This window comes from Apus apus, chromosome 13, assembly GCF_020740795.1.
Source record: "Apus apus isolate bApuApu2 chromosome 13, bApuApu2.pri.cur, whole genome shotgun sequence".
In the NCBI taxonomy this organism is placed as follows: domain Eukaryota; kingdom Metazoa; phylum Chordata; class Aves; order Apodiformes; family Apodidae; genus Apus; species Apus apus.
In genome coordinates, this window is record NC_067294.1 from 3,287,364 (window position 1) to 3,417,170 (window position 129,807).

General features: G+C 46.0%; 2 protein-coding genes across 2 annotated transcripts; both read right to left on the reverse strand.

The window, feature by feature from the left end:
• Window positions 1–26,849: 26,849 nt before the first annotated feature.
• NEUROG1 (neurogenin 1) lies at window positions 26,850–27,389 on the reverse strand. Its single transcript, XM_051631546.1, has one exon. The coding sequence runs from the start codon at window positions 27,387–27,389 to the stop codon at window positions 26,850–26,852; it is 540 nt and encodes a 179-aa protein (XP_051487506.1).
• A 17,528-nt stretch (window positions 27,390–44,917) lies between these two features.
• On the reverse strand, window positions 44,918–54,142 carry CXCL14 (C-X-C motif chemokine ligand 14). The gene is made up of 4 exons (XM_051630798.1): window positions 53,862–54,142; window positions 52,878–52,983; window positions 48,270–48,380; window positions 44,918–46,055 (listed from the first exon to the last, which is right to left on the reverse strand). Exons 1-4 carry the CDS (start codon window positions 53,923–53,925, stop codon window positions 46,040–46,042), a joined length of 297 nt encoding a protein of 98 aa, XP_051486758.1. The 5' UTR covers window positions 53,926–54,142; the 3' UTR covers window positions 44,918–46,039.
• Between the last annotated feature and the right edge of the window lie 75,665 nt (window positions 54,143–129,807).

Below are 129,807 nucleotides of genomic sequence, written 5' to 3' on the forward strand. Positions count from 1 at the left end.
TTTTTCTGCCATGAGGCACAGCTCCAAAATCAGAAGTGCTGAAGTGATGACACGAAACTGGCGGCTGAAACGTCCACACTCCAGAGGATCCAGAACCAGGGATTTTTGTTTCATTTTTACAGTAACAACCTTCTATGGTCCATAAACTATATTGTTTTCATTTAATTCTGGGAACATAGTGAATTTCTGTGGCCTTGTTTCCTGTTCAGTGTAATATCTTTGCTAGATGTGAGGTTTATTTCACAAGCTAGTTATAAATTTGCTCAAACCCCCAATCATTTCATCTTGGGAGCAATCAATAAAAAGAAACATGAGGGAGAATTTAGGCCCTTCACATCCACTGAAATTCAGGGATGTAAATCCTTCCTCTGACTTCTATTTTTTTCCCTGAGTGCTGAGTAATATTGGAAAAATGTTAAACCTCATACCAGTACCTCAATGTGCCTCTGTAATGGCCAAAGTGTGGAATTGTCCCTTCTTTACCCCCAAAAGAATTTTCAGCATAAAAAACCACATTGATCATTGTGAGAAGGTGATAAAAACCTGCCAAAGATGGAGGGTGCATCCGTGCCAGTTTTACAACTATCCTTGATGTCAAGCCCTTATCTTGGCCCAATCCACTCTACCTCATCACACCATCAAATGAGTAATACCTATTTTTTTCTCAGTCTCCTGAAAATTTGATGATGTTAGGCTAAAAGATGAAGATAGGATAACAGTTAACTTTCCTGTAGCTAATCTGTAGCTGGTCCTTCTCTACCTCCTAGCTGAAAAACCCAGATTAAAGCTAACATCTGGCTCTCAGCAAACAGATTTAGAGCAGCATATATACATTTAATTTTCTAGATTTATCCCCTTTATTTTTTTGCCAATAGCAAGACCCCCAGGAGCTGCTGAGCGCTCTTTTGAAAAGCTTGCCAAAAAAATGCCTGATTTCTCTTCTCACTTGTGCTGGCCAGTTGGAGACTGCTGGCAGTGTCAGTATGGCATAAATAAAAGGAAAATCAGGCACAGGGTCCCCAGGTCACCAAGGGCCTTCCAGGAGACTCCCCAGCATTCCCCCCTCAGCCTGAGGTTGCTTCTTTTCAGGTTCTGCTCAGGAGAGAGTGAAAAATAGCATAATCCAGGCCAGTTCTCCTTTTATGGCCACCTTGCCTTGGTTTTCTCCTCACTCTTACATTGCTAAATAAGTTTGCAGCCCCATCAAGCCCCCACAAGTTTTCTGCAGCCCTCTTGCTCCCTATAGGACCCACCGTGGTGCTGAGAGCCAGGTGGTCATGGCACTTCTGTGCCATTTTTGCTGCTGTGTTTTCACAGAGCTGCTAATAAATAAGAATTGCATTATGCCTGGGCTGAATTTTATTTTGCTTGAAAGCAGACACCAGAAAGCTTGTGCTTTTTGTTGTGGGAGGTGATTTTGTTCTGGCTGCTGTCTCCTTTGCTGACTTGGGGCACTTCTCTTTCCCCTTATTGCTGTGGGCTACATGAAGAAGCACAAGACCTGCTCATGAGACTCAAGAGGTGAGCACTGGCTTGTGAAACAGCAACAAAAGCCTGAAAAGTCCTTGTTCCCACTCTCCTGACACATCGTGATGACTGCACAAGTGCTTTTCATCCAGTGCAGTGTGAACTAAACTCACATGAACCATGTACGATGAATGCAAGGAAACCAAGGCACATGTGGAGGAAGGTTCAAACCCGCCTTTGTGCTTGGCTCTGTCTGTGCCATCTCACTCTGCTCCATGGGCCCAAAAGGGTTAGAAACACAAGGCGCTTCCCAGGGCTTTGTTCTTCCTAGCTGTCCAGGAAAATCCACAGGGAAGCTCTTCACCTGGTGTTTTGGTACTTCCATTTTCAGTTCTGGTCAAGAAACTTGGGAAGGTACATGATCAAATCCCCATGGGAACAGAGGGGGCTGGATCAGTTGGATGTTTCAGTGGAAATTTGTGCCCAAATCCTTACTTCCCACTTTGATGTGAGCTTTTCTTCTGGCAGAGTTTTATTTAGCATTTGCAGCTTTTTCTTTCATTCTTTTCTTTTCTTTTTGGCCTTTTTTTGAGGGGGACTCTTTGTAACCCAGAACTCAAGTCCTAGCCCACTGCCCTGAGGAGATGCTCACACTTCGGAGCCCAGGGAAACTGCTGCTCTGCATCATGTCTTCTGCCTGGGGACATCCCTGAGATGCTCCTCCATCAGCATTTAGGAGGAGTTTGCTCATGGAGAAAGTAATGGTTAGAGGTCAATTAATGCCCAGAAGCACAATGATGAGCACCATCATTTTCTGAACATCAGGGTCACATCCTGACCCTACTGACATCAGTGGCAAAATGCTCCTACCCCGGGTACATTTCACTCTGCTTTAATTTCTTACTGATCATCACCCAACCCATTAATTTCTTAATTCTCCTTATTCCCACTCAACTGCTTTCTCTTCTGACACCCAGGATGTTAATTTTGTGTATTTGTGCCCCTGATCTGGTTGTGCAAGTACCTCTTCTGTTTCTAGCAGGTCCACCGTAAATCAAACCTCCAGCTGTGAACATGGGAAGGTTTGTTTGGCAGCGGGAAATTCAGGTCCTCTCTCCCTCCCCCAGCCTCTGCCTCATGTAGATCTGCAAATCTGTGGTCTTGCCTTGGAAGTATCTGTAATGACTCATTGCCTCTCTCAGACCTACTGCCAATAACACTGGTAGTTACAACCAGTTAATTAACTGGAAAGTCTAATTACATAAAATTCAGTCTTTTCCTGGGATTTTGCTGTGGCAAGAGAATGCCAAATAATAACTGTGCTTTTCAATATAACCTCCTTTTATTTTTCTTGGGCAACATACACAAGTTATGTGTAAATATTTCTTTCTCCAGCGAGCACACTTTATTATCCCTTTTCCTTTAGCTTTCATTAAAAACTGCTCCCACCCCTTCTTTAACTTGAACATATAAATAAATAACGCCTGATTCAAACAACCTCGGCCATAAAAACCTGCTTGAAAAGAATCTCAGGCAACTACCACATCTGGAATAATAGTCAACATATTTTAGAAAGAGACTTCATTTTTCTCACACAGGATACTAAATCATGATGGCTCCCTGTGCCAAAAATAACACAGTGGGATATAACTATGGGAGGACGTGAACCTCTAATGAGGTTCAATAAAGTACTAATCTTATGGGGTAATGCAATCTGGTTTGCTTTTGCTTTTAAAAAACCCCTCTGTGTGTGTGTGTGTGTGTATGTGTGTGTGCGTGTATTCATCCATGCTGGTGTGCTTTTCAAACAGGATTCTGGTGTCTTCTTTCCAACTCTCTTCACTGTTTGCAATGCAAATAAATATTTCAAAGCTCATTAGCTTTGTCCCAAATTAGCCTCATTCCAGGAGGGATGATGGATTCCACCTGCCCTATCATTTCAACACAGGGAAATCTAATGGGACAATCTACTGGTGAAAGAGAGGAAGGACCTTACCATTTACTGAGCAGCTCCAGAGATGTTCAGTGGTGCAGCACAATTTCTTCAGGTTTGACATGATCCTCTCTGCTCCAGTTCATCCCCAGCTAGAAAATGAAACCCTAATTACAGGGCTGGATATTAAAATTATTCCTGAACTTGAGGTAGTAGAAGATGAGTGACTTTTTGCTCTGCACAGCACCATGGAACTGGAGGGAAGATGAAAGGTGTCAATGGGAAGGAGAAATATGGAACCCATTTCCCTGGGAATATCCTCTGCCATCCTATGTCTGGAACCCCCAGGTCATGCTGTGCAGCAGGCAAGATCTCCAGCCCCAGAGGATGGTGCTGAGGTGATCATACACAATCCCAGGTTGGAGGATCCCACCTTCTTCTTCCTCCCTTTCCCTCATAGGTCTAACAGCCCTGACCGAGGAGACACTTCGCTTCCAGCTGATGCAAAAACACTGAGATAGTTTGGCCAGATCACCCGCTGGACAGGGGCAGAAAAGGCAATGAAACCCAAGCCTCTGGAGCTCCATCTAATGCATTACTGGGCATTTTTACACTGCAAGATTCTTTCTTCCCTTCTCCAACTTTATCCCTGGAAGGCTGGTGCAAATGTTACCCAGCATTCGGGTTTGCTGTGACACAAAAAGTCATGACACATGGGTGCTTTGGCTCAGGGAACATTGTCCTGAGTGGCTTTTGTCAAACATAACTCCATGTTTCCCCAGACATCTTGATGGCCAATGTAGTGCCAGCCCTTCTGAGCAGCCTCTTTACACTGCTGTAAATAAATCTAGCTTCAACCCGTGTATTTTTTGCCATGTAATCAGTCTGCTTTCATAAAAATTCACCTCTCTTGGCATTCATCCACATGTGCCTTACAAATGTGCATAATGTATTGAATCAGATGTGTGGGAAATAGGTATTTTTTCCATATGGATCCCAATATACCATAAATGGTTTTCTCCTGCCCCCCTCTCCCCTCCTTGCAGTCTCTCAAGGGCGTATGTCAGAAAAATTGAAATCTGATGAGAAAATGAAAAAAACACTTGGTGTTCATATCTTCCAAGTAGTTTTCCAGACTCCTGCTGCTGAAAGGGACATAAATCATTAGCAGAACTCAAGCCACATTGTTACCTGAATGTACAAAACAAAACATGCTGAGTTTCTTGCTACTGGAAAGTGTTGCAGCCACATCAATATCTTGAAATTGTTTGGCATTCAGGTTGTATTTAGCTGGAAAAGTTAGACACACTGGGAGTCATAGCAGCCAAAAAAAAGAGTGTGCAGCCCATTGCAGGCATTACCCAGCATGAGGAAGGAAAGCTGGAACATTTTGGTGCTTTGCTACCCTGGGTAATGTCCAAATGGGTGCTCAACCAAACTGGCATCACTCAGCCCTGGATGTGCTTCCAGACATGCTGGGAGTCTCCTGTTAGCAGATGTGAAGGACTCTCACCATGGTGTGTCTGCCATCAGGTGCTCTGTCTGAAGCCTGGCACCCTGGAAGAGGACAGAGCAGCCAGCAAATGCCTTCTCCAGTCTCACAGAGCCTTCTCCAGACTAATAGAGCATCCCAGGTCACAGCACTGAAGCTTCCCTGCAAGCATCCTGCTTGCACCTGGCCTGGTCCAACACACAAAACAAAACTAGTAATACCAGAAGCAGCCAAACACTAAGAAGTCTTTCACAAAAATATCACTTCCTGTTATTTTTGTAAGTGAAATATCTGAAATTGACAAACCCAAAGATCTCTAGATAGCTCTGCAGTCAAAAATTAGTTGAAAACCATTATGAAAATATTGTCCAGGTCATCCAATTCCTGCCCCCAATCTTGAAGTTACATTATTAACAAAAAAAACCCCACAACCCTAAGTGCTTTGCAAACATCCATCAGGCTGCTGTGTGGGATGAATACATTCCCAGAAGCCATGCTCTGCTCTAGGATGTGCTGGCAGCTGGAAAAGAAGCTGAAACCTGGCACAGAGTTATAAAGTGTGAGTGCCAGCAGTGGGCTGCACAGCACCTTGACTCTCCAGCACAGGCAGGGTTAACATCCTCCTGTCCCCTTCAGCAAACACAGGGACACTGGCTGATGCAGGGTTTTGTTGAGGATCTGGAGGAGAAATTAGCAGCAGGACTGGGAGTAAAACCTGTACCTCCCAGTCCCATCCTGCCAATGAGCAGCTCATCCTGCCTCTGAGATGGTGCCAAGGGTCATGCAGAAGGAAAAAAGAAAAGCCAGTCTCCTTCCAGTAGCCGTGGGGGACCCACTGGTACCCTGTGGCATCTCTTTGCCCCACAACATGCAACTCTGCCACCCTGGGAAGGCTCTTGAGCTTCTGAGCGGGGGGGTAGGGTGGCTTTCCCACGCTGCGGCAGCTACTCCCGGCTTTCTGTCTCCATCTTCTGGAAGTCAGACAAAATACAGATGTATCGAAACATGAGCTTTTTATAGGAAGTTTATAACAACGCCTGCTGGGTCTGTGAGCCCTGCAGTACGTCTGGAGCAAACAATCCCCTTCATAGTGTGTGAAACTTGCAACTAACTTCTGTAAGTTGCCTCTGCAAGAAGAAAAGTGGAGAAAAGGACATCGCAGAGGTTAAAGGAAACCCAAACTACAGGTGATGAGCAGGAGGTTCAGCATTTCAGGCCTTGACCGTGCAGGGTGGCCATGGGTTTTTTGGATGGTCCAGACACCACAGCCAACAGAGAAACTGCATTTCCATCTCCTTTCTAAGTCATCCCCAATTCAGTGTGGAGAACAGGTGGATATGACCCATTAAAACACTCTGGCCACCCAGTGGACTTTCTATTAGAAAAAATAGGAACAGAAATAGCTGAGGAAGGGTTTCAGAGCTTGGCTGAGTAGGTTTAACAGGACCCAATGCCAGTGTTGCTGGGAAAAGACCACCCATGTTGGCGTGCTGCAGCTCCAGCAGGACACCAAGGGCAGCCAAGCACAGGTTTAAAAGGTTCAGGTCACTCCTTTTTTTCTGGGGCTTCATCTCGAGTGCAAAATCTGAGCCCTAGAGAGCATCTTAGATGTAGTAATTCATTTCACGTGGCCACTATCATTGCAGAAGAGCATCTTTCCTCCTCTCAGGGCTGCAGTGCTATGCACAACCAGCCTCGGGGCACTCGGCTGAGGTTTGCTCACCTTCCTGGAGGAAAAAAAACCGTTCCCCCTTTGCCTTCCAGTTTAGCTTTGTACCAGACGGTGGTGCTCGATCCATGCTTTCCTCACCTTCCTGCTGCTGCATTTCTGGGCTGGTACCTGGGTGCAGAGAGGGAGGGCGAGGGGTGTTTTGGGGCCCGGGGGGCACAGGCAGCTCTGCCCGTTCCTTGCCCACCTGCTCTTCCTTCAGAAGCACCAACAACCGCTTCGAATGGAGTATTTTGGGAATACTCAACCTAAACTACCTCTAAAGATTTGAAAAAGCACTGTGTGCCTCTGGAAAGCCAGCTCTTGACATGGAGTCCGCTAAAATTAACCCTCAAACATGGGAGTCTATTAAGTTCCTTTATGCCACCTGTAACAAACTATTTACCCTGAGCAGAGAAGGCTGAGTTTGGCCCACCAAGTGTTTCAGTTGTTTTAATTTAACTATATAATTTGCTTGTCGTGATCTTCAGGCTCACATTAATCAAAACTAAATTTCAGGATATATTAGATATTAACTATCTATATGTATACGGTAAATATATAGGATTATTATTTCCTGTGAGGGTGGTGGCCCAGGTTGCCTAGAGAAGTTGTGTCTGCTCCATCCCTGGAAGTGTTCAAGGGCAGGTTGGATGGGGATTGAAGCAACCTGCCCATGGCAGGGAGTTGGAATTGGATTATCTTTTAGGTCCCTTCCAACTCAAACCATTCTGTGATTTATTCTGTGTTTCTGTGACCTCCTTGCAGCCCAGCAGCACACACTGCTACTGCAGGTTCAAAGTCTTGAGTAAACCAGAAGAACATCAAATGCAGAAGCACTTTGCCAAGTTTCAGCTGAGCCACACACAAAGATGGGCAGAGGGTCTGGCTTATGGGGCCAGAAGTTGTTTGTTTCCCCCACCAGCAGCATGTCAGTGACTCTGAAGACATCCTCATCATCCTCCAGCAGAGCCAAAAGCTGCCACATTGTAATGCATCCTTATTATAGCACTCAGAACAATTAAATAGATTATTAACTGTTGTCCTATTTCAAAAGCAAGTCTTAAAGTGTGATGATTGACTATCTGAGGAAGTAGCAGTAGACTTCCAGGGCTTTGATACTGATCCATTACCCTGATGTTGGTCCTGAGCCACCAGAAGTGACACATGAGCAACACGAGGTACATGAGCACTGATGTTCAGTGGAAAAGCTGCAGAATGAAATGGTGACATTCACAAAGATGTTCCCAAACTGTGCACATTGAATTCCCAATTCTGCAGACATCCTGAGCATCTCACCTCCTTCCCCCACTTCCTTGCCTCTTCACATATAAATCTATGTCTCTGGGTTTCTGGTGTGTGATTTTTCAATGCTTATTTTGGCAATGTGCAGTGGTGGGATGTTTCAGCTTTGCCTGGAGGCTTTCTCCTTGGAGATAGGTTTAATTGTGAGGGACTTGGCCAAGAACTTCCTGGTAGAAACGGCTATTCTCCAAAGCAGAACTCTTAAGGAAAAAAAAACAAAAAAGCCAACAAAAAAACCCAAAACAATGAGGAGGCCAATTTGGACATCTGTATGGTTTTTGAGTGAGATAATTGTAAACCATGGGATAGTGATCTGAGCAAACAGCAAAGCAAACCACAGATGATCTGATTAGTTTTCTGCCCTGGACATTTTATCTGTATGTTCAACACAGAGTGAAAGACCATTCTTCAAAGCCCCAAGCGTCTTTGGGGAAATCTTCTGTCATTAGTACCCATGGTGATGTCAGTCAAGCCAAACTCCAGCTCCCGGGCAGGGAAATCCATACCCTGTCCCAGGCAGCTTCTTCCCTGGATGTGGGTGAGCTGCTTTCTGCAGGATGCTCACAGCAGATATGATTATATTGCTGAGCAAACATTCACTTGCTGCTGGGAGGTACTTGGAAATCCCCTCTCTCTCTTTCCTTCCTCAGGTGTAGGAGAGCTTCCTTCTCCTTCTTCTGATAGCATTCCTAGGCAGATCTGGGAGTCTTGGAGTTTTTGTTGAAATTAAAATGCAAGTGCATTTAAACATTAATTCTCATAATGAATGATAAAGTAAGGTAGTGAATTATGAACACTGCATGTCTTTTCAGTGCTTACAGATCTGAGTTTGATGGTAACAAACAGTTTTTAATATCTCTTAGGCTTGGCAAGGTAACCCAAGCCAACATGACCTGGCTGGACTGCAGCATGTTTTGTTCCTCACATGAGTATGGAGATGGAAGGTTTGGCTCTGTGAGCCCATCATGGGATAGTAATAGTTCCATTGAGCACTTACTAAATTGAAAAGCCTTTCCAAATTCCCAGCAGTCCCTTGGATAGGTTTGCTTGATCTTGAAGAGAGTTATTTTGCTCTTTACCTACACCAGCTTCACTTTTTCCTATCTAGTTTGCCTTCAGAGGCTATTACCAAATACCCAGTTTGGTGCATTTCACAGCTTGTTGTATGAGACCAGCTTATTTCCAACAGTTTTCTGCATTAACTTTATTCCCTTCATTAGTGCCTGTCCTCCCTCATGGACCACAGCTTCTGAAGTCACCCATTTTTTCCCATCCTAGGAAAAAGTCAGGCGAGAAATAAATTATAGACTCAAATTTCAGTGCTTGGAGAAGTCACTTGGTTCAAACTCAGCTCAAAAGCCATGAGCCCAGCTCCTTTGTACGTGAGGACAGGCCATAGTCTGGTGTGGCCCCAGGAAGATCCCATTCTGATGGGTGCCATGACAATAAACATGTTAATTAAATTAATTAATTTAAAGGGGCAAAGGTTCAGGGGGCGGGTGGTGCTTTTGTATTTCCAAACCAGTTAACTCTGCTCAAATTCAAACCTGACCAAGACAGATCTGCTTGGGCTAGCAAAACCCAGGGCACTGCAAAGCCTCAGCCCTGCTCTTTACACCAGCCCAGCCGTGGTGGCTGGGAGGAGGCATGTCCTTAGGTTAACAGAAACCCAATAAGATACCAAATTAGTTGGGGCTCCCTGTTCTTTTTGAAATCAGTGGGAGAACAGTGATGCACCCAGGGCGCAGGGTGTTATTCTTCCTATCTCTTAGCTCCATTGTGCAGGGGGTGAACAAAGCCAAGAGGTGTAATTTAAAGGTGCTGTGACCTCCCATGAGCAGCTCTCCCCATTGTGCGGCCGGTTTTGTTTTCTCTATGTGTTTTTTTTCTCCACTGAGATCTACTGATCATAAATATGCATGAATAAAAGAGCCGGGGGAGAGGAGGAGGGGGGGCAAGGGGGCTCATAACTAGCTTGGATAAAGTCCTTTTCTGAATTTTCCACTCTCAGCTTCCTGATGTCGAATGAAATAAGGGACCACACCGCCGGATTAGTTCAGCCGGAGTTCCTATTTCCAATTGTAAAAGCAGAACCCTGGCATCATAACAATCATTATAATTATCACTTACAGAGGGGTCTTATCATATAACAGCTTCTTTTTATGCAGGATGGAGGGGGACCGAAGGGGGCTGGGGGAGATAATTCCAACCACAGGGGTTTGCGTCTTCATTCATCACTTTCCAAACAAGCCACTGGAAAATTGAAGTCCCTGAGCAATTTACAGATTACAGCTCTCTCCTGGTACAGGGACACGTGTGCTTACACACACACACTCACTCCAGACATGGGACACAAACCAGGTACTCCTTGGGTGACCAGCGGAAAGAAAAAAAAGGAATCAATTCCCCCCTGCTCTCCTTTTCTGCTCCAAACTCGGGCAGGAACGGACGTAACCTTCCCTTTTAAGCCTAGCAACTCCAGCCCGGCCGCACAGCTCCTCCTGGATTAATCTTTCTTTTTTTTGGCTCAGTGAATTGTGGTCAAGGCCATTGTAACGTGAGTGCTGCCAGGGCGCGGATTGGCTGGAGGAGGCTCAGAGAGGCCCCTTTTCACAAGGGACTAATTGCTTTAGACCACCAGTATTTGGGAGCTACAGATGTCTTCCTTAATTTGCCTAGAGAGCACAATCGGCCCCATCTGTTGCATTTTTTTCCCCCCTCTGTCTCTCAAGTCGCCTTCTTCCCCGTGTCTGCAAAGGCCTAAATTGAAAACTCATCAAAAAGTAATACAAGAGCAGTTTGGCTGGGAAGCTGCTGCCGTGGGGCTTTGCCTTTAATAAAGGCCCCCCTGCTACTTTTACACATGGGCTGGGGAGCAGAGGAAGGAGGAGGAGGAAAGCAGAAACAACCTAGAAGGGGGGAGGAAAAAAAAAAATAAAGGAAAAGAAAGCTAAAAACTAACAGCCAGATGGGATATTTGGAGGTAGGATAATTTGATGTGTCATGGCTGGAGGAGAACAAGGGGCTGCCCCTTGTTTTCTGTGTGTACACACAAGAAAATAGATGACTTCTGGAGAGGGGAAGGGAGAGGAGCTGGGGGCCGGCTGGGGGCTGCTGATCCCTCCAGGCCAGTGGCAGTGGTGGGGACAGTGGTGGCTGCCCCGTGGTCAGTAACTTTACAGAATCACAGAATGGTTTGAGTTGGAGGGGACCTTAGAGATCATTTAGTTTCAACACCCCTTCCATGGGCAGGGTCACCTCCCACTAGGCCAGGTTCCTCCAAGCCCCATCCATCCTGGCCTCAAACACTTCCCCAGAGCACAGCACTGGGCGCAGAGGGAGATGGAGACAGGGCAGAAGAAAGGAAAGGGGAAGAGAGAGGAGATGAGCTGGTGCCCTTCTGCAGGGCTGGGAAGTCATCTTGGCCCAGAGGACCACAAGTAGGGCTTGGACTGGGGATGCTGCTCTGCACCTGCCCATACTCAAGGAGTCAGAGAGGCTGTTGCTTTCTCCTTGCTGGATCAGTGCTTTGACTCCAGAGCATGTAATGGAGCTGCACCATCCATGGGCTCTTCCTTGTGCCAGCTCCAGAAGAGCAGCATCACTTCACCTCGAACTCAGCCCTGCTCAGAAAGAGAGAACAAACCCAAAAGATCTCTTAAAATATTAAATGTGAAGGTTATGGGGGAAAATCTTCCTCATCATTGTTCAAAATTGAAGAAACAGCCCGATTCACCTCATGTGAGTTATTTAGCTGTGAAGGTTTTCCCCTGCTTCATTCTCTTGCATGAAAACAATCATACTTAGTGCAATACATTGAAGGGAAGGTGGCAGGCTGATCCGTTGCTCTCCTTGATGCTAAAAGAAAAGAAAGCTTAGGGGATGGAGAACATCCCAAGCATCCTTCTCCCGTCCGGCTGGTGCCTGCGCCGGCCACCCCAGCTCCTGCCTGGCCAGCCGTGGGTGCTGCAGTGGCAGGAACCTTTTTGGTGGCCCGATGCAGAGAAGGCAGGGAGCTGTCCGTGCAGGCAGCGCAGCTCCCGGCAGCTGCTCGGACAGCGCAAACCAGAGGTGCTTCTTCATCAGGCTCTGTCCTGAAACCTGAGCCCGGTGCCGGCGCCTCGACCATCGGCGCACGAGTGATTGTTCCCATTTCTTGGCTGTCGTCTCCTCCCGAGTCCTCGGAGAGGTTTTCTTTAGATGTTCCGTTATGGGGGGGGAAAATTAAAATCCGTTTATCTTGAAGGACCCTTTCAAAACAATGCAAAAGAAATGGCTGCACAATTAGTCCTGCTGCTGGGAGTCCTGTGAGGACCAGGCTGTGGGCATGGGACCTGTTGGACTGAGCTGGTGGCTCCCACACCTGCTGGAGGACAGCTTCCAACCATCGCCACCATAAATCCCCAGCTTGCTTGCACCATCAACAGTGCCTTTTTAGCAGAGACTTCCTAAAATTAAGGGAAAATGGTGCAAGGGTTGCAACTCTGAGCTGAGATGGAGGCTTGGGACAAGGTGCTTTCACTGCTGTGCAGCGAGGTCCATGAGTGCATCCCATAGGTCCTGGGCTGGGCAGAGCTGCCAGGGCACTAAAACATGGCTTCTGCATTCCATGCACTGCCTCTCTGCTTGGGAGTGGGGAAATTCTCCCTCCTGGGGAGCTCTGAAGGTTTACCAGCCTTGGAGGGGTTAAATGAAGTCCCAGATACCCTCAGGTGCTGGGGAGCTTTTGGAGAAATACCCACCTCAAGCACACCTTATTGCTGTCCTCACATTTTTGCTTATTATTTATTACTTTGTTTATTTTTAAAAATTTATTTCTTTATTTCCTTGGGTACCCCTAGTTAAAAACCATGTAAATATTACTTCTCCTAAAGGAAAAAAAAAAAGGGGTGGAAAAAAAGGAAAAAAAAAAGAATAATAATAAAAAAATTATAAAACTGGGAAGCTCTGAAAAAGATTGGTGGGGAACAAAGGCTGCAGGACGGGGGTTTCACAGTCCAGGATGTGTCCCGGGAGTGCTCTGGTGACCTGCTCAGGTGGAAAGTCCACAAGCATGTCTCTGTGCCAGGGCTGGTTGCTTCCCAGGGCAGCCCTCTCCTTGGGGAGAAGGTGTGAATGGCTCCCTTGAATAAGTCACTGGATAGCCCTGGCCAGGCACAGGCTGGCTGCTGCTTCCCCTTGGTCTCTGTCTCACTCCTCAAAAACCGGATACTCTGTTGTGACATTTATTTTTCCTCTGATGGACTTCAGAAAATGGCCAGGGGTGCCCATGGGGACCAGTGGTGCTGCAGGGTGAGAGGAGAGTGAGCCAGGACCATGGACACCCATCTCAGCTGCCTGTGTTTCCTGTAAGAGTTAAAATAAAGATCAGCAGTTGAAAACTTTTTGAAGAATATGGTAATCAAAAAAGGGAGCTCTAGTTCTTGAGGCAGCCTAGAAACTGTTGGAGAGCCACTGGAAAAGCCATTGAGCTTTTGTCTAACTCCTGTGATAATAATTAGCTCAGCCAAGGCAGATTGTGAAGAGGCTTTACGATTCTTGCTCAGTGGCTTGAAAGAAAAAAGGCAACCAGAGGCTCCTCTCATCTAGACATCAATGTGAATCCCACCAAATCCCATTATTCCTCTCTTAGATCAGCAGCTTGATCAGTTCAGCTTTCTCCCTCCCCAAGGCAACAAGTTTCCCCCTTTGTGCATGTTTTCCCCCTCAAGATCTGAGCATCTCACCGTGCTTGTATATGATGCTGCAGAGCCTGATGCAGTCCTCTGCTCCCCTGAACCCTTGCAAGTGGCAGTGACCTGTTGTCCCCACTCTACCAGCAAGGGGGACAGGAAATTAAATGGTGGAGGAGGGACATCTGTTTGCAGGAGTACCCACACTCACCAGGCTCTTTTTCTTAAGAAGGAAGATTTATGTGACATTTCAAAGCACATGCTGATACTCAGGCTTTCCAGGTGTTTTCGAAGCTCTAGGACAGTTGGAGGCAAAACTTGATGGTCTAAAAATCATATCTCCATCCAGAGCTAGGTCTAGCTACAGTGGAAGGTAAAAATCTCCTAAAATCAGTGGTTTGTGTGATTTCTTGAATGAGCCAACTACATAGGAGTGGAAGAAGAGATGCTGATACCAGCCCAGATCTACTAACCAGAGATCTTGCTGTGCTTTGCCTCTGCTGGAGACTTTCCACATGTCCCTTTTTCCAGGTTCACTGACATTAGAGCAGCTCATGGGCAGCTCTAACTTGTGCTGACCAGGCTCATCCTCTCAAACACACTTGAGAGTCCAGTTCTATCAGCACAGGTCAGTGCAAATTCAGGGTATTTCAGCAAGATTTGATGGAAGAGAAAGGATGGGGAAAGAAGGCTGCCTTTCAGGTGGGAGATGGAGGCAAAACCCCCAGGTTCTCCTGCTGGCTGAGTACCAGCTGAATACATCCATCCTATGCAGATTTTACACCAGATTCTCATTCCAGTTCAACACAGCTTTGGGCAAGAATTAGAGAGGCAAAACAGTTAGAGACATCTTCCACCCTGTGCCCTGGTGCTGGTAAAGGCTTTCCCAGGCTGGGAACTGGTGCTCCGGGTTCCCCAGTGCCTGTACAACCCTGGCCAAGCCCTGATCTTCCTCACCAAGGAAGTTTTACAGGTTTAAACAACAGTTTGGAGCTGAGCAATGTCCCCCCAGCAGGGAATACAGACCATCCCCTGGGCTGGAGCAGCTCAAGTTGCAAATGGTGAATCCAAATAAAACCAAACCCCACTTACTTTGCAAAATTCTCTCTTTTGGATGGACTAGAATAAAATATACAAATAAGCTGCTTTGGATCCTCATAAACTGCATTGTTTTCTTTTAATGGCAAATAATCGAGGAGTCTAATAAGCTGTTGTTTTTTTTAATGTCAATTTTGAAGCTGCTGGAGCAGAGATCAGGAGTTCAGCCTCTTTCCTTGTTCTGTTTGTGGTATATTTATCTTGATGAAGAGAATGGTAGCAGGGGGATTTATTTTTCTGAATGAATGTCTCTAACCCCCCTCCATCCCCCCCACACCTCCAGGGCTTATAGTAAGGTTGGATCCAATGACAGGAGAGTCAACATTATAAGCCCTTAGAGAGGGCTGAGTGCCTTGTAGATAGTCTCAAGTGGATGGGCTTTCAGCTCCCTGTTCCCCCAGCTTACATTAGTGGCTGAAGAGACTTTGTCTGTCCCCGATGCCCTCGGGTGACCCGCGACCCCTGTGACTTTGCTGCTCCAAGATCTGAGGCTGGTGTGAGCCCCCAGCCCAGGAAATGGAGAGGTGCTTTGTGCTGGGGAGAAAGAGCAACACAAACACAGGGGGTTCTCAAAGGAAACAAAAAAAAAAAAAAAAAGAAAGGAAAGGAAAAAAAAAAAAAAGAAAGAGAGAAACCTAGTAGAAAAAAAAATTCCTCCCCAAAATGGCAACGAGGAGCAGCCAGAGAGAAAGAGCTGCTGGGCAAAGTTGCCCTGGAAAAGTCGCTGTTGGGTGGGGGGTTCTGGAGCTCCTCAGGCACCTTCTGCTCAGGGATGTCTCACAGAATCACAGAATGGTTGGGGTTGGAAAGGACCTCTGGAGGTCAACTGGTCCAACACTATTGCTAGAGCAGGATCCCCTAGAGCAGATCCCACAGGAACACGTCCAGGTGGGTTTTGAATGTCTCCAGGGATGGAGACTCCATGACCTCCCTGGGCAGATTGCCCCAGTGCTCTGTTACCCTCAGGGTAAAGAAGTATTTTCTTATATTTAGGTTAAATCTTCTGTGTACCAGTTTGTGACCATTACCCTTTGTTCTGTCACTGGATGCTCTGCTGGCTTTTGGTTTGGCTGAGCAAGCTGTGAGGGAGGTGATAGATAAGCAGGTTTACCTGCTGGTCCTGCATTTCTAAATATAAAAAGGAAATAGACTTGGTTTGTGTTTGGGGAGTGCTTGGTGAACGTGGTGTTGGAGTTACAGCATGGGGATTATCTGTTGTATCCGTAGGTCCCAGAGGAACAAAGCAGAGCCAAAGCCCACTGATGTCTCTGCAGAAAATGCTGAAACTTCATTCTGAGTTTCAAATGTCAAAAAGGGCTGGAACAGCCCAAACCCCTGCGCTGTGGAGGACACCAAGCCCTGATCTGATGGTCCAGGGTGTGCAGTCACCCATGCATGGGTCAAATGACCAGGCTGGCACTGAGGCTGGCACCCCTTGCTGAGCAGAGGGTGTGTGTGGGGGGGATGAGTAGGATGGGGTGGGGGTCTGTAAGCAGGTCGCTACTCTTGTTGTTCTGCACAGCCAGAGCCTCACTTTGAACAGTTTTTAATGCGCATCCAGAGAGGTCACCCAGTCCCTAGGGTGCTTGTGCAAACAGTCACATCCCTCCAAAGGAGCTTGGGGCTCATGTGGGGTGTTGAGGGTCACCACCCTGCCTGGCCCTGCCTGGCCCAGCTGCTGCTTTCTGCCTATCAGAGACACTGACACCTTCACACAGCCTCCAGCCACTGCACAGAGGGCCCCAAAGAGTGTGAGATCTGCCATAAATCACAAGCCAGCAGCAATGGCTTCAAGTTCCCCCATGGCATCAGGGGCTTCCCCCACCTGTGTCCTTCAGCCCTACTTGGCTTCAGGCTTTGCTGCAGCCTCAGATCCTGCATTTTGCAGCACCTCTGGGAGTGCACAGGACATCTCTGCTCTCTTCAAAGAGGTGTTGCTGTGGAGTGGGTGCAACCATGGTACTGACTGGGGCAGGGATAGGGAGGAGGTGACAGGGCAGGGATGGAGAGGAGGTGACAGGGAAGCATCTTCCCCATCACCTTGGGAGAGGAGGGACGTGCCCCCTCCCAGCCCACCCAGCACATCCAAGCCTGGCTCACACATAGGAGCATTTTCCAGATGCCAGTGTGTGTTTAAATGTTAAAAAGATGAGTGGAAAAGCCCATGTCATGGGTGCCTGAGCTAGCAGGAGAATTTGCCCGGCATGGGGGAGTGTATTGTCCTCCCAGTGGCCGAGTAGATTTGCATGCCTAATTCCTGCTAAGCATTTTTGGAACAGTAATCTGATAAAATCTCCAACCTGCTGATAGCATAAACTTAACCTAGTCTGTCTCAATAAAAATCCCGTGGGACTCCCAGTTCCCAAACGTGCAGCTCACTACCAGGGGATGTGTTTGCCCAGTGTGGCCGAGCTGGGTTGGTGCCCAGGGCAGAAGCCAACACTGGCTGGTGCATAAAGAGCAGCGCAGCCCTTCTGCGGCCAGGACAGACGGAGGAGAAGACTTTCATCCCACTGTTTTTCCTTGTGATTAATCCATCTAAAGTGCTCCTCTGAGCGTAGCCCAGGGCAATGTAAGAAAGAAGCAGTTTGAGCTTTGTGGAGCTTTCATCCCCCCCTCCCCACTTTCCAAGTGTGCTTTACAAACATCCTCTTCTCTCGCCCTCTGTATTTGCAAAACCGTCTCCTTCTGCCCATGGCTCCTGATGAAGTCCTTGCAGAGCTCCTTGTCCACCTCCAGTCTTTTCAGCACGTATTCAAATTAACCCTTTTGTCCCATTCACACCCCCTTTCTCTGGCGGATATTGTGGCTCTGCCAGCAGCGATCCAGCCGCGGCTATTCTAATGTAATTGCATTCTGGCAATGCCTTGAGAACCTGATCAAGATCATCCCGCAAGTTTAATCCCTCCAAATTACAAAATGTTTACTATCAATCACCTTTATGCAGCTTTATTTCGTGGGCTTTCTTCAAGGAGCGAGCGGGCCGTGTGTGTTGCCAGAGATGCCCCTTCACGTCTCCAGCTGATCACCTCAATGGGACCAGAGTCAAATGGTCAAGGCCATATGCGTATGAAAGCCCGGGCTGCTCTGCCACCCATTCTCTCTAGCTCTGCATGGATTTCACACTTTCTATCCTGTTAGGATGCCGACCATTTATTTTAGCCTTGAATTTTCCTCTTCTTCTTCTTCTTCTTTTTTCTTTCCATTTCTGCGTCCTGTGTCATCTGGATTTAATCTAGTTAGCAGATTTTATGCCTAAAATTGCATTGTTAAAGGGAATTGTTTAAATAGGGAGAACCCTGAAACCCTGGAAACTGGGGTGTCTCTCCCCGCACATACCTCGACTGCTGCGGCCCCGGGCTCGGTGCGGAGGGGCTTGGAGGTGGCTTTGCTTTCTTGAAAGCATCCATTGCTATTTTCAGAAGCACAAACAGATGCAAATGTCTCTGCAAACATTGCACAATGAGATGCAGGGAGAGGACAGCCTTTCAAAATCTCTGAATAGCCCTTCAAAGCAAGTCTAATTAGGGTAAGTAGAGGTAATAGGCCCACTTGCGTTTTTTGCACTCGCATTTTTCCCCCCTCAAAGCCTGCGAGGCTCTTTTCCCCCTATGGCTGGGGAGGGGGGGGGATATACCCTCGCTCGTTTGTTTGGGCTAACAAATGTAGGGATGGAGAGAAGGGGGAAAGCTGAACGGGGCGGGGGGGAAGAAAAATCAATCATTTGAAAAGTCTCCTCTGTTAGTTTTTTTGTGTGGCTTTTCCTGGTGAGATAGATAGCGGCGGAGACAGCAGCATCCCGGCTGGGGCCGGGGTGTGGGGCAGGCACCAAAGCAGGGGCTGCAGCTCGTGTCATGTGGAACTTCAGTAAGTGAAAAAGAAAAGCAGAAGGTATGGGCTGAATACTTGGGTAAATCAGTAATAGAGCTAAAGGGCATATGCCTGTAGGGAATATGTTGGCATAAAAGAGCTTTAAGAGGGGCCATTCATACTGACAAAGGGAGATTTGAATTGCTGCCTTCACAATAGCATGAAAGGATGGGCTTGGGGTGTTCTGAAACAAAGTGGAAATCATACTGCCCTGAACGGCTCTAATAAGCTTTTAACTATTTTACATTATGGCATTACCTCTTTTTTTTCCTTCTTCTTCTTCTTCTTGTGAGCCGAGTGCCAGGCCCACTTAAAAGTGTGATTTATACTTTTTTTTGCTTCATGGTAACTTTGGAAGAAAATAGATGGGGACTCAAAGGCAGTAATTCAGCTTTTTCAAGACGAGGAGGGGGAAATGCCATCATTTCTGAGCGTCCCAAAAAGCACACCCGTGCGCCCAGCTCCCCGCCCGCAGCCGGCAGCACCCTGGCCTGGGCCAAGGATGCCAGTTTGTTGCACCTACCACCCACCCAACATCTCCCGTTTAATTGTGCTCATTAGCGGCCATGCAATCAGGCAGACACCATCACTCACTGCCCCTTGGGTTACTCCCCTGTGCAACTCAGGTGGGCTTCAGCGTGTGCTCCGGAAGATGCAGGTGTTGCTTGGCCAAATGTCCCACCTTTCACCTTCAGCAGAGCTTCAGCCTCTCTGCCTGTATCTCGGGGGGGCTCAGGGGGGCTGCTGCTCCCGGTGCCTGCCTGGGAAGGCAGCAGTTGCCTGGCCTGCGTGTCGGGAAACGCACGCTGGCTTTGTGTGTGCTGGGGCTCCCTCCCCGAGATCCCCCCAGATGGTGCAATCGCACGACTGCACTGTTAAAAAAGAGCTCGTAGAGACAATTAGCCAATTACTCACTCTGTCACTGCACTTTCTTCTTGTAACTGAGATGCAAACTGGACTATGTCTTCTTTGGTAGCTTCATTCATTGGCAGCATTATTTAATGACACTTTTGTCAGCTTTGGGTCTGCCCAAAGATTTCTGAACGTAGCTTTATGAACCCAGAAAGGGCGCCCCGTGGAGTGAAAGGGGACTTTGAACCTCCAGACCACGCTAAAGACAATGAATTTCCCAAAGTCAGGGAAAGAAATCCAGAGCATGGCTACCACAGGGTGTGTGGCTCAGCCCCTCATTGTCAGCAGCAGTGGCTAGGCAGAGAATAGCCCAGTGGCCAAAAGGAGTTGAGCATGTGGATGCATGGGCCAATTTCTCTGCTTAAATATCTCAGAAAACGTATTTACCCCAAGTGCTGCCAGGCCTTGTTTTAGGATGGGAAGGTTGGGTGGCTGGAACAGCTGTCCTGGACCAGTATCTCACCCAAGTCCCTCTTGAGAGTGGCCAAAGTTCAGTCTCCTTTGCTTGGGTGGGTGTTTGTCTCAGCTGCAGTTCAGCTTCGGTCCAGCCAGGCAGAGCTGCAGCCAGCAGCACTAATGTCCTGGAAACATGGAGAGAAAGAGGTTCAGGTTTTCTCCTGATATTATTCAGGGAAGAACAAAGACTTGCCTGCTGCCTAATGAAGGAAACTTCATCCTTCTACATAAGTTTCTTTGAGATGAGCTGATGTGTTTCTTATCCATAACTTTTGGCACCAAGCATCATTAGCGTCTCTTAGTCGCCACTGAAGTTCAGTCCCACACATGTGCAAGGATGGCTGCAGAGTTATCTTTAAAAACAGTTAAAAGAATCAAAATAATAATAATAAAAAAACAAACAACAGAGAAAAAGAGGAAAGAAAGAGAGAAGGAGATCCCATCTGTTTCTTTCCGGAGGGTAGAGTTTCTGTGAGATTTATCTCATGGCTCCACTGAGCTTGGTTAGTGTGAAGCACACACAGGACACATGCACACACTCACATCTCATTCTGGGATGTGCACGGCCACCGCCGCCTTCCTCAGCTGACAATTCCCTTCCCTGCATCCCATATGGCTCCGTGCATCTCCCTCATCCCAACAAGTGCTCCCCGGGAGGGTGGTGCAGGTGACAGCCGCGCCGGTGACAGCTACGGCGGGTCAGGTAGCCGGGACCCTTCTTCCCTGGGACCACAGACCTCATTAGCTGCCACTTGATTTATCAAGAGGGCATTATGGCTTTGGAAGCTGACATCTTTTTGGATTGCAAATAGGAGAGGAGGAAACTGTACCCTGTGAAAAGATTGATTAAATACTAATTAACCTCTTTTCTCAGATAATGAAAGCACTTCAGTGAGCTGGATAAACACGATGCGCATCAGTTGCTCTCCTGGCCAAGGAAGAGGTAATTGAGAGAGCAATATCCATTACTGATGTTGTGACAGGGAAGGGTTTCCTTTCAGATTACAAAAGACTTGCTGCAGGAGAGATGGTACTCAAATAGGAAGGGAAAAAAAATGCCATATTCTTTTATCTCAGGAGTTAAATCCCTTCAGTTTGAATAGTCCTACCAGTGAACTCGAGAAACATCTTGTGCATTTATACCTGGGGATAGCCAAGTAACACAAGTGAAAATTCAAAAGTAAATCTAGTTACTCAGGGTTTGGAGGAAGGGATTAACTCAGCTGCATACAGTTGCTGGTCTTTACTAGAAGGGTCTTTAGCCTTTCTCAGTTCTGGGCAAAATAATCTGTAAATATTGTCTGTTTCCCACGAGTTCCAGAGCCCAGCTGGAAAATCCCAGGGGATGCTGTTTCTGGTCCATGTGAAGATTCACACCCCAAGGCTATATGCTGGTCTTCCACAAGGAGAGCAGCCTTGCTGAGGATATCTGCTTTCTCAAAAGTTAATATTTTCAGGGAGAAATTCAGGTGGGAAAGGACTGCTCAGTGCTGTTTGTTGAACTTTTACCTGCCACTAGTGATTTTCATTCTTTCTGCCCCTGCCTTTGAGACTGTCCTTTCAGTACGTTATCCCAAAGGTCAACACGGGGAACCCAACGTGAATATAACCACGCTAGGAATTTTGACTACCTTCCCTTGGTTTTTAACATTTGTCTACTCTGTTTGGCCTCATTTATCTAAACTGAAGCGCTCATCAAGGACTGCTTAACCTCATGGTAAGGACAGGGACAAACTTGTGAATCCATCATGTCCCTTGGGCTACATGTCCCCTCTCCTGCCACCTTCAAAAGTGGACTAATGCCATCTAAGGTGTAGGATTTTGTATTTGCAGGTTTCATACTTGCAAATGTTGTGTTTCTTCAGGCTTCTTATCTCAATGGAAAGCTGCAGGTTGGACAAGCACATCATCTTCTGGGTTTGTGCTGGGTGAGAGATGCCAACTGCTGAAGCTGCTCCTGGGTATGTTTTTATGAGGATTGCTGACATCTGCCTTACACAGAGGAACAGAACAAGTTGTTTGTTTGTAGAAATAATTCCAATTAACTCCTACAGATGGAACTTAATCCATTATTTGTGCAACAAACCATTATGGTCTGTAATCACCTTGGACTGCCATTAGACACCTTTACCTGCTTTCTTAGAAGGTGATTGTGTGAAATCTTCAGGTTAAAAAAAAGATTATCCTGGAATGTGCAGAATGTAATAATCCAAGAAAGAGACAGTGAAGTCTTGAGAACTCTGCCAAATCCCTGTTTGGGAAATAGAGGCATCAGTCCACTCACATGCTTCAGTTCCTAATTAAGCTCATCTCAGGAGTGGAAGGGATGCCATGCACTGACATGGGCTGGTCATTCCCTGAAGCACAATGAATCTCCTGGGTGGAAAGTGAGGGGGCAGGGGCCTGAATAGTGCAGATAAATGAAGGATCTCAGAGCAGGGAAGTTAGTGAGACACTCTAAGCATCTTCTTTCCAGTCACAGCATTAGAAAACCCACTTTCTGAACTCGATGGTGATACTTCCATGGCACAGTTCATGCAAGACCCTGTCTCTGAACCCTTATTCACCATTAATCAAAGAATAAAGCTAATCTCTTGTCTAAAAGCCTTGCTTCAGCACATTTTGACTCTATGCAGAAGTTTGCTGTGTGCTCCATCATCCTGACAGTGAATGAGTCCAATGAAAGGGGAAGCAGCTGAGTGGGAATTGTTTCTTGTACCTGCAGAGAAGGGTGGCATCACCAGCCAAAGGGGCTGGTTTATCAGGGATGCTATTACCAAGCTACTGGTCATAAAACTGGTTTTAACAAGTCAGTTAATTTGTTTTTCTAGATTAACAAGTGCTTCAGCAATGTCCTTTGAAAGCTGTAAATGTTCAGCAAAGTATCAGCTGAGAGTATTTTATGCTGTATTTTGACATCTCCTTCCTGCAGTGCTCATGTACAGCACAGTCAGTAAATCTGCCTGGTCCTCAGCAGCTCTGCTCCTCCAGATGATTTCTTTTAATTGCATATGTCACCAGTAAAAAAGCTCCTCAAAATTAGTTCTCACCTGCTTCTGTTGTGATAATCTCTACCTACTATACAAATCAGTCTTAATGGAGCATTTGAACCCCAGAGATCTATAATTATAGTATTCAGTTTCGTGTGCTCATGGGTAGTAGCTCAGGCTGCATTTTACAGATCTTGTACTGAGGAAAATCAAAATCTACAACAGATTGATACTCAATAATGAAAATCTCTGAGGACCCTCTCGTTAATAACTAAACTCCAAGCACTGTGTGAGCCTCATCCCAGCAGGGATGATAATAAGTAGGGCACCACATGGCATCAAAGCCACAGAAAATACTTGTTATACAAAACCTGTACAAAATTTTGGATTCACAGCTATTTGCTCACTGTTTGAGCACGGGTAATTCACCAAGACTTTCTGAAGCTCCAAATCAGCTGGAAAAGACTGAGACAGACTTGCTCCAGTGCTGTCAAGCTGCTGTGGGGTCTGTCCCCAGAGCACACCAGCATCTTGTAGTTGGTAGCTGACTGTTTCCCCACAGTACATCTCAGCAAAGAGAAAGTGGGATAATCTCCGTTGTGTTTTGAGAAAGTCTGTGCTGGAAGCAGGTTTCCCAGCCAGCAGGGATGCCCTATCTATGGGGCCATCTCAGACTTTCTCTCCTAACTAAAGGGGAATTAAGTGAGACCTGAGGACTTGCAGAACCTCCTGGCAGAGGGTCCCTAATGCTTGCATGCCCTGGAGGTAGCTGTTTGGGTTCAGCAAGGACAAAGGATCCCGAACACCTATCAGCAGACACTTGAAAAAATGCATATACATATAGTTAATGTGGTGCCAGGGTTCAAACCCAAGCTATCTCGGGATTTCTGAAGTCAGTAAGGGTCTCACCACTGGTTTCAGTGGGACTGAGATTGGTGCCTGTTTATGGAAATTTTTTACCATGTAACTAGAAAAGCTTGCCGAGGATTTCATCAGCCCTAGCATTAAATTCACCTATTTTTTCCCCCGTCCTACTTTTGCAAGGAGATGGTTTTAGTGCAATTAAAAAAAAGCTGCCTGTTAGCAACTGGAGAAGCCTGTTCCAGCTCCTTGTCAATTCACCAAACTGTTCTTTTGATAAAAATAAAGACAAACCCCGTTGTTGTAAACGGGGGTGCAGGTTGGTCTTGCAGCCTCTGAATATAGGCATTCCATCTGTCCCGGTGGCAGATTTGTTCAACTATGTCTGAACCTATCACTGCTCGGGGGAAAAACTGTTCTCTGACTCATGTTAATGTATGAATCTAATTGTGTCCCCCCGCAGTTTGCAGCTTTCATTGCCCATTAGGAACATTAACATCATACACCGAGTCCTGGTAGATGTATGGTCTTTATACACTGAATAATGTCCACAGATCTCTGCTCGCAGCTAAGAAAGCACAAAAGAATAGAGGATATTTTGAAGTTTTGTGGAGTTGGGTTTTTTTTCTTTTTTTTTTTTTTTTTTCTTTGAGATTGAAGTCCAGTGTCTTGGGACCCAGTGACTTTAGATGACCTTCCGTCTCCATGGACTGTACTAAATTTCAGCCCCTGGAGGCTACTCCATACAAAACCTCCTGGCTTTCAAGGGCAGGTGCAAGCAAAGCTTCACTGCGTCACAGATCAAGACCTGTTACTGCCAGAATTAGATTTCACAAGTCTCTTTTATTTAACAGGACATCATTAAGGAACTGGGCAATGCTGGTTGATGGTGTCTTTAATTAATAGAAGCATTATGCTGCTATTAGGATTTTCAAACAATAACATTTCCTTTGCAGCATTTATAATTACTGGGAAACAGAGCTGGGTACGTGTGTGTATAGACAAGCATATGAAAACTATGTTGAAGAAATATAAACATCTCTGACACAGGCACTGAAAAAGGAGGAAACACTGACTCTGAGGTGTCTGTGCAAACTTAATTCAGTGCCTCTCCTTCCCGTTTTTGTGGCAATCCTATGATCCCATGTTATATTTTTGATAGTATACCTGACTTCTTCATTCTGTAGGAGGGTTGATTTTCAGGCACAGATTTTGCCTGGGTGATGAACGGCTTCTCAGTGTTTTGCCCTCTGCCTTTTGCTGTGCACAGTGTATGATCATGTCCTGAAGACTGAACTTCTTGGGCTTTTACAGCACTCCTGAGCATCTGAGTGCTCTGAAATCTCTGCTTAATGAAACCATGACAGTCACTGATGATGTGAGGGGATAGTGGTACTCCATGGGAAACTGAGGCATAGACAAATGAAAGCCAATTCATTCCTCCAACCCTGTGCTGCCCCATCTGAGATGTGTAGGACCTGGATTATTTGGGCTTGTGCAACAACATCCATGCAAGCATCCACCTGCTTTCCCCACAAACGTCCTGTTAACTTCCCATGCAGCTCTGATTCACCAACTTTTTTGAAGATGACTGGAGAGACACAGCTGAGCTGCCTCATCCCCATAGAGCAGGGTGAGGAGGATAAAATGTTGCATTTGAGAGTGCCTGGGTGCCCAGTGCGATATGGGAGTGTTGAGCAGCGCTGAGGAAGGGGAGGATGGAGAGATGAAGAGTAGAAGCCCTTCAGCATAGTTGGATTTGGGGGGACAGGGGGCTCTGCCATTGCACACAAAGGTGTGAGAAAGGAAAGGCTGGGGTTTCCTATCAGGGGAGCAGATTTCATGGGCAGATTTCATGTCACTTCTTGACACCCCCAGTCTCTAGCTGAGAGCCATAGCTGTGCTGGGACTGGTGCCAAGCCAGCCACCCTTATCCTTTCCCCATGTTTGAGTGAGCTGGGAGAGCCTCCCTCCCACTGCGAGCTGGGGAAAAGGGACAGCACAGATTCTCCCAATGCTGCAGGTTTAGGCACAGCTGTGAGCTCCATACCCAGGTCAGGTGCAGTATCCTCTCCTTGCCCCAAATCCTCCAACCCTTTAGGAACTATGGCAAGGACACAGTGTTGGTGGCACCACTCTGCTCCAGCTCTCTGTCCACATATCCTGAGTCCCTAATCCCTTATCTGGGACACTTGGGGGCCAGCTGATATTTGCAGGTGTCTGCATGTGTCTGTGGCTGATGTGGTGTGAGAAATTTCAACTTGGCCTGTGCTGACTGTCTCCTTGGGGCAAACTCTTCCCTTCCACCCCAGACTCCTTCTGAGGAGTAAAAAACCTTGAGGTTAAGAAACAAAACTCCGGAGGCACTGCTGACATTCAGTAAAAACGTTAAAAATTTTATTTACAGGGCAAAGTACAATTTCTTACCAAAAAAAAAGAACCCACTTTGATAAGAGGTATAATAATAGAATAAAGCTCTTTATGTACAAAAATACAATTTTCATATGAATGAACATCTTGAATAAATTAAACCGCTATCTGGCCCTCTCGCTGAATACCCCGTGTCTGCTCCTGCTCTGAAGCAGAGCCGCGGCGCTGGGGTCAGCATCTATAATGCATGAGCCTCTCCTCCTGTCCTGGGGCGCAGGGTCCCATCGGGGCCGGTGCTGGGTCCCCCTCCTCCCCCAGGACGGGCTGAGCCGCCCCGGGCGCAGGGCAGGAGGGACGCGCTGAGCCCCGTGCTGCGCCCCGGGCAGCATCGGCCCCCTTAAGCCTTTTCATGGCATTGTCAGGGCGTTCAAACCAAATTTTCATGCTCGTTTTTCTTCGCTGGAGAGCTACAAATTGTAAAATTGACTTTTCACCTCGTCTGCGGCAGCAAATCTGTCGCTTTTCTTCCCGGTTTTCGGTGTCGTACGGGAGGCGGCAGCGGGGGGAGGATGGAAAGGGCCGGAGGGGAGGGGGGTCTGGAAAGTGCAAAGGGAGGAGACCCCCCCCCCGGCCGTCCTCTTACGCCCCCGGCGCTGGGCAGGAGGTAGCCGGCGCTCTCCGCGGGGCAGCGCGGAGGGGCGCGGAGCGCTGCGCCCTAGAGGCAGGGCGCGCCGGGGGGAGCGGCGGCGGGCAGCCCGCGGAAGCTGCGCAGGGTGTCGGCGGGCGCGTAAGCGCAGTCCTCGGAGGTGGCGGGGCTGCTGGGGCCGGAGGCGGAGGCGCAGAGCGAGGGGGCGGACGGGGAGGCGGTGGAAAGCCAGGAACCGGCATCGCTGCCGGGGCTCGGGGGGGCGGCGGCCCCGCGGAAGGCGGGGGGCGGCGGGAGGCACTGCTCGGCCAGGCGGAGGGTCTCGGAGAGGGCCCAGATGTAGTTGTAGGCGAAGCGCAGGGTCTCGATCTTGGTGAGCTTAGTGTCGTCGGGGAAGGTGGGCAGGACGCTGCGGAGCTCGTCCAGGGCGGCGTTGAGGTGGTGCATGCGGTTCCGCTCCCGGTCGTTGGCTTTTACCCGCCGGCTCCGCTTCAGGGTGTGCAGCAGCGCTTCGGTACGCGCCCGCGCACGGCCGCGCCGCCGTCTCCGCTCCCGCGGAACGCCGGGGGGTTCCGCACAGCCGGCGCTGCTGGCCGCCTCCGCGGGCATCCTGCGGGGAGAGAAGATGGAGCCGCCGTCAGCGCGGGGGTGGGAGAGAGGGGGGAAGGTGCGAAGAGGTCGGGGAAGGGATTGAGGGTGATGGGGGGAAGAGAGAAAAAAGTAATTAACTAAGAAGGGAGGATGGAGGTCGGGGAGCCAAGAAAAAAAAAAAAAAAAGAAAGCAAAAAATACAAAGAAGGAAAGATGAAGGTGGGGGAGAGAGAGAAAAAATAATTATAGGGGAGGGTGGAGGTGGGGAAGAGAAATAGAAATAACTAAGAGGGGGGATAGACAGGAAAAAAGTCACTAAGAGCAAGGATGGAGGTGGGGGAGAGACAGAAATAAATAGATAACTAAGACGGGAGGATGGAGGTGGGGAAGAGAGAAATAAAACACTAAGCGGGGAGGATGGAGGTCGGGGAGACACAAAATAAATAACTAACTAAGAGGGAGGGGTGGAGGTGCAGGGGGGCTTGGCACGGCGCAGGTGCCGGCGCCCCCCGTACTCACATGGAAAGGCACTCCCAGGGATGCTGTTAAGCAATAGCGGTATTAAAGAATATATAAAGCAGGAAAAAGCAAGATTGGTTGAGTTTTTTGGTTGTTTCTGTTTTTTTTTTTTTTTCTCGGCTGGAGGGGGAGGCAGGGCGGCCTTCGGTGGGGAAGGCAAAAAAAAAAAAAGGGCAAAAAAAAAAAAAAAGGGAGGGAGAGGCGGGGCGGGGGGACACGCGACCGCTCTTGTCTTTGAAGTGCTGCGGGCTGCGATCCGCTCGTGTGAGCGGCGGCTTTGGCACACGACGGCGCGGCGGCCCGTACTTATAGCGGCGGGGGGACAATGGCCCCGTGGCCGCCCCGCGGGGCCGCGCCGAGGCGGCAGGTCGGCCCCGTGCGCCGCGCCCTCCGGAGCGTGCCCGCAATTACCGCGGGCAGCCGCGCATCTGCCGCGCCCCCGGGGGGAGGGGGGCCGGGGTCCCGCGGGGGGGGGTCCCCCTGCGCTTTTGTCCCCCCTTGTGAGGGGAGCGGTGAGGGAAGGAGGTGGCCGGACAAAGCGGGGTGAGGGAGGAGGAGGAGGAGGGGGGTCGGTGCTCAGCTCGGGGGTCGCCGGCCCGCTGCGGCCAGAGGGTCTTCGGAGGGAGTTTAAAACCCTGCGAGCTGGGATTTGAAGGCAAGAGCTTAGTTTGGATTTCCAGAGGGTGAGCTGTGGTGGTTTGTTTTTTTTTTTCCCCAGCCAGAGGATTTCTTCAGGTTCTCTTCGCACCTCGCAGCTTGTCCACACTTCCCCGTCCAAGTGAAAATACTCTGAAATGATAAAAGTTTAACCCGAAGCAGGGCTTTTCCCTCCTGCGTTCCAGAGGTGAATCTCTTACACGCATTTTGGTTTTCGTGTGTGCTTCGCTCTGAAAAGGGTTTTGCAGGTGCTCAGAAAGTTAAACATTCCAAATGATCTTCCGGACTCGGGTGGCTGCGAAAGCAGATGGACAAATCCTTGCCTCTGGATAGAAGACAAGAACTGTGCTGTTTTTATTGCACAGTTCTTGCTGCCACTACTAATCCCCATGAGGTGCCCAGGTATCCCCATTGAACACTTCGGGAAGCCATAGTTTTGTAGGTGGCTAAAAAGTTCCCAAATTCTGCCAGCTGGCTCTCTTCAGCCTGCTCCCGGTGCTGCAGGGAAACCTGGGCAGCACCCAGGTCCTTGCCTCTCTGCAAGGTTTTCAGTTTCACACCCTGTCAATAGCCAGTTTTAGACTTCTGTGCCTAAACTCCACATGCATTTACATTATTTTCCCTTCCATTAAATGCAGGTTATTTCCTTCTCCTGTGATTTCCTCCAATGTCTTCGCTAAACAGGGGAAAATGAGTCTTTATCTCTGACTTAGGAGTTAATAGCAACCATTCTTTACTGGAATCTGAGAGAGGACTTCGCTATCATTGTTATTCCTTCTACTTTCTACCTTCCTCACTTGGAGATGACCCACCCCACCAGCAAACTACTGCAAACAACCTTCTTTGTGCCAGAAAGATCACGCACAGAAGTGAGCAATCCAAATGGCCCTGGCTGATGAATATTAACGAGTCTCAAAGTAGAAATAGTTTGCTAGCGGCCGAACTTGCAGCATCAAGCTCACTTTCTGCTTTTTAACGTCTTGATGTGGTGGCTCCACACCTTGGAGGTGCAATTTAGCCCTGTAAAGCCAAGAGATGGGACCTGGCTGTTCTGGGGAGGGACTGAGCTCTCTCCATCACCGGCCCTGCAATCAGGCTGATGTTTTTAGGGCCCGTGCATACATAAATGACTTTCTGTGCTAAGTAGTTCCACTTCACTGAGTTACTTATGTCCTTAAGTGATGGCACGATTAGAGTCAGCAGGGAGAGATCAGTGGTGCAGTTTCCAGAGTGAACCAGGAGAAAGAAGGAACCAAAATTTAAAGGCTACAGAAGCATATGGCCAAAAATGTTAAACTTTTGTTAAGGTGCACTTTGTACATAGTGATATAAACTCCGGTGTCGTCTGCAGGGCTTTTATTGTCATTTGTTTAGGTGTCTTTGAGCAGTCAATAGTTTATTCATTAAAATGTTTATGATTCCCCAGAGTTTCACAGACTTTGGCACAACCGATCGCTTGTCTGAAAGTTTGCAGTGAAAGGGCATTATTCATTAGTCCTTATCCATCATTTGCACTTTGTCATTTGTTGTTCTCTTGTTTTAAAAGTTTGTGCTCCAATCAAGGAGGGGAGAGAGCACCATGTGTCTCCGTGATCAGTCACAGCCATGAATAGCCAGGGCTGAAGTGAATGTTTCACAAACAAGCCATAGGCTGAAATTTGTTTGCATAATCTATTCACTGCGTACTTATGAATAACGAATGCATTCACAGAACCAGAATTGTTTCAGGAAGCCTTCGCAAACAGAAAGAAGTGCTAAATATCTCGGATAATTTATTCCCGATGAATAATTCAACCAGTTCTATCCTGGCAGTCTACTAATTTTGCAGATAAATTATTCAGCCAACACAGATAATAGCTCTTATACCTTTCGGGCCATGGGCTAGGGAAGTCAGCTGCTGAAGTTCCATGATGTTTCCTGGGATAGGGAAAGAAAAAAATCCCAACATGAAGGAGGACCTTTGATTTCAAGGAACATGGAGTGTGTTCCCAGCATCTCACTGATGGCCTTATTCGGATTTTTAGCCTTTGGTGTTAACTTCTGTGCCTTGCTAGAAGTGCAGCTAGGCTCAGGTGGACTCATGGGTGTCATCAGTCTCAGATTTGGAGCACTCAGGAACCTTTCCATAAGTACTTTATGGTTTGCTTTGAGACATCTTGCAGCTCAAAAAAATTAAATAAATAAAAAGGATGAAAACAAGATTCAAATTACTTTTTTGACTGTGGAAAGTGTAAAGCACAGCTGGATCAGCCCACCCTTCTCTGTGCAGGATGGCAAACAGCTCATTGGGAGTTGTGGGCACGTTTCCATGCAGCACAGTTGGCACTTGGTGCACCAAGGCCTCGAGCATGAAGCTTACTCCTCTACCCTCATCTTGAGACATTGTGTTGGGTCTCACTACTGGATAGACTCCAGAAAAGGTAGGAATTAGTAAGCAAGGGTAGAGGAAAGACTGCTGGTGAAAAGGTGCCAGAAGACTCCTGGGTGCCAGGTGTTGGTGCTCAGCACTGCTCTCTGAATGCACAGCTCCTGCAAGGAATGAGCTGATCCACTAGAAGATACGATTCCCCAGTGAGTGTTCATTGTGCACTGCAAAGGGAAACAAACCTCCGTGCCAGAAATCAGCCTCACACCTCTCCCCCGAGCACAAAATCAGTGGTTCACAGTAAAACTGCTCCTGCAGGTGGAAAATGCCTCAGAGAAGTTTGAAGTCTTAAGACTGAAGATGCATATCAGTGCAACTCACCCAACCCTGTGTTTTGTTACAGTAGTTCATGAGGGCTCAAAGTACTGTTGGGATAAGCGTCAAAACAACGTATCAACCAGGAAAATACTGCTTTTTTTGCTTCCTCACTGTTTGAAAGCATGGTCAGAGCTGTCTGTGGAAGATGTTTTGAAAGCTGGAGGAGGGAAATTTTACGAGGGCATGTAGTGATAGGACAAGGGGTAATTGTTTTAAACTGAAAAAGGGGAGATTTAGGTTAGATATTAGGAAGAAATTATTTACTGCGAGGGTGGAGAGACACTGACACAGGTTGCTGAGAGAAGCTGTGGCTGCCCCATCCCTGGAAGTGTCCAAGGGCAGGCTGGATGGGGCTTGGAGCAACCCGATCTATTGGGAGATGTCCCTGCCCACGCAGGGGAGTTGGAACTGGATGATCTTTAAGGTCCCTTCCAACCCAAACTATTCAGTGGTTCTGTGAACTGATTGTGGAGAGGGGATGTGACTGATGGCAAAGCCATCACCCTGGTAGCTGAAAGTTTGACCTAGCACCTGTCAGGGGCGAAGGGATGATCAAGCTTGCTCACCCCTGGGCATGGTGCAGTGTGGTGGCTGCTTGCTCAGCACAGGCTGGGAACAGAGGCTCAGGGAGGGCCAGCCCCATGGCCGGGCTGCGAGCGGAGGGGTGGACATACGGTGCCGTGCCCCTGGGACCCCCTGCCTGGCTGGAGTCACCTTACAGCTCCTGGCCAGAGGCCACCAGAGGGTTCAGGGGTTCAGTCAGGCTGCTGCTGACTAATGGACAGCCCTGGAAGTCCAATATTTGAAAGGGATCTCAGCCTGCAGGGAGGCAGTGTTAACCCCTTCTGGAGCAGGAGCTGGTTCTCCTGCTGGGGAAAGGCCTTGTGAGCAGCTCAAGGGCTTCATCTGTAAAGGATTTGACCTCATCTCCTACCTGCCTGTGGGCAACGTGAGGCCTTGGGCTGCCTGCTGGGGGCAACTGGAGAGAGGGGAGCAGGGGACATCACAGTCCCTGAATGCCAGGGGGGTCCTAGCCTGCAGGAGCTGAATCCGCTTTAAAATCTGCCTGGGAGCTGTGGCCAGGGCTCAACCCCTCCCGGGGGCTCTGCAGAAATAGTGGGGCTGTTTTATTTTCAGGTTTTAAATGTGTGATGTAACATTTTCCTTCTTTTTGGAAGGGGGGGGGGGGGGGGGGGGGGGGGGGGGGGAGTAGGTAAACGATTGTTCCCTGAAAGCACAAATGTATTTTGTTTGTTGTAATTAAAATGTTTTAATGAGACAACCATAAAATCAACCATTAATTATTTTTTTTCAAACACTTCTGCTTCCTTTTGAGCCAGGTCTATTTAGAAATAGTTTAGAGAGTAGCCTGCAGTTTTATTCTTTCTTCGGTATTATATACAGGAGTGGAGAAGTCATTTATAAATAATTACACAATGTTTTGGGTCTTTGGGTTTGTATAATATATCAAAGCGATTAGTACACGCATTGTTCCATTGTAAATGGTTTTTTTCCCTTCCTTTCAGTTTCACTTGCCTTGTCTTCTATCTAAACCTTTTTCGTGAAATCCTTTGTCTTCCTCATTCTTTTAGCTTGTTACAGTGCAGGGACATTCTTCTTATTCAAACACTCACAGCGTGAGCAAAGAAAGCTACTTCTGTCGCATCTTAAGTTTTACCATAACTTTCTGGCATTTTCTTTTCTTCCAATTTTCCCAGACTACTGATAGGGTAATGAAGAATTATAACATACATCAATTATTGGTGCTCACGGTGTATTATGCTCCTGAATTCAAGGGGAGATAAAGAGAAAAAAAACCCCACAACAACCATCACTTTCTGTGGTTTTGAGGCACATGAGAGAGGACTCGGTGCAGATTATTTATAACATCTTTCTGAGCATCAATTATGTTTGACTCCTACAACCACTTCCTTGTCCCACTGGTTTTATGGCCAGAAGGAGTCATTTTTGTGTGTGGTAGCTGCGGCGTTTAACTTGTTTCTTTTATGAGGAGCCCAAACAATGCATCTTCAGGCCAAACAATCTATCTCCCCGAAGAATAGCCCAAATGTCAGTCAAAAGCCCAGGGCTGGGAAATAGATGGGCATGGTAAAGGGCCACGGGAAGAAAGCGTGGAGGTGGAGGGGTTTGTGAGGGGTCCCCATGTGGGTCCCTGGCACGGTGGTGCCATCTCCCTGTTTCATCACTGGATACCCCTGGGGAGCTGGGCTGGACCCTGCATGGGGCACAGGTGCCCAGGGACGCACAAGCTGCCTGAGGTTTTGACAATCCTAACCCAAATTATCCAAGGAAAAGGGCCAAACCCTCCCGGTGTGGTCATGCTGCCAGGGCACACTCCCTGCCTGGCCCTTTCCCCAACCTCCCAGCTACCACATTAACTGGGAAAAACGAGATTAGGGTGTTACCTCAGAGAAACGAGCCCTTTCTCCCCCATCTTATTGTGCGAGAGGTTTTTCTTCTCTTCAACCCCCCCTGCCCCCTCCCTTTCCACCTTCTCCCGCCCACAATTCCCCTTCTTTTGTTGATTCGTACTTTGTTAATTGAAGCTAGAACACTTCTGCTAAAAGAAAGGGACAAAATTCATTGACCACCGTGCAGATGAAATCCTCCCAACAACGGGCAGAGCAGGAAGCTTAACTCCACGCTGAGATGCTCAGGTTTTCTTTTATACCTTCCATAGAAATAATTCTATTCGGAGTGGCTTTTACTCGGATTTTCTTATAACTGCAAGAAAGATAACCTGTAAGAAGTGAGGCTCCATCATGGTGGGATGAAATTGAGCCCGAGGTTTGTTTTTGGGGGGGCTTTCGGGATCTTGTCTCCCCCCCGGCTCTGGGGGTGGAGTCTGGGGATGGGGGGGATGTTCCAGGACCACCGGCAGCCCGCGGGTCCCCACCGCCCCACCGCAGGGGGGCCCGGGGGATTTGCTGCCATTTGCATAGCAGGTGTTGGGTCCTGGGCCATTCTTCCTTAAGGGAGTTTTAATACGGGATAAATGACTGGGAATTAGGAGGAGGCAGGCGACAAGAAAAGCGCTTATGGAGTCTTCTCCCGGCTGCGCCTGGGAAAATGGAGACAGTGGCTAAAGTAAAGGGGAAAAACCCAAAAGCAGCAGCTCCTGCCCCAGCCTGGGCAGTCTGGGGTGCGCAGGGATCTTGGGGATCACCGGCTCCTCCTGAAATTCAGATTTGAACTCAGGAACGCAGTAATCCCAGAGACAGTAATACGATTACTGGGCTGAGGATCTTTGAGTCAGTAGGTCTGGTAGGGGAGTTTAAAATGTTAATCCCTGGTATAATCCCCTCCCTGGCATTGTCCGTACAAGGGTTGCACCCGCGACAGAATTGCCTGTTTCCTTCCCCGGGATGCGGGGCGGGGGGGCAAGGCTGGGGAGCAACCCCCCCCCCCCGGTGTGCACACACAACACGTGTGGGAACGTGTGTGCACCCGTGGGTGCCCACACACGCCTGTGCGTGCAGCCCTGTGCCCGTACTGTGCACACCCACCTGCCACCACACCTATGCACATGTGAACACGTGTGCACACACTCAGCTCCTGCGTGAAGCTTTCCTGCCGTCCCAAAGGTTCCTCCCCTGTCCTAAGAACTGCAGTGACAGCATCCAGAGGTATTTGGAAGTACCCATGGCTCTCAGATTTGGGACCACAGATTTCCCAGTGTGTTCTGTTCCTGCAGTGCCTGACTCTGGCCGTGGCTGAGACAAAGACAAAATGGTTAATAGCAGCGGTGACACCAACTTTTGCATCCATAGGTATCAGTAAGTGTACATCTGCACACAAAACAGGGGAGGAACTTTGGGTCACCCGTGTTCCCAGGGGGTCGGGATGAAAATTTACTATCATACCTCAGTCACTGCTTTGTCCTGTCAATTAGGGTGCACGTACATAAAATAAAAATAAGGTGCTTCCCGTGTTTTAAACAGAGAGTCATTTTGAAATGCATCCACCCACAGGCTTTCGTGGCAGGTAGGACAGGTTTCCTGTCGTTTTTGTTTTGGCCTCCTGTAAAGGAGTATCAGAAGAAAATAATCCAGATGCTTTTCACACCAAAGGAGGCTGGACATATATAAAGAGAGGCCATCTTTAATAAAAGTTTGCATCTGAACTTCACATCCCCTCAACTGGGAAGGAAGGAAAGGAAAGGAAAGGAAAGGAAAGGAAAGGAAAGGAAAGGAAAGGAAAGGAAAGGAAAGGAAAGGAAAGGAAAGGAAAGGAAAGGAAAGGAAAAGAAAAAAAGAGAAGAGAAAGAAGAGAAGAGAAGAGAAGAGAAGAGAAGAGAAGAGAAGAGAAGAGAAGAAAAGAAAAGAAAAGAAAAGAAAAGAAAAGAAAAGAAAAGAAAAGAAAAGAAAAGAAAAGAAAAGAAAAGAAAAGAAAAGAAAAGAAAAGAAAAGAAAAGAAAAGAAAAGAAAAGAAAAGAAAAGAAAAGAAAAGAAAAGAAAGGGAAGGGAAGGGAAGGGAGGGAGGGAGGAAGGAAGGAAGGAAGGAAGGAAGGAAGGAAGGAAGGAAGGAAGGAAGGAAGGAAGGAAGGAAGGAAGGAAGGAAGGAAGGAAGGAAGGAAGGAAGGAAGGAAGGAAGGAAGGAAGGAAGGAAGGAAGGAAGGAAGGAAGGAAGGAAGGAAGGAAGGGGAGAGAGAGAGAAAGTAGGAAGAGAGAGGAGAGAGAGAGAGAAAGTGAGTGCTAATACACCTGCACCCATATTCCCAGTTCTGCTCTGGCAGACTTGGTGTGGTGTTGGGACCCAGCTTCTGGCAGCTCCAGTGAAGATGCTGAGAGAGGGTGGGTGATGTGGCTGCACCCAAAAAATAACTGAATTCAGCCAAAGGAGATGTGAGAGCTGGGCAGGGACCTGCCGGTGCTGGCAGGAATCCCAGGGTCTGGGAAGAGCAGGACAGGGGGAAAAGGCAAGGAGGCAGCCCCTGCCACGGCCTTGGGCCATGGTGGCAGTGTCCACTCACCATGACCCCCAGGGGGTGCAGCTTTGGGGTGCAGATCCCGCTGCCCTGTGGCCATGCGAGGGCCGAGGGTGACACCCCAAGGCGCAGCGCTGCAAACTCGGCTGCGCCGGGTGGAGACTCCGCATCTCCCTGAGCTCTGGAAACCCCACAGCAATGGGGTTTGTTTAGCAAAGCAAAGTTGTTCTAGTGACACAAACCCCCTGCGCTTTTCTTTGGGCTTATGCTGTCATTTTATTGCTTTTACCGCAGTAGTAAAGAAATATTTTCAAAAATTATTATTATCTCACTGAAACTGTCCTGTGACCTTAAGTATAATTGTTAAGATTTCTGAGGGACAAAAGTGATACAACGAGCTTTTCCTAGCTGAGGGTTGGTGGTCTGGGACTGGTTTAGCTGTGGTGGGTGCTCAGTTGTGGAGAACTGGGCAGAAAACCTGGGTCGAAATGGACTTTGCAGGTCAGAGACCAAATAGTAAAACTGGGCTCTGGGCAGGGTGGAAGGAGAAAGAGATTTCATTTGGCTTAAGCGGATTTTTAGAAAGTGTCAAAATGAAACATCTAGTGGCTGATGAATTAAGATGCTTCAGTGAAAACACACTGAAAAGGTGCCTGACTCCTTTTAAAGGAGTCTTTTTGTGTGTTTTGTTTTGTTTTTTTTTTCTTTTCTGTACCAACTCAGCTTTTTGAAGGATGTTTGCTGTTTTTCAGGCAAATTTCATTAAGCATAGCTGAAAGCAAATGATAAATAACTTGTGGATCTGCTCTGCTTTCTGGAATTTAACGGAGTACTTTGCACTGACTTAGATGGCCTCTAGCAACCCATTTAACTGAGCTGCTTTGCAGATCATTAGCTTTGCATTATATGTGCAATACATCTTTTAAAGTTCCCATTCTTCAGGGACAAAACCACAGGTATGAACATCCTAAATTGTAGCCTGAATCATCCCCGTGCTCGTGTAGGCAGCTGCAGTGAAGGTGAGTGACTCAGAGTTGCTCTTCTTCACACTGACTGCCAAGTACCATCTCTCTCAGTATCTTTTATGATAAAGTCTCACGGTATAAAAACAAAAATAAAAGCATAATGTTAAACTACAGCAGAGGAAAAATTCTGCAGGAAGACACTGCAGGTGCTGTGTTTTATCCCCGGAGCTGGGCTGTGGAGGATGGGGGTACACAGGCCACAGTCAGGTGGCCAGAATAGTTTTCAAGGCATATATTAGTCTTTGTAATTACTGCACATTTTCCTACTGGATTGGCTTTAAGTGTTAGACTTGCTAATAAATATTTCAAAAAGGCTTGAGGGTGTAAGAAGCTAAATAAAGTGCTCATTTTACAGTCAAGGAATTAGTAGAACAGCACAATTAAGGGAAAGTCAGTGTTGTCCTAGGTGAGATTTTGGTTTTTATCTTGGGGCTGGATGCACTTCCACAGCACCGAGCTCCTCTGGAATGAGTGCTTGGCTAATAAGGGGAGACACGTTTGGCTGGTGTGTTTCTTCTGAGCCTCAGCTGCAGGGATATTGCTTTCTTTTCCACTTTAAGCATGTATCAAATGGCAATACATTCTGTGTCCACAGATAAATAGTAAAAGAAGTACAACTGCTAATTATTAAATGAATGTACTTCTTCTTCAGGCTAGAGACATCCCTGTTTTTTAACCCTCTTGGATAAACCCCAAATTATTTTTTCCTTCCATCTCAGGTTTAACCCACCACGGGTCTCGAGCCCCTTTCCATTTAAGTCTGGTGGGAATTAGGGATAATTTCCCCGGAGTCAGTGCAGCTGTTGGAGTCAGGCAGGGCTGGGAGCCTCTTGCCCCACTGTGCAAACAGGGGAGGGGATCAGGTGGGGCTGCAAAATCGCTGAGAAACATCATCCACAAGATTGCTTTTTTATTGCTTGTATTGTGGTCTCTGTGTATGTACAGATGGTTCCCAGCCCAAAGAATCTTTTAGTGTATGTATTTATTTATTTTACCCCTAGAAACAAATAGAGTATGACTTTGTTTTTCCTAGTCTTCGGTGTTTGGTGTTATTTATCTTCATTGACCTGCTAATGACCCCCAGCCCTCTACCCCACAGATGATACGCCAGGTGTTGCCAATTCGGCTTTAAGCTCTCCACTCCACCCGCAGTCTCCGCCGGGAAAAAAAGGATAAATAAACCCCCAACTTTTCTGGCTTGCAAGCGATGGAAGCAGCCACAAGGTGTCAACCTTTACCAAGCCGCAGCTCGGAGCCAGCTCTGCTCGCCCAGCAGTCCTGGGGATGGACAGCACTGCGCGGAGGCTCTGCTGGAGAGACCTGCTCCCTGCTTCAGGTAAGTGGGGCAAAAAGTCCCCTGAGGCTTCTCAGAACACGGCAAATTGGTTGTTTTACCACCGTTCTTTGCTCTTTGATTTCCTTGGTTATTTTTTGCTGCAAGCTTTACCCAGTTTCAACGTTCTTGTCATTATGTGTAGAAAAGGGAGAGGGGCTTGTTATAAGGAGTGTGTTACCAAAAAAATAGGTTCAAATACGGCTGAGGAAAAAGACTGTTATTAACTCTGTGTTATGTTTGTGTCTATATAAATATATATGTGGGAGTAGTGAGTCACTGCAGCTCTGGAGATCCCTGTGCTGCCCCTGGAGCTGTGCACCCAGTGCTCCGCTCCTGCGGGTCACAGCACGTTGTCACTGCCCTTGGGACAGGAGAGCTGGCACTCCAACAACTATTTGGGTTCTCGTGGCACAGTTGGTATAGAGCTGAAACTCTAGGAAAACAGGAAGGAGGTTGGTTTTCCCACAGAAAGCCCCGTCTTTCAATTTGTGTTGCAGCTCCAGATTCTGGAGCTTGCTGCTTTTCCCAGTTTCTGTCCCCAGCTCTGACAATAAAAACAATTGTCCCCCCAAGCACTGGCCCTTCTTGGTAGAGGTGGCCATGCCCACGTGCTGGTATGGGGCCAGTAGGACCAGCAGGTGGTTTTGGGCTGGGACCCTGATACTCTTGCTCTGTGGTCTAAGCCAAACACCTGAGGTCAGTTAAGGTTGCTTTGATCCTTAATGTTGCTGAGTTTGTGTTTTCCCTACTGTGTGCTGTGCTGGGTTTGTTCCCCTCCATCCTTCAAAGGTCTTTTCTCAGGCATGACCAACCCAAGAAGTTTGCTTTTTTTCCTTTTAAAGTTATATTTGACACTTTCCCTTTGCAGATCAGCATTTCCAGGCATATTGTGCAGTGTATTGCTTTCTATAGTTGAAGTCTAGGGTTTTTTACCTTTCTGGGCAACACCAAACCTCTTTGCAGGTGCTCTCTTTGGGGATGCAGCATGTGGTGGTTCTGCTCTCAGCCTGAGGTGTCCTGTGTTTATCAAGTGCAGTTTCTTTCTACAAAAAGACCATCCCAAGTACCTTCAGGTTCCCATGTGATCCCAAGGACAACTTGCTCTTTCATCCTGTAGCTTCCTAGAGCTGAGGGTAAAGGCTGTGGCAGCTGAGGGGCTTGTGGTATTGCTTGGAGCTGGGTGTGAGGTTCTGACACTGATTAATGAGGAGCTAGATTTCCCTGGAAGAACTGTTTTAACTGTTGCTTATAAATGGAGCAGGAACACCCTGCCAGTCATTTACAGTTTGAATTTGGGAGGCGGCACTTGGCAAACTGGTTCTTGCTGGGGAGGAGTGGCTCTTGACTGGGAGTCACTGGAGAGCTGAGGAGCTGGTTTGTTTTTCCTAATGTGTCTGCAGAATTGTTAAGTCCTCTAGACTTGGAGAGGAAGCTGAACTAAACCCCAAAGAAAAAAAATGTAAATGGTGCAGCTATGAAGGTAATAGAAATGGAGAAGTATTTTTATGCAGCACAATGGAATGGGCAGTAATGAGGCAAAAATACTGAGGAATAAAGACAAAAGGCATTTCTTCCGGAATTAGAAGGAGCTCAAAATTTGCAAAGCCTACTGGAAGGAAGGGGGGAAGCCCCTTGTAGCATTTCTTGTCCTTTAATAAGCTTCTCTTTCTGGGAGTCCTGAGTGTTCAGATGCAGCACACTTAGTGCCTAGTAACCCAACAAAGCTTCGATTGGTGGCTCTGCAGAAAGATTTTCTTCTTCTTGCAGGTTTCTAAGGTGGAAAGACACAGAGATCAGTTGCTTCAGAATCCTTAATTAAACACAACAAAGAAGGGCAATTAGAGCTGTGTTTTGCTTCTACCATCCAGCAAATCCTGTAAACTACAAAACCCTTCTCTTGCTCTGTGATTTATGATGGGAACAAATCATAATTATTCCTGTAATTATTTGCCTTAAGTGAACACCAGCAGGATTTTTATTTTTTTCTTGGGGGAGTTCTGAAACCCATCCAAGAGGAATTCACTAACCTCTTTTGTTGTGCAGGAAGAGAAACAAAAACATAGGCATGGTGATTTTCCCAGGCCTTGGCTGCCTGCCTCCCTGTCACTTCATGTCATGTCACTCCTCCCTCCCAGGTCCCACGTGCCTGCTCACAGCAGAGTAGCTCCTGTTGGGCTGGATGCTCTCCATGTGTGTCATCAGAGCTGTCTCTGCCCAAGGAGCTGAAAATACACGCAAGCAAAAGAGGAGAGGAAAATGTGAGAGGATTAGAGTGCTTCAGAGGTCAGCAAAAGGACCAGAAATACAATTTGTCACTTGGTGTTCAGACGTGAAATGCTTGTGGATGCTGTGTCACTACAAAGAAGGATGTATATCTGATTTTATTTTTGGTTTTTTTTTTGCTGCTGGGAAGTCAGCTGGTCCTTCCTGAGGACAGGGACCAAATGCAAAGCCTGGGGAATAGCAGCTGCGTCAGGTCCTGGGGAGCTGGTGGCAGGAGATTGAACCATACATGACAGCCATGTGGCTTAGTGTGCTGGTCAGGGATACCTGTTGTTTGCAGAGGGTTTTGGGCAGGAGTTTTCCAGGGTTGTGTTGCAATCCTGTTTCCCATGCTGGTGTGATGGACGTGGATCCTGTAGGCACGCCTGATGTCTTCTTTGACCTTGGCATGCATGTTCTATGTTAATGGGCAGATCTGACTCTGTAAACCTCTGAACAGGTCTCCCAAAATACAGCTGCTTTTTCTTTGCTTTGGTGGGTTTCCCACTCCTGGGTAAGGAAATGAAACAGTTGATGTTTTCCTTGCAGGGCTGGGGAAGGGCATTCCCAGCTTCACAGTGCAACAAGCCGGCTCCAAGCTGATGTGTAACACAGGTGGTTGAATGGCCAAAGGTTGTCTGAGAAGGTTTTGGGTTGCCACTAGATGTCCTTTCAGCCCTGCTTTCTCCCTCTGCTCCTCCAGAACAGCCATCTGGCCTGTGAGTTCCTGGCCATGGCCCAAGAGCTGCTGGACACCAAAGTGCTGCAGGGTCAACTAGAGGAAGGACTGGGGTGAACCCTGGGCTCTGGGGCCTTCCAAACATCCCTTTGATCTCTCACAGCTTTGTCCCACATAGTGCTGCCTCATAGAAATCAGGATCCTTTGGAAAACCCCCAAAATCAAGCTTCTGGATCTGTGCTGGGTATTTTAATACCTCTAGTATGAATCGGGGACTGTTGCTGCCTGGGCAGCACCACTGGTTCACAGAAGTGATAGTCCAAGGAGGCAGCATTGGCAGGTAAAAAAGATGACTCCTATCTCAGTTTCATACAAGATATGATGACCAAATGGTGGCCCAGTTTTGTGCAGATCTTGTTTCTGCTCTCTGAACTAACAGAGGCAGTCTGTAAAGCTGGAGGGCCCATCTTTCTGGAGGTATGTGGTGTTGGGAAACACAAATAAGTGTTGTGGGATTTTCCAGGTTGTCTGGATGCCCAAAACTTGGTAAAAAAAGATTTCTGTAAGGCTTGTGTTGATATTTACAAGCACCAAAAATCACTGACAGCATCTGGAGCTCAGTGCTTGCAAAGGCAGTGGGAATCCCAGTGGCTCTTCTGGGGTGGGTGATGTTGGGTGAAGGAACTGAGGGAAATTTGCTTTGGGGTATTGGCAGGAAACCTGTTGGTTCCAAGGATAGCTGGGGGCTGAGGAGCTGCAGTGTTCCAAGGCAAACTGAGCACCTTCCAGGGAGCACTTGGCTATTTGTGGTCAGAGGCAAATGGGTGAATTGCAGCCACAGAGGGTTTCTGATGAGGCAAACACAGGGTTGGTGAGACTGCAATGGTGATCCTCAAAAATAGCCACCTCAGGGAACATTTCTGTTGCTGTAACACTGCCTTCAACTTCCTACCTGGGGTTGGGGGGTGACCAGTGCAAACCCCCAGCTCCCTCTGATGACTTTACCATCAAGCACCACTTTCAATCCCACAGTCCTGACGAGACCTTGTTAGTGTGGAGCCTCCTCACCCCCCCATGGATGTGGTCAGGAAAGGTCCCCATGCCTGTAGCAATCTGTCATAGCTTTGTGCCTTGATTTAGTGACCCTGGAGGAGCTGGGGCACAGCAGGCAGCTGGGCCTGCTGAGAGCACCATGTTGTCTGGCGCAGACCACTGAGCAGCTATTGCTTCTTAATAAACTTCTTGGCCATTGCTGACCTAGACCATATATGAGCAAGTGAAAGGCAAGTGGTGAAAGGATCTGTATAATATTACTAATCCCACGTAGCACTCTCACTGAAAAGGCAAGGCAGGTCTCCCTGCTATTGTGTCCTTTCACTGCAGCTGTTTGGTTCACCCATGTGCTTTTATTAAAATAAAATCTGTTCATGCTGTTCCTGCATGTGCAGCCTGTGGGTGCCCAATGGCTCAGGGGACGGATGGGGGGGGCTTGGAGGTCTTGTGCACAGGGCTTGGTGTTCTGTCTCTCTGTGCTCCTGGCTGCAGTCTGTTGGGGAGAAGCTTTGCAGGCTGGATGGGGTGGGCAAGCAGTTGCCAGCTCCCTGCTTTGGAAGCTCTGTGAAGGTTTGACATCCTTGTGATGTAGCATCAGTTCTTGAGTAAAGGAGCTGTAGGGTCTGCTCATGCTGCTCCTGCACCCCAGGATGGAGTAGGGTCCTGGCTTATCATGCAAATATTCAGGCTCTTGGGAAGGTAAACTGGTAACTGGTGAGCAGTTGGGGCTGGCTGGTGCATGCTCAGGTCATACTTCAGCTTAAATTTTCAATCCCAAAGCACAAAGGTGTGATCTGTATATTAGGGAGGTTGGACTGAATGTCTCCTCTGGCTGTGCATCCACAAGTTGCTGGGAAAAACCAAGGCAAACCTCCAGGTTGCTGCTGAATTGTGTATGTTTTTAAATACTTTGGCAATGAAGAAAACTAGTTAGTATCTTGAGTGTGTGGCAGTTACCTTCTGACCTGGTGTGTCCCTTTACAACTGCAGGATCAGGGATGGCAAAGGAAGCTCCTGGGAGCAAAACAAACCTGCCTGGAGTTGTGGTTTAACAGGCTTGGGAAAAGCAGCTTGGAGTGACAGTTTTTTCTTTTCATGGTTTCAGTTCCTGTTCCCAAGGGTTGTTTGGTTGGAAGAAGAGATTTCAGGTTAAAGGGAACACATGGAGCAAACCAAACAGTTCTTTTTCTTTAATCACCTATTCTAGCAAGAAGGAAAAAGATTATAATCGGTTTCCTCTGTGCCCAGTTTTAGCTGGTGATTTTGGTCTGGTAGATGAAGCCAGAGATGAGAGTTGCTTGTGCAGGCTCTGCCCTGTGAGGTGTGAGTCAGAGGACTGTGTCTGGGCAACTGGAGCTGTGCCCAGTGTTCCCCATGGAGTCTTAACCACCTCTTGTGCAACCATATCCATACTTTTCCAGGAAATACATTGCCCAGTAGTAATAGGCATAAACTTTTTCTTGAAGTCTGTTGCTGTGTTGAAATCAAGGCTCCTGCAGGAGAAACTACTGGTTTTGTTGAAATGCGACTCAAGGAAGGAGAGGGGCAACTTGGCCCATGGGTCTGGGTTTGCATGGAGATTGAGGTCAGATGCTTAGCCTGAAGCGGGGCCTTGTGGTCCATATCCCCAGGGGTTTAATTTCTTAAATAAACCAAGATCTTTCTCAAGCCTTTCACTAACAGGCAGCTGAAGCTCAGAGCTCCATCCTTGTGCAGAACAGGAAAATGCTATGAAATCAATCAGCTCCTTCTCCTTTGCCTCTTTCTGTCAGATTATTACCACAATAAATACATTCAGGGAACACCAGGAGGTTTTCATGTGTTTAAATTCTTGCTGGTTTTACCCTTCCTATCTGTTGCTTTCCTTTCCAGCAGTGCAGGATCCTCGCTGGGTGCAAAATCCCTCCCTTTTTGCTCACAGGTTTTGTTGCCTGAATTTTGTTGTACAACCTTTCCTAATTGAACCAAGCTCTTCTCTAAATCCCTGCATTCTACTTGTTTTGTATGGATCCAGAGTATTTGATTTGCATTATTTAACATAACACTAGACCAGTGCTACGGGCACATGGCATTGCCCTTCTTTATGTAACAAGATTCCTCAGCATTTGGGTAAAGACCAAATCCTAAAATGAAGAAGGGAAGTAAATAGGACTGGAATAATGTTTGCAAATACCAGTGTCATCAAGATGCCATATTTGTAAACCAGCACCTCTGATTCAGGTTGGTTTTTTTCCTGAAACCAATTCACCCAATCAAAAAAAAGTGAAGTTAGAAGTGGCTGGAGTTCTCTGAGGGCTTAAGGAAATTTAAGAGCAATTGACAGCTTTTTTTTAAATATATTTTTTATTACTTTTTTCATTTGTCTTAGAAATATGAAATCTGCATGCAACCTTCTAAATATTTCCAACATTTAAATAGCATATGATAATTTAGCAGTACAGTACATTATACAAGAGGATAATGTAGGGAGACTTCCTATAGTGTATTTACAAATGAAAAGGTAGTTGTGTTATTTTAAAAAGAGGAATGCACTGCTTAACATGGAAGTATTACATTCAAAATAATGAATATGTTGTATTGTGACTAAAACATAGATAGGTATTTATATGTTTGCCCTATCACATTTTTCATAAAAAGGTACCTTTTAAAGGCTTTTTTTGTTGTTGCTACAAATCTAGGAAATCGTACACAATAGTCTTGAAGCTTAAAATGTCTCAGTACTGAAGCCACAGACTTTCTGTAAGAACTGAGAAGAAAAAAAGAAAAGAAACCCAAGCATTTTTTAGTAATAGAAATGCTTTCTAATGCATGGAAGGTGACATGGGAGATGTGGGGTGCTTCGCCTTGCAGCAAGACCTCAAGTACAAGAGGTATGCAAGTGATCTTCTTGCTCATCTGACAGGCTGAGGGACCTCCTTTCTGCAGTTACAGCCCCCACATTTCAGTGGCATCATCCCCAGCAAACCAGTGTTTGCTCCCTGCTTTGCCCAACTACAGTGGAGGCTGCAACCATGAGCAACAACCACGGCACCAAAGCTTTCTCACTGCCAAGGGGTGAGGGACAGGGCTGTAGAAGACCTTCCCAACCATGGCTATCTGTCTAATGAGCTTATAAAGCTCGATTGCAATCATAGTGAAGTATGAATGAATAACAATCAAAAATAATAAAAAAACCCCAAACCTAAAAAACTTCTTTAAAATGAAAAGCATGAGGTTTTTCCCCTAATCTCAGTACAGAGCAGACGGGTGTGAAGTCTGATGTGCAACAGATGCTTGTGAAATCTGGAAGCCTTTTGCACGTGGCTATAAAATGTAAAAACTGACCCTCGGTAAAAAGTGCTTTATAATAATATAGATTTTGTGTCTGTGTGAGAGACATAATCTTATGCAGAGCCCAGTCCTATGCCAGCCAAGGGAGTCTGCTCCGTTCCTCATGCTGCTTCCTTTTATTCTTCATAAACCCTAAACAGGAGGAAAGCCAAGAGCAAGATGTTGAAACTAGGAATGAAACAACTCTATTCCAAATAAAAGAATAATAAAATAATAATGAAAAAAAAAAAAGCCCTCTTACAAACAGCAAAATCAAATCAAAACAGAAACCAGTTTTTTAGCCTCTGCTTAAGTAAATTGGGAAGGAAGTTCTTGACTTCAGCAGTCACTGGATTGTTATCCATAAAGCATCTGGGAGGGGGGCTGGACTTTGACCCCTCTGCTTCTTGTAGTCATGTGGTGAGTTACATGCTCTGCCATGATTATCAGGATGCATAAGATGAAGAAATCCACCTCTGCTTGTACACTTGAATCACTGGGAAATCCCTGTGTCCTATACAAATGTTGAAGCACGTTGTGAGCTGCACGTAGATGCTAGATTCACAACATTTGCTGTTTTTGGAATAATATTACTCAATGTTATTCTTCTAATTTACACCCTGAGGAGACCACTTGGCAGACTTGTTTGCTGAACACTCCTAGTTGTGCAGGCTCTTTTGGTGAAAGTGGTTTGCCATGGCATGGGAAAGCCAGGGGCAATGCTGTTCTGGGGGAAGTTCACGTATGTGCTGTAGTTGACTTTAAATTCCCTGACTTTTCCTGGGGAGCAGTGCAGTGGGTCTGGTACAGCTGGTGCTGAAGGCACTGGCAAATTGTGGTGAGGATTTGGTGTAAAGTTGGATGAGGTTTTGTGCAACCTGATCTAGTGGTAGGGTTCCCTGCTCATGGCAGGAGGGGTGGAACTTGATGATCTTTGAGGTCCTTTCCAACCTTAATGACTCTATGATTCTAAATAAGGCTTTTTATGGCTGGAATAGTCACTTGATGCTCTGCTGCCCTGCTTGTCCTATTAGCTGTGTCAGGGACCTGCTGGGTGGGCCCATGCCAGTGCTGGGCAAGGCTGGAAAACCCCCAGGGGTGCTCTATATCCTTCCCACGTGTCCCAGGCTGGTAGTCAGAGCCCTGGGGATGCTGGACTCATAACCCTTTGCCTGGCTGCAGGTATGGTCCCTAGCTACTGGCTGGATTATGGGGGAAGCCTTGAGCTGACCCTTATTTTTGGGCCACAGATGAAACCATGAGCAGTGCAGGCAGGAGCTTGTCTGAAGCACAGGGACCATGTTCCCTGCTTGGGGCATCCATTTCTCAGGGGAACCCTGCACATTTGTTTCCTGGACACAAAAGCCTGGAGCTGAGAATCCTTTGTCATCTTAATGATGGCCTTATTAAAAAAAATAAAGGAAAAAGAGGGGAAGAGAGTGTAAATCCGTGGTTATGCAATAGCTGGGGCTTCCCATGGGCTCTGTTTGTGAAGCAGCAGCCAGGAGCTGGCAGGGAGGTGAGGAGCTGGCTGGGGGACATTGCCCCTGCCATGGGGGGTGTGCTCGGGGGGTGTGCCCCTGGACCTGCTGAGAGATGGAGCTTGCTGCCCCCATTCGAGCTCCACTTTGAGGAGCAAATTCCCCATCAGTTGAGGAGGATCAGGGGTTGGCGGAACTCCACCGCATGTGGAGGGTGTTTCTTGGCCATGGCTGGAGAGGCAGTAGGAGCTGTGCAGTTCTCCTTAGTTACAGATGCATCCATTAGCTATCAGGAGTTCATGTTTCTCACTTTCTCCAACCTATGACTGGCTTGCAGAAAAACCCACCCCAAACCTCTTTGCAAAGGAGAAGGTGGCAGAGCATCTGACCAGCCAGTTACTGTTTTTCTGGGAATGATGCAGTAGTTAAAACTGGCAAAGGTCTGTGTCACCAGGAATCGAAGATTTCTGTGGTGGTGTGATTCAAGGGTGACAGGGCACCCTCTTCCCAGCTCTGCTGACTGCTTTCCTTGTGACTGTGAGGAAGTAATTTAGCTTTTCATCTTGACTCTTTACCCATTGAAGGGAGGCAAGTGTGTGTAAATAACTGAGAACATCAGCTGATGAACAGTTTAACAGAAAATAACTACTATTTATAGTCAGAACAGCCTAATCCTAAAATATAAGTGAGAACTGCATGTGGCAGGAAAGAAGTAACATCAAGAACATGTATTTAATTACCAAAAATATGGTTATAAATTAATCCTTCATTCTGAATGGAGCCTTTGCAGTGTGTGCATTTTCCTGGGCTCTCTCTGAATGCTGCTGATTGCCCAACTTGCCACCAAGGTTTTCCCCTCCCCCCATTCCAGCCAGTTCCTACTCACCTGCCTTTCTCTTTCCATACTCTGTACCACTTGAGCAGCCTCACTGTGTTCTGGCGTTTGGGGTTCAAGCAGTGCTGCTGCTCCCCTCGCACCCGTGTCCACAGGGTCACGCTGCAAGGCAAGAGAAAACGGTGATGGGGGTGGGGGAAACCCCCTCCCCTGCTCCCACTCCAGGCAAATGCCCAGATCCATCAGGGAGGTCTCACCCAGGTGGGCAGCGGAAGAATTTCTAGTGTTTTAGGGTGGATCTTTGAGTTTGTTGTGATATCAGAGCAGATCTTCAGCTGTTACCCATCAGCGCAGTGTTGCCCACTGTTATCCTAGGCTGGACCAGATGAAGACCTACCTGCTGGTTTTAATCATTGGGTTTGCTCTTCCTGTCTGTTGGAGATCTTATTTTGAGCTTAATAGCTGATTTAATTAGGGTTCATTCAGGCAACCACAAGGTCTTTGCATGAGGAAATGGTTCCTTTACACTCAACACTGTGGCATCCAAGAGAAAAGATCAGACCTGGTTCATTAAGTATTTTTTCCTGTTTTCAGCCCACAGTATTTTAAATACTTGCACATGGCAGGGTGTCTGTGTGCCCAACAGGCCAGCTCTGAGCCCCAGGCAGGCAGTCCTGGGGGCTTCAGCCTTCTCTGATCATAGACTGATCCCTCTCTCCTTGCCAGCAGCGGTGGTTTCGTGTCCTTTTGTTGCCAGGACAAGCTGTGCTGGGAGGAAACACATGGCAAAAGTCTTCCCATCATTTTAGGTTTCTTCCTATGGAGCTTAGTGAAGCCCTTGCTGGTTGGTCTGCCACAACCCAGGTGACACAGGAGACCCCGAGCTGCTTCCCAAGAGGATGCCTTTCCAGAAATGTCAAGACTGCTTTCACAATTTTTTCTTAATTTTGTGATTTTTTTAAAAAGCCAGAACAACACAAACAACATTTTTAATTGGAATTACTGACTTTCTGGAAACACCATCCATAACAGGGAAAGACAGTTTTTGGCCTTAACTAAAATATTATAATGGAATAATTTGAACACTGCTAGAGACAGGAATAAAATAATGGCATAAACCCAGAAATATCCGTGCAATACTGGTGGACTTATTTTGTGAATTGGTTCAGAAAGGAGCTGTTTATCTTCTAACACAAGCAAAAGTCCCTTGCAAACTTTCTCAGCTCACCCACCCAGTGCAGAGGGGATGTGCCTCACTGGAAGTGAAGTTGCCTGCAGGAGCTTGCTGAGGGTCTTGTCACATTTCTTATTTCAGTGTTATCCAAGGTGCTCCAATAGCTCTTTCCACTCAATTAACATTCTTTTCCGCTCCCCTTCCATCAGGTGTGAGCTAAGTCACCAAAAGATTAGGTGTGATTTTCCAGGTTGTTTTCTGGGAAGCAGTGGGAGGCCACCAAGAGTCTCCAGCTGCAGAGCTTGGCATGGGAAGGGTCATTGTTAAAATTCATGGACTGTCTCTGCTCCAAGAGTGCCCTTGGCCAACCTCTCTGGGTATCAGCATGTATCTGAGATGGGGAGTTTTCCTACAGCTTTGAGAGTGGAACTAAACCAAGATGTGCAAATGTTAGGGCACTCAAGGTCATAATGAAGTTTGTCCATCCAGCAGCCACCTTCTCGGTGGTGCCATCTGTGCTGGTTGATGCCAGACCTAGGCTTGGGTTTCTTCTCTGATGGGTCAGAGAAGGTATTTCCAGAAAGTGATGGACAAGTTGAATCACAGGAGCACCTCTGAAAAGCAGCAGGTTTTAAATTTGCAACAGGAGTGAAGGAGGACTGTTGTGGATTTCCCAGAGGCTGCAATCTGAGGATGAGGAGATGCATGGTTTGCTTCTCAGGTGAACAACCAGAGCTTTTCTCAGGCTGAGATGTGTTGCTTTGACATCACACGTAGGTTTTCTGCTTTGATGCTGGAGGTCGGACAGCAGAGGAGGTGTTCCCAAGGCAGCCCCATGGTCCCCAGTGGTTCCTGTGCAGTCCCTGGTGCTGTGGGCACAGGGTTGGGTGGCAGCAGTTTTGGGCACCCTGAGCTGACCTGGCCCTGCTCTTGGGGATGCTGGTCCAACAGATGTAAGGGCATGTGCCTAACAAGAGCCACTGAGAGAGTCAATATCTTGAGCAAGGAGTTGTCTGGATGGGCTGCAAGAACTGGGTTGGAGAAGGAAGAGAAGCACCAGAACTTACACCTCCAGTGGGGTTTGGGACATGAGGTCACTCCAGGGCATGCACAGCCCTTAGCTGCCCAGGGCTTGGGGGCTGCAGCCTTCATCTGGGGTGTCTGAGGGTCCCCATGCTAAAGTCATCCAAGTACATCCGTGCCTCCAGGGCTGGGATCAGCACACTTGGGTCAGACTCTGACACCCCAGCACCTCGTGCCTCTGCTTGCCTCATCTGCAGGGATGGTGGGGCTGTACCTCTGCCTGCAAACACCCTGTCCCCAGGGTCAGCAGGGTCCTGGCTCTGGTCCCTTGGCCCTGAGCCTGTGCAGGGACTGCCATCCTCCTTGGCTGGCCCTTGAGAGAGGCTCCCAGGGGTGCCCATTTTCCATGGGCTGCTCTCACCTTAACATGTTCCCCCATTTGGTGGGCTGGATTCTTTTAGGAAGGAAGAGTTAAACCTCCTTCTTGTTTTATGCTATTTTTCCTCATTCTAGGATACAGCTACACACACAACTGCTGCTAGATGTTCTGTGAACCTTGACAGGTTTTGACTAGACTGAGGACTCCATTTAGCTGCCTCCTACCCTGCATCACAGCTCTGCAGGGTGGGTTATGGCCAAAGACAAATTCCTTCCTAAACAGCACCCTCATAACTACTTTTTCCTCTGCCAAATATAATTCATATCATGCTTCTCCCATACTAAACACCTTTTGAGAAGGGCAGGATGGAAACCAGCTTCAACAACTCATTTTAGATGATCACCGCAGCAACAAAAGCTCAGTTGCAGGAATTTAGCTCTTCTGTGCCTCGTCCAGAGACTCCCAGATCTATTGGTTCTTGGAATATTAATTTCAGTTTGCTTTCAGTGCTGACTTCAGACTGCCTTAGGGTAGCTGGAAAGGCAGTAAGGGCAGCGGGTGAGTCCTGCCTGCCCCGTGGGCAGTGATGGGACAGCTCTGTTCCTGCAGCTGCTGCAAACCCAGGGCAACCCTCTGGGCTTGGAAAGCATCACTCAGCATAGCTATCCAGCTGGGAAAGCAACCTGCTCCTGCACTGCCTTCCAGCTTTCCTGACTTTCTGATTGAAAGCGGAATGTGGCATTAATGAGATTTATTTTATGCCCCTCCCGGCCACCAGCTGCTCTCAGGCTAATGCCTGGAGTAGGATGTGAAGAGTTAGTGCTCCTCTGCACCATCCTTTTGCTGTTGAAAGGTCAAAGTAAACAAAGTGAAGCTGCAAGGAACTGATTTAGGCGGCGATGCTCTGCAGGGGTTTTTCTGTTCAGGTCACCATCAGCTGATTTGGGATTCAAAGAGATGGGTCTGATTTCATTGCTTGCCATGATGCTGGTGTAAATCTGGAGGAAGCCTAAGGAAGCTGGACTCTTCGTTCCTCCTCCACAGTGTCTGGCAATTTCTGTGCGGGCAGGATCAGGTTCCTGTGGTATCTCCTCTTTTGTGCCAGTCTGATGAGCAGGATTTGGCCCCGTGGGCATTACAGAGCACCAGGGCTGGTATGCAGCAGGACAGGACTCCATGAGATCCTGCTGTGAAAGCACCTTTCTAAGATTAAGTGCATGGCAAATGTTCAGTGAGGGAGCACAAATGCTGGAGTAAATCAGTCCGTGGTGTTCTGGGGGTGCAGCTGCTCCTGGGACCATTTGTCCCCTCTTAGGTGGCTGAGGGGCTCTGTGCAGTCTTCCTGGCTCATCTGCCTTTCTGGTACTTATCCAGCCCTGTGTGCTGGTTGGATGGTATTTTTTGGGGGGGATCTTAAGATATCCAAAACAGGACAGATCCCCCCCCAAAAAACTGCCCATATTTAAAAATCTAAAAAAAGCCCAAACCCTCTTCCTTTTGAGCCAGTCATCAGCAATGTCCAAAATCCCCATCCCTGCCTGGGTTCAAGGAGGTATTTCATTACTGGGAGATTTCATGGCTTGCAGTGAGATGGGGATGAAAGTGTTCTCTTCTGTGCTAGGTAAACCCACTGAATGCAAGGGGGTGGCTCGGGGGCAATGCAGGCAAAAATCTGATGCTGGTTGGGATGAATCTTTCTTGGAGAAACCACCCTGGACCGAACTCTGCTCGTGTTCTTATTCTGCACACCCCAAATAACTTGAGGAAATAGTTGTGGATTTTACACCAGGCATCTCGGAGTGGGATCTGTTCCTATCTTCACTTGAATTAATAATTAATCTTTTATCTCTATTTGTTCTGTAAATATTTCTTTGAGCAAAACAATTATGTTGAAAAATAATTGCCTGGTTTTTTTTCTGTCAGAATTGCCCTTCTTATTGCATCTGATCTTGCAAATGCCTGTTCCCACAAATTAGCATGCCAGGGCATGAGAAAAACAAAGAACAAAGAAGGAACTTGCAGTATAAGGTAAAACAATTCAGCTGACAGGGAAACAGAAAGCAAGAAATGAAGGAAAACTTACATAATCATCTCTTCCACGCAGAACGGGTACCTCGGCTTTATTTCCAGCTTCCGCACGTTAGAGAATCTTATTTTAGGACCTTTTCTTGAACACTTGCATTTTACTCCTACAAGAGAGAGCATTTTCTCATGTGCCTGCAAAGCCTCCTGCATACCAAGCACCCCTTCCCCGCCAGCCTGTGTGCACACACAAACTTCACTTTGCTCGTTCGAGCCCTGGTGGGAAAAACTGAGTTTTGTAAACTGAGTTTTGTAATGCTGCTGAGCTTTTTTTTTTAATTAAAAAAAGAGAATATTTTCTTTGCTGTATCCCAGGAAAAGATAGTGACTCTCTGGGCAATATGTTTTAGAGCACTATAGATGGTCTGAGGCTTTGTAAATATGAGAGATTTTAAAGTGCACCTGCTGCGATTAAATGAAATTGTATTTAACTAAAGGAAATGAAAGAGTCAGAACTCGCTTTAAGCTGAGGAAGCAAAGCCACATCTCGGCTGCTTTCTTGTTCACTTACAGCTCTCTTGGACTTTCTAGGACTTCTAGTCACTTCTCCTCTCACGGATGCTGTGGTGCATTTGCAGCCAGACAAAAGCTGAGGGGTTTTGAACCATCATTTCTGTGCACAGTAGAGAACACACGCTGGCACACTCACTGGAGTTTGTGCTGCCACATCCAGCTCTGCTTATTTTCCCTCTGGAAACCACCCTCATTTTTGAAGGAAATAGAAAAGCTCTATCCCTGAATAACAGAGACCACGGCATGACCTCCCACACCCTGAGCTGGGGCTTGCAATGAAGGCTCAACTTCGTGGCATCTATTTTACCTCCACTCCCATCTTTTAAAAAAATCCTCCCAGCTCCCTTACCCACAGATACATCACTTTACCCAAAGTGCTGGGGACAGCTAAATCCAACTCGGGGCTATCAAGAGCCAAATAAAGACTGGAAAATCAAAGAGGTTTACGTGGGAATAAGAATAAACCACTTACCTTCCACGCTGGCCAAGCACATCGCAATGAGGAGCAGGAGCAAGGCTGCTGTCAGGAGCTTCATGGTGAGACAGCAGGTACCTGAAGAGGCGCCGGGGGTTTTAAAGTGTTTAAATGTCTGTGGGGTCGGTCCCCCAGCTCCTCGCACCCCGTCCCCGGTGCTAGATGTCGCCGGGGAGAGGACAGCAGCTCCCAGCTGCCCTGGCGCTGCCTGCTCCTGCCTGCGCTCTGCCGCTTGCCTCCCCTTGTCCTCTTTTAAAACAGCTCCCGCTGCCCTCGCTGCCGGCTCATTAATATGCAGAGCAACTCCGCGGCTCCCTGCGCAACCTCAGCCCCTGCGGGGAGGGAGGGGACCGCCACCGCTCCTGCCCCGGGGGTCCCCCCTGTACCCCTCCCAGCATCCCGGGGGTGGGAGCGCAGGGGATGGGGCGGCGGCTCCTGCCCCGCCGGGACGTTTCTCACCAGAAGGAGGTTTTGCTGGGGAGGTGTAATTTTGTGAATAGAGCTGCGAGGTGGAAAAAACCCCAAACAGCCCGCTACTGGGAAGCCCAGGCTCCGCAGAAATTCCCGTGCACCTTGGAAATAAGATTTGAAGAAGTCACACCTGGGAAGGGCTGTCACCTTTTGACTTAAATATTCTAGCTTGAACAAGCTTTCAAATCTAAAGGAAAGCTTAGTGAATTAAATGGGGAAACGTGTTCCTAGGAGCATTATTAGGCGGGTTTAGCATGTGGAATATTTCAGGAAATAAGATCAATTTAAGGTTGCTTTAATGACCACTGCAACAGTGTTCTGCTCCATAAAGAACGAGGCAGTGACACGCAGGAGCTTCGTGGATGTAAATACATGTTCCTGCTCCTCTGGGGAGTCTGTTCCTGATTTCAGCAACCGCTAAAATAGCATCTTTAAATTCCAGAGTCCGGATTTGTGCCTGTGTAACTGAACTGGGTGAAGATCAGAGCCGGGTCTCTAATCTCTTTCAAGGGAACGTATTCGGAACACACGGCAGATAAACGCGTCCGCCAGCTCCTGGTTCATCTCAACCCCTCTGCCCACCTTCCCTGCCCGCACACCCATCCACGTTACTATTCCCGAGCCAGCCCAGGCAGCGCCTGGGAAGGACACGCCAGGCACTCCCAGCCCCGCTCGCGTTGGAAGTTTCCCAGCCGGCCCTGCCGGCTCCCGATGGCAGCGCCGTCCCCGCCGTGTTCCCGGCCGGGCTGCGGGCAGGCGGGAGCACAGCCCCGCCACGCACAGCTCGCACGTTGCATCCAGGCAGCTGCCTTGTTCCTGGCCCTGCCTTTCATGGGAGACGTGCTGACACGCCGGGAACAGCCCGCATCCCCTGCCCTGCCTGGGGTGGGCGGCACGTCGGGGACAAGGCTGAGCGGGGGTCGGCCGACGTGGCAGGGAGCTTTTTGGGGTGCAAGGCACCTTCCCGGGCAGGTGTGTGCAGTGGGTGTGGGGGAGCAGTAAGGTAGTTTTTGTACTTTGGGCACTTACGCTTCACGGCTCTAAACCAGCTCCTGAGGCTCCCGCTGCATCCTGCTGCGGGTGTTTTGGGGAGTGTGTGCTGAAGTGCCAACAGAACTAAGGAGAGAGGTTTGTTCCACAGCCTGGTGGCAGAAACGTGCACCTGGTGGGTGGCAGATCTTGGTGCAAACCTTTGAAATGAATTATTACCTAATTTCTTGTACGAGGAGGACGAGAACTGCAGGAGAGTACAAAAGGCTTGTTTCAGAGCCACTATCAGCTGGGTGGTGAGGATGCTCACTGAGTACCAGGCAGGGTTGGCTTTATCTGACCCACATCCCATCCGGGGATGTAATCCTGCCCTGCTGCAGCTCAGGGTAATTCCCTCCGTGCAGCCTCCTCTTTGCTGTGCACAGGAACAGTCTTGGGGAAAACTGTGGGGAGAGAAAACCATTTGCCCTCCCCCTAGGCTAATAAAAATTTGGGTGCAGCTTTAGCTGACAGCAATTTGAACTTTCCCCATGCTGGAAAACTCATGTACAGGCTGGAGAAAAATTGAAGGAAATTCTTGAGCTTTCCAAAAGTGAATCTTCTTCTTGTATGCCTCTTGCTCGTGTTGAAAAAGCCAAGTTTATGAGCTATTGAATAAGCAAAGAGCTGCTTTAGTTCAAATTTACACTTAGAAATTGATGTATTTGAGGTGTGTGTAAATATGGTAACTGCTCACTGTGTGTCTGAGCAGTTCAGTGTCTTTATGCCAAGCACTGGCTTTGATAGTAATTATTTCTGAGAGCTCAAAGGTGTCCCTTGCCTGGTATGACAGATTTTGGTGGCCATATACAGCTGTCTCTGACACCTGCACTGTCTCAAAATGTCAATTGCAGAAGAGGAAGAAGTTTTAGTGAAGGATTTGAGGGAGAGGGAACATACATTGAATTCAGCTCAATCTGCTCCCAAAGAAACCCTGGTAATGCAGATATATTTTCTCTCTGCAAGTGTATGTAGAGCTGCTCAGCATGCACGGGTACTTCGTGTGCCTGTAGTATCTCCAGCAGGTCTGCTAAGCTCCAGCCAACGTGTTTGGGCAAGCAGCTGGTGTTCTGCATGGCTGGGGGGGGCTGGTTGCAGCATCCATTTCAGCCCTCGCAAAGCCACCCAATTGCAGGGTAATGAATCAGGGCTTGGGTTTTGCCCCCAGCAAAAGGAATGTTTCAGACTGGGCATGGTCATCTGGGTGTAGCTGTTGTCCCTCTGCAGGTGGGAGGTGCTCAGCGAGGTGTGCTGTCCCCAAGGAGCACAACCAGACCTGTGCACACAGTGTATCACCCACTTTGTCCAGCTAATTAGAGGGGCATTGTCCCTGCTGAAAGGTCTGTCATTCCATCTCATTAATGATTCTTTTCAGGTCTTTGCTCCTGCAGAAGGCTCCCTGGCAAACCAAGGCTGAAGCCTCTGAGGGTAAGACCTGGGGGCACCTACAGTGTTCTGCCATCCCCAGGAAGGTGGCTTGCAGCATGAAGGGCAGGGATGAGTGGTTGTCTCTTCCTAAAATAAAAAGGAAGAGTTTTAGCGATGAGATTATAATTCAAAACAAAATCTTCACAAATTTTGACCACCTGGAAGTAGAAATGTTTCATGCTGAACTGAGCTGGAACAAAACATGAGTGCTCTAAAACATGGAGACAAATCCCAAATGAATGCTGTGATTCTGGAGGCCTTTTGAATCAGGAGCTATTGGAACAGAACAGCTCACCCTGCAATAAATAGTGTAAAAATGGGAGGGCTCCAGATGAGCCCTGGGGTCTGCCAGGACAAGGGCATTTTTGCCTTTGTGCTGAAACAAGATTTGTGTGGGATCTGCTACACCTTAGGGTGAGGCTCTTTCTCCTGCTGAAGGTGCACACACCATCCTGATCTACCACACAGAGAGGGCCCCTGAAATATTTCTTTCTATCCCAGGGACCAGAAGATATACTATTACAATTAGTACCATTTTTAGAAACCTTTCAGTATTGCTGGTTTCAGTTAGGCTGGGTTTTTTTGAACGCGAGGTGAGCTACGATTTGGATTAACTGTCCTTCAGAATATGCTAGTGTTTCATACAAGAAAGATGAAGATGCCAGACATGGTAAACAATCTTTGTAAAGCGGCCATGAAACCAAAGCTACTTTTTGCTGTTGAGGCAGAGTGATTTGGAATGGCTCATCTGAGTTTAATGTATAAGAATATCCCAGTCAGCCTGTTGAGAAGATTAAATATTTGAAGCGATGTGACGTAATCTCTGCGTATCAGGTCCGGAATTTGGGAGTAGAATTAGACTTAGATGCTCACTAGAAAATTCAGTGTTCAGGTGGAGGTGCACAGATGCAGTGGATGTTGTGTGTAGCTATTTTTCCCTGGATGCCACAATTCAGCATTTTTGATTTCTTGGCACTCTAACTGCTTTGTATTCAGCACCACATGTTATATGGCAGAAATGGTGTGAGCTTCCTGCAGCACATGGGGCCCTCAGCCCTTGCAACACAGCAAAAATTCAGTCCCGAGCCTGAAGTGAGGGGAGAATTGCCTCAGATTTTGGGAGGGTGTTGCAAGCCTGCTCCCCTCATTCTGTCCTTGGCCAGCAGAAGATGTGTCACAGACTGTGGTCAGGTCTGTGTTTTCACCTTTAGCTTTAAATGACCTTTTTCTTTCCTCAAGAGCCCCTGAACAGTAGTTGTGTCATCCTTGCATGTGTTTGTCTATCATAAGTTGAAAGTCAAAGCTTCAGATTCATCTTTGGTCTCTGGAAACATGAAACGTATTTCAGGGAAACCAGCTGTGTTCCCCTCTGTGGTGTTTCACAATGGATGGGTTCTGCAAAAATAAGGCTTGCATTGTTGTTGCAGTCACTGCTTTCTTTTGATATTTTCTTTTTATTTTTATTTCCATGATGAGATTAAATTCTAGAGGCTGTTCCTTCTCTTGGGAATAGTTTCAAGGCAGCTTTCTTCATAGACCTAAATTATTCACCAAGAAGGATTTTTTTTGTGCTGAGATGAGAATGAATAGGTTGGATCTGGGACTGTTGTCACGGCTTGGAGCTCTTTGAAGCTCTTAGTCATGAATCATTAAAAAGAGCTGCAATAACATGGCAAGAGGGAGAGCTGACTCTTTGTGTAGGTGATCTGAGAATCACCTTTAGATGTGCACAAAAGGATTAATCCTGCCTGTGGCTTTTTATGTTGGCAAAGTAGTAGGTTATGCTTAATTTCCTCCTGACTCATTTCCTTGCGTGCTACAACCTACCATTGGTTTTCATGTGCACTTTATACAGTTTTCTTAATAGGCATCCAAGATCTGAATGGCTGTAGGTATTTATTTTGTCCTTTATCACACAATGAGCTGGATGGCTTTTTTTGCTCTCCACCCCAATGCTTGCTGTAGAGGGAATAATGTGAAGGAAAGAAAGGGAATTTGTTTGGTCTGATTCATGTTTCTGGTAGTTCCAGCCAAAGCCCTGAGAAGTCTCCATGCTGTTGGGTGGGATGAGAGCTGCTTGGGGTAGGGATGGGGATGGCACTAGCCCTGTCCTTGTCATTGTGCTCTCCCTTTCTTGATTATTTTTTAATCCTTAGAGATTAAAATGTGCTTGGGTGAGGATGCTGTGTTGCTCCCCAGACATTCAGGGCAGTTGGGTGGAAAACCTTTTTTATTGCCTTAGAATTGGAAACTAATTATGCTGCTCTGATTTGCTCATCACATCTCTTTTTGTGAGTAGTCTTGGGCAACCTGTGGGTGCCAGCTTTTCAGATGAAAGGCTTTGGGGATAGAAAAGGGTGTTACTGTATGTAATAAACTACAGGCAGCCTCTCTCTGTGCTATTAATGCCACTTCTCTGAAAAGAAGTGGCTCTGCTGCCAACCTATCCACGTTCAAAAGCCTGGAGAATCTGAAAAGAGAACCACAAAGTGGGGGTTTTTTGGGTTGTTTTTTTTTGTTGTTATGAAAATAAGACCAAATGAGATCAGCACCTGAATAAGTTTCTAATCTCCCAGGTGAGCTCTTACCAGGATGGAGAACTGTGGCAGCAAGAGTCACAGATATTGTTGACTTGGTGGAGAGTTATTTTTGGGGGTGGATTTGCCCACTTTTTGCAGGTTTTCCACCTGTTTACATGCTCAGCTGTGACTTTTCCACTCCTTCACCCTTGGGGAAAAAATGTAGAGAAGCTCTGCTTCTTGTTGCTGAAATTAAATGAGAAATAAGGTAGAGAACAGCAGGGCTGATAAATTCTATAAATGCTGAGCACAAGGATGTTGTGGGGCTGCACTTTGTCAGCAGGATTGGGACAGGGACTGGCAAACTGATGGTGCAGCCTCTGCTTTCTGAGAGCTGCCTTATGTGTCCCCCCCAAATTCAGGGCTCTGCCACTCTTACTCTCAGGGACAAAAATATGTCCAGCTTGTGATTCTTTCCAAAGGCCTTTGGCAGCCTCCTCTGGCAGTTGGCTGTTCTGAAAAGGCAGGCAGTTGTTGCTAAAGTGATTTGGAAGCAGAAGTGGTGCTCTGGAGCCCTAATGCTGCAGAAAAGGGTTAGTGGCTGAGGCTGTCCCCTTTGCAGTTGGTGTTGGCTTCATGTTAGCAGCTCATCCTTGGATGGAGAAGCCCAGAGGCTCTTGGGCAGTGTCCTTCTGTCCTCCTCTTCACCCTCTGTGAGGAGCATCACTCTTTCCCCAGGAAAACTTGAAATTCATCAGCCTTCACTTCTTTTGATACAGGATAGGGGTCATGCAACTACCTGTCTCATTCCTGAGCTTCCTCCATCTTGGTGGCTTGAAGGAGAAGTTTCAGAGCAGCTGAATTTTAAAGAGGTGGACACAGCTTTATGGATGCTCAGTGAGATTAAGGTACCTAAGAGTTAATGTGAATTTCAATCAAGAAGACATTAAGAAGGGCAGAGGGAAAACAGATTAGCTGTCCACTTGCTTTGCTCCATAAACTGAGACATTGAGAGAATATGATGAGATCAATGGAAAAATAAAAGGAAATGGGAAATCAAAGGCAATTCTGCTTTACAGGTTATTTCATATGGTGAATTGGGAAAATTTTCCCTTCAGGGGATCAAATATTCTCTTATATTTTTAACAGAGCTGGAGAACTCATGACTGCAAAGGTAAAACCTGTGACAGAGGCCAATGCCCTGCAGGGATTCGGAGGGAAATGACCCATTTCAGGTACAAGTGGTGGGACACTGCTGGATGTCCCCTCCCTTGGTGCTCTTTGGAAACCATGTGGAGCTGAGGCATCTGCTGGAGCGTGGCTCTCTGCAGGGCTCCAGGTCTGGGTTATCCAGGCTGTGAGTTCAGGCACATGGTACCAGCTACACCAACTGCTCAATATCAGTATCTCCCAGAGGCTGAGCTGCACATACCTCCCTTTCCTGGCCCCTTAACAAAGCAGCACTGCAGGTGCTCAAAACCAAGACAGAGAAAAGGATCTCCATCCTCCCCTTTCAATGTTCCTGTAACACTTCTGGAGTCACAGTCCTTGTGCCTTTAGACAGATCCTTTCTGAGACTTTAGCTTTGCCATGGGCTTTGGCATTTCAAGTCCTTATGGACATGCCTTCAGAGAAAGAAGTACTTTTCATGAGGCCTCAACCCCAGCAATAGCTTTGGTCCCCACACTTCCCTGGAGGCCAGATATGGGTGTTTCTTTTAAAGCATGTTGCTGTGCCCACTCTAGCTCCAGGGCGTTGCTGTGCTGTGCGTGTGTCCTACACTCCCCCAGCTGCTCCTGCAACCACCAAGCCTCTGCCTAGCTGGAAATTAATGTGAAGAGTCTTGCACTGGGGACTGAAAATACAACCTCTGTGTTCCCAGGTAATGGGGTGGTTGCCCTTTCCTTCTGGCCCCAGAGGTCAGTGAGTGGTTGGTGATGGGCTCCAGCTGGCACTGCCTTCCTGTAAGCCAAGATTGAAGGTTTTTGTAGCCACATGCTGCTGCCAAAGCCACCTCCTCTCCATGTGAGCACAAACAATCCATTTTTGCTCCTGCCCTGATATACAAGCCCCTGGTCTGAAGTCTCAACCAGCTGGTTGGTAGTGGGCAAACGCTGCCAGAGGCCAAAATTAATTTACCTCTGTGCTACTGCCAGAATTTGTTAGTACTTAGATGTCTCTAAGTCTTTCAGCTTCATAAATTCTTCACTAGGATTTGTATCTCTGGTGCTTGGCATGTGTTTGCAGGTGCTTTCAGCTGGATTAGGTGTGGTTTCCCTTTGAGGTATCTCAGCGGGCTTTCTTTCCCCTTAGCAATGACTTTGGCTGTGCCCTGCAGCACCTCATCCTCTTGCCACAGTGGACTTGGCCATAGATATGACATGTTGATGCCACGGGAGCCACATTTTAGCAGCAAGAACACCTCAACTTCAACACTGGGCAGCTGAAGCTCCAAGAATAAAACTCCCCACAAATGCAGAGAAAAACTTTCTAAACAGCCTCTCTGTGTCTGTGACCTGTGGGTGCCAGCAGAATGTGGGTCAACTCCAAACAATCCAGCCTTGCTCCACACTCCCAGCCTTTGAACGTGTTTTGTTTTGACATCCCAGACTCGGGGTATTCTATTCTCTCTAATTGCATTTAGCTCCTGGCTTGGGAAAGGCTGTTCTGCTGCAAATGCAGCCATGTCCCCATTCCTCCCACAGCCCACCCCTTCCCTATGAAGCTGTCAGGTGGGGCCACTGCTTCGCTGGGTCTGTTTTTGCCAAGGAGACGTTGAAATTGTTGGCTGGTTCTTCAAAGATCTGCTGCGGCTCTTGATGTTCCTCACCGGAGAAGGGCAGTGGAAGAAAGTCGCCTGGGAAACGCTCTCCGGAAATGAAAATTGAATTCTGTAATGCTCTTGAACAGCAAAATCCAGTTCCTATGTATGAGAAGCAGCCCACACAGCCTTTAAACTTATTTGTACCCAAACAAACCCACGTTGCACCCAATGTGCTGATTTCTGTAGCACGTAAAGAGCTCCAAATAAGCTAATGGGCAAGGCTGGCTTCAGAGAGGGGAAAAAAGGCAGGATAGGTTTGTCTTTCCCACAATGCCAGCCTGACCTTGTGTCCATGGTCATGCTCGTTGGGCAGGAGGGTTATATCAACCAAGAGAGTAATAGCTAATTTGCCTTGTATGTGTAGGGCAGGGTGGCCTTGTTTTCCCTGAAGAAGCTCTTAAAATGATTCTGTTCAAGCCAAGGGACCATCCTTCTCCTTCCCTTCAGCCCCATAGTAAAGGGTAAAAAGTTGTCAGAGATTCCTTTTGTAAACTCTGGATGCAGTGGCAGGAGACAGCAGAGGATGTAGCTCACTAATGTCACTTTTAAAGCCTCTTATGTTAACTCCCATACGTCTCTGGGTCTGCCTTTGTCCGCTGAGTGTAACTCACATCAGGGATTTTGCTTCTTCCCTGGCCTTGTGTGTAATTGGTTTTGCTGCTACACTTGGAGTTGCAGAGATAGGAATTTGGCTGATGAGACCACACTGGAGGGGGGAAAGGTGCTGTAATTGTTTTCTCAGGCATCAACAACTTGTTGTTTTAAGGTATAATTTGTGCCTCTGTCTGCACAAAACCATCTGGGGCTCAAGCATGATAGGACAAGTTCATCTTTAACACTCTATCTTCTGTTTTGTGCTGCTAGGAGACAATTGCCAGGGTGAGGCAGATGAATTTTGCACATGGTCTTTTTCTAGCAAATGCAGCCATGATGCATGTGAGGTCCAAATGTAAAGGATTCCCTGTCCTAGCAGGGGAAAAAAACAAAGGAGACTGGTAGAGGTTAGTGCTCTTTGCACAGCTTTTTCCTTAGCCTCAAAGGGAGAAGAGCACGTGTTTTCTGCAGTTCACACTTGTATAGTATTGATGACACTGTAAATGAAAGTAAGTTTGTTGACAGCCTTAGTTGAACGTTTACTGAGGACAGGGGAAGAGAAGCAAAATGACAACCATGGTGCAAATTAAAAAAATCCTAATGACTGAGGCAGAAACCAGGTCTGCAGAAATCAGACCATGATGGGGAGCTTCTACCTCTGCAGCAGCCCAGGGAGCTCAATACCTCACTGCTGGGCAAGGCAGGCAGATGTTTTAATGTATTTATGCCTCAAAAGGGTTCTCCAGCTGCTCTCCAGGCCCAGCTCTTGCTTTTGTGGTGGTCTGCTTTTTTGGAATGTTTCAGTCTCAAAACAGCATGCAAACTTCCAGCTACCTTGGCTTGTGCTGGGTGTGGAGATCACTTAGTACTGCTCCTACCCAGCACCAAACAAAAAGATCCATTGAAAGCAATTGCTTGTTTAGATATAAATATTCACTTTTTAAATGTCCCCACGAGCAGTCCCATTTGCTCAAATGCTGATGGAAGTCAATTAAGCAAAAATAGTACAAGTAAAAGTAGCAGTTTTCCCTCTCTCATTTTCATAGTGGAGTTTGCTGGAAGTGGGATTGATGGATAGAGAGTATTGCAAATCATTTGGGGAATTCCTTAAACACTGTAAACCACGTATCAGATTTTAAGGATATAGAATTCAGCAAACCCCATCAGCCGAAGCTCTGCTACAGAATATTCTGGTTCTTTTCAGTGCATAGTTTTAACAAACTCAGTGGCCAAATCTTGTGTCTTTTCCCCTAATTTGTTCAACGTGCATGCTATAAATCATCCCTGACTTTGACCCATGAAGGAAAACTAACTTGTCAAATCCCTTTCTGTATTCGTCTTTGTCAAAACATTATTAATGACAGGGGGTAGGTTGCTGATAGCTCAGCCTATTGCTGCCCAGGACCCTGTAGGTTTGATGTATATGCAGCCTGAGTCCATGTGGTTGTGGTTCCTTGGCTGTTTGTTTCTCATGTTAAGACTTGTGTCTTATACTGAAGAATTTGATTTATTAAAAATGATTTATAATATAGTAAGACAGATGTCAGCTATGTTAAATACCTCCATAAATTTTGCCTCTCCTGAGCAGGTAAAACATGCAGTTGTTTGAGGCAGGAGGAAGGCATGCTGCACCAAGGCAGCATTTCAGCAACCTGGTAACAGGAGCCCTTTCAGCTGTGTCTCTGGAAATGAAGTTCTGTGACTGCCCTGTCCTCTCTCTTCTCTCCTGCAATATTATTCTCTCCCACAGGAAAGATTTAAACTTGATAGCTCCTTCCAGCTGAGCTTACGTGGGGCTGGTATCACACAGACAATTTCTGGCTGGGCACATAGATCTGGCTGACTTTTTCCATGGTGTGGGGGAGATGGTGAAGGTTTGAAATGGCTGTTTAATGTGGCTGGGCCATCCATACCTGTGGGTGTTCAGCTCCATCGGAGTTTAAGTACAGCCTGTGGCCCCACCTGGAGCCTTCCTTGAGAGACATAGGGGCTGCAAGGGCTAAAAAAAGCCCCAAGCACTTTTTCTACATCTATTTGTGCTTTCCTGCCCCAACAGAAAAAATGTTCTTCTATTTTTAGGGTGATGTAATCTTTCTTTACTTATCTCCACCCTGTCACTGCCAGGTTCCCAAAGCTCCTGGGGGTGTTTCCAGCCCACACCATGCTCAAGAGCTCCTGCCCTGGGCTGTCAGTACAGAGTCCAGATACAAACCTAGCTCAGGGCACAGCCTGGGGCCACCCCAACCTGCCCCCAGCTTGTGGCTCAGTGTGGAAATGATGTGCTGCACTCTTGTCTGTAAATTAGCAGTGCCAATCAACTTCCAAAAATATGTGGAGGGTTAGTGACTTCAAACAAAGATTGTAAACTATTTCATATATGTAGAAAAAAATATTTAATATAGTTACTCAGAATCAGTATGAACCTTCCTTGTATTAGAGCAAGTAAATGTTTCCCAAGACATAGACACACAATACTCCAATATTAAACACACACACACACACACACATATATATATGTGCAGGTATCACAGCTTTCTGACCCACGTGCCTGGGTTTCTTTCCCAGTTTACAGGGACAGGGAAGCAATGGTGACATGACCCCATCCCGGGGATGGGAAGTGCTCCTGAATCCTGTACCATGAGCTTGTGGGGACAAAACCTGCATGCCCAGTTCTTTTAAAAATGCCACTGTGGATTTTCAAGGCTTTGAAATACTTGAAGCAGGGTGAAATATGCATCATCAGTGCACTGGCCCAGCAGACAGCCTGCTCCTCTCTTGGGGTGCAGGAGTCACTGTGGGTCTGCCCCACCAAACCCAGCGACTGCAGCTGGTGTTTGCAGGGCTGTGGGGCAAGAGGAGAACCTAACAAGGGTCACAGGGGGCTATGCTGGTCCTAGGGCCTGGTGGGTGCTGACAGGCATGATCTATCTCTCTTGCAGGCTGAACAAGGCTGGCCTCGTGCCTGCCTTTTCATGTCTCTAACGCCACCTTGTCTGGCGGTTGCAGTTTGTCCCACTGCCAAGGCTGTGCAAACTACTGCAGGTTCTTGCTGCCATTAATCACCAGAGCCTTTGCCTGGGCTGCCCTGGGCTTCCTTAGAGCCTATAACCCCCTTATCATTCACACGTAATCTGGTTACAGCTTTATACCTACTTGCATGATCCACTTATCAGCCAATAAATCTGAGCAAGACCAAATAATGAGAACTTGCTGGTTCCTGGGCTTGATTTCCAGGCACTATGTTGGGCTCTGTCACTGGGACACTTTCTAAACCACGTATTTTTTGCTCTGAGTATTTTTTGAATCTTCTCCCCCCCATGATCCTGGTTTATTTTTATTCCCCAGCCATTACTACTTGATTTTTGCACCTTGAGACATTTCCTGTCCAGCTGCTCACCTTTCATTAATTGTTCTGTGGGCAGTAAAACATGCTGCCCTCTTCCTGAGCCCCATAGGCAGAGCAGCCAGAGCAATTTGAATTCCAGGTCTGGATTGTTAACCTTTCCCACTGTCCTTTATCTTGATGTATTTACACAGCATTTCAGGACAAAGGTGGAATTTTAGGAGAAAATTGAGTTTTGTTCTGTGATTAAAAAAATCCAGGTGAGGGGGTGCTCTTCATCACTTGGGCCACCATGCTCATGCTGAGGGAGGAAAAAAAAAGGCAACAACAAAAAAATCAAAGCAGGAAATTTCAAGTATGACAGTTTTCTGTGGGTTTCTGGTGAGCTGGGAGCTAAGATTTAAGAGGCAGATGCAGAAGTTCATTGCAGTAGTTTTGAAATAAGGAGCTATCAATCTCCAATTTTCTACATGCACAGCTAAGCATATTCCTGTATATTTATTTTGTTGAATGTTAAGTGGCTCAAATTTACTGAAGTTGGCTTGATTTATTTGGCAAAATAAATGTACTTTAATCTCTCTTCAAGCCCAGACTGAAAAGTTACTCGTACTTTTGGGCTTGTCTGGATAAGTTTCTTAAGAAGCTTCTAAATAGATTATTAATTTAGTAAAACATGACTTCTCCAGGGACTGAGCCAAATGAGTATCATGTTTCTTTGCATTTCTCCTGTGTACACACAGTTTTTTGGGGTAGATGTGGCCAGCCTTTAAACAGGGGATGGTGTGAGCAGAGAGCTGTGAGTGCCAGTCATGTGGGCACCATGTGGCAGCATCATGTGATGGGCACCTTCAGCCTCTCCTCCTCATCATGCTCTTCACTGTGTATTTGGTTTAAGAAATGTGATCTGGGAACAGCTGATGCCTTATTTTCTCCACCATAGTGTTAGTTTGAGTCTTAGCTAATGGTGTTGAATATCATTACCCTTTTCAACCAGAGGAATTCTTAAATGTCTCTGAAATCTGCTGTCTTGTACTTTTATCCAGTGAGGAGATGCTGATGTGAAAAAAAAATACGACTTTTTTTGTGGTGTGTTTGTTTGAATAGCCACAAGGGTATAAATGGGTTGGAAATGGAGGTGGGCAGAGCTGTGAAAATGGGCTTATTTGCTATCACTGATGTTGGTTCAGGATAAAGCTCCCAAAAGTGTTCAGTGAGTGAAGGCTGGATGCTGGGAGACTGTCAGTAAGTTTTTTACCTCCCACTCATCTCCTTTGCCAGGATACCATGATCCAGCCTCCCTTGTGGGTGTGTCTCTGTGTGGGCAGTGTAACCCACAAAAAAACCCCAAACATCTGAAGGTGTTGACTTTGGCCATGGAGGCTGTTTCCAGTGAGACAGGGCTGACAAATGCAGAGCAGTGCCCTGCTGTGGTGTTACAGCCAGCAGTGCAACATCTCTTTAAACCACTTCCATGACATGTTGTGGGCTTTCACCCATCACTTGAAGAAGGGCAGGGGAAACAGGGCATTGTCCAGAGGAAGCAATCAATGAGCAATGTGCCAGGCTGGCAGTGTTTCCTGCACCTGAGGTGTGTTTAATTAAAACAAGTTCTTATAGTCAAGGAATTTAAAGTTCCTAATCAAATATTTAATAAGCAAGGAAGGGATATGACTAAATGGGTTTGGCTGCTGGAGAAGCCCATAAATAAGAGTGAACTGGCTCAGTTTCTTCCTGGTTGCTGTAAGAGACAGGCAGCCAGCTCCTGCTCTGGTGTTCTTGGTAGGGCTCCAGCATGGCCACTGGTGTCACAGGGAGGGAGATCTGGCTGCAGGTGTCCCACTCCTGGGGACATTCAGCCTTTGAGACATGGTGAGTCTTTCCCAGCGCAGGCGATTGCAGCATCTGGCTGTGAGAGCAATTCCTTCTGGGTTTTAGTACTGGTGGTAGGAAAAAGATTGTGTATTGTGAGGTTTCTGTAAGTGACGCCTGCACTTCAACAGCTGAAGTTCCCTGAGACAGCTTGCTTCTCATTTCTTGAGGGTTTATTTAACCCCTTTCACAAGGATGACTCCTGTTGCCATTGCCTGGTGGATCTGATTGGGATTTGGGGCTGGCCTCAAGTGGGGATGAGCAAGACCAAATAGAATTTAAGACCCTTTTCCTTCCTTTCCTCCAAAGTAATTTGGATGGATTTTTGGAGGTGACTCTCACAGCGTGGTGCCTGCTGAAGGACCCTGCAGGGAGAGCTCAAATTCCACCATGCCCCTCTTGGAAAAGTTTCATCCTAGGTTCCTCACAGAGCCAAAGCTCCCACTGAACAACAATTCAGTATGTATAAAGGGGTCAATATCTCAGGGGTTTAGGTCACTTTGTGGAAAAGAAACCTGACTGCATCTAGGGACAAAGTATTTTCACAATTGCAATGAATCTGCCAAAGAAAATACATTTAAGCTTTTAGGGAGGAAATCGGAATGAAACTTTCTTGCTGAGATCAGAGTAGCAAAGCCTGGAAACATGAAGCAATTTGTCTCTTGTACGAGCCATGCCCAGAATCAGCAGCAATAAGTCTCAGCTTAAGAAAATGGCTTTTTTTTTTTCTCAGTTCTTTTTCTGTTTCCATAGTTTTTGATAGGAAAATGGAATTTACACACAGTCCTGACATTAAGTATTCTTCCAGCTGCTTTCTATTTGTGTGAGTGTGTGTGTGTGTCATATTTTTCTTGTACTCTTTAAATAACCACAATTTTATTAGTACCTCTTTATAACTTTTCTAAACATAGTACTATTTTTGGGAGGAACACGACTGTCTTGCAAAAGAAAACATGGAGTGCTGTATAAAATGTGAAAAGAAGGGGATGATGATAAGTGGAGCTGAGCAGAACGTTTCCAGATAGTTTTTCTGAAGTGAAATGTCCCTTTGCAAAACTCAACATTTACAAAGGGCAAATTTCAGTGCTGTGAAGTACTTTTAATTTCCCTTTAGAAAAATTAAATTGATTTTCTAATCTTACCGGAAAGGCACTTCTCAATTCTCTTTCTTCATACTGGCAGGAAGCAGTGTGAGTAAAAGTCTTCTGAGTGTGTAAAACCAGTAAAAAAAATAAATAAAAAAAATCACTCTGTTCCTAAAGTTGAATTGGTTTATTATTATTTGTTCTTCATATTTTATTTTCTATCCCAATGAAAGAGAAACATTTCAAAGACATTATACGTTTTTGTGGGAAAGGAGTTCTGTGTTCCTGTGTCAAAGTAAATAAAGATTGATATTTATTTCTGGTTTTAATAATCATACTTCTATACAGTAACAAGGGTGGGCTGTGCCCTGGTCTATCTCAGTATTTAATCGTCTGTACAACTTTCAGCATCTGAATGAATTTAGAATGATTTCTGTGGTTAGAGCATCACAAAATGCTTATGTGGCTAATTTTGGCCCCGGTTGTATTTTTCTGATGCAGAATGAATTAGGAATCTAATTCATATGGAATGAAGGGCTTGATTTTTCCCTCCCCAGAATATTTTTAGGTGTAGTAATGGAGGCCTTGATAAACTCCAACCAACAGAAAGATTATTGTCCAGCTAGGGGCTTTTCAGAACTTTTTGGGGTATGATTTCTGAACAGGCTTCCAGGCAAACACACCTACATTGCTGAAGGTATTGCTGTGATTCATGGCTCCTTTGTATTTTCCAGTAGAAAAAGGGCTTAATCCATTTAATTCCCTTCAAAATTAATTGGCATGTTTAGCAGTTTCCAGTAATAAATATGATTACATCTGTTCCATTATTTCCCTGCGCAGGGACAGCAGCGACTGCATTTGCCAAAAAATGCACCTTGGTGCCACAACATGCTGGGATATGGGGAGTTTCTAGGCAATTGAGATGTTGGTCAGTGTCCAAAGAAGAGAAGCCAAGCTGGTGAAGGATCTAGAGAATGAGTCCTGTGAGAAGAGGCTGAGGGAACAGGGGTTGTTTATTTTGGAGAAGAGGAGGCTGAGGGGAGACCTCATTGCCCTCTACAACTACCTGCAAGGAGGTTGGAGTGAGGTGGGTGTTGGCCTCTTCTCCCAGGTGACTAGTGGCATGACTAGAGGAAATGGCCTGAAGTTGCACCAGGGGAGGTTTGAACTAGATATTAGGAAGAATTTCTTTACTGAAATAGAAGTCACTGCTGGAACCAGCTGCCCAGGGAGCTGGTTGAGCCACCATCCCTGGAGGTATTAAAAAATGTGTAGATGTGGCACTTCAGGGCATGCTCTAGTGGGCGTGGTGTTTTTTTTTTTTCAGGGTTCATGATTGTACTTGGTGATCTTAGAGGTCTTTTCCAACTGTGACAATTCTGTGATTCTATAGGCAATGGCTGAGCTGAGGGTGGTCATCAAAACCTGGGGCTTTTGGAGCAGAGCAGTCATATTTACACACGGCAAACTTTGGAATGTTCTTGAATGCAGCTCCTTTCACCTTCCCTGCATCCCTAATTGCTGGGCTTGTGATGGGAGCAGACACAGCACGACCAGCCTCTACTATGCTGCTTGCAAAATATTCCCAGGTTTTCATCAAATGCTGGCTGGGGGTTTTCCTTACAGAAATAGGGCAGGGAGGGAAACTGTGTATGCTGACCCTCTGCTGGTGGCCGCGGGGTTTGTGGCAGTGGGGACCATGTTTGTACATCCAGTAATTGATGGGCACATTTCTTCTGTCAAGGATCACCATAAATCTCTTCCCAGGGAAAAATAAATCACCAGTTGGACATGTCAGCTTTCAGTCCTGACAGCTAAGGTTTGCTTACCTGAAGCTGTTCTTGATTTATATTGTTCTCGTTCATACAAGTGTGCAGCAAATCACTCTGTGTGACTTGGTAAGATCTTCATCCATATGAAAGTGTTGCTGCAAATCTGAGCTACATATTGATTAACTGTTGGTTGTGATGGCTTTTATTGTATTGCCCTGCTGCCCAGGGCTTTTCTATACTCACTTTTGGTGAACTTAGAGCTGGAGTAAAACCTACTTTACATCGATGGTTTCCTCCTTACCTGTTACCTTTTAAATTGTATTTCCTGTGAACTCACCCTACTGTGGAGTTTGTTTTCACCTCAGGATTTCTTGTGAAATTGTGAATTGCTGAGAATGTGCTTTGGACTTTGTGGGCTGGAAGGACACCTCCATTTTGTGGGTAGGGGGTCCAAGGACCAAGCCAGGCATGGTGCAAATGTACATTCCCTGAACCACAATGGAATTGGAACTTTTCCCACCCACCCTGGGCTCCCAATCCTAGCTCTGTGGCTCTCTCTGCTGATTTATTTGAGGTCAATTCCTGCTGGTGGTGACAAGTGACTTGGGGTGATCTGTGTGCTTAATATAACAAGCAGAATCCATAGGGAATGTTACTTAGCTTGTGTTATGGATTGGTTAGTGACTTCTGTGTCTTGAGATGCACAACTGGTGTATAGATTTGTGCAAAGCCACATACATCTGTATTGTCATCCATCCATCTCTAGCAATCTGGCTGTATTCTCTTTTTCCCTTATGAAGGGCAATGCAGCTGAAATCAATGACATGGCAAAAAAATTGAAGCATCTTTTGAAGCTTCAGAGTTTCCTCTGGGATCCTTAGAATAAATGTAAAGGCAGTTAATGGGAAAGCATCACGTGAATTACAGACTCCCACTGATAGGGATGATTGCTCAGTCACAGCAGTTTGGCCCACACGCTGCCAGAGCTGTGCAGAAAATGTTTTGATTTTCATCCAGAGCTGAGGGAACTTAGCAGTAGACAGAATTGGAAGCAAAACACATTAGGTTTTTCTCCATAAAAAGAGGTTTTCCAGAAACCTGAAGTCATCTGCACCAGCGGATACTCTGGTGACAACAGGCTGGTGCCTTCTACAAACCTAAATTCTTCCAGTGCATCTACACGCAGGCAAACCCACCCAAATCGTGTGTAATTTTTGCATTTTTGGATGTAATTTCTGCCCCTGTGCATCTCCACCCAGCAGGAACTCCTCTATCCCCACTGGCTGCTCTTCAGCCTCCTGTGATCCAGGGCTGAGCCTTGGATGCTGCATTCCAGAGGTGCATCATCACTTTCCCATGGAACATCTGGTCCTACTTGCTGTTACTGTCCTCCATCCAAATTTTGCAAACGTTCTGAAGTATTTTGGAGAGCTTGTGGCTGCATGGCAGGGACAAGCACACTGATGAATAACATCACGTGCGGTGGAGCAGTGCAAATGCCCAGTAGATGAGGGGACTTCCAGAGGGGAAGACAGAAGCAATCTGGATGAGGACTTGGAGGGCTGTGATGGCTGCAGATGCACGCTGGCCCCAGCCGAATAGCTGGGGTAGCCTCTTGCCCATGGACGAGGCAGGAGATGTTTCTAGGACGACTGCTGGGCTTTGGGAGCGGGGAAAGAATGAAGCTAAATCTTAGATGAGGAGAAAATGAGGAACATCTGCTGAGACGTGTGAAAGAGCCATTTGTGCTCCCTGCAACCCGACGCGTTTCTTGAGCAGCCACCGCAGGCGAGGGCCGGGCTCGCTGTCCCCGCACACATGCTGGCAGGCTGAGGGGCTCATTAGGGATGATTTATGTGCTCCTTACTGCCACAGCTCTGGACACTGCCCTGTGCTTCTCTGCTGCATCCCCCAAGGCCTCAGCACCCGCGCAGGGACTTTGTTTCGCCTCTGCAGATCTGTAGAGAAAAGCCTCTGTCCTGTCTGGAGACTGCAGAGAAGTGAGGTCCTGGGGATAATGCTGCTGTACATTAATTATACTAATGGGTCATAAATAACACCTTTCTGCCATCTTACACCTTGAATGCACTGAGCTGCATGTCCTCTGCATCTCCCCAGGTCTGTCTTCTCCCCACTATAGCAAAGGGTGAATTTCCTCTTGACTTTGATGGAGCAAACAACTCTCCCTGCTTCTCTTGCCAGCCCCTCTGCTGTTTTAACAGCTCAGCTTTTTTTGCCATTAATTAGGCTGTTTTCTGGGATGCAGAGTGTGGTTGCAAATGTTGGAATTGGAGGTAGGGAGCAGTCCAGAAGGATTGCACCTGTGGTAGCTAATCAGTGGCTGCTTCAGAGAGCTGGAATTAGGAAAGCACACAAAAGAGGGAGCAATTTTGAAAATGAGGATGAGCAGCCCTAAATTTCTGGGAGCAATTATGTTTTCACAGCTGTGCTGGTTGCCCCAAATGCATAGAAATCAAGTCAAAACCAAACTCCTTAAACTCAAAGAAAATTAACCTTCAAATTTAAACCCAATGAGAAGTGAACTTACTTTTCTTTGAAATGAATAATACAGTCCTGAAAAAACCTAGTGGCAAGTTATGTTGTAATAACATTCTTTGAATTAAAGTTTGCCAGGCCAAACAAAATATACAGAAACACAGGCAGGGCAATGGATATATTATATTTGAAATACAATTTGGCCTTGGCATGTAGTTTTCATGCTGAAGATATGCCATAGTTAATCTACTGTAATTGTATCCATTGCCAGCTTCTAGTCTAAATAAAAGAGACAACCTCAGAGCTGTTAATATAATTATTTCATTAACATCTTGCTGCCACTATGGAAGGACTTGGCCAGATCTCATTTCTCAGGGATCAGACCAAGAGTTACTCAACAAGTGTATGTTCTTCTGTGAAGGCAGTTGGTGAACGTTCCCTGCAGCTCCAACCCTGCCACTGCTAACAAAATTTGTGGGGAGGAGGAACATGAGATCTCTTCCCTTCTTACCTGCAAGTAGGGTTTGGGTAGGCAATGGGTGCTGATGTGCCATAGCTGGGTGGGATGGGGTAAACCAGGGTCAGGGTTTGCCAAACCCCACACCAGCCACAGGGTTAGGAAGGATGACTGGCTGGTGATGCTTCAGATTTTTGGGATTCTTCTGGCTTGAGGACTCAAAGAGCTTTTCAAGTCATGACCTTATCCTGTGCCAGACAATATGCAACATTAGTTTGGGGGTGTCTCGAAAACTTGCTTTAAGTTCATGCAATTTAAAAAGATGTTGGGGAACACGGTGATAGGAGCTTTCCACAATCTACATGTGTCACTAATGTAACAGAAGTAGAGGAAGGAATAGTTTGACCCGCATTCCTAAAGTTATTAAGCATCAGAAGTGAAAAAAATCCTCTCCTGCTTTTGATACATTTTCCCCTAGGTGAATATTACGTGTCTCTTTGCATCCAAAATAGGAAATTATCAAGATTATGAAATCCAGGGGAAACAGAGAAAGTGAGCAGGTAGGACGGGTACTGAGGAAAGGCTACATTCTTTAGCAAACCCTGTCTCTTTACATATAATGTGAAATATTCCAGGCTTGATCATCTACAGCTTATTTTATGTTTTTTACAGTCCGTTGTTTGCTCCATTGGAAAATGATTTAATTTTTTAGCCTGCCCTTATGTGAGATCAGATGTTCATCAATGTTCTCACCACTCTCGTTCCAAGGGGCTGAGTTCACTTGGCTGTTTCCTGGGAATAGGATTCAGGGGAGACCTGTTCATTTAAAGGTGCTCTGTGGCTATAAAGAAAGGGTTAAAAGATATTCCCTTCCTTATTAATTTTGCATGAATTAACATCTAACTTACTGATCCAGCTGGTTCTCTGGGCATCAGTGAGGTCACCCAGGCTGTGACTGCAGTCACATCCCTGTCCCTCGAGGGCAGGGTTTCATCTCCTTCCTTTAGCATGCACCCATGCCCATTGCTTGGAGAGCTGGGATTTGCCAAAGCATCTGACTGCAGAAAAGATCCTAGAAATGAAAAGAAAAATGTTGGAGATTCAAGGAACAGTTGCCTGTCTGTGGGTTGATCTCTAATCCTCATTCTCCCAAGGTTTTTACTTGGTTGGTGGATGGCAAGCCAATTAGATCTGTCCCCCTGTCTCTTGCTCGTTGAGCATCCTGGGAAAAAAATCCAACATGAATTTACCAAGTTCTGTCTTACCAACAGTCTGAGAAAAAAGGGAGAGAAACCAACAAAGCTCACAAGCATTGCTAAGGATTTATTCCTGATCCTGTGTCCTTGAGGAGGTGCTTTTCTGCCATCCTGCTGATTGATCTCCAGGTCCTTTGTGAAGCTGGAATCAGGAGCTGGGTCCTCAGGTTTTTTTCCTCCTGCCCTGTGGCAAGGGATGGGAACGTGGGGCTGGCACCTTTTCCCAAACCACCTTGAGCAAGCACAGGGGCCCTGGCTTGAGGGAGAACTCATGGCATGAACCAGAGGGAACAGGATCCTGAGGAGCTGAGTTTGCCCCAGAAGTCTGATCTGGCAGCCAAGCCATGCAGTGCACATGGAAAATATACAAGCTGGGAAGTGTCTGCTGGCTCTGACTCCCTTTGTATTCTGCACCATTATTTTTACCCACATGTAAGTTAATGCATAAGCACCTCATGAAAATATCAAAAGAATACAGACCTGCCAGTGAAGGTCTTCTGGTTTGCCCTGAAGAACTGTGATGTGAACCTAACATAAACCCAAGGAATGGGGCTGGGTGGTGTTGGAGCTGTGCAGTCACATTTTGACTTATTATATGTACAACTGGGAGACTTCAGTGCATTTACGTGGCCGCTGTTGGGAATGGTCCAGGAGAGCTCCTCTTTGCTGCTAGCAAGGACGTGGAGTCCTTGAATTCAGTTCAGGAGAATCCAACTGTCTGAGTGTAGCTAAACCCAGGGTTGGTCACTTCAAGTACAGATTTTCAGCTAATGAATACTGCATATGCACTTAGAAATTCCTTAATTTTGTGTGCTTTGCTGTGCTGTAAACAGAGATTTTGTTCCTGTTTTTCTATATAAATATTTATAACAAATTTGGTGGCTACTGGTCAAATGTGAATGTTTTGTTCTCAGGATTTTTGGACATAATCTACCAAAGATTTACATGTGTTTTTAATACACAGTAACTTTCTACTGCTGGAAGGGTTTGGATTAAGATCAACTATGGGAATTGCTTCTAGAAGAGGAGAGTTAGACAGAGTTTGACATGCAGAAGGTTTTATGTAGTTGTTGATCAGAGGCTTTTTTGATAAAGATGCTTGGAAATAGGCAGGTTGCACACAGGGACACAAATTTAATGAATTTAGATGGATTTGTGACTGCTCCCTTGGTGGATATAAGAATGATATATATATATATATATAAGCACACCCAATTTTCTGTAGATTTTGAAAGGGTTTGTGCAGGAATGAACTGACTTTTGTTGCTGTGACCTGGATGTTCTTTGTCTGAGGGGACCAAAGGTCTGCACAGGGCAAAGGAAAGAGTTTAAAGATGTAAAGAACAGTTAGGTGGTCAGTTCTCACCTAAACTGGGACCTGGACTGGCAGTCATTTGGTGATTCCCCCCAAGCTATAAGGAGAAAGGAAGATGCCATCTTCCTTCAGGAATATGAGCAACCTGTTCTTCTAAAACCGATTTATTTGAAATGCAAACAATTATTAATTGACAATCCATGTTCTGCTCTAAAAAAAATGGAGAATTCTCCTGGATTTGTAAGGGAGAAAATGAGTGGAACTTATTTAAATCTGAAGTAGATTCCCCATATTCTGGAAACAGGAGGGTGGGCTCTGTTGTAGACAGGCCAGGGGGGAGTTCAGGGAGATGGTGGCATGTTGGCATCTCACTGCTTGCCTGGTGATGCTGGCAGGCTGGCCAGTCCCCTGCTGCTGCACGCCAGGGAGGAGATAAAGTGGGATGAGCAGCTTAAGGCAGGCTCAAGCACTGGCAGCAAACATAGTGTTCAACTCTTCTTTTTTCCCCCATTAGTGGGAAAGTTTCATTCTCAGCTTTCTCACAGCGTTGCCCCTCCCTGGGCACCATGGAGGATGACAATGTTGTCAAAATCATGTTCTAAAACTGTGTGGCCTCACTTGAGGCATTTGAAGTCCAGGGAGCCTGGCAAAATTATCTGGTTCTGTCCTTAACATTTGACTTCTGAGAAAGCCTTGAGAAGGGAAGAAGAGAAGCAGAAGGAAGCAGCAGTATTGGGATTGCTATCCAAAAGGAGGGTGAAAAGGGGCTATAACTCAGGGCAAAATGCTGCCTTGGTCTCACTGCTGTCACAGACAAAAATCCCCCTTACGTTCAAAGAAAACTGATTCATCCCTACTGCATTTGTTCCTCCTTCCCCACACCTACACTCAGGACAAGTTGCTCTCTACAGCTGTAGCTTTAGGACACTCAGTGATGTGTGTGACATCCTACTTGTGTGGCACCTCCTTTGTCCCCCTTTTAGGCTGTCACAGACATAATCCTGCCACTAGCAAAAAGCCACAGGTAATAAATTATCCCATGGATAAAAGCAGTCCTCACAGTTTCCATAACTTGTTTGGGCTTGTTATGATTGTCCATAGCCTCTCCATTGCATTGGCACACACACAAAATACCCTTCGCATTTTAAAAAGAGTCTTCAGAGATGAGAAACGAGCAGTGTGGAGATGGGAATTAATATATCATGTGAGAACTGCTCTTTTTTGCTTTCTTTGTTTTGCTGTTTGTTAATGGACCAAAGAGGTACCCTTGACAACAGATGGAAAATTAGTCCCAGGATTGACCAGGGGCTCCAGTGAAGATCATGGCCCGTTGCACAGGATGTGTTCACTATCCAGAAGATCTTATGCTCCAATTTAAGCCAGGAAACAGAAGGAAGGTAGATGAGGAGGAGGAGGAAGAAGGGAGGAGAGGAGATATAGCCTCCAGGAAAGTCATTAAGGAACACATACCTTCCTGACTTCATGTCTTTTTAGAGTGTATTTTATCTTTCTCTCTTGGGCTTTGAACCTCTTGGAGTTTATTTAAGGTATTGCAAGCTTGCTGATTTAGGGAGCAAATAAGCCTTTGGGATCAAAGCAGCTGGTATTGTCAGAGGTATTGAGGCTGAAATAGCACATTAGCTGAAGGGGAGTTGAGGAAAAAAAATTGAAAGAAAATCCAGTGTGACATTTTGTTCTCTTTTGCTTTTAACCTCCTTTCCAGCTTGATCCTATTCATTTGAACAGATATTAATTTTCTTTGTGGGGATCCCAACAGTATAAATATTTAATGCTCCTAGATCAGAGTTGATACATGAGATTAGCTCCAACCTTCAAGATTTATGCAGGATAGCTTAATCACATTTGGATGACTCCCATGTTGCAGGGAGGAATATTTCCCATGGCTCCAGGAGGAGACTCTCAAGCTCTACTTTGAGTTAAATTTCTGTTTTTGGTCTTGTTTGAGGAACAGAAGACATGAACACCTCACCCACTCCGAGCCTTTCCATTGCTATTTTCTAGTGACATAATATGATAAAGCCAATGATAGCTCCAGGTTCCTGGGGGGACCAGGAGAGACAGGCTGGAGAGCCTGAGTGCTGGTTCCTGCCTGTACCAAGCAGGCTCATGGCTTGGGAACCATGCAGAGCACTTGGCTTGGAAAAGTCCGTGCAAATATAGTAAATATGGATAATATGTGCAATATGGCAGGGTTAACACAAATGTGGTCAGGTGACTTGTATCAGTTTTGTTGTGTGAGCAGAGAGATGTTTCCCTTCTCTTTTGCTTTCACTCTTGAATAAAACCAGTGGGAAATACAGAGTAGAGGAACATTTGCTACTGATTTTCAGAGAGCTAATGGGGACAGCAATGAAGACTGCCATGCTTAGGTGCTCTGAAGATCAGGCCTTTATAAGCCTATCTATAAATACAGATGCCTACTTTCAAGCCCACAAAATGTAAAAAATAAAATAATTGTGATGATACAAAATGACATAAGCTTTGGTAAAAGTTTGGAGATCAAGGCAAAAGCCCATGGGATTTGCAGTCTCCCTTTTGGGAATGTTGGAGGTTTACCAAGGCATCGGCAGTGCTGTGGGAGAGGCCATCTCCAAGGTCCAGATATGGCTCTCCTTCCTCTTAGTTTATTGATGGGTCAAAAGAATAATGGAAAACAGAAAACATTCAGGTACCCAGCCACGCTCTTCAATTGCTCATGGACAGAGCAGCACAGCTCAGCCCTGTCCAGCAACAGAAGTGCTCCATCTGACTGTAGTCTTACAGCACTTGAGGGGATTAATTAATTACACACATCAAGACACAGAACACAAAAAGCATTGAAAAAAAAATGCAAAGTGAGGAGTGATCTGCAGAAGACACTTGAGTTATAACTCCTAAGCTCCAGTTTGTGGGACCAGCAGGTCTTGCAGGACTTTGGCACTTGGGTAATGAGGTGGTTTTCCTGAGCACAACAGCTCGAGAGACATCAGGCCCCTCCAGGATCCTCAACTTGTCTTTTAAATCCATCTCTGCTCTGGGAATAAGTGCTGCAAACGTCAAGGGAGCTTAAAATATTCATTACCAAACCTCATCATTTCAGCCCCAAAAACATTCATGGTGATTTTCTCAGTTGGTTTCACTTGGGTTTGGAGCCTTGCCAGCTGCGTTATGTGATAAGCCACAGCAAGTCAGTATTGGCAGAGGAGTCAAAAATAAAAGTGTAAAGGACTCTGTTTCCCTGATCCTTCAGCCAAAAGAAGGTTTTCAGATTTCTGCTCTCTGTTCTAAAATCCTTTTATCCAAGTGGCCTTTAAAAGCTGCAGCTCACAAGTGGGATTTCACAGCCTGATGGCACTGCCATCAGCATGTGGAATGGTACCTGAGATTCCAGTACACATATTTATAGCAAAAATGGAACAGATATGCAGCTTGTGTAAACCCCCAAGTCCCTTTTTATGGCTTTCCTTTGATTTAAGCAAGTTGAGATTTTCAGGCAAACTTGGTAGTCTGCTCTTCAGCCCCCTTTTTGAGTTACTGATAGCAAAGTGCATTCCCTAGAGAGAGGCAGAGAGAAGATACAGCAGCTTTTCCAGTCAGCTGAAAGATCTAAGATGTTGCTGAAAAAATTGTTTCCAGGCATTTAAAATGACAGGGTCTTTTTTCCTAGTTTTCAGTAGTTTTGAAAAGAAAAAAGTATTTTTTTTCTCTCAAAAACTTAATTTATTCTAGAAAATGCTGAAACAAAGTACATGGGCCATTTTGGAAATGCTTTTAATTCTTTTTAGAAATCTTGCTAAATGAACATGAATATGTTATTAAAACATATTAATCTATTTTCAAAAAATAGTTGAGAGTGTCCAAGAAAAAACTTCCCCTGCTGTAGAAGGTATTTACTGGCTGTTTCAGATTGCTTTGGCCTGTGTTCTGTACATATTTGCTCTTTGGATTTACTCAGTGTTTTAACTAGTTCAGTTCACCTGAAATTGGTTTTAAATGCGATTTTCAGTAAATTTGTTTTATTGCATCTCAACAGACAGGGCATTAATTACTTTGATAGTTTCTCCTGGGTCCTTGCTGCCCTGGGCATGGTCTGTGTTTGAATAGAGGAGCCATGAGTAATTTTTATTCTGGCTATTTACTCCTTCCTGCAGAGTCTGACTCTGCAGTACAGATGTTAAGGCACAGCTGTTTGCCATTTTTTTTCTGGTTGATCATGTGAACTGTCCCTTGGTAGGTTGCCTTTTCTTTTTTTCCGAGTCTAATGTCTGCTGGCAAAACCTGTGAATTTTTTTAGTTTGAAAAATTTGCATAATTAGTCACAGTGCCTGAGAAAAGACATGAAAATAAAAAGACAGAAAAAGCTGTGTATGTCAGCTGTGGACTCCTCCCTGTCACCTTCACAGCAAGGAGGTGTCTCGGCAGCTGTGTTAGAAACATGGGCTGCTTGGCCCCACTGCTGGTTCCACCTCCTGACTTGGATCTGCCTGTTTGTTGTTAGCAAAGCTTCACTTCAAAGCCCCCAGCCCAGTTCCTCCCTCCTGTCCTTCCCTTGGGCTCATCCTGGTCCTACAAAGAGGTACTGGAGCTCAGCATCCCACGCTGCCTGTGCTGGAGCCAGTGAGCGCTATTGGAGCATGTGAGGTGGAAGTGGGAGTTTCTCCAGGCCTTGGAGACCATGTGGGAATCATCATTTTCCAGGAAATCTGTTCCGAGTGAGGTTCTTCTGCTAACGTGCCTGCTCCAGCAGCTGGGGCTGCTGGCTCCCCAAAGCCCTGGGAAGAGCCTGCTGTCCTGCAGATGGGACAAGGAAGCTCCTTTGCAGGTTTTGTCCTAAGCCATTAAACCCTGGTCAATTAGGAGACATCACAGTCCTGGCAGGGCTTTCCCTTCTTGGGTTCCCCATTTTTCTTAGATCCCTTTGGTCTGGGCAGGTTGCAGCATTCTCCCTCCTCTTGGATTTCCTTGTCTATTACTCAGTTTTTCCTGGGGGATCTCACCCCTGCCATGGCTGCTGGCAGCACCACCCCCCCAGTGCATTTTCCTTTTTTCTCAGGAAGCCTCTAACCACAAAATAGCAAAGGGCTTCTAAACACTTTATTTAAATTCTTGAAAACCCAAGGTCCTTCTGCAGGCAGAAAACCTTATGGATTTGAGCAACTTGCCTGGTTCCCAGAGCATCACTTGGGGTTTTTGTCGCTGTTTGGGTCTGAGGTTCCAGCCATACCCTTTGGGCTCCCAGCAGCTCTGCCACAGCTGAGGGATTTTTGGCAACTCAGTAGGAATAATATACCCCAAACGGGTTTGTTTTGGAATATTTCAAGTCATTAAGAAAATGTTGAATATTTCCACTCTGCCATTCCCTCTGTTGGCTGCTTAATACCAGCAACTGATTGAGTTCCTTGCAATGATTAAGACTTGAGCAGCTCAGCTAGAGCAGTGTGGGGATTATTGCCTTCAAACACATCCCTCACTCACAGACAGGACACACTTTATGTTTTTACTTCGATGTCAAATCTCAAACTAGTTAAGTGCCAGCAGCTTCTTCCCTCCAGTTTGAGGAATAAAACTTGTGCACACAGGGAGTTTCTCTTTCTCCCATACTTTAGTTGCAGAAAATCAGATTTACATCAGCTGGACAGAGAGGGGAAATCTGGCTGCTGTTCTTCATAATGTGTCTACATAAAATAATGTATGTCTGAGACTTCTGGGTAGGCTGATACAGTTTTAGGTAACTCTCTGATATCAGTAGCCACACCAAGAGAAAAATTTTGAAAGGCTTTTTTTTGGTGTCTTCCTCTCTAAAAGTGAAAATAAGCAGATAAAATCAAATATATCATGTTTGCAACCTCTTGCTGAAGCCAGGAGTGGGTCTGGGCAGGGAAGATTATCTCCATATCACTGATGAGGATGAAAGGAGGTTCAGGACAAATTTCTGGATGCTGCCAGGGCATGTGTTCACAATTCCTCATTTCCTACCATTTCAACAGGTCCCTGTGCATTCACTCCTGCTTTATAGAGTGTTAATCTCCTGTTGCCCCTTTTAAGAGAGGAACATCAAGACATCCCAGATGTGGTACCTCCAAACTGCCAATAAACCATAAATCCATTTTCCTAGGGTTTGTAACTGGAAGCTGTTTGTAAACTGCTGCTCTTAGGCAATGATAGCCTTGACTCAAAAAAGTGAGTTAAAAATAATTTCTTGATTAAAAAAATATTGTGTCAGACAGATGATAAACAGGTGGTAACTGGAGGGAAGTCTGGTTTACAAATTAGAAATAAAATTGCTCCAGCCATCCAACGAAATCCTGTTACAATTTTGGGGTTGACCAAGGCATCAAGATAAGGGTAAAAATCCTTGATTTTTATTTAAATCACGGGGTTGAATATCTCTCAGAATAAATGGGATTGTCCTTTCTGTCCCAGGAGACAGGTAAGGATGGGTTTTAGGAGAGTTAACTACTTCATTTCAATTAAAGGAGGCAAGAAGCCCTGGCTGTTATGCCAGGTTTCCCACATCTGCATGGTCTTTTCTTTTGCTCCCTGTACCTCTCAGCTGTGGGGCTGGGGAAAATTTGGGCATCCTTATGGTGACTAAACATGGTCCTACTTACTGACCCATGCACTGGAGCATTCCTAGGGGTCAAACACTTCTGGGGTTGTCTGAGATACTTAGCCTGCAGCTCACAATTTCTCCTTAAAATAGCCACAAGTTTCTGTCCCTGCCCAGCTCAGATTGCTGGTTCCTCAGCAGAACCAACCCAGAATGTCCGTGTGTCCTTCCTCCCAACAGAGTGATCCTGGGTGGTGCTGGGCCTCTCTGTGTGTCCCCGTGGCTACAACTGAGTCTCTTTGTTCAGCTTTGGGTAATTTTCCACTTTCCAGACCTCCTCCGTGCAATAAATTAAGTCAATCTGTCTTCCCAGCTCAGCCCCTCATGGATGCAGGGACTGTTCTAATGCTCCCTGCTCCTGAATCCCAGCCTGGGGGCTGAAGGTCTTCTCCACTGTAGGAGATCTGCATGTCCACACCAGGAACACGTGACATTCCCTAGTGGTTATCCTAAAAACACAACCAGGAGTCATCAGCTGTGTGTCAATTCAGCCCACGAATTTTAACACCCATTTGTAATTGTCACACTAGTTCATCTGTACTTTTTGAGAGTAAAACCTCACACATCCCAGATGTGGTACCTCCAAACTGCAGATTATCCATAAAGCCATTCTCTGTTACCTGCAGCACCTTGTATCAAAGTAATTACTAACAATAGCAACTCTTTAGCTTTTATTCCTTTGGTTTTTCACTCTATTTTACTTCTTATCTCCAGTCTCAAACCTCTGCCTGGATTAATTGGCTACTCCAACCCGGCTGGAAATTCCAGGTGCTGCTGAAACCACCCAGTTTTTTGTCCCAGTGAATACAGTTCATGTTCCTGGGACTATTGGAGAGAGCAAAGAGGGGAACACTGTGGGCATACAAAGGGAGACAAATCCTGGAAAAAATTATGGCAACAAACAAATCTTCTGGTACCCATTAAAAGGTAATAATTCTAACCAAAGGAAGGGGGATTTTCCCATTGTGAAATGGAATAAACATTCAGAATTGATTTGTGCCTGTGTTTAAATTTAAATTTAGAATTTTATTAAGGATGTTCAAAGGCCCTTTGCTTCCCAGGGTAGTTTGATTACAATCTTCTCTTAAGAAAGAAAATCTTGGGAGGGAGCAGAACCTCTGCAGCTGACTTTGCTCAGCCATCACCATGCAGGTAACACCAAACCGTGACATTTGGCAGCAGAACTTTCACTTTTTTAATTACTACTGTGGTCTGGGTAGATGTGCAGCATCTCAGAGTTGAGTTCTGAGTGCTCCTGTGTCAGGTGTGTGCCACTAATAAATATGGATAGTTGTGGGACAGGTGAGGGGGGAGGGAGATCCTTTCCTAATGCTGAGATTTCCAGGCTGGAGGATGCTCAGACTAGTTTTCCTTTGCAAATAGTGCTGCAGCTCTTCCAGCTTTATAATTTTGAGGCTGATTGAAGTTTTCAGAGGGTGCTGTAAGTACCTGTGTAAATGCCCAACCTGGACTCACCAGCCACAGTGCTGGACTGAGCCCGGCTCGCCCTGCCCTGCCTCCCAAGGTGCCCAGGCTGTAGCTGGGCTCTGGCTCCCTCTCTAAACCATGTCACTACAAATGAAGTGTCCAAGAGCTTTTCATTTTATCCTAAGCCCCAAAACTTCTGTGAGGCATCCCTCTTAGGAGGCTGTTCAGCCAAAGCTGTCCTGATGGCAGCACTTAGGCTGGATGCAGGTTTTTGAAACACCCACAGCATTTTTTTTGTGCAATTATATTAAAGTAACTATTGTGGAATGGTTATTTATGAAAGGTGAGCTAGCGTATAGATGTAACCTTTTATGTTGCTCACTTTTTGATTAAAAAAGGTGCCTTTGTGCATCTTGAAATACTTTTCTGGGTGGAGGGGATCTTACACTAAAACACGTGTGTGCTCTGATTGGAGGCAGTGAGGCTGCAGCCCCTGCAATGAAGGAGGAAGTACCATTGGTTAAAAAGTTTCTTTTCATCAGCACAGTGAAGGCTGTGTTGTTACTAAACTGGCAAAAGTGCCATTAATATTATACTGGCCCAGCTCCAAGAATGAAAATCAACTCAGGTCTGTGTCGTTAACTCAATAGCTGTCAGCTGAGTAATTGCTAGGACTGTAGGTTTTTCCCTATTCTATGTGAATCTCTGAGTTTTAATATTCAAGTGCATTAGACTGCAATTTCTTATTGATTTTTAAGCTGGGAAGATGAGGAGAAGAGATGTAATTTTAAGAAGTGTTATCAGTTATTTGATTAAATTAATTGCCCTTCTTCATGTACAGTAGTGACATAATATCCTTCCTTTGACAGCAGCATGAGGCTGTGATCTGTATTTCTGAACTCTGGTTGCCTACATGGTGTGTCCTCATCCTTCCCCTCTTAGAAGTGTCTGGTGGGTGTTTTGTAGGAGATGGAGCTTGGGAGTTCTGCTCTGGTTTGGGCTGTGAGGATTAAACATTTACTCTCTGCAGAGGAACTCAGTGTTAAAATGAAAGCCAGACACCAAACTGGCTCCTGTTCATTCACTCCTGTGGAAGGAATAGCATCTTTCCACAAAAGCTGTGTAGCCAGCTGGGTTCTACCTTCATTACTGGCAGACCTAATTTATCAGGTAATTTGTGTTTAGAGAAAAGTGCCCTCCCACCCTGGGAGGATGCTGCTCTGCAGCCTCTGGCACAACTCCATGGCAAAAAAAGGCCAAATTCCCTATTGGTGCCTCTTGCCATGCCCACACCTCTGCACCTCTTCCTTTTCTCTCTCCATCCCTCCATGAAGGATTTCTTATAGGCACTTGTTAATGTCAAATGTCCTGAATGTCAGGATTACTATAATGCACTAAGAAGCCTGATGGAATAACACTTGCCCTGTCCCTAATTAACTCATTTAGCTATTTGACTGAAAAATTGCTGAGCACTTTCTGCCTTCTGCAAAGAGACGAAAACATTTTCTGTAAAAGCAAGAATATCAAATGTTTGGTTTGGTTTGTTTTAAATGGTGTCTATTGAAAAATGAGTTACTTTTTAACAGAAGTAATAGAAACTATTTTTATTGGAAGCAGCTAGTGCTGCAGAACTTACCTGGAGTATTTTCCATCTGTGTGTTTCAAAGTACTTCGAAAAAAGTGGAAGATAATTATTATCCTTATTTTATATGTTGGGAAAGACCATGAAACGAATTTTTCAGTTGTTTGTGGGGCACCAACAGCAGAGGGAACAGATCTTAAACACCATGAGGTCTCTTCCAAATTTGTGTGGATAAAGTTCCTGTCTGTGGTCCCACATTACAGTGCATATTATAGTCTTTCACTGAAGGACACAATATTTTAATCATACATGAGGCTCCATCTCTTTATTTCACTCTATTAATGATGCCGTTTCTTTCTTTATCTCCTCCATTGATTCCTTGACTGTGCAGGGAAGAGTCTGAGTTACCTTGGCCTATAAAACCCCATAAGCACATGGGCTCACCTCGAGTTCACCCACATGAAACTCCCCATGAAATTCCAGCTGTGGGTGCTGGAAGGGTAACGATGGCCCCAGCTCTCCGAGAGCAACCATCCCATGTCAGCTGAAATGCAATGTAACCCCAGAAAGGAAAGTTTGGCCCCACTGATCAGGATCCAGATGGATAAATTCAAGCTGGGGCCCCAGTTTTGACCCAAGTCTGATTTAAATGCAGAGGATCATAAATCGTTTAAAGCCGTTGCTGCTTGTGTTTAAGCTCACCCATGTGAGCAGTCTCATTGAAGTCAATTATGAGCCATGGCTTTGCTTTCTTCTTTACTCACTGCTGATTTCTGGTACAGGGTGTAAATGACTCTTTTATTGCCTTTGACACCAAAGTCCCTTAGCCAGCCATTAAAGAGGCATGAGAGCTAATTGATAAATGCTTCTTGATTAGGGAGGCTTTTCATTTTATAATCCCATTAAAAATAATAGATACGTCAAATATTTGTGGCTACTGGACAGAACATATTATTCTGCTCTAGGGTTTCCAGTTTAAATTTTTTTTTGTAAGCAATTGGGTAGAACCACTGATGTATGACAACCAGATGCTCTTCAGCTGTACTTTTCCATAAATGAGTTTGTGCTGTTTTTTTTTTTTTGTTCCCCTACCAGGCATATCAAGTTCAAAAGAATATGTTGCCTCTCACTAATGAGAAGATTAATCGCATTCACATACACAGCAGACTTTGTCAATTCTGTTGAAAGTTTGATGACCTTTCAGTGACAAAGTTTTAGAGTGCCCAAAATAAATAATTCATCCTTCACAGATTTGCCCTCTGTATCCATCTGCTTAAATCTGAAGCACACTGATTAAAGTGTCTGAGTGCAATTACCTTCATAGCTCATCGAGATAAAAATCCCTGTTTTCCTGTTGGGCTTCAAAGCACAATTGCTCTTTTAAAGATATCACCCTTCCCATGTGAGTGGGGTCCATTTTTGTGCTGACCTCTGTTTAACTCTCCATAGCGTGCATCAAAATCTCACCAAAAGCCCCAGATTTCTCTTTTCCATATGAGTTTCTTTTCCAGCACTGCAAGCTAAAACGTGTAACTAAACCTTTTGCAAAATCTCTGCAATCATCATCTTCAAAAGCAATGGGAAAAATTAATCTCTGTTCTCATGTAGGGGGAGAAAAATGTCACCCAGGCAAGTGGCAAGATGTGATTTACTTTGGTTATTGTAATTATTGACACTGCTGGGCTCCTTCCATCTCTGAAGGCTGCAGGCAGCTAATTGCCAAGAAAACCCATTGCCCTCTTCTCTCCCCCTTGTAATGCCCATTTTGCTGCCTGTTGCCCTTCCTGGCACCTTTTACAGAAAAAAAGAGTGCAAAAGCCATCAGCTCTGAGTGCAGCCAAGGGGGCTACTCATGGGGTGGGAAGTGCAGAGATGGACGCTGGTCCCCATCCCAAAGAGCAAGAAGACACCATGGTTCCCCTGTGGCCATCAGCTTCAGGGGCATGTTTGAAGCCATGCATGTGACCACATGCAGACAAATAAGCTGATTATAAAATAGCCAAGCAGATGGTCTCTTTTGTTGCTACCTGTGGAAATAAGTAGAGCCCTATTTCCCTGGGAGGAAGGAAACAGCTCGGCAGACATCACGCAACTCTTAGTTTATTTAGGACACGCTGAAAGAAATGCTGCATGAATCTTGCAGCCATTTAAATGCATCTTTCCTGGCCCCGTGTGAAATTAGACTGAACTGGCACCATGTCACGTTGTTACTAGAGAGAACAAATATTCCCTCTGGCAAAAATCCTTCTTCAGGCTTGAAAAAATGTTTAGTTTTGTTAGTTTTCTTTTATGCAGAAATAGAAACTGGTCTTAAATGTTCTCTGGATTTAATGTTGCTTGTTATGGACGAAACAATGAAAATGAAAGAGGAAGTAATAAGGGATTGCTGGGTTTTTAAAGGTGATTTACAGATGAAAGGAAATCCTAGAGATTAGGAAGTTGTTTAAATACCAATGACAGTCAAATATGGAAACGTTCCAAAATAAGAGATTACAGAAAAAAAACCAAAAACAAATCAACACATAGGAATTACAAAGAACAAAGCTAGAAGGAAGGGAAGGTATATTCAAAGAGAAAAAACATCCAGCCAAAGAAAAACAAAAAGCCTCTTAAAACCAGAAATGAGACACCTGCTTTTCTGGCAGCTCCCAGCAGCAAGGAAGGCTCCACCTGCCAAACCCAATTTTAAACATCAGTAAATCACCACGAGGGTAAAATAACAGGATGTTGGGAAGGAAACAATTTTCACTAATTAGTGTATCAGGTACTGCTGCCACACACTCAGTGTTCACGGTCTTGAGCAAGAGCTCAGAGTTCACTGAGACTCAGAGAGGAGAACTCTGTTTTTCCATCCAAGTGGTGGATCCAAATGCCTTTGCCTGGAGGTTGGAAGGTGGAGCTGGGACCCTCCACCCCCAGTGCCAGCTGAGGAACTGGTGCTGAGCTCTGCATCACTGATGGGACAGTGAAAGCTGTACAGGAAAAATGATATTGAGATGCTGAAACCTGTCCCTTCTTCATCATGACAAAGAAATTTTAAATATTGGAGAAGGAGTAATCACATCTGTTGAAAAAAAGTAAGAGCAGGTTGGGTTGTACAAAGATCACCCCTATTACCCTGTTGTATTATGTTTGTGCTCCAAAATGCTGAACAGCTCAGCCCAGAGTGCCTGTGAAACAAAAAACCAGCAGCACATGAATGGAGTTACGTGACGGGGGAATATGTCATAAAACAAATCAACTACATTTCAAGCTGAGTTTTGAGCCTCTGGATTGTTTTAAAACCCGTGGTGTACGTGGAGAGTTGGTCTCATGGCTTTTGTTGAATTTCATGGGAGAGTTACAGCTGGAGCCCCTCATATTGCCTTGGAAATGTACCACATGGTGTCAAGGTTGGGTTTTTTTGTGGAAGCTGTCAATGGTCAGTGGTTTTTTTTGTTTTGTTTTTGTTTTTTTAGTCACTGTAGTGAAAAAAAAGCATTAAAAAGTAGTAAAAAAATAGTAAAAAATTCCATCCTGAGCAGTTTTGGCCTGTGATGTTTTCTTGGCACAACGTGGACCGAGTTGTGGGTTCAGTGATGTGGAGAAATGACCCGGAGGCTGTGGCAACCTTAGGATTTCAGAGGAGGGTAGGAGAGCACTTGGTTTTGCAATATTTGAGCATCTGGATGCTTTGCAGGCTTGAGTCCATGTTCATTTGTGAAAAGCTAGAATAGATGAAATAATCAGCTAATCACAGTCACTTGCTAAAGTTTTCTGGTTGCAAACATGGTGAAGGCACCTAGTGAGAAGCAGAATCTGTGGTTAAAATATCCTGCAAGTAAATGTGTAAAAGATGAAGTAGATCTTGAAGGTACGTGCAATGGAATGGCTCTCTGAATGGTATTTCTGGACATGACACTGCCCTTCTCTGCCAGCTTGGGTTGGGATGAACCAGGCAGAGAGTCAAAGTCTTCTGCTTTTAGTGATAAATGGCGTTAACCCCTCAACCAGCTCCTGCTTCAGTGAAACTGGGGCTTGATGTTTCAGTTGACTGGTCAGAAAGAAGCCCTAGAAAGGTATCAAGGACCCTCTGTCTCTTTGGCCACTGATCAGGATCCCCCCAAGGTATCTAATTCCTGTGAATCACCAAAGTTATGGTAGAGACAGTATGAAAACTGCAGGTTTCAAATGAAATAGTGTTTCTTTGGTAGATGGGAAACCACAAACAGTTTCCTAAGATACCAAATTAAAGAGAATTTCTGGCTTTGACATCTTAATAGGGTAGGATGAATAGTTTGGCACCATGACAATATCTCTGTCAAGACAGGGAACCTTGGGATGTAAGTGCTCTTTGAAAGAGTTATTTAGTAGCTTTCCTGTCTGAGGCCATATCATATGGTTTCTGGAGGACAGTGGAAGGTCTTGGTAGGGAAGTTTATCTGACTTGGCTTCTGGGGCTTTACCCTGTCACCAAGATCATTACTCTTATACCTTCTATGTGATTTAGCTCTGCTCCTCTGTTTTTCATGCAAAACCAATGTCTGACTCACATCCCAGAAATAAGAGCAGGACAACAGGGAAGTGGTGTGTTGGAGGAAAGACCTGTGAGCCTCTTTTCTTATCATTAGGTTGTTTTCTGTAATAACAGTCTAACAAAGTGTAACTCCGGGGAAAAACAACTCCAAACAGTTGTAATTGCCTGCAATTCACCAGTAATTTATTAAAATCAGTGTCAAGAATAAATCCTTGCAAATGAAGCTTCCCATCTGCACGGGATTACTCCTGTGCCTGTTTGCAGGCTGCAACTGGAATAAGCAGTGATTCATTGCAAATGAAGTTTGAATGAATTAGAGAATCCCTGCTGTGTAATAGTCACCCTGTTTTCTCTAGAAGTCTGCTGGTTTGGGGAGGATAATGGCTATTGGCACATACAATAGTGCAACAGACCCATAAGCAGGTTTTTCCACTTTCCCCAGCAACAAACACTGAGTTGCAACACCCTGAAGTGTCGTAATACGGAGGAGCCCCAGGAATGTGGACAGGATGTTTTTCATAATGCACTTTCCATCCTGCCATCTTGGGGTTATTAATTGCTATTTCCAGAGTAAACAGAGATATATCCAGACCAAGAAATGGCACAGCTTGGCTGCTCACATCTTGTGTCTCAGCAAACTGAAAACCCCTCAAGGTCCAGCAAGCTCCAAGAGGCCGCAGGTGAGCAGAGGGGGTGGTCAGTGTCCTTGCAGAGACCATGTAAGTGTCTGTAGGGATGCTCAGGGTCACAGTTAAGCACAGGATGGTCAGTGGCTTTAATCAAGTTTGATCAAAGCTTGCCCATACCCTGCTCCTCCACGTAACCTCCAGCAGATGCAGCCCCTTCTGGGAAAGGGAGAGCAGAAAGCAAGAAACAGTCATACAGCTCAGCTTTAGGTACCATTCCCCTGTGCAACCCTAATCCTTGAAGCTGCTGCCTTGGTAACAATCTAGCAATTAAAATAAAATATTGGTATTTAATTAAGCTTGTCAATCAAATAGAAATGAGTTTTCCTTATCAAGAGGAGCTGGATTTGATTTTGCCACTTGAAAATGGAGGTTAAAGGCTCTCGTAGGGTAAAACTTTAATTAGGAAGGGAGATTTGGATTAACATGTGAGACAGAGAGAGTGAAAGGTTCTCAAAAATCATCTGAGTATGAATCACAGGAGGAGTGGGACCTAAATATGGGAACACAGTTTTTTTAAAAGTAAAGAAAAGCTTTATGGTGCTAAAGTTCATGGGTGGAAGAAGCAGAGGAGGGATTTTTATGCCACTAGAATGTCTCTATTCAATCTGCTTTCCTGCTCTTGATATTCAGTCATTTCAGATATCCAGTCTGGTCAGCAAGTGCAGACACTGAGGGGTATGAGCAGATTCCAGGGATTTGGATGCTTGACTTTCAAAAATACAGATAGCAGAGGAAAATATGGTTCTTCTGGAAGCTTTGAAAAATCCCCTTTTTGTCATTTTCTGGCTGTGCTGGTGACACAGAGGATGCTGCTCACCTGTATCTCCTGCCTAAGTCCCCAGAGACCTTGTCCTGCCCCAGCACATCCATGCAGAAACTGCCCTGGGTGCCCGGAAATGTCCCCTGGTAAATACCAACCTGGTAAATTCAGTGCTCAGCCCTGAGTTTGTTTCTTGTTTCTTTTTTTAGACATCTTCCCCAGAAACATTGTTTTTTATGGTATGGACTCCTGATCCCTGGATGGCTTCTTCATCCCAACTCAGGTATGTCTCCAAAGGTTGGTGTCTCAAAGTAAAACCACTTGCATTTTTTATTTTCTATTGGGTGGTGGACAAAAGCAAGTCTCTTTTCCTAAAGGTGGCTGAATCATTTCAGCTGAAACTAAAATACATCCCCAAGGCTCAGGCACACAAGACAGAAAGAGTTCAGCAGAAAATTGAAGTAAGGAAATCATACAGGTAACCAGCAAAGGGCACAGCCATGCAGGTCAGCCCATGGCAGTTTCCTCCTGACATCCATTGACTTTGGATCAGGCCCTCAGAGAGTAAGTTTGTGGTGAGAGGAATTTCATTATTTCTCCAAGAAAGACATCCTAAAATAGGAAGGCTTTGTTGAGCACCTGTTTGCTCAGACTGTTGCCACCTCAAACTTAGTTTGGGAATTTGTCCCTTTCCTGCTCCTCAGTCACAAATTGGATTTATAGGTGGGATGAGACAGGTTTGCTACAGGAAGCTGCTTGGGAGAATAAGTGAATTTTAATCCAAATTGAAGTTTGAGAAAGATTTTTGGTGTTTTGTGCAGTTATAAATTCCTACCATGCAAAAAAACCCAAACATTGATGGACTTCTGTTCTTTTTCCCTTATTTCCCTAATAACAAAACAGCTTCTTCTGTTTGTTTGATTAATTATGTATGTTACCAAAGTTGAGTTAAGTGAAACCTTGACTCTCCCTCCCAAAGCCCACCTGTAGCTGCAGGTATTTCATTAGCTGTCTGTGTAGGTATTAGTGAACAGACAGAGGAGTAAAATAATGAAAATTATTTTACTGGGATACATCCCTTGTGACAGCCCTGATCCAGCTTAACACAGACACTCCCCTTCATCACCAGCTTCAGCCTTTGAGGAGAACAGTTTTATGTGGCAAGGGAGGGTGCTTGAGCATATGCCAGGAATGAGGCATTTGGATAAATGGTGGAGAGCACTTAAAACTTGTTCTTCTGTGATGAGTGAAGAGAAATTATTCCCTTTAAGCCATCAGTGGAGTGAGTCTGGGCTCTGGGAAATGTGGTGAATCAGGCACTGATGCTCTAATGCTACAGGGCATGTTGGAGGGGTGTGAGGTGCCCTGCCCAGAAGTGCTCAGACAGACAGAGAAATGGGACCAAGAACTGGGTATCTGGCAATATCCCACCTCTGATGCTGCTCCAGTCAGCAGCCTTCTTACAAGAGGATTTAAGGGGAAAGAGGAAAGTGTATTAATGAGACTGTGCTTTGCTCTGTGCATTACCTCAGAACAGCAGGAGCAGCCAGGAAGTAAAAGAAAATACAAAACAATTGTTACTAGAATAAAGAAGGTACAATTCATCATTTATTCTTTTATTTTAATTTTTTTAAGTTTCGTTCTGCTAAACCACTTCCCATGCAGTTTAGGATGGTCTGTGGCTGATGTACTTGGTGGCAATCTGAGTTTGTCTCCTGGGCCAGCATCTGCCCTGTGTCCCCACTTGCATCAGCCCTGGTGCAAAGTAAGGCAGGAGAACACCTGGGCTGGCTTTCAGCTCCAGGGCTTGGTGGGGTGTCAAAAAGAAGGCTGAACACAGGGAGATGGTGGCTGTAGGATGGTGACTCAGCTCCCTGTGTAGATTGGAAAACAAATCTGCTGATGCTCCAAAATTCTTCCAACTGGAGGATGTTGAAATCCATGTTCTGAATTCTTGGGTATTTCCACAGCCTGCCCTAAAATATAGTTTTCCATGGCAGATATCACATGGCAAACTGGAATTTCCTAAGAACCTTCTGAATGGTCAGTGTCAATGGAAAAGTACTTTATGAGTTGCCAGGGATCTTTTGAGGCACAAATCAAGTAAAAAGAAGAAAATAAATCAACCTCCCAACCAAATAGTTTATACTCAATTATAGCTCTTTAGTGTTTTTCTCTTAAAAATTACCAGAATCAGGCCCACTAGCTATAATGAAGGCCATATTAGCAGGACAGGAGCAGGCTGCCACTGCATGGCCTCAAACTGGGCTGGAAGGTTTCTGCTAGATTGTGAACTTGCTTTTGAAACCTCTTCTTGCACTACTCTTGTGTTCAGTCATCAGCTTCTCTGTCAAATAAATTGCTCCCCCAAAATCACATTTTTGTCTGCTTGGGCCTGTTCCTGGGTATTTGTAACATGACTTATGGTCAGTACAAAATTTGTCCATCAAAAAGCTACATGGAAAATTCAACTTTATAGCTGTGAAAAATGTTTGTCATTTGTTGTGACCTAGCCTGGAATAAGGATTTTTTTCCCTGCAGAAATTGTACTTTAAAGTCTGTCAAAATATGATGGTGATGTCTGTGGAGGCCTCAGCCCAGGGCTGCCCTCAGCACTCGTGGGAGAAGCAGGCTGCTCCTTAGTTCCCTCCAGGCAAGAGAGCTATAGTTTTAGGAGCAGAGGCTTGATTTTATTTTATTTTACTTTCATGTGAGTGGTGGTGCCCACAATTCACCTTTCTGTTGGGAGTTTTTGCAATGCAGTGAGAGGAGGGCTCTGGGGTTGGCTGTCCAAAGGCTGAGGGACTCTGCTGTGGTTCACCAGCAAACAAAGCAGGGATGTGGGAAGGTCTCTCCAGCCAGAGGAGAACAGCAGCTTCTCTCTGTCTTCAGCAGGAGAAACCGCACTCAGTCCTCCCTTTGTACCCTCAGCTTCTGTTCCTCTTACTAGATGTTGCTTCTTCATATGCAAAGTATGGAAGCTAATCCCTCAGCCCAGCCCATCCATTAGTCTGCAGGCACAGATAGACCTTCCTTCTCCAGTCTCATGTTGTTTTTCTTTGAGAATAGTTTTTGATGCATCTGTGTTTGCTTTAGGACCCAGACCAGAGCTATTGAGTCTTTAGCAGGCACGGGGGCTTATCCTGAGGTCTTCCATGTGTTGTTTTCATTAGCATCCTGGTTGTATCCTGGAGAAAAAAATAAATATCAGGCACTGGAAATATCATGTGGCCAACAGGATCATACACTGTATTATACAACCCAACAGCAGGGTTCCCTTTTTCTGGGAATTCTTTGTTCTGGAGAAGTAGTGCCAAGGCAGTGAGATTGATTTATGTCACCAATAGAAACCAAACACTCATCGCAACATTTCACAAACAGAGACCAGCTCCAAGGGCCTGGTATGGAGGTGACTAATGCTGCCATCCCCAAGTCCCACAGGTCTCTCCCTCTGCAACCAGCCCCAGGGAATGAAGTCTGGACATGCTGTGCTGCTCTGCGCAGGGTTGGGTACCAGGTTGGAGTGGTTGTCTTACCTGGGAGCCTCTCTTTGGAGAGTACTGGTGGATGAAGTGACCCAAAATTCTTTTAGGAAAGAGAGGAGCAAGACGGAGCAACAGATGTGGAGTTTTAAAATAAAATAATAAAATAACCTTACCTGCCACCTGGGAAAGTAAACAAGAGAGGCGAAAGCTTGCCTTGCTCTGGTCTTTGTGCTCCTTAGATGTGTGGTGTCAGCTACAGCTGAACACAGGCTCCCAGGAAAGCTGAACCTTCAGTCTGGCTCACTGTTGCCTTTCTTACATTTTTACATTAATCTGTTTGTCCCACTGCCAGGAGGAGATACATTTTCCCCATCCTGATTTTCCTCATCCTGCTCGTTCAGCCTTCAGAGTCCTGCTTGTTTTGTTCCTCTCTTAGTCCCTGTTTTCTTTATCTACATGATGGGACCCATGCAAGACTTGCTGTTTCCACCTCCAACCATCTATCGCAATCCACATGCCTGAGAAAAAATCTTATTGAGTTCAAAGTGTCTGGACACATATTGCAGCAAGTGGCTCTGCACCATGAAAGAGGCTCATACCAAAGGTCACATCCTGGTCCAGGAATCTCCTTCCCAACTTGCTGCTTGAGAATTAATGCTCCATGTACAGACAGCAAGCCCTAGCTAATAGCATCAAGATGTGCTGCCTGCATCATGCATCTCCGAGAACACCACATGTGCTCTTTTTATATGATATAGTCACATCTTGACTTATAATATTAGGGATCAAAATGCTCTAGGTGATCACAGAGCAGCTCAGAGGAGCTGTTTACTGGCGGGTTTCCGTTCCCTCTGCTGAGCAGCGTCTGTTGTGGGGCCAGCTCTGGCATCCGTGCTCCCTGGAGCCTCAGCTCCAGAGATGAAAGGGCTGGGAAGGGCTGCCTGCATCCCGGCCTGGCTGGATCAAAGCTGGGCAGGGCTGCCTGCATCCCGGATCAAAGCCCCCCACACATCTGCCTGGGGGGGTCAGCACAGCCCCCCCCAGCTCCCGGCACCAGGGGCTGAGGTGCGAGCTCCGTCTGCCACCACGGATGGCAACTACCAACCCAGCCAGACATTCCAGCCATCAGGAAGATATTCCCGAGATGAAAACCAGAAGGATTAAGTAGCAGGTGTTCACTGGGGAAGTGTTCCACAAGCAGAACTCCAGTACTCAAAGAAGCACCTTTCCTCTGGTGGTGTTTCCATCTCGATTGATTTTTTTGGGATCTGACATTCATGCAAAATCCTCTGCTTGCAACACCAAGGCAACAGGACAGCACCTGATCAATCCCTTTGGTTTGCTCTCCTCCTGCTCGTGTGGAGGTCAAGGAAGTGTTGTAACATGATGTAACTCACTGAATGGTGGGACTTCTGCAACTATAATAACTATCATATAATGCCAGAAGTAGATGTAAGTTACTAACATGGCTGAGGTAGGAAATCCAGGGATCATGAGTTAAGGGACTGTATTAAACATTTTATTTGAGGTCCAGATGTCACAGAGAAGAACACAGAGCCTTGAAATGAGATCCAGACCACCTGAAGACACCACGTTGCACGTTGTTGGCGCTGCCACTGGAACTGCTCTGATCTGCACCAACAGGCAGCTCAGCCCTTACAGATGAGGTTGCAGGAAGGGAAGTAGCTGTTGCAGGAGGTGCACATTCAGCATTTCTGATCAGAACAGTGTGAAAAGAACAGTTTTCTTCTCACTCACCAGCCTGAAAAGAACTAAGTGCCTTTTGCAAAATGCTCACCAAGATGCCTGCAGAGAGAAATCCAGCTCAAGAGAAAATCAACAGAGGAAAATCACGACCCAGTAAAGCGAAAAAGATAGAGCAAAGGAAATTGTACTTGAGCAGTGTTCACAACTAATGGGAGTGGAATGTTGCACACTCATGTGCCAGAGGCTTTCCTTCACTTCTGAGCAGCAAAAAGATAGTTTTGGCATTCTCTGACACTAACTGAAAATGCATTATTGGCTGAAACATTAGCTCTCGGTCTTGAGAAATTTCCTCTGCCACAAACATAATTGTAATAAAAACTGAAACACTGCAATAAATGTTAGAACATTTAAAAACCATAAAGCCTTCCCTGTTTCCACTTTTCTCCTGCAATAAATTAAAAGCCTGACAAATTTCACCCAAAGACACAAACATTAAGAAATCATTTGGCAAATGACTTTTTTCAAGCCTGGCATCTCTAGCCTGGGGAGAGCTTTGGAAAGGTCACAAAAATTTGTCCCATGAACAACCTGTCTTCAAGCCCAAGGGGGTAAATCTGTGGATCTGGACCTTGATGCTGGCCTGAGGAGGGCAAGATGCCAGCTTGTAGGGAAGTTGCTTATTCTTTGCCAGGTGAACTGTGCCATCTACTCACCATCACCACGTGCACAGGTATCTTTGCTCAAGCAGGGACCTGGGCATGTGCTTAAGTCTCATTTCAAAGGAGTTTAAGCCCTTTCCTAGAGATGCTTTCCTGAATGGCAGCCAGGAATGGTGACATAAATTGTTACAGTGACTTAGGTAGGGACACGAGGACACCGTGAGCTCCAGGAAGCCTGAGAGTGCCAGCAAGTCTGGACCCTCAGGCTCTTGTGCTTTGTGGATGGACAGACTCTGCCCAGCAGGTCAGAAGGAGGCAGCAGGTTTTGCATGTTGCCTCCTGGGCGTACAACCCACAGCTCACAGCACCAGCCTTGGCACGGTCCCCTTCGGCAGGAGAAACTGGGATACACAGAACAGCCAAGAACCAAAATCTGCAGGCCTCCCATTTGGCACCTTGGAGGTGCCACAGAGCTCATCTTTAGGCCACTGAGTTTATAAAAACCCATCATCTCTGCATGTGCAACAATTTATTCTGGGAAGCACAAGGTCCCTCCTGTTCCAGTCAATATGCTCTGTGTATTTTATATTTTTGTTTTATTTCTTTGTGCCTCTAAATTGTTTCTCCCTCACAATAAAGTAAGGGATGCAGTGATACAGACATTTGGATCTTTACTTCTGATAGGTCCCAAGACAAGGACCCAAGAGAGGTGTGTTTCATACAAGATCAAGCAGGAAGCCTGTGGCAGTGCAAGAAATCTTACACCCAGCTCTAAGACATTGCTGATTGCCCCCTTATTGTTGCTGGCTCTTTGCTGTTGGTGCCAGACATTCAAATGCTGCCCTATTCAGGATTGGTATTCCTCAGTCAGAGTCCTAAAGCCATGTGGCATTCCTGGTGTTGATTTTTTCAAGGGCAAAATATTAAGGAAAAGTATTCTGTCTCCAGCCAGCAGAAAGAATATTATATGCCCATAAGGTAAAAGAACAGCTATTTCAAAGAAATATTCACCAGAGTTTGTATCATCCATAAAACCACACATTCTCTGTGGGACAAGGATGGAACTGCAATCTCCCTGCAAGTGACAAGCATGGCCTTCCCATGGGATGCAAACCTGGGCCTGAGTTTCCCAAAGCCATCTGCTTTGCCATTTATGGCTTCATGTGAGCTAGAAAAAATGATGCACCAAGCTGTTTTCATCCCTCTGGACAGTGTCTTATTCTACCACAGGCCTTGGGAGGATAATCCTGATGATGCTGAGGTTGGGAGGCAGCAGGATGACTCCAGGCAAAGCAGCAAGGTGGAAAACCTTCCTGTGCCCACCAGACTGTGGGACTCTTCTTCATCCTCCTTCAGGCAGGAGCTGTAGGTCACAGCATGTCACACTGGGTGTAACCTGCTGAAACTTCTGGATCCAGTCCAGCCCAGTGAGGTAGACTTTGAACCCTCATTGCTTAGGAGGACCTCCCTTGTTGCTTAAAAAGAGCAACAGAAGAAAAACCAGTAAAATTTCACCTGGGCAGAAAGCTCCTCTTTCTTGTTGCAGGCAAAAGTGTTATGGTCCCCTGAGACACTGAAGAAAACATTCAGGTCCAAAGATGCTTTTTATTTGCTGGTTGAGCAAGATGGAATCAAGTGTCTGTGGAACAGAAGATAGATGACATTTGAGCAAAAGCAACAATTTTACACCCATTCACAATAAAGAAAGGATTTAAGTTCAGGCAGTGTCATCTTCTGGCTCTGACAGCACTGGTTTCCACTCAGGGAGAACAAACAGGTCTTTGCTCACATAAGAAGCATCATGGCTCAGTTGTTTCTTGAGTGACTTTGCTGTAAATTAGCCAGAGGGAGAGAACTAAAGCTTGTGATGGAAATAACTCTCATAATGAACAAGTGCATGAGGGACTTAGAAATGTGATTTTATTAACTTTCTGTCAATGCTCAGTGCAGGATAAATGTCCATTTAAGAGCATTAGTGATGCATTCCCTCAGAAGAGACATTTGCAGCACCTCACCCTTCCCAATCTTCTCACCAGCTCCTCAACTCCCTTTGCAAGGGTGAAAGAACGAGCAGTTAAAGGGCTTTGAAAGGATGTGAGTGGAGGTTACATGCACAAAACCTGTCCAAGGTTGCAGCTCAGCTCCTTTTGCATGGAAATTGTAGCACGTATTTTGAATTAGCCAAATTAGGTTTCACTCTGTCATCAGTGACTGTCACTCATGGTGCTTTTCACTTGCAGTTGCAAAATGTGTGCAGGTTTGAGAGGCAACAGAGTAAGCTAATATTTGAAACATGAATTAGACTTTAAATAGACCAAAAAAAAGCTAGGAAAGTGGGACTTAAAAATTACTTGAGACATAGGGCCATAATTATTACATTCATTTGATTTCTGTATACATATATAGGGATTTTTAGGAGGCTGGTTGCTATGGTAACTTCTTTCCTGCATGGTCCATATGTTGCTTCTGAAATTCTTTTTTTCTTAATGGAAAATTACACCCATGGACACGGATGGCATTTGTAAATCTCCTAAAGAAAAGCAACAATTTTCTTTTTCTTCCTAAATATCATCAGCTGTGCAATGGAAGCCTTTGAAGTTCAATTCTCTCCCCTTGACAGTTCACCAAGCAAGAGATGTGAACTGTATCCAAACCTTCCCTCTTCTGCCTCCAAAATTCTGCCTCGCCTTGCTGGAAACCTGCCTTATAGCAAATGCCCTGACTCTTTCATGGGAAGAGGTCAGAAAAAGTTGTGTTTAAAAATAGCAATCTCTCCAGGTGACAGCTGAAAAGTGTAGGAGGTCAGCAGGAGAGAAGAGCTTGGACGCCCATCCCAGCGTGAACTCAGTTCTCCAGATGTGGATGCATTTGGATTTTTTGTCCCCAAATCAAACCAGATGATTAAACAATCAGTTGTTGGGTGTTTGGTTTTTGGAAAAAAATTTTTTTGCTCTTCCAAGGAAAATTTACAAAGTTGCAAAAGGCTTTTCATGAATGCACACGTCAACACCGTGACTGTAGCACCAACGGGTGACTGGTTTCACCAGGAGGTCTCACACTTCTCCTTTGGGACCAGGACTGGCAACCTCCACTGCACCCCACAGCTGAGTGGAGGAACTAAGGTGAGTTGCTTCCTGAGAACCATCCCTGGACCATCTCTGTCCCCTGGTTTGACAAAGTGACCCATGTGCCCACTGTGCTGAGTGGCTCCTTGGAGCAAGTCGGATGGCTGCTCTCCAACATTGTGTTCCCATCATTGCCATCACTCATGCGAGCCAGTCTCCCCACACTCTGCATATGGGTGGAAAGGAAGCAATATTTTTGAATGCAGAATGAAAACTGGTTCTAAAACTTGTCATTTTTAGAGCACTTTGAGCAGAATTGTCTTCTGTTTAGCTGGTTATGTCACTATTGTACAAAAGTGAATGAAAAGTAGGGGAGCAGAAGAGCTCAACTATGGGTGCAGGCACAGCTGGGAACACAGTTGGCTTTCCTGCACCCTGTTCTGCTCCTGGGGTGCACAGGGCAGCAAATTAGAGCCATTCAGAGGCACACTGGTTTCTGATGTGTTTTTTGTTGGCTTTGAATCTTTAAACAGTTCTTCTAAGGTAGTGGCATTTCTCTATTCAGCTACTGGGGTTGGAGGGAAAAATAACAAACTCAGTTACTTGTCCTGTTGCAATTAATTTGCCTGGTCTGTTTTTGAAGTTTAAGCCAAGGGATTAGAAATTCATGATGGAAAACTCCAACGTTAGGATTGATGGAACAATTTCCTGAGCTGAGAGTCAGGCTGGACTGTCTTACATGTCCACACTCATGCTGCACCTCAGCTTTTCGTTGCTGCCATCAGCCAGGAACTCATGCATGTCTGTCAAATATGGATTTCAGTGAGGTGGATTTAACTCTGTGTTAAACTCTGTGTTAGGGGTGGATTTAACTCTGTGTATCTGCAGTTTACAGAAAACCCGGAGACATTTATAAATGTTTTAACCTTATTTTTCCCAGCATTTTTTATTAATGGCTGTGGCTTGGAAGCAACTGCTTTTATGTACCTAAAGAGTCTGTGAACACTGGCTTTTCAGAACCCTTTCTTGGTGCCTTGCACAGCTGCACTTCTGTTGTACATTGGCAAGGTTTGACACCTTAGGAGTATAAAGTTATAGGTTTTATCCCTAAAACTTCCCAAATGCAGTTTCCATTATTAACACAATTGTGACAGCTATAGGTTGTTTATATTGCTTCACCTGGGGCACATAAACTTAAAGGACTGAAAATACCTCCATGCAATAAAAGAATTGTGTATAATTGCTGCCTCTTGCTGGAAGGGACAGCTGGCCTTTGAAAGTTGGGAGCTCATTTATGTCATTGAAATAAAATGTAAGCCTGGGGTTTAAATGCCTGGAATTTATGTTGCTGAAGCTCAAAAACACTAATATGGCTGTTCAAAGGGCAAATACCTTTCCAAACAAACTAATACTCATAATTCAACTTGCAGAGTATGGATGCCTGCAGTCCCCTGACTGGAGGCTATGGGTGGCTGCTCTTTTTTGATACTTACCCTTCTCTCTTGTTTGTTATCCCCAAGGTTAAAACTTCTATGACAGCTTCACTGGGGACACCGACCGGTCTGGCCCACCTGGTGGATGTGGCAGTGGCTGTGTCATCAAAATGTCTCTCATCAACTGTGGTTAGGGATTGTAGGGGAGATGGTTGGACTTCATGATCTTGAAGGTCTTTTCCAACCTTGACGATTCTATGGTCATTGAGAAGGGCTAATTTCTCGTGGCTGGACAAAAATCAGTCTCCTATGAGCAGAATAGCTGGAAATCACCCTAAACTTCTTGTGCTGAGCACTTTCTTGTCACTGTCTATAAACATTTGTCTGAACCCCACTTATATACTTTGGGTTGAGGGCCCTGCTCCAAACAGCTGTTGCTTGTTTAGCTTTCTTAAATTTCTTTTTTTAATTTTTGATTTGCAAGACTGAAAATCTCTCTGGAATGGGCTGACACCAAAAATGTTAGTCCTAGTCCTTGGATGAAAGCACTCACCCATGGCCCATGTCTTTACAGTTCTCAGATTCACCAGCACTTCTTCTGGCATTGCAAAACAACAGCGACAAACAGAAATTCAACCACAGCTCCCTGGGAGCAAATTCCAGGCTCAGAGCTCTGCTGCAAGCCCCTCATCACAGGGGAGCCTGCTTCAATTTAGAAGGTATATTTCCAAATCCCACTGCTGGCCTAATCATGTCCTGTTTTGGCTCCCTTCAACATCTGTCATCTGCTTTTAATATGCATTCAGATGTATGTGACTTAAAAATAATTAATCTCATTTTAATAATTTTCAAGAGTTTGTTTGTGCTGCCCAGAAAAGCTCGATGGAAAAGAAAAAATGGCAGATTTTCTTAGTCTTGGGTTGTCTAAGTGTGAATACTGAGAGCACGTTTCTAAGACAAGAAGACCATGGGTAGTGAATTCAGGTTTCACCTGAGAGTTGTGTGGCTGAACTCGACTCCTTCCCTTAAAGCACCTTTTTGGGAACACAACCTCAGACAAAGTACAACCAGCTAAAAGGAGGCTGGACATTCAGGTCCTGCTCTCCCTGCCCTTGTTGCCACAGTGATTGTGAACCTGCTGAGAAACTGAGGACACAGCCCATGGGTGTCCAGCTGATCCACACTGGCTCCATCCCACCTTGTGTGGGCAAGGCCCATGGCAAGGCTGTGGCTGGGCACATAATTTAACCTGTTAGCCCAGTGTCCGGGAATGCCACGGCTCACTGGGGACCTGGTGGTAGCTCCAGTGGAACAAAATGTCCCTTCTCCATTGAGGTTTTCCCCCAACATGGGGAGATGTGGGCACACACCCATGGAGGAAGTGATGCAGGCGCAGATCCTGGCCATGCAACCAGCTCTCAGCAATACGCTAACTCTTGCTTATGGATTATTTCTCCTTTGGAATCATAGTGGAAGTATTGAGCAGGGAATTTGGGAAAAACACAGAAGTGCCTTTAGAAAATGTGTTTGGAATCCTGTTCCCAAGTGAGAAGAGGAGTCTGAAAGCAAGCCCAGTCCTTCCTTCCCAGCACAAGTGTAGCCCTTGGGCCCCCGGAATGTGCCGTCATATCCCTGGAATGCGCTTCCTGGACATGCTGCATCCACCTCCCTCCACTTGCCTGCTCTGTGGGGAGCACAGCCTGGTGCTGGGGACCGGGGAGGCAGAGAGGGACCAGGACCAAAGGGCAAGACCTTCTTCTCACCCAGTTTTTGGAGGAGTACAGCTGCCTGCAGCTGCTGCTGCAGTAAATAGTGAGAATGGACTGGACACCCGTGATAAAAACCCAGAGTGTGAAGCTATCTCAGACTGCACCATCAGCTGGGGACCTGTTTTCCAGCTGCACCATCAAAAGTTTGCCAGAGGCAGAGCTGAAGCTTGAGTGAATGCAAAGCTGGAGAGCTGCTGCACCCTTGATTTTTTCTCTGACAGGAAACCATCACAGATGCCAAATGAAGAATATCTTCCCTAAAATAAATGGAATGGTTAACCAGACCATCAAGTATGGACCACTGGGAGCTGCCATGTGTGCGTGAAGGTAGTGGTGGGGCTGGTAACCCAAAGAGCATTTCCTTTCTTCCTTCCCTTTCAGGGCTGGGTGTCACAGGATACACTGGAAATTTAACATGTTTCTAAGAGGACACTGAAATGAGGAGGTTTGCTGCCAAGCAGGAGATTGTCCCTGCCTGGGGACTAACTGGTAGAGGTGACTGACATGTTCAGGGACTGCTCGAAGGGGCCAAGAAACTCTTCCCTGTCCTACCCCTGTGTCACACCTTTTCTTCTCTACCTGCTCAGAAACAGCTGCAGATGCTGAGGATTTAAAGCCTAGTTCTTAAGATCTGTCGTGGCTGAAATGTCTATAAACACCTTGAGTCTCTTTATAGATCACTGTGCCTGCCAAACTCTGCACTTACTAGTACAGCTCATTAGACGTGGTGCTTTCCCCTCCTGCAGCCCGTGATTATGTGAGAACTGCAGGAAAAGCGAGTTTAAAGACTTCAGTACATCCTCAATGCCTAACCTGAAAAGTAGATGAAGAAACACTAACTTAATTTAAAAGCTGAAATGGTATTTAAGATAACGTCAAGCTCTGGAGCCTGTCTGCAGCTTTTTTCCAGCATTGGCAGTTTTCAGTACCGATTTTTTTCTCCTTATTTTTAAATATTAGTAACCCGAGACCACAGATCACTCAGCTGACATCTGCTGAACATCCATCATCAGATTCCATGTTTCATGGATGAAATAAATCTGATTAGAAAACAGCCAAAAAATCAGTCAAACTAATGGCATGACTCACCATGCCCTCACTGACTGAAATGGGTTGCTTACAGGGGTCAAGTTTTGTTTTCAAGTAGAAATACATATTTCTGGGGTCTGTGTGTTCACTAAAGTGGGTCCAGGCTATTAATCAGCAGATACTTTCTGTGCGTGGGGGTGTTTTAAGAGGATGACAAGATACTTGATGCAGAAGACCTCCTAGTATCTACACAAGGCAATATTTTCTTGTATTTGTAACAAAAGTTTCATTTTCCTTTTCAGACCTGGGTCTCACACAGTGTGGTTTGGGGTTGCAGAGCCGTACAGCATCATGGCAGGAATGTTCTCCTACCCAAAAGGTACTATGTCCAGATGTATCTCCATAAAGGATGTCTTTAGGATCAGGATTTTTGAAGCAAATATCACAGTCATCTCCACTTGAGGTAATTCAGTTTGCACCCTGGAGCAGTGCTGCAGCACATGAAGTGGATGGCTTGTGGAGGACACGAGGCCTCATGATGTGCTCCAGCTCACCCAAAGGCATGGGCCACTAATGATCACTTAGCACCAGCACCAAAACCCCCTGAAAACATCTGGTATGAACACCCACTTCTCGGATGTGCTTGCTAAAGCTAATGCAGATGTAGCCACTAACCATGCTCTGCCCACAATTATGCTCATGGAGCAATAAACAAGCTCATGGTGATCCAGTTCACTTTCCTAGAGCGAGGCTATTCCTGTCAATACTAATCAAGAAGAGACACATAATTTTAGGGATTTTCCACCATTTATCTCCCCATCCCCTCTCCTCACAGGTGTGCACTTGATACAGTCACTTCTCCAGAAAAAGAACCTGATTTCATGGTGGACAGGAATGCTGACCCACTTGCCTTCTGCTGCAAGCATCCATCAAACTCAGCCTCTTGTGTCCCCAGGAGTCTTAATTTTCCTCTTGACAGCAAAGACAAATGACTCCCCCAGGGCTGTTTGCTCGTGTCTACTTCAAGGTTTCTGTGATGTTTCTTGAAGATGACCTGTTTTTTAAACACAGACAGAGTTTTCTTTCTGCTGCCACCTACCAGGGAAGGCAGAGATAGATTTGTTTTACAAAACCCTTATGGCGCCAACCCCCAACACATCCTCCCTCTCTGCTCTCTGCCTTAGGCTTTTGGTTCCTAGGTGTTTCTAGCTGTATTACTTGACCCTCATCTGGGGGAAAAACTGGGCTCTGCACAGTCACAGTGATATTTCATCTGAGGTGGAACAACAAAAAGAAAATGTATTTTCCAGTATTTTTCCAATCCACCACAGGTTTTTGTTTGTTTGTTTGTTTGTTTTTTTCAAATTCATCCTTGAAGTCTCTTCTTTCTTTCCTCTTTCCTCTGCAAGGCTTCCCCAACACCATGCCACCAGCTCCCAAGTGGTGAGATTATTTCCCATGTAAGAAAGTTCTCATTTCCCTAGGATTATCCTGCTCTCTCTGACCACACTGATACTCTGGGGTCCACAACTCAAGAGGCTGGGAGCTGCTGTTTGAACACTCAGCCCAAAAGAAAGTAGTAGTTCTTGTGGTGTTTAGAACGATGGCTTCACAATACATCTCCCTCACATTAATTGCTTTTCAGTTTGTAATAGTTTTTAAGATGATTTTTTGTTTGTTTCCTTATTTGTATTTCTGGAAGCCATAGCCACGTTTGTATTTATGTGACTCAAACCCAATTTCTTTCCCAATAATGTCACCTGGGAGCAGAGTGAAGCAATGGCCACCCACCAGCTGGACCCTCAACTGCTCACAAGTAGCCTGTCCTCTGGGTTACAGTGCCTTGAAAGCAGTTCTCCTGCTCTCCAACCACGTTGAATGAACATGAACTCCATGTGCCACAGCTTGTCATGCATCTGGGAGGGCTGGCAGCCAGCACAAGGATTTGGTGTTGAAATTACTTTGGGTTTGGTATCGAAATTATTATTGATTACGATGAGGCACAGAGAGAAATAGGGACAAAGCAGATTCAGTCCCTCAGTTTGCTAATTTTGGAGAGTTTGTCTTTGAGATGTAGCTTTTGAATGTCATCCTTGGCAAAAATGTCCTTCCATTTATTTCTCTCCCCACAGCACAGGGAAAACTTCCCAGCACTGTCAGCAGAGCAGCCTGGTCCTGCACCAGGAAATATCAAACACCCTTATTTGTGAGGAACACTGCCAGCCCTGGCCATGGTTAAACCCCCATAAAAGTGAAGAGACCCTCGAGCCAGATCCATCCGGGTGTTGAAAGAGCAAGGAATGTGGTTGCTACTTCCCAGTTTCCCTTGGCACAAGGATTTTCCAATCAGATAGGACATCTTGAGGCTGGGAAACAGTGCTGGACCACCTGCATGCTGGCTGTGCTCAGCAACTGGTGGGTCCCTCCAAGCACCAGTGTTACACGAAGTCTTCTTAATCCACCTTAGTGACCTAAGGACTACAAATGCTGTCATGGGACCTTCTTCTGCACTGGAATGAGCTCCTTGTTCACATGAAAACCATGCACTCCAGGCATGCTACAATCCAAACCCTCCTTGGCTATTCAAGGCAATAATCACATTCTGGAGAGCTACAATTTACTGTGCAAAGGGAAAAAACCTTTCCCAAACCCGCTGCTTTGTCCTTTTACCATTTGTTTATGTGGTTGCTTAATATATATTGAATAACTTAAACAATCCACATGCCATAACATGCCCCCATATGTTTAGCTGAGTGTCCCCAAATTTGTTTTGCATGTTTATCCTTCCACTCGTTAGGAAAGCAAATGTTCTTTGATTTTGCCCTGTGCCTTTCAGCATTATTTTATGGAAATTCCCATTTCCTGCCCTGAAAGAAACCCTGATGATAATGAGAGGATTGAAGCTTTTCAAACAAAAAAAGCAGTTTGAGTCAATTCTGCATTTTGTTCTTAATCAAAACTAGTTGTGTGCATTTGCATCAACAATGAGCTCGGCACACAATGCTCCATATGGGCTTGGATGCTGCCATTCAGCAAATGGCAGGAGCCAGTGAAAAAGCTCTCAGGTTTTCAAAGATTTAGGAATGACCTTGAAAGAGTGTCATTTGTCACTGCCTTGTCCAGAATTGCTAGAAAAATCCTTGGAAACACCCTGTGGAATCTCAGAGCCCGACTCCTGCATAGCTGAAGCAGCACAGCAGCACTTATCTACAGAGAGACAGGGAGAAATAAGGAATTTTTAATGGAGCCCCAAGAGATATTTTTTTTTTTCTTGATGCTTTATCTGGATATCAGTCTTTCACTTCAGATGTTACTCATTTTTCAGGCACATTGTTTCAACTCACTTTATACCAAGTCGACAATAAATATGGACTCAAACAAGTTACGGTCCATTAATCCCGACACCTATTTGCAATTCTAAAGCATCTAAACCCCTTGGAAGCAGCCCACAAACTTTTACTGTTCCCCAGTTCAGACCTGATCTCCCAGAAACCCCTTCACGTTAATTCCAGTGGACTTACACCCACCAAGAGGTATCCATGTATGTGCAAATTTAGGACCAGGTCCTCATTTTTGAGCACATGAATAGCATTCCAGAAGGGCTGCAGTGCATGGATTTTGCAGGTCTGTTCTGCAGGGCATGAACAATTAGGAGAAACAGGGGCAGTGAGTTGCACAGGCATCCCTGGACATGCTGCCATGAAGGGCTGGACAAGTTATGCTCAGAAAGGATTTATTTCCTCTCATTTTGGTCTTGTGGCTGTGAGAGGCTTGCAAAACCTTTCACCTTCTCTCCCTGGAGTCATATATATTTTATGAGAAATTTAAGAATTACCTCTTATTAAAATGGGGATAGTGTAATTACCAATAAAAAGCAGATGTTATGGCATGACTAAGCTTGAAAATGTGCATGTAGCAAGCACAACATAGCAGCACATCCAGGCTTTTCAGTAAGATAATAAAGATTGTTTTTTGTTGAAACGAACTGGCCAAGTCGCAGAGGCCTGAAGTGGCAGGGAAATTGTTATGGAGAATGCTGACAGGCTCCACGAAAGGGCAGCTCTGCTCCCACCCATCTCAGCAGCAACATGTAACTCCAGACGATTGAAACGAAACCCCCATATCCCTGTTCATCTTGTCCACATCAGGAGATGTCTGGAAAGGTGTCCTGCTAAAGCCCCCCGCCTCGCCGCGCTGAGAGTGTCCTTCCCCTGCACGCCTTAATGAGCCTTAATTACTGAACTCCCTGACACCTCCAGCACCTCCCAGGGGATCCATAACCCACCTGCAACAGTCCCAATCATTCCCTTGGATCAGTCCCAAGTATTTTGGCAAGGCGTATCCGGAGCAATCCGTGTAGGCTGACTTTTGGAACAGGAATGAGCGAACATGATGGAAATGAAGTTCTGCAGCAAATCCGCTCGGGCGGTCCCGGGGTTCTCAGACTTCGTCTGTGCTCACTAATTCCCTCCCAGCAAATTGCATTTATTGCTTTTTTTTTGCCACAAAAGTGTCTTTAAAGCAACAGTCGGTTTGCAAAAGAAAAGCACTCGCAACTTGGAAGGAAGGTCTGGTCTTCCAGGTCATGATCTGAGGGGCAGAGGGAGGATCTGTACCTTGGCCAGGGCAGGCTGTGAGGGAGCTCAGCACCCAGGGCTGCTGGGGGCCCAATACCTCAGCAGCTATGGGCTGGTGCTCAGCCTGCCTTCTTCTGTCTTCAAATCCCAGATCTTTGACTCCATCTCTTTGGCCCTAACCCCAAGCCTTGCCTAAAGCTCAGAGATTTAGGGTGCTCTGGAGACAGTTGAGACCTCCTTGTCTTAAGACCCTCCCACAATCAGTCATTATTTCCTCTGCACATGAATCACAGAACCACAGAATCATGTAATCACAGACTGGTTTGGGTTGGAAGGGACCTTAAAAATCATCCAGTTCCAACCCCCTGCATGGACAGGGACACCTCCCACCAGCCCCAGTTGCTCCAAGCCCCATCCAACCTGCCCTTCAACACTGCCAGGGATGGGGCAGCCACAGCTTCTCTGGGCAGTCTGGGCCAGTTTCTCACCACCCTCACCTTGAAGAATTTCTTCCTAATGCCTAACATAAATTTCCCCTTTTCCGGTGTGAAGCCACTAGCCCTTGTCCTGTCACAACAGGCCAGTGTAAAAAGCCTTTCCCTGGCTTTCTTGCAGGTCCCCTTTAGGCACTGGACTGCCATATACTACCATATGGAATTTTTCCACTTTTTATTAAAGTATCCAAATCCTCAGAGTATCCTTGGCCCTGCAGGAATGTCAGCTCACTGGAGAATCCTCCTGCACTGGGCTGGGGTGTGTCACAGCCTGGAGGGTGTTTTTGGCATTGGTTTGTTACCAGCATTAGCTCTGTCATTTTGTGAAATGAAACGAAGACATAGAGCTGCATAAGCAGCCTTGACAGCAATTAGTTCTGGCAGAATCTTTGTGGTACTGAATTTCAATGAAGCTGGGGTTTTGGGTGCCTGAACACTTCATTAGCTGCTGGGATATCATTCCTGATGCAGTTGAGAAATCACATTATAAGAAACCACTTTTTTTTTGCTGCAGGCAGCAACCAGCATAATAAATCAGATGAATAATAATATAGTCCATTCAAAATCACTCCTGTGCTTCAAAGCTCTGGAATGTCAGTAAATAGATCAATTACTATGCAGGGATGAATCTCATTCTGAATTTCTCTGTATTTATGAGCATTTTTAATGCATTGTCAGAGGAGCTGCTCCACTCTATTACACTTGCCAGTTAAACACAGAAAAACATACATGGTGGTTCAGTAGTAAGAAAAATAATCTGTCATCTATCACAAAATATTTAAGCCTGAATGGAGGAAAAAATAGATTACAACTATTTCAATGTGAAATATCAGGAGGCCTTTGTCTTTTTTACAGGATATATTATTTTTTAATGTGTGGAAGTATGTGGCTTTGAAAATGCCTTGAAAGACACAATCAAGGCATTCCTGTGCTTTCTTCTGCATTTCTAAACCAGAGAGAGATGCATTATTTTGTCCCTGCAAAATGGAATTTATATTTATCACCGTATTTGCAGTGATTGGTATGAAAATGAAGAAAGGCATTAACCTGATGCTATTTCTGTTGCAGTTCATCCTTTCCAATGTGTCACTTGGGCTGCTGGTTGCTTGGTTGGGAGTCCATCAAACAAGCTCTTTTGGAGAACAAGGTGAAGGAGCACATTCCTTGCTGACACAATCCAACAAGGACCATCACCCCAGATAGGACCAGTTGGTTTATTAGGGCTTATCTCATTAGGTCATTATCTCCCTGACAAGGATAAAAGTTGCAGCTTTGGAAGGGAGCCAGGACATCTGCACCTCATTTGCACCCCAGCAAAACCAGGATGTCCACAAAAATGTGCTGGAGAGGAGGAAGGGGTTGGCTGTGCCAGCAGGGAGATGGGGTGGGATGGGCTGTGGTGTCCCCCCATTGTGATGATGCTTTGGAACCCCTTTCCCACCAGTTCTCTCCCCACTGGCTTTCCCTCCTTGGATGCTTTCTGGGTACCTGGTAACTGTAAAAGTATCCTTTCTCTGCCCCTGTGAACAGGTGGGTTGCACTTCTAGTACCCAATGTATAGATTCAAGCCAATTTGAATGAGGTTTTTGTAAGATATCCTTAAAATGCAAAAAAAACCAAACCCACCCCAACCTTAAAGACAGACCTTTTGATGAGAAGAAAGCAGAAGAAAGTCAAGGTGGAAGGGGAATTGACAGCACCAGAGCAGCAACCAGCTAAGGAGCAACCAATTTTTCTAGTAGCAAAATATTTGTGTGTGTTTATCTATAACTGCAAGATGACCTTTTACCTTTTCCTTTCTCCAACGAGCTGATAAAAAGGCTTTTCAAGTAAGGAGAGAGAAAACTGGCATTGAAACATCACATCCAAACTCTTTCAAAGCCTTGAATTTTTTCGTGTCTGTTTTGCTGGTGAATATCTGGAAAATATCTGGAATATCTGGAGAAGAGGGCTGTATAGGGTGGCTTGGTTTTTTTTCAGGCTTTACCCATATTTCAATGTTTTTCCATTTCCAGACTCTTCACAAGAACAGCTGATCTACCAAGATTTTCAGGAGGCCATAAATCACCCTAAATAGCCCAAACTTGTGGGAGTCCTATTTCCTTGGCTTGGAGTCTGCCAAGGCAGCTCATGAAATCTGATGTAAGTTTAACTTCAGCTCAGGTACAAACACTGTCTCTGCAGGCTGTGGTTTCACACGGTGCCAAACAGTAGTCTGTAAAATATCAGGTAGTGGGGGGTGGAGACAGGGGTTTTATTTCTGAAGCCTGGTTATTGCTGCTCTTCATCAAACAGGGAAAACAGGTAATTTCATCTTTTTTTTCCTGTGTGAACTACTGAAGACTCTTTGAGGGCACAGGAGCAAACTTAGTATTTAAATTTAATTGAAAACTCTAGATGAGAAACAATTTCAAGACTCAAAAAGGAAGAGCTGGAAGGTAATCAGCCAAATCCCTTCAATCTTCTGACTTGGCCTCCTTGTCTCTTTGCAGCAGCCAATGTGCCATGCCCTGGGTTGACAGTAGAACTAGTGGACACTAGTGACTGGTTTTGCTAATGGCTCTTGTCCATTGATCACATAATTATTTGATCAAGTACAAATGTCTTTCAGGAGCTTCCAGGAGATCTGGAGACAAGGGATGGAACCACTCCCCCGCCATCCAGCCCAGGAGTTTTGGAGCATGTCCTGCTGAGCAGGGGCAGTCTTGAAGACTTAAACACCAAGCTCTCACTTTGCAGTGATCAGTCAGTTCCAGATTACTCGGTGTTTGCTCCTGCACACCTGCCCTGCTACAGAACATCTGACTTCTTCACCAGCTCTTCTTCTCTTGCTGGATTACACAGCAACACAGAAACAGAAGAAAGCTTCAGTGAGGTCAACACTAAGCAGCATGAGAAAGGGAGTTATTCAGCCATTTCCACAGGATATTTTCCATGTTACAGAACATCTGAAGAGCTCCCTGGCCAGCCACACACGTATGGATTAAACACAGAGGAAAAAAATCCTGGTAACGATGGGGCAGGTGAAAGCCAAGGTGGATGTGCAGAGGATGCTGGAGATGCTGAGAGAGTAAGCTGTGAGAGTGACTGCTAAATTGCTCCCCAAGATTGCACAGAGACAGGGAAGGCTCCATCCACCACGACTGGGAGCACAAACCCCACTGACCTCAGTGCCTCCTGCTCACCCAGGGTCTCACTGGCCCTTCCCGCAGCCTTGGTGCTGCAGCTGAACCCAACGTGGAGATGGACTGTGCCCAAATGTTGCTGGGGCACTTCCCTGTAGGTCATGGCCAAAAACTGCAGAAGTTGTGCAGGCAGCATCTGTGCAAGGACATATTCTTCCAGGGCAGGGAGAAAAATAGCTAAGAACAAAGCCCAAAGAAAATAAGCCAAAGGTGAGAGGGGTCCCTTTAGGTCTGTGTGGTGGGGACAGCCCCTCTGTCACATGAGCTGCCTCTTGGGACTGCTTGTCACCCTGCATAGACTGTTTCAAACTCTACATGGTTAAATCAGGTTAAATTAGGAGAGGTGAAACTCACCTTTAATGTTTCTGAAAGGGAGAGGAAGGGAGGAAGAGAGTGGGCACATCTCACACCGTGCTGTTCCCCAAAATTAGGTCCTGAAATGGAATTAGTCACAATAGGGAATTGTGCTCTGAAAACAAAAGGTAGAGGTATCTGCAAGGAGGAGATACCACAGGCAGCCCTGGCAAGGTCCCTCTCCCTTGAAAAATCCCTGTAGACTCCTGCTGTGTGGGGATGCTGTTGGCTCTGGATGTGTCCCATTGCTGAGGGGGACTGCTGTGTCCCCAAAGGCAGCAGTTCCCAACCTGTCACCCCTGACTTTTCTTGCATTTGAGGCCACAGCTTTTGGTCCTGTACATGTTTCTTTCAGACCATCCCATCAAGTCTGGAGTGTGGCAAGAGGACACTTTCTTCTCTGACCAGTGAAGAGCCAACAGCTCACCAGGAGCTTGGAGCCATCACCTCTGAACATCTCCCATCAGGGACCTCCATCCCCAGAGGGCTGCCAGGTCTGAGTCAGCCCTTTCCATCCAGTGGGTTCTTTCCTTACTGCAGGACAGAGGGAGAGCTCTGTGCTGATCCAGCTCCAGGTGACAGGCTCTTCTCCAGGACAGAAGGCTTGGAGAACCAAGAGGGAAGACAAGGAGAAGAAACAGGTCTTTGGAGTCTCTATTCCAGCTGCTTGATATGCTGAACAAAAAGCAGGGAGTTTTTCAGCAAAAGATTGAATCAATGCAGGTGTGATGAGAAGCTCTTGAGAATGACAACAACATGGAAATCTGCATGAATATGGAGCAAAAAATATCCCTCCTCCCAAATAAAATGTTATAACCCCGAGTGTGTAATGACAGCAGAAAGCAGCAGGGGGATATCCCTGATTTGGGGGAATCCAGATAAATTTGCTCTAGAAAACATCCTGAAGGAGGAGGGTGAGGAGGAGAACTGTGTTTTTCTGTGGCTAATCCCAACGGGTAGATGCTCACTTGGGGGATGAGCAGCTATGGGAAACAGCCAGTGGGAAAAAAAAAATAAAAATCAGAATAATTTAAATCTAAGCTGCTTGGAGGAATTAAGCAGAAACATAATTTCCAGTAGGGATTGGGAAATACATTTCCTCTCCTCTCCACTACAATCCTTCCATTGTATTAATGGCATCTGTTAGACCTGGTTACTGTGCACAACAGTCACACACAGGAGAAAAAGAACATTTTTATTTAAATTCTTTGTCAGCAAACGTTTTTGGAACTCATTTCCATTACGTCTGTCTTCATTTCACTTGCACAGTCAGTAATGAAAATACTCCTAATTACTTTAATATGTGTGACTATGAGCTTCTATAAAACACCAGTTATGACTCTGGAAAACTGGGCAACAACATCCAGGAACAACTTGACTTTGCTGAATCTTGACCGATTTACACCAGAGGAGGATCTGGCCAGAGAAAGGTCAGCACAGAGTTTCCTCTGCAGTTGTGGAATCTTGCAACACTCTCTCCTTCCTGCCAGCTCTCTCACCTCTTTCAGACACCACACAAGTTGATGAAACTCGGCTCTTTCCCATTCCTGCTCTCTGTTCAAAATAGATGTGTTTACTCCAACCATTTCCTGAGTCTTGGAGTGCTCCTGTAGGGATTACACACTAGTATAGCCTGCAGCTCCATGTCCCAGTGTCACCTGTCTGCTCAAAGTAAGTGAGTAAGCAAAGTGCATCATATTTTGCTTTCACCTCTGCACAGTTAGACTGATTTACTCTGTGGCACAGAGACCAGGAGGGCAACAGCCATGTAAGGTACGTGGTGATTTGGGTCATCATTTCTGCCCCCATTGCACCAAAGGAGTTTTTGACAAGCAGGGAAGGGGATTTGGCTGGATGCTGGGACTCAGCAGAAGACAGGAGCTTCAATCCTGGGCTTTCTGCTTGGGACTGCTCAGGATGAAGTGATCCATCACCTGGTTTCAGGAAGCCTGGGGTCAGGCAAGCTGGTGAAAATTCATCCCAAAGTCCAAGCACAGCTGCCCTGGCTGGAAATGGGAAGTGGACTGGAGCAGCCAGTGTGTCTTCTGCATCCTCACATCCCTGTAGGCACCTCAGTATCACTCTGTCACCTCCTCACTGGAAAAAAAAAGACCAATCAGACTCCAGATGACCCACGTCAGGGTATATGAAATAGCTTCTGGTTTTAAGCATGAAGAAGGCCTAGGTCTTGGGTACATTGAAAGAAAGCCATGCAAAATACAGTGAGATTATCCAAACTCAAGGGATCAGGCAGAAGAAGGAGGGAATTCTGGCAGAAAAACAGGTGAGATTTGTTCTGAGAATAGTAAATTCAGCATTTCCATAAATTTGGCATATTTAAATAGTTGAAACTATGTAGTGGCAAATCCACAAATCTGCCTGACTTCTACTAGACAGAAATTAGCTGCTTTCCATTGGCTGTGCTTGTTATTTTATGGGAGCAATGAACATCAGAAATCAAGGACCTGGGAGATGAGAACATTACAGGCTTTACCCTCCTGGATCAGGAAAGCTTAATTTTAATCAAACACCAGCAAATATAATTTCATATGTTGGCATCTGGAAACTAGAGCTGAACAAAACACAGGATTTTAATATATTTTCCATACAGTCTCACTCAGAGGCAAAAAGGAAAGGATGGAGGACAGTGCTGGAAGCTTCTGTGTTTCTCTTGAAGGCTTTTGCTGATTGATTACTTTTCCACACAGTTAACATCCTGTACATAGACAGCAAATGATTTTTCTCAAACTGCTCTGTGGATCAGCTTGCTGCCTCAGAGAGGACATCATGTGCCTTTCCCCCAAGAGAGGTCCTAGTCCACTGGAAATGACAAACAGTTCAGTCCAGCCTCGTGTGCTGATAATGGATTTCCTTTCATCTCTCTATTTGAAAAATTCATAATTATTGCACTAAACCCTTAGTACTTCAATACTTGCAGCTCTCTGGAGTTTGAAAAACAATCCACAATTACTTTGATGCATGCTGTTAGCCTCCATTGATCCCATTCAAGCTTTTAATCTCATGAATTCACAAATTTAATTCATAAACCAAAGCAAACAAACAGCAGCAAGAAGGGGCCTTTAATAAAAGAAGTGGTGGTGGCCATCACAGCCTCTGGGGATTTGTTACAGAGCAGGATCTTCTTTCTCAAGAGATTAAGTTAGATTTTATTTGGAAAGGAGTTACAATGTTTGTTAATCTGTGTGCCCCTAAGGAAAAACCTCTTTCAAAGTTGATTAAAAGGTTCACACAGACATTGTGGGGCATGGAATTTGTCCCTGGATCAGATACGAGAAGCCTTCTGTAGTAAAGTACTCCAGGCCTTAAGATATGGATCCAAGCACCCTAAAATCAAAAAGAAAACTCCCTCAGCTTCAGCAAGGTGGGGCTTGAGCCTCCAGGCTCCCCATCTGCTGCAAAGCAGCAGGCAGATATGTTCCATTAGACACCTGAACCCACCAAATGCTGCTTTAGGAAGAACATTTCCTCACCAATGCTGGAGTGTGTTGCTGTGCATCCTGCTCCAACTGGCCGTGGTTAGCTGAGCTCTCCTTCCTTCCCCAAATCCTGATTATGTCAATGCATATGAATTAATAACTTTACTTTGAACTCCATCACAAATGAAGCTTTTGGCAAGCAGCACTTATCAGAGAGAAGCAGAACCCAGCATTAAACAAAGCAGCTTAAACAGGTCCCTTCCCAACAATGTGACAGGGAGGAATCAGTAATTTGAAACAACGTGGGTTCATTCAGAGCTGTATTTACAGTGAGTGATTGGAGAATACCTTGGATTAGATCTCCTAAACACCAGCACAACACATCACTGTGTACCCAGGACCATTTAGGGGGGCCCAGAGAGCCCTTCTGCTGAGACAGTCTGATCCAGGCTTCTTTGCTTTGCCAATGCAATTTAGGAATGATGGCAGCCACCAGGAATAGTGTTTTGCTGAACAGGAACAGGTTGGAGGTAGTGCCTGAGGGCTGTGCTGAGTGCTAATCACCAGCAGGAATAAACAGAAACACAAAGGAATGAAGAAGGGATCATAGAAGGATGCAGTGATCCATGTGGAAACTGGTGCATCAAGAGGGGAAGCAACTGCACTGCCCATCACACCCAAACCCTCAAAACTGATTAGTCTATCCTGACATCCATACCTCTGTCTATAGCTGTATTTTTCTAGAGCTATATCTTAATTCTCACCAGAATAAAGGTGTGTGCAACACAGGTGAGCTCTCTGCCCAGACCAGTTGCTTCCCAAACACACAGAGGAAAGCTGGGCTGGGCTGAAGGGGCAGGCTGGACTCCTGTCTCAGTTAATGATACAAGTGGGAGCAGAGGAAAAAAGAGTAAATAGCCCAGTGACCTACATAATCCCCCATAAATCCATCTGTCCTTACCCCACTGCTACCAGTTCTCATTAACTCCCTCCAGGCTCTGGGGCTACTGGGGGCACTTTTGCCTTCCCTAGGAACACAAACTGATGGGGTTTGCAGGTGCAGGCACAACAGCAATGTCAGCGCCTGATCCAAGTCAGGCAGGCTTGATTTTGACTTCTGCAGCAACCATTAGTCTCACGTGTGGAAAAAATGCCTGTGCTGTGTCTTTTAGTTACTGGCCTTTTATCAAAGCTGGTGTACTTGGGCTAGTTTCTGCTACTGGTAAAAGCAAATGGAGAAATGAATTCCCCAGGACTGCCTTACAACAGGATCACCTGAGCTGTGGGACTCCTCTGAGCTAGTGTTTGAAACATGACATTGTGAAGGGGAGTGACTGTGTTTCTGCTTTTCTGAGCACCTGCCTCCTGCTTGGTGTGTTCCTGTGCATCAGCTACTGCACGGGCACAGCAACCTGCCTGGTGATTGCCTGTGCCCAGGGGGAAACTGAGGCACCTCCTCATCTAACCAGCTGAGAAATAAATCATGCCAAAGACCAGAGGTGGCACCAAACCTCTTCTGTTGCAATTGCACCAGGGACCAAGAGAATTCCACAAGATGCTGAGCAAAATTACCAACTGCAAGCAGCTCAAATGGGAACCTTTGCTGGGGCAAGATCTGCAGGCTGTTGGCAATATGTGAAATGCAGAGGGAGTGTGGTGGAAAGTGAGGAGTTAAGCTTGTCTGGCTGAACAGGAGGCTGTGAAAATAGACACCAACCTGGGAAGGGAGGATCTGCTCTAGCCTCTTTCTTTCCCACTTGAAAACTGCAATGGCTGAGACACCAAAAACCCCAACACAATATAAACCTGAACAATGAGGGTCTGACAGCTGCAGAGTGTTTGAACAAGGTGTCAGATGGGAAAGTTTGTGAAATCTTCTATATCCCACTGGAGGATGGGAGTTGCAGCTTTCCCTGGCTTCTCTGCCTCTGTTTTCCCTAGAGAGTGGAGTTACCATCAGTGTGTGGAGTGAAAGCAGAGGGAACCATCCCAGCAAAGCAGGAACAGTGGCTGCTCTGACCTCCCCTTAAACCAGCAGTCGTGCTCCAGGTCCTCCCCTGTCCCACCACAGCCACAGAACTTTGGATTTGCTCCCTAAATATGTCTCTTATTGCTTCATTCAAAGACTTAATTTTTTTCCAGCATCCTCACAAATATGTGTACAAGGTCAAGGTGATGGCAACTCACTCCAAGCAGCTGCCGTGTTAGCACCTGATGCTGGATAATAATAATGATTAATGAATCTTAATTTTTCTGTCACAATTCCCTTTCATTAATATTTATATCTGGCAGATGTACCCCCAAGGGGGAACTTGAATTGCTAAGCATTAGTCTGCTGTGCACAGCTGGTATTTTCTGCAGCAACTTTGAGGACATTCTTCTAAACAGTGGACTATGAGCAATTTTATTTCCAACTCATTGTTAATGCTGTCACATGTCAGCCTAGAGAAGAATGTTTATTTTAGGCACCCTCATCTGAAGAAGTATAAAAAAAACCCCTTCAATACCAACATTTTCAGGAAAAAGAGGATCTGGTGTAAAGGAATGAACACACACTGAAACACCTGGCAGGATCACAGAGGTCAAGCTCAGTTGTGAATTCATCACTGAGCCTCCTAATTACAACAGGGTGTGATTTAAGGCATCTTCAGCAGCCAGTGATTTTAAAGGTGTGACATTTTCCAGTTAGATGTATGTGTTCAGCTGCTAAAAAGAAGTCCTGTGCAGCACTTCTGGAAGAAGAAACATCCCAGTAAATGATCTAGTTGAGTCCTTGTAATTGGGCTGAGGTCTGTTTATAACTAATTCAAAACACAGCGTCATTAGCCAAATGATTAATTGCTAATTACACTATGAAAACAAATTAGTCACCACGCTTCCCAAACCACTATACTCTCTCTTGTGCTCTGGTCTATGCTTGTCTTGATTTATTTCTAGTTATCCATCTAAGTCCTGGCTATTGAAATGGGAGGAATCTCCTCCCAGCTCTCAGCAACGCACTGTCAGCTGCAGCAACAGGCAGCATGAAAAACATTTTTCCATTTAAAAAATACTTTATTACCCCCCCCCGACAAGCCTGGACCCTGGCGGGAGGGGTATGGTTTCCTTGATTGTGCTCTCACTTGAAAGCAGTAACATGAATTTTGCAATTATGTTCACGTAAAGACTAAAAATACCTCAGCAGATGAGGAGGTAAAACACGATCAGCCTTTGTGCCTGAAACATTCCTCAGCCTGCAAAGGTTTCAACCTTAGAGTCAGACTTCCCAAAAGAAGATGTTTAACCATGTGGACACAGAGAAAGCATGAACAGGTTGGATGTAAGAAATAAATCTGTCTGCACGGGCCTGAGTTTTCTTCAGGAACTGATGGAAATGCCCCAGCATCTGGGAAAACCTGGCTAATCATGGCCAGCCCAGGGACATGGGGAGAAAGACCCCTCACCCAGGGTCTGCAGCTGCCAGCAACAAATCTGCTGTGGACAGGAATGGGCATGGAAGGAGCTTCACAGTCAAACCAGCCCCGAAATAGAAGATTGCAAGTGGAAAAATAAATCTTCAAATGGCTGTTTAACACCTTGATCTCTGCTTGTTCCCAGAAAGAGAAGAAGAGTCTGAACTGCTTTGAGAGAACAAGGCCTGGCAGAAAGGGGAGGTGAGTTTCTGTCAAGCATGCTGGTCACCTGAAGAAGAATGGAGCCACGGGGTACCAGTGGGTGGCACAAAAAACCAGAAGCCCACCAAAACTGAGGGTCACTCTGAATTTCCTAAGAAGAGATTGCAAAGGGCATGCTTAAATAACCACAGCAGGCAGATGGGGTGTAAAGTCACCTACTGGAAAGTGGTTGTCTCAGGGGGATCTCAGGATCAGATGTATCCCACCAGTCCTACATGGAGCTTGAAAAGCCCCTGAAAGCACCATGCTGACGTCAGCTGTGCGGCTGAGATGAACCACGAAGCACAGCTGGCAAATCACTGCTGTCTGATGGGGCATCTGCCAGTGGCCCCAATTTACCATCATCAGATCTACCTGGTGCCCCTTGACAAGGAGTCAGATTTCCAGCATCAGTTTTTTTTCCAGCTTTTGAACAAACATCATGTGAAGCTGGCCACTGCAGCAGCCAGGAGGTGGGCACAGAGGCCCTTTCTCTGGGTGGTAACACCAGGTAATTTTTAACGAAAAGGAAGCTGACACTGCTGGGTGACACAGAAGATATTGGCTTCCTTGTGCTCTAGGTATGATTGAGAGAAGCTCAAGTACTTTAACAGAGTAAGTAGCTTCAGTGATGTGCTAGAAACAAGGGTCGAGCCTGTTTTTCAGCTTGGATCCCCCAGGGACCCTGTGCCGATTGCCAGATTGCTTCCTGGATGAGAGTGGGATTGGGCCATCAAACGTTTTTTTCACCCTTTGTATTCAGCTTTATGTACCCAAAGCTGCTCCTGATGGGGTGCAGATGTTTCTCAGACTGAGCTATGAGAGAAAATGCACAGAAGAAGGAACTACTGAAAACTCTGGAGGAGTCGAAGGGAAATCACGGCACTCTGGAATTACCAGCAAGGAAATAGTTGGGTAGAAAAACAAAAATGTGGAGCAGCAAGCAGCTATAGGGTCATAAAAGAAGCTGAGAGTTTCTGTTAGCCTCATGCACAGCTGTTTGGGACTAGTTTTTGCAAGGGCTTCCACTACTTTTCCACAGGACAGCAGCAGTGGATGGAGTGGGATGATCTTGGGATAATTTGGGAACTGCTCTTCCGATGTTTCCTATGAGTCCTTCACTGGGAACACTTCTCTCCCCCTTGTCTTTCTGCCTGTGCCTTTTACAATCTGAACTCCTGTGGTTCCAGGGGCGGGGCTGAGTGGGCTGGATTTCAGTGCTCTGAGAGGTGCTGAGGCTGGAAACAGGAGCTTTCCACCTCCTCCCCACGCAGCCCCAGCCTGGGTCCTCACTCTCCAGTGGCTGTTCTCTCCCCCATTCTCACGCAGCACCAGTAACGAAAATTCAGTCGGCTTTGGTCTGACTCCTCTGGCATTATCCTTCCTGACAGGAACAGGTAGAAAGCCAGAGAAACTGATCTTGAAACTGTTAGTAAAAAATAATAATAATAATAATTTAAAAAAATAATAACAAAACCAAACGAACACATAAACAAAACAACAAACCAAACAAAAAAAATTAGAAACCCAAAACAAAACAGAAAACCTGAGAATGTAAAAATATTCCATATATAAAAATGTCACCATCCCAACTGGAAAGGGCTCTCACCACCCTTGGCCTGTTCAGACCAGTCTGGCAGCTGCCTCTGCTGCCTGGTACCTGCCTGTCCTCACCAAATGGAAAATAATTGCCTAGGGGGAGAGCCAAGTGCTGAAAATCAAGGTCGTCAAGGTGGTCTGTGTCAGAGCAGAGGGATGAGAGAGCTGCAGCCACCTTCCCTAGAGCCTCAGGATTAGAGGAAACCCAAGAGCAACCAGGAGCAGGAATTTTAAGGGAAAAACCCCAGCTTTTTAAACCATCGCATAGCTATGATGAGCAAGGCATATGCATTCAATGCTGAAATGAAATGGATTTAAAAGCCATCAGGAAAAAATTATCCCAGCTGCTGAGTCCTGGGAAAGCTTTTCCAGGATGTTTGGCAGCTGGAGAGGACTCATGGCCTCCACCATCACCTGCCACTCTCATCCTTGTCCCCATCTCTGCCCTGTCCTGGTGCCCACCCTGCCAGCACCACAGTGAAACTCTCAGCCCCGTGGTGGGCTCCTCTGAATTAGGGATATGAAAGGAAAGGGCAGAAAGCAGTATTTGGTAGGGGGAGGACAGCCTGGTTTTATCATTTCAGGCAAGAAGCTGCCTTTGAAAACAGAAAGTGAAGGTTTGAATAATACCAAAGGAGTGAAATAATTTTTCCTGCCTCCTGAGACGTGGTGCTGTAGGAAAGCTCTGGCTCAGCCTGCAGGACAGGACTGACACAGCCCAACTGTGCCCAGCCCCTTCCCCACCGACAAATGGGGCATTTTCTGAGTGGTAAAGAACAACTGGTGTTGTCATTGGTAATGAAATTCAAATGTTGGGAAGGGATAAGGATCCTGAGAGTGGCAATCAAGGGCTATTTTTATACTTCAGCAATGCAGGGTTGCCAAGTCATGCTTTCCTCATCATCAGGTTAAACAAAAGTATGGATATAGAACCTTCCCCAGCAGCAAAGCAAATACAGCTGGTGGGAAGCTCATTGATCCTTTCTGCTGCACTCCAAGTAATTAGCTTGGTCTCACCAAACCCCCTTTGCTGGCTTTGTACCCCTCAGACACAGGGATCTGGGGTCAGGCAGAGCATGCTGAGACCCATCAGGGAGCTGCAAGATCCTGTTACCCCTGATGTTAAAGGATGTTTTTTCCCGAAGTACCAACTCAAGGCAGCTGGATGGGATGGGCCAGCAGGATCTGGCCTTTCTTTGTCATATTCTATTAAAGTTTTCAGGAGGGTTGTAGAAGACAGGTCTGTGCAGAGCCCAGACTGACATCCTGAGAGTAACGAGGACACCCAGGGCTGCAGCAGCCACCCAAGGTCTGGCCCGCCCGGTGCGGTCCCGGTTCCCGCTGTACGCAGGATAACAGCACCCTCTGCAGCCACCCCGGTGGAGAAAACGGGAAAACCAGCCCCGGAGAAGCAATTGAATCCACTTCCCGCATAAATGAGGAGCTTTATTTTAGCTTCTTGTGAACTGAAGAGAAACTTGCAGTTGTGGTCTCAGCTTGCTGGAAAGCACGTCAGATGTGAAGCTGTCCCTGCCTGGCAGATCCAGTTGGGTCTCATCCGTGAGGAGACTGTGATGCTCTGGAATCAGGCCATGGACCAGGACTGAGCTGCATCCCAGAACCAAGTCAGCTATGGCAATGGGTACTTTAAAGGTCCAGGCAAACTCTAACATGATTTATTTCTGTTGGTAGTGGCTGCTTTGAAAGAAAATCAGAAAAGTATTCCAGTCACTCACAAGCAAATAAAGTGTTGCTTTGCAGGAGATGTTATCTAAAAAACTATGAAAGAATAAGATTTCTCCACATGTTGCCATTTATATTCAAACAATTTTATAAGATTGTGCTGGAACGTTTTTTAGCTGCTAGGCTAGAAAAAGCCTCTCCCTTAGCTAAACAACTAAGACCATTAATTTCTCAACTCCGGTGCCTTAGGACTGTGTGTATTTCTGGTAGAGACGGGTGCACTGTCTGAGGAGCTGATGGGGAACAAAACAGGGGCTGTGGAGGGAGGGTAGTCATGGCAACTGCTCAAAAAGCACCGGCAAAAGGCATTTTTTGGCTGGGTAGTTTATCACGGTTCCTTTTGGTGGCACTGTCTGCACAAATATTAACAAATCATCAGATGCTGTTTCAGGTGGAAATCCCTCCTTGCCCATCTGGCTTTCTCCAAGTACCAAACTGCAGCTCTGGCTGCTGGGGGGACAGATATTGCAGTAAATTGTTTCTATTCTTTCCACAGGGTTTGGAGGAGAGATGTTGATCCAAGCAATTAGGTAAATAGTCAGCATTGCAACAGAGAGAAATATCCACTGGGCAAACCAGGGAGCAGCTCCTGGTGCTGGGCCAGGCTGGCCATGAAGTTTTTGTTCATAACTTTCTTTTGGTAGTGGTCACACTGATGAGGAATCTGAAGGACAGCAGGGATCCATGGTAATGAGCCATTTTCAAAACTAACACAATTTGAAGAATAATAATTTCTTTAAGCTTTGGATGGATGTCTCAAAGGCACCACTGGGACCACATTTGGGCTCTGACCCATGCACTTGTAGAGGGAAAAGCATCCACACAGAGACCCAGCCCCTGCTGAGGCCCATCAGCGTGGGGAGACAAGTGCTGAGACAGCCCCGTGTCCCACAGCAGCACCAAAAAACAGTGTGAGATGCTGTCATGCTGGGAGGTGACACTTCTTGGTGCCCAGGCTGCTGAAACACAATCTCCTGGGTACAAATATGATGATGAGCAATTGGATATGCCAGCTTTACCTTGACTTGATTTTTTCTCTGAAATACTTGTTACAGCTTCACTCCATGAAAGGTGTTTCTCATCTTTAATAGCTCATGGAGCCAAAATGCACGAGGACACATCCAGCCCCAGCTAAAGGTGCCTCGTTCTCCCCTGCCTTACTGGCCTCCAAGGAGCCTCCAGAGGGACCTTCTGGGCATCTTGATTTATAAGGTAAGATAACTGCCTTGAGGAGCTTGGCAATGGGTGAAATCCTGGCTCAGACACAACCACCAGGATTTCTTCACAGAACAAGTCTCTGTTCCTCATTTTCCAGTTTTTGTTCTGCTGATTCTTCATATTTGAGCCCTTCTTAGCTGCTGTCTTGATTTTTCTTTCACTAGCAGTGATGCTGCCAGTCCTCCCAGCAAGGACAAACACAAATTCTTCCTATAGGCCCCACACTGAATTAATGGTGCTCAAACAGGACATTGTGAGCAGGGAACCAGGGGACTGAACATGAACAAAGGCTGCTTCTCCATTAAAGCAAATGAAAAACTGTCTCCCTGTGCTTGTTCAATCAAATCGTTGCCCACAAAGAAGTGGTGTTTGCTTCTCTCACGTAAATCTCCCTGCAGCTTTCAAGCACTCTGATTAGTATTTGCCACTTTGAAGATCTCAGCTTAACTGTCCTGTTTGCCATTCATCTTCCTGATGTTACAGATTGCAGAGATGTTTCCATGCAAATCAGTGTTCACCTTGGAAAATTAGCCCACTCCTCCTTCCCCAATGCTGAGCTTCCACCCCAGCCCAGCTGGGCTTGGTGACCTGAAAACAGCCTTTTCCTGCAGGAGAGTAATAGAGCAAAAAAAGGGGACAGGATGTATGGAGGGGTAAACATGGAGGAAACTATTTACCTGAAGACAATCATACATGCACACATGAAAAAAAGCATTTAAACTAAATTTTAGGACTAAATAGTTTAGTTGCTCACAATTACTGAGATTTTCAAAGCAATTTACAAAAGTCAAGCTCCAAATTGCCATTTCTTCTTCTAGAGAGTTAGATATCCAGCTTCCACAAGCTGAAAAGAGTGTTTTATTTTAGTTTTCAGTTGCCAGTGGGGTTGGGGTTTAGCACATGCATATGAGCAGGAGGGGTCTGGTCATATGGAGCTGGAGCTCAAACCGAGCTCATCTCACCTGGTGAGTCTCTGTGAGGGATCTGACTTGACACAAGACCTGAAAGCCAAGAGTGGGAATGATTCCACCTGACTGTGGATTTGTGTAGTGGAAATGTGTACATCTGAGTTTAGGCTCCCACTGAATCAGAAGCAGCAGCTCATCCTAGATGCTTAAAGCTGCTGAGATGACTCCAGAAGGAAAATGTAAAGTTCAAAGGGACAAATCTTGTCCCAAATGTTAAGAAGATTCCGCTCCACTGCCATCCCTTTCTCAGGGGCCTTCTCATCCCTCAACTCTGCAGACCTGTGCCTGCCTCCTACCTCCACCTCCTCTTCTGCTCCCCTTTGCTTCTCCTGCCCATCTACCTTGCTTTGGCTCCAGCCCTCTCAGCCCCCTTCCATCATCAGAGAGGGAAAGACAATGACCACAGCTGACAAGCACCTCCTAGGGCTAGATACTTCCTTCAGAGTTTTTCCCATTTTTTCATTACTGCTGTTTTCCAATTAAAATTTGCTGAGGCTCAGATTTTCTCATTTGTTACTTAATTTTCTGCTTGAAACATTGACCTTTGTCCAAGAAATCAAAACACAGAGAGACTGGTGAAATTCCAAGGGCATTTTACAAGGACTTTTGTCCTCCAGGAGGTCACAATCAGGGGGGTAACGTGATGGTCATATTTGAAGTATTTTGGGGTTTACCAAGAGAGTATGGTCAGCCTGGGCAGAGCTTTGCCTCTCAACCACAAGCAGGCAGGAGGGCAGCAAACACACACTCTCTCCTGCAGGTATTTGCAGTGTAAGTGCTTTGGGGAGGTTCCTGCAGATGCCTGGCTGATGGAGCATGAAACTCCCTGAGCCTGCAACCTGCTTGTAGCTTCCAGAGCCATTCCTGTCTCTAACCTTGGAGAAAACCTCCTGCCTGCTGAGCCACTCTTTCTACATGTTCCACTTCCCTCTGTGAAGAGTGTTGAGGGTCTGAGGTGTAGGAGAGCAGGTCACCATTTCCTAGAAAGATCTGGGAAAGTATTTTTCCCATGATGGTCACATTGCCATTGCACACAGCACAGCCTGTGCTGTTCAACTCTGCTCTGGTTGAACATCAACCCGTCCCTTGATCTCCTCTTTGGCAGCTCTCTCTTCTCTGTCTATAATAAAGCTAATCTAATGGTGGTGCTGGTGGAAGTGTCCCTTTGACCATGAAGTGTGGTGGGGCTGAGTTGAGCACCGTGAGCAGGTGGCTGTTGATGATACAGTCGAAACTTGGGAAGGTGTTCATGCCTTGGAGCAAAGTTGCTGCACTTGGGCTCATTAGCAGCATAACCACACGTTGCCCACACAGCTGCCTCTGCTCTCTCAAGGTTTTATCAATAACTTCTGCATTGAAAATGAACCCTGGGGATGGAAGCAGGGAGCATGAGTCACAGCTGGCTATCTCCTCCTGACAGGATGGAGAACACCTTTTTTCCCATACTGTAATAGCCTGTTGCAGCCTTGCTCTGCTCTCAGCTTTGAACATGCCCCTACCAAGCTGGCTCATCTCAGCCAAACTCTTCTTGGCTTGGTCATCCTTGCCTGGGTGGGAACATGATGGAAGCTCCCCAGGCTCCAGATGCTGCTGCTCCTCCTGCAGCACAAAGACCTTGGTTCTGCTCATGGCGGTTCATGGCCCTCAAGCGAAGATGTTGGATGGTTTTAGGGGCTGCTTGTGGGACATGTGCCCTGACAACTGGCTGGTGCTCATCCAGGCTGTGATCTGGCAGGGTATGTTGGGAAATGTCCTCAGCCCTTGAGGCTAGGGACAGCCTGTCCCAGGAAATCTGCCCCAGCACCATGCAATTGCATCAGCTGAGTCTTGTCTGTAGGTCTGCAGACAGACCTCCTCATGGGATATCAGCTACTTCAGCCATTTGTCAGAGGTTCCCTATAGAAGAGCAGAAGCAAATGGGTGATGAAAAAAGACCAGAGGATTCCCCTCACTGCCTAATTCTTCCTGGGACACTGTTTCTCCAGTAAAACCTACCACGCCCTGACAAGGAAGGGCAGAGGAGAGCTTTGCAGCCACTGACAAGTGGGGTCCTCCATGCCCATTTCTGCTGTCTTGGTAGTCCCTAACCCATCTTCCATGCACATTCCTGCAGAGAAAGCACTCCTGTCTCACTACCCACAGGAACAAGTTTGTTTGGTAGCTCCTGGACGGGAGAGCTATTTCTGCCACGTGGCCTCTGACATGTCTTCCCACTGCCTGCATCTGTCTGGTTGCTGAAGCCCACAGATTTGTCCTCTCACCACTGCTCACATGTTGCTTCAGGGTGTTTCAGTTCATTGCTTTTTAATTTACTGGCCTCTGCTCATGAGACTCAGCCCCTCAAAGAGACACCTGATGACCAGTGACTTTGCATGCAGCAGTGAAATTTAACTTTGTTTTTCTTGTAGCTTGCCCAGCAGCTTAAGCCATTGCATGCTATTAATAGGTTAATATTTAAAGGGAATTTATCCCTGGATCAACTGTATTTCCAGTGAAATGCATCCTAGCCCAGAAATCTTTTACAGCTGGACAAGAAATGTACAATCCCTTTTCATTTTTAACATACTCTGTCCCTGCTGAATAATTTCTTTTATCCCCAGAGCAGTTAAGTGTGATTCTACCACGAGATACTGAGTCTGCCCCAGCCCCTGCTCTGCAGTGCTCACCCAGAGAAAACATGCAGCTCCTGGTAAGATGGTGGGAAATTTCTTCCCTTCTACTAGTAGCATCATAGACTTGCTGTGGAAAGAAGGTGAACTGGTCAAAAGAGTGTGGTACAATGAAAAATGATGGGCTTGTGGTTGAGGAGGAGACAGAATGAGGATGAGACCATCTCTCTGTTTCCCCTCTTGGCAGGAGGAAGAGGATTCCTTATCCCTAATCAAAACCACACTCATCTCCCTTTGAACAGCTCTTGTGTGTGGCTACAAGCCCAGGGTGGGATCCAGAAAGGACGGATCCCTTCCCAGTTCTCCATATGGCACTGCTGGCTGTTATCAGTAAAAGGAGATCCTCCACCAGCTGGGAGATGGAGGTGTTTGGGCAGGTCTCAGCAAACAGCAGAGCATCTGACACTGTCAGCTGAAGATAAGAGCCACCAGCTTCTCAGCTGGTCAGCAGGACTTGGCCACATGAGGACAAGTTTTGTGGGGTGCAAAGATGCCCTCCTCCTAGTGCCACTGCCCAAAGCAGGGGAGCTCTCCTTTGCTGTACTGGGTCCCAGCTCATGCCAGTATTAATGCCTGCAGACAGACCAGCAGTGGCACAGGTTTGCTTGTGCTTTACCCCTGAGAGGTGCACCAATCTGCATGGACATGGCTCATCTGCCCACCATCCCATGACAGGTACTGAAAACTCTTTCCTTGAGTTGCAGCCTCTTCACTTTATGGGCAAACCCACCCTCACAAACCACAGAGCGGGAGGGCACTGAGGGGCCACAAGATTATTGACCACCTTGAGGTGGTCTCTGCCCCACCTGGGGCTGAGTTCTGGGTTTGTGGTTATTACCAGCAGCAGTGCTGGCCA

Coding starts and splice junctions, on each gene's coding strand:
- CXCL14 (XM_051630798.1), bottom strand. CDS start 53,925: ATGAAGCTCCTGACAGCAGCCTTGCTCCTGCTCCTCATTGCGATGTGC. Junction 52,984..53,861: donor GTGCTTGGCCAGCGTGGAAG/GTAAGTGGTTTA, acceptor TCTCTCTTGTAG/GAGTAAAATGCAAGTGTTCA. Junction 48,381..52,877: donor TGCGTGGAAGAGATGATTAT/GTAAGTTTTCCT, acceptor CTTGCCTTGCAG/CGTGACCCTGTGGACACGGG.
- NEUROG1 (XM_051631546.1), bottom strand. CDS start 27,389: ATGCCCGCGGAGGCGGCCAGCAGCGCCGGCTGTGCGGAACCCCCCGGC.